A 121896-nucleotide genomic window follows, 5' to 3' on the forward strand; every position below is an offset into this window, starting at 1 on the left:
AAAGGCTCCGATGTCCCCTTGCAGGACCGCCTCAGCGGCCTTGGCAAGTCACCCTGCCAGGGATCTGGAGTGGGCTCCTGGAATGGGGGCTCAGCTGGTGGGTGGTGACTGCAGTGTCCCAGCCGGCCGGGAGACTGGGCCCTGTGGGCATCTTCCTGGCTTCTCCCCAAAGAAGAGGAGCCCGGTCAGGCCCCTCCCCCAAGCTGGACCAGCTCCAGACAAAAGGTAAACATGTGGCAGTCCCTAGCGGCGGCTTCAGCCTGCCTCACCTTGGAGAACAATGATCCCAGCAGCAGTCCCTGCTGAAGGCCCACTGTGTGCCAGGCTTGTCACTGTGTCTTCACGCGTGCCATCTTATTGCATCCCCACAGCAACTGCCTTGATTTCCAGACTACGGAAGGAAGCGTTGCGTGGCCAGCTCCAGAGCCCGGGCCGTGTGCAGGGCGCCGCCCTACCTGCCCCACTGGGCACCCAGCGCGCGGAGCAGGAGCCCCGGGTGCCCCGCGATGTACCCTGGCCTTTTTAACCCCTGCATCAGAGGCGTGGAGCCTCGTTCTCTTCCGGTACAAGCATCCTTCACCCTAGGCCCATCCACAGCCTTCCTAAGGTCCTGCAAGCTCCTGACATTGCCCGCAACATTTCGTAGATTTGTGCATTTCTCTGGAGAATGTAGACTTGGACTTTCATCAGATTCCTGGAGGAATACGCGACCTAAAAAAGGTTAGGAGTCCATATAGTTCTAGAAGGAAGAGGTCTGAAATCGATCCGACACGGACTGGCCATGCCTACCACCCTCGGTTTGCCTGTCATGGCCACACCAGGGCTCCCTGTCACCTGGCATTCTGCCCCTGCCCCGGTCCTGGCCGGCAGTGGGGTCGAGAAGGCTCGCAAAGGCTCTCTGCACCAAGTCACCACCACCCCACCCCAGCCCACCCCCAGCTCCCAGTCTTCATGATATCCATCTCCTCTTGGGGCAAAACATCACTTTTATTTTCACTTGAAGCGCCTGAGTCACATCTCAACTCCATTTCACTGCATCCTGTGACGCAGCCCTCCCAGCACCGAGCCTTGGTCATCCCCTGAAGGGCAGCTCCTAGCTAATGGGGGAATCCTGGCGTTCCAGGGGGGCACAGGACCCCCGCCGAGCAGGGGCCCATCACACTTTAGCAGACAGGGTCAGTCCTCTGGAGCAGCCTCCTGCCTGCTGCCCACCCCTGCCCCCAGCATAGAAACACACTCAGAAACGCAGGAAGTCTGCAGACAAGAGTGACCACACACCTGCACGTGGGTGTGTGTCTGTACAGGGGACCTGGTGTGTACCTGTGAGTGTCAGGATAGCCTGGTATGTGAGTGTGAATGTGTGTGTGTGTGCAGGTAGCCTACTTGTCCACGGCCACAGGCCCACCTCCCACACATATGCAAACACCAGCATGAGCTCACACATGCCTTCAACACCCACACTCCCACCCGAGCCTTTGGCCCCGGCCTCACACGCACGCACATAAACCTTCCCGTGTGCATGGCCCCCCATCCTCGTGCAAATGTGCGTGTCTGGACCTCATAGGGATACCACCGTGCCCAAGTCCCACACGTGAACCCTTACACAGCCATATATTTGCACAGACCCAGACCTCACACACATGCTCTGGCTGATGTGCACACAGCTCTGACCTGCCACACGTGTGCATGCACAGTGACGCACATTCACATCTGCACTCCCGTGCAAACCGGCCAATAGGACCCCGTGGGCCCCTTGCACGCATCCACGCTTGCAGGCCTTTCACATGAGGCACACACCAGCACCTCCTCCTGGTGCACACATGTGAACACTTGCATACTCTCTCAGAGCACACAGGCGTACCCCGGAGTCAGTCCTTACACAGCACCCGTCAAAATGCCCCTTTGGATGTGTACATCCGGACCTCACACGGGCACGTACCTGCTGCCAGGGCCCTTCCCCCCTGCACTCCTGCTGCCCTAGCAAATGGCCACCCTGGGCAGGCGAGCCGCTTTGCCCGAGGGGCGAACTCTGTCTCCAAACTGTACCCCTCCCCTGAGCCCTCCCCGGAGCTTCCCCAGACCTAGCTGGGGGTGCCCAGTGCGCTTCCTGACACTCCACGACGCTAAGGGGCTATCTTCTCCCCCATCCTCCCACCCTTCTCCCCACACCAGTCATCAGGGGCATAAAATGAGCTCTGGGGCCGGACAACTTTGCCAAGGGACCAGAGCCGGTATAGCACTGGCCCCTGAAATGGTAGTGTTCCCCCCAACTTGCCTGAGCGCCCCTCCCTGTCTCTCCACACCCAGGGAGCCCCACCAGTCCCTCAGTTATTCAGCCCTGCCTTACTGACGCCCTCCCTCCAAGAGGAGCTGGGAGGAGGGAGGGGAGGAGGGAGGGGATGCGCTTTCACGGAGAAGTTGGCCACTCTGCACAGTCGCCGGTGGTGCCTAAAGTCAGGAGGGACTACCTGGGAGATGGTGAACTCTCTCCCATCAGAGGTGTCCAAGTTGAGGCCAGATGAACACCTCAAGAGAAAGTCAGCAGGGGGGTTCTGGCTTTGGACTCGGCTGCCTGGGAAGATCCCTTTTTAACCCTGAGTTTCTAAAAATCTGTGTGTGCCCAGTCATGTGCAATCGGGCGTGTGTGCATGCGTGCGTGCATGCACACTGGCATGCACCACCAACCCTTCACCCCTACACACACTCACCCGGCTGGCTGTGGCACATCTGGGCACACATAAACATGCCTACACCCAGCTCTGGGCACTCGGCACAGGCAAGTATCCCCCCAAACATGCAGACTCCCTCCCCGTGTGTGTGCACAGGAAGCACACAGGTGCACATCCCCTGCCCGTGACGCTGACCCCCTGCACCCTCCAGAACTCTCTGAGGTACAACTCACTTTCCCAGTTCCTCGAAGAGCTGGTACTCTTCCGTGAAGCGGGTGCAGGTGATGGTGGCCATCCTGGCTCTGGGCGGGCAGGCGAGGCGTGGGGCTGGAGGACCAGACCTGGGGCTCTGCTACTCTGCTCCCGGAACTAGGGGCCACTCGCGGCCCTGTGCTGCCGAGTGCGAACCGAGAACCAGCCTGACTGACGAGCCCGGGGCTTCTGAGCAGGGCACTGTGGCTGCTCACAGCCTCGCGAGCCTTCGTCAGCATCCAGGTCCCCATGGCAACCACCTCCGAAACGCCCTGTTCCCGTTGCCCGGGTAACTGCCCCCCCAACACCTGCCTGCCTTCCACTGCGAAACCGGCTCCGGGACGCCCTGGACCTAACCACACACAATACTGCAGGCCTGTGTGGGCCCAGGGGCAGGTGGACACGGCACCCCCGAGGTGATGGACCGACAGAGGGGTCTGGGGAGGGGGAGAAGAACAAACTTAGTCCACAAGTGATCTTCTCTCTTCCCACCTCCCCCACCTCCAACTGTGGGTCCCTTGTAGCAGACAGGATGGGATTAAGTGGGGCAAAAAGGCAGTTGCCATGGTAACGGCCAGTGGGTGCCACATTCTGGGATGGTCCCCAGGAAAGACAGGATGCAGTTACCCTGGCAACTTCATCTCCTCTGGAGAGACAGGTATTGCCCCGTTGCCCTGGCAACAGCAGGGTTCTAAGGTTTACAGGAAGCGATGGCTAATTCATTGGGATCTCTCTCCCAGTGGATCACTGTAGTCTGTCACTGTCTCTCTGCTCCCCTCTGTATTTCGTTTCTGCCTCTGCCTCTGTCTTCCTCATTCTCTGCCACCTCGTCCGTCCCACTGGCGCTCTAGCTTGAGGGACAAGTGCATTGGAGACATCGGGATTCTGGAGAGAATGGCCCTGCCCGCCTGTTCACCCCCACCCCTCTCCTCCATCCCGTGCCCCCAGAGGGACCATGGAGATCTGGTCTCCTGGGGCTCACGTCCCAGTTTCGGCTTATGCTTCAAGTCAAGGTGAAAGAGGCGGAGGCGGCAGTGGGGAGGGAAGCATGGCCTGGCATGGCGGGGAGTGGCCATGGGCCTGCCCTGGAATCCTCATTCCCTCTTCCTCATTCCCGTTTTCCCTGCCAAGTTCAACTCTTCAGGGCAGCAGCCAGATCCGGGGCCCCAAGATCTCACCCAAGCCCTGGGCGGGGCCGGGGGGCGGTTCGGAAGGAAAAGGCCTGGAGTTTAAGGATCTGAGTTCAACTCCAGCTCTGATGTTCATGAGCTGTGTGACTCTGGAAAAGTCACTGCCCCTCTCTGAGCCTCCAGCGCCCTTTCTGCAAAACAGAACAAAGCTGCCACTGCAGAGGAAGGCTGTGAAGAAGGAGTGGGCTAAGGGCTGTGGAAGCCTTTGGGAAGTATGTAAACATGAGGTCTCTTTTTAGTTTCTGGAAGAGGAAAAGGAAGGTCTAAAGCGGGACCATGGCCACCCCCATCACTCTAGCTTGGACTCAGAATTTCACACCCACCTCCTCCACTCAAGCTCATTTCACAGTCCACCAGGCTGAGGTCTCATGCCAGTATTTGCCCACGAGGAGCCCAGGTGGGATAAAAGGATCCAGGATCCCAACCCTCTGAGTTGCTAACCCACCCCTCTGAACCTTTCAATTGCCTTACTGGTCACCTCACTTGCTGGACACGTTGTCTGCTTGTTGGTAATCCCCAACCCTAGCAGGTCCCTGACTCACTACCTTAGGTCCAGGGGCCCCTGGAGACATCTGGGTTCCCTCTCCCACAATTCTGCCCCTCTTCCTGGGCATCAGGGGTGCGACAGAATGATGGGGCTGGCTCTCCAATGCGGGATGCAGCCACTTCTTCCCAGGAGAGAAACGGGAGGGAGGCCAAGGGGAAGGAGGGGAGGCGAGCTAGGGAGGAGGGGTAATGGCTTGGCCACTAATTGCACCATTACCACCTTCAGAAAAAGGAAAAACCACTCAGTTTTGTTTCTGCGCACAATATGCTTCCCGCTCCTGCCGCCAACGTTGCAATTCAGAGGCAGAGAGGCCTTTGCTTGGGGGCTGCACAGCTGGTGGGAGCGGGCTGGGCACGGAAAGCGGAAAACCGCCAGAGGCGAGAGGCAGATGCGGGGAAAGTGGGGGAAGGACTGCACGGCCACCTCCCCGCCCAGACCCTCTAGCCCTTCCCAGGAGATGGCGCCCACTCGCGAAGGCACTGCAACAGCCCTTAGTGACTGCTGAGGCCACCTCATTCACTGTCCAGGGGAGAGGAGAAGGACTTCACCATCTATGGGCTGTGTGATTTTGGATGGGGAGCCTAACTTCTCTGTGCCTCGGTTTCTTCATCTGCAAAATAGAGTTACTAATATTCCCTACCTCCAGGGCTGTTTAAGGATGAAATGAGATGAGCAGGTGAGCACAGCAGCTGACACACTGCGAATGCTCAGAGATGGGAAATTATTACTAGTAAGAGACTCAGAAGCCTTCCCTCCTCACACTGCTCTGTCTGAATCCTGGAAGCACGCACCACCATCCTTGTTCCTAGCACTTTGGTGCCAGTGCTGTTCTCTGAGTCCCCACTGGAGTTGAGTTCCTGGTTTGAGCATCACCCGGCCCCATCCTGGGTGACAGCAATGCCTGTAGAACAAAGGACTGGGGGGGGGGCGCCTGGGTGGCTCAGGTCATGATCCCAGGGTCCTGGGATCGAGCCCCACATCGGGCTCCCTGCTCCCTGGGAAGCCTGCTTCTCCCTCTCCCACTCCCCCTGCTTGTGTTCCCTCTCTTGCTGTGTCTCTCTGTCAAATAAATAAATACATAAAATCTTTAAAAAAAAAAAAAAAAAAGGACTGGGGCTAGGAGGAGAGGGCTCACAAGACCCCTAGCTCACTTAAAGGGGCTTTAGAAATTAACACATAAAACAAATGACAAGTGTGCCCCGAGGCTGTATGAATGGGTGTCTGAAGTTCTGAACAAAGGAGGTGAAAGTCCTGCTCCTCGGGGAGCTGACCTGACCACTCTTGCTCTGGCTTGGCTGGCCCCATCCCCAGCCCCCACTGGTGAAGAGAAGCACGTAGAAAGCAGAGCACCTCGCGGGAGGGCGGGAGGTCGGGAGGTCGTGCCCTCAGGTCACTGGAAGAGCTAGGGGGACAGAGGCTAATGGCCAGCTCTCTCCCTGTCTCTGACAGCGACCACGGAGGTGGCCTATGTGGCTTCAGGGAGCAAGGGCAACCTGGCCCCGTACCACTCCGTTCCGCCCCCTACCCCAGTCTGTCTTCCTTCCCTACTCTATCTCCTCTTTCAGCCCCCCTTTCTCCTCTCCTTTTTCTCTTTCCCACCTTTCCCCACTTTCCTCCTTCCCTTGAGCACTTTCTTCTCAATCCTCCCTATCCTTCCGGTGCTTTTCACCTCCTTTCTTATTTCTACCTCTCTCCCTCCTGCGTCTTCTCTCCCTCCCTGGCCCAGACCCTGTGCACGGGGGTGGGACACGATGCGCAGGACCTGGAGCCAGAGAGATGGCTGGAGAGGAGGGAGAAGACCAAAAAGGTCTCCTTGGCAACTCTCTCTTACGCATACACCCGCTTGGAACCTTCCAGAGCTTAGCTCAGGGGGGTGGCACTGCCTCAGACAGCCCCCCCATCCTGAATGTGACCACAGCCCCGCATGACAGCTAGCTCACCGCCTTGCCCGTGCCTGGCGGTGGCCGGCATTAGAAAAGCACACCTGCCTCTGGGACGCGGAGAGAATGAGCCCATGATTGCATGGGGGGACTGTTCCTGACAGACAGGTGTCGGGGGGCATCAGAGCCCCGGGTAGCCCTGTGCCAGCCCACTCACACTCCACCTTGCACAGCCCACACACACACATTCACATGCCCAAGCGCCTCAGGGTCCTGCAGGGCCTGGGCAGGTGCCACAGAAAACGTGCCATCGGAAGGGTCCCCACGAGGCCTGTCCCACTAAGGGCAGTGAGCATGGGGGGCAGAATCGGTGGAAAGTGGGCCAAGAGAGAAATGATCCTGCAGAGGGTCTAGGTGGAGGGTGATGTGGTTAATTAATGGCAGTAAGTAACATCAGGCTTACACTTGGGAGAGAAGTCAGGGGTCAGGGAGCAGCACTGTCCCCTGAGGGGTCCCACATAGGAGGCACTGCTTGCAGAGCAGAAGGAAGCCGGGAGCCGGGAGACAGAGGACCGTGGCTGCTGGGCCGACGTCAGCACAGCACAGCCTGCAGTTAGTGGACCCAAGTTCAAGTCCAGCTGTTGGTTAGGAGTGTTTATGGCAGGTCTTTTCCTCACTGGGGCCTCCACTTCCTCCTAAGAAATACGGGGACAAGATGTTCCTTCACTGACTCCAAAAATATGAAAAATAGTTATTTCTGCTTTAGAGCCAGGCCCCGTGCTAAGCATCCCGCACTTACACCTCACACCACGTATCGGTGGGGCGGGCTCAGGCAGTGCCTATCTTGCAGAGATGTGACAGGACTCACCCGTGTACGGTCTGAGTGACTTCTGTACCTCTGCCTTATGTTCTCTGGCCTACATAAGGGCTGGAAGGACCCTGACAGAGCCCAGGCCCCATACAGATGGAGACCAAGGCCCAGAGAGAGGAAGCTGCCCTCCCTCAGGAGCAGAAGTCAGCGGCAGAGTCAGGACATAATCCAGAATTCCTGATTCCCCGAACAGTGCTCCTTCCCCTACCCTGCTCTGCCCACTCTCTTTCTGGCACTGCAGGGCTGCTTGCCTAAGTCCCAAGGGAGCCAATAGGTACCAAGGGAAAGGAAGAAACACTGCCAAGGCCCAGGGTGGGGCTCAGAGCCCTGCCCCTCCAGCCAGGTCCGGGGCTCCCTCCTGGTTCCTGGGGGACCAGTCATGCTTGCCCGAGACTCCACAGGCAGGGCCCAGCTTGGATAGGGCCACCCCTGGCTCTACCCTGGCTGGCTGGCAGATCTGCTGCCATCTGATTCAGCCAAGGGGTAAACCGAGGGTCTGTCTGGCATCTCTAGGCTCCACTCCCTCAGATCTGTGACCCAAGGGGCCAGAGCTGCCTCTGGTCTGCCCTTCTCCCCTCCCCCTCCCCACCGCAGGTGGTATAAACACTGCCAGCAATACCAGTCAGGGGCCTGATGCAGAGCCCAAAGCCTGGCTGGGGGGGACTCAGGGGCCACAGGAGACAGGAGGAAGGGTAGGAGCCATGCTGTCTGCTGGGCAGAATAGAAACCACAAGCAGGCTGAGCCTCTCATCACCATGCCCTAGTCCTGGTGGCTCCTGATCCCAATGCCCTCCACCCATCTCAGCCATGGGCCAGCTGCCAGCACCCGGGGTAAGCAGGTTTGCGGACGGCTGGACTATGGACCAGGTTGCAGGCTGAAGCTTCAGTGGGGCTCCTGGGCTGTCTGCCGGGTTCTGGGTTAGGTAGGACTCTGAACCAGGCAAGCTCTAGGCTGGGTTTGAGATTCCACCGAGCTTCCTCCTAGGTGCGGGCCCCAGCCCCAGCTGGATTCTCTCTGTCTGAGGCCAGGTTAGCCACCGGGGATAGGCTGTGGTGTCTAGGGAAGCGCAGAAAAGGGCCTTTTATGGTCCTGCTCTTATGGCCCCAAAGGGCAGGGGCCTGGGAAGAGAAGCAGGGTTGGAGCGCGAAGTTAGGCCACCTAAAGCAGGGCCAACTCAGCGGTCTTGGGAGAGGCCTCCATTCAACTGGTGCAAGCCTGGAGCTGCAGGGGAGTCCTGGCTCCATGCCATTGCCATTCTGGAAGGGCACAGTCCATACAGCTAGGAGAAGCACCCGGTAGAGCCTGGAGTATCCTGGGTCATGGGCAGACTATGAACAATCCATCTGTGGGATATGCTGGGCTTGGGGCACCGTCCCAGTGGACGACCTCTTCAGAGTCTCCCTCCTGAGCAGGCAGAAGTGCTAGGGGTGGCCGGAATCCAGAGGCCTCCGCCAGTCCTGGCCCCTGCCCCACACAGCGCAGGCATCAACATCCTGGAGACAGAGAAAGCTCCCCCTGGGGGGCAGAGGAAGGGGCCCAGGACATGGTCAGTCACCTCCGCCCTGCAGCCCCAGGCCAGACTCTCACTGCCGGGCCCAGCTACCTCTGCAGAGGGGATGCACTCTGGAACCCGTACCCAAACCCCCTCCACTGCACCGCACCCACCCCACCCCACCCGTCCTGCTCATCCACAAGCTGACGAGTCCTAACAGGCCTCCTTTGCCAGTGACAAAAATAACTATTTTCAAAATTCACAGCAGGGCTTTCGCCTACACATGCTGCACCGACTGGAACCTGAAGGGAGATATGCAGAACACAGTGTGTGGATGAAGGCACGCTATGCAGCAAGCAGGCTCTGAACCCCCCAGGCCCCTCCTCCCACCACTCAGCCTGTGCTCCCCAACACACACACACGCAGGGGTCCCCAGAACACCAAGTCGGAAGGGCTCTTAAATCATCTATTGTACCCAGGGGGACACTGAGGCCCAGAGAGGGTCCGGGATTTGCCAGAGGTCACCCAGTGACCTGTGGCAGGACTGTGCCAGAACCCATACATCCTGCTTCCTGGGCAGGCTGCCCACCTCCTCTCCCACTCACTCGGTCAATGGTGAGCTCCTACGCGCCCTCAGGATGCACATGCCCACACCCTTGTGCTCACAGATAGCCCTGCAGCCCTGGCGTCCATGTGACTGCATTTTAATCAAGTTCATGGGCTCCTCCACAACCATTACCTTGGCCAGTTCTCTATAGCCCTGTGAGGTAGGCAGAGCTAGGGCTGACATCCCCATTTGCAGATGGGGAAATCGAGGCCCGAAGGGGAAGGATTGGGTCCAAGGTCAAAGCAGCGCCCAGTGTCCTGATTGTTGGTTCAGAGCCTCTTTTCACAGCTTTTCCCACCACCGTTGATCCTGCAGCAGCTAAAAGCTGGGTCAATCCTCTGGGTGGTGGGGGCCGGAAGGGGAGCTTTCTCCCACAGCCCCCAGCACTAGTCTGGCCTCAGGACTGGCCCAATCCATGGGAGGACCAGGAAGGTTAGGCCCCATCCCTGCACCTCCACTCTCAGCACTCAGATGATTCCTTAAGAGAGTTGGCCGGACCGCCATGCCTCAGCGAGGGTCCAAGCCTAGAGTTACCTCCTTGTGGCCCCTCACCCAAGCAGTAGCACAGAGGTGCAGGCTTCAAGGGTGAGGCCTTCAATGAGCTGGGAGGTGGCAAGGTCAATGGGAACTCCATCATGGCCCCAGGCGCCAGGTTCACACCACGGAGCCACCAAGTCATTAGAGCTCATTACAGACCAGGAAACTGAGGCCCTGAGAGCTCACGCAGGCCACTTGAGGTCACAGAGCAAGTCAACGGAGAGGCAAGACTGGAATCCAGGTACCCCAGTCTAGTTTATTCTGCCCTAAGCCAAGCTCCCCACCCTTCAACTGAGGGTCTCTGTGCCTTCCATTTCCCGGCAACTGGGGACTTGACCTCAGGCCCCTCCGTGGGGAGGGGCAGGCTCAGGCTTGAATGGGGAAGTACATCTAGGGGGACAGAGATCCTCACCTCCCCCCCATCAGATCCGCTGGGACATCAGCCTGGTGTTGAGTTTACGAAAAAAGGATCGCAGCTTGCAAATCTTGCATTTCTTCTTGCGGCGCCCTCGGGAGAAGCTTCGAGCCCTGCTTGCCTCTTCCTCGTCTTCCTCGTCTTCCTCATCACTGGCCCAGGGCCCCCAAGCACCCCCATTAAAGTCGGGATGGGCCCGGGGATTCTCAGCTGGGTAGCGCACCGGGATGGCCGTGCGGTTATAGTCCACCAGACGGGCCAGCAGGGCACGGACCACATCGGGGCGCTGGCCAGCCAGGTCCTCCCGTTCATAGGGGTCAGCGCTGATATTGAAGAGCCACACCGCCTGGCGGGCACTGGCCATGCGCTCGAGGTTCCACCAGCTGCCGGGAAAGGCGGCCAGCGTCTGCGGTGGGATCCAATCCCCATAGCCAGGGTCCCCCGTGAGCAGCTTCCACTCGCCCACGCGGATGGCAGCCTGCACGGCGGTGTTCCAGATGCCAAAGCCAGCCTCCAGGGAGCCGTGCCGGGCATGGTTGTAGAGGGGGTCGATGTTGTGCAGGATCTCTGTGCGCGGCGAGGCCCGGCCCTCGCTGATGGCTGGCCACACGTCGTAGCCGTCTAGCCCGTCGGCCCCCGAGGCGGTGCCACCTGCCAGACCTACCAGGGTCGGGTACCAGTCAGTGATGTGCACCAGCTCCCGGCTCGTCCGGCGCTTTCGCTTGAGCAGGGGGCTGTGCACGAAGCCGAGGCCACGCACGCCCCCTTCCCAGTAAGTGCCCTTGCGTCCTCGCAGTGGCCAGTTGCTGCCCCCCGAGAAGGTCTGGCCCCCGTTGTCACTGGAGAAAACGATGACACTGTTGTTGTAGAAACCATAGCGCTTGAGCGCCCAGGTGATGTTGTGCACGGCCTCGTCCATGCAGGTTACCATGGCGGCGTACTTGCGCCGGGCCACGTTGCCCATGGAGCGGTAGCGGTACAGGTACTCTCGCGGGGACTGCAGGGGCGTGTGCACCGCCTGGAAGGCCACATAGAGGAAGAGGGGCCGCCGGGGGCTGTGGCTAGCGAGGATGTGGCTGACCCGCTGGGCATAGAGCATGGTGGAGTACTGGCCGCTGAGGCCCCAGGCCACGCTCTCGCCCTCGTGCAGGTCAAAGCCGCACACGCCGGGACCGTCGCAGTTGTCATAAGTGTAGTAGTCCACGTTGCCGGTGAGCGAGCCCAGGAAGGTGTCGAAGCCCCGGCGGGTGGGCAGGCACTCCTTGCGGTAGAAGCCCAGGTGCCACTTGCCCACCATGTGGGTGGAGTAACCGGCCTCCTGCAGCTTCTGGGGCAGTGTCACCTGGTCCAGGGGCAGGCAGTTGGGCTGCCGAGGGCGGATGATGGAGTGCTGAAGTCCTGTGTGGATCTGGTACCTGGTGGGAAGAGGGGAGGGTGTGGAAGGCACAGGGGAGCTAAAACCACTGTTCGGGCCGACCACGCCCCCATTCCCTCCCTGAGGGGGGCTCTGGTCCCAGCACTCCCAGAAAACGCACAGTAGGCAGCATGTGAGAAGCACTCCAAATGCATTATCTCAGGGAGTCCTCAAAATCAATGGAAGCAGGTATTTACTGTCATTTTACAGAGGAGGAGACTGAAGCTCGAGATGGTTAAACCACTCACCCAGGATCACGCAGCTAGGAAGATGGGGGAGTTAAGAGTCAAACCCAGTTTATTCATGACGACAAAATAATAATAGCTAACACCACGTACTCTCTTGTGTGCTCAGCATTGTGCTAAGCCCTTTATATGAATTGTCTCACCAACTCCCCACTAACCTAGGGAGTGCATGCATGTCGTTATCATTCCCATTTTCCAAATAAGGAAACCGAGGCTCAATAAGTTATATCACTTGCCCAGTGATTCAAACAATTAGTAACTGGAGCTGGGATCTATATCCCAGGGGGTCTCCAAAGACCTCAGAATCCCTAAGTTTTAAGCTACTAACTTGCTATTGTGCCTAGAGCAAGTCCTGCTCTCCCAGGCAAACTCATACTCACTCTTCAAAGCCCAGCCGCAATGTTACCCCCTCTGTAAAGTCTCTCCTAACTCTCTCAAAGAATGAGTCACTTTTGCTTCTGGGTTAACATTTAGTATACATGATCATTGTCCCACTTGGCCATGGGATTCTACTCAGTGGTACGTGCTCTTGGGGCCAGTGATATGTAATGGGGCTGTCCTTTACTCAACTTTATATTCCTGGCATTCAGGTGATGTTTAAAGGATACTCAATTACTTATGGAAGGAAGGAAGGAATGCACTCAGGATTTTACAGGCAGAAGGGACCCAAGTCAATTTCTAGTGTATTTACCTTGTCTTAAAAATACAGGTCCAGGGGCGCCTGGGTGTCTCAGTCGGTTAAGTGTCTGACTTTCGCTCAGGTCATGATCTCAGAATCCTGGGATCGAACCCCTAGTGGAGCCCTGCATCAGGCTCTGCACTCAGCGGGGAGTCTGCTTGTTCCTCTCCTTCTCCCTCTGCCCCTCCCCCTGCTTGTGCTCTCTCTCTCAAATAAATAAATAAAATCTTAAAAAAAAAAAAGAAAAGAAAAATGCGTGTCCACAGGAGGGGAAGGGCCTTGCTCAAGGTCACTCAGTGGTCAGGGGCAAAACCAGGACTTGAACAGAAGTCCAAGCAGAGTCCAAGCACAGACTCCTTTTCAGCAAACTAGGCTGCCGTGTCTCTTCCCTCATGGCTTCACTGTGCTCACATAGAGGGGGGAGTTCAGTAGAACGGGAGATCTCTGAAAACCTTCCAGTTCCCAAATTTTATGAGACCAGTTCTCATGTGCCCGCCTATAAATTCATGCGGCCCCTGGATCTGGGTCACTCACCCAGGCTAATGCTCTGAGGCAGGAGCAAATGGTTAGCAGAATCCTGCATTCCTCATCTATTCATTCAAATCCCTTCTGCGGTCAAGGCCCCCATGTGATCTGCGTGTGGTGTCCAGCCTTTACTCAAGTCTTAAAAGCCCAGAGTAAATAAGAAGCCTGGAACTTCACAAGGGTCTTAGAATCCTACACCTTTTTCTCACCCCAGGGGAACTGGAGTTAAGCCAAGACCTGAATACCTGACGCCTTTAACCCAGGCACTAGGATGGGCTCTCCTGTTTTTGGTTTCCTTAACTTAGAGCTGTTATCGTTGTTAGCCATCATTAGCCACTATGGCCATTTTTACACTTGTCTATATGCCACATATATTATTTCATTCAATCCTCATTAAAAACCTACAGGGAAGACTAGTACTATCCCTATTCTACAGCTGATGAAACTGAGGCTCTCGAAAGTACAGCAACGGGCCCCACTGCAGACAGCTAGCAAGCAGCAGCTCTGAGCTTCGACCCCGGGTCTACACAGCTCGTGCTCAAAACCTCTCGGTGATCCTGGCTCCGCAGACTTCAGTCCAGCTGATGAATGATGCCATTTACTACAAGATGCACCCCAGGCCAAGCAGCGGCAGAGCCTCTTCACAGGGCTGGGCACCACGGAGCACTGGTTTGTAAAGTGGGTGGGCCAGCTAAGAGTCACCGGAGCCCGTCTGCAAGTGGGTAACGTGAGCACCTCTGGCGCTCTCCAGCTTCACCGGACACGACTGGATGCGCTAACGAACGCTAATGAGAGTCGTCAGCACCAGTCCGATGGAGCCAGCGGCAGGGGGCTGAGGGCAGCCGCTGCCCAGCCACGCTCAGCTAACTTCACAGATCAGGGGGCTGGAACGCTGCCCTGCTGGCTGCTCGGGCCCCTGCTTAAACCAAAAGTCACCTCTCGAGAGAGAAATGCTAACTTGTGCACAATTCCTGGGAATGCAGATTCTTTTCCCTCTTCTGGAGGTTAGTCAACATTTGGTCTTCACCACCACTACCAACGCCCCCACCCGCAACACATACACCAGCCCCTCTTCCACACTTCTCCAGTTCTCTCTCTCTTTCTCTCTCTCTCCGTTCCTGGAGCTGAATGCTGCGTGTCCGTGTGAAGGAAGAAAAGGCACCTATTCAACTCCCAGCTCTGGGACCCCTGCCAACCACCTGGCCTCTCAGCCCCCTCTCCCACAGACCCTGAAATTGGGCAGAGGCATGAGTTGGGCCCTCCCTGACTCCATGCCTCAGTTTCTCCCACCTGGGAAACAGGGAGAGCAAGGCTCTGGTTCCTGAGATCATACTAATGGCTTCTGGGGGGAACTTGGGAGAAGGCATGCCTTGGACCCCATCCAAGGAGGATTAGCTTCAGCCTTGCCAAAGGATTTTCTCCTAAGTGGCCAGAGTTTGCCTTCCACACCCCCATCTCCTGTTCCCTGCTCTTTTAATCCTGTAATCCTGCAGACAACTCCTTACGGAGAAAGCAGCACGTCTCCTTGGGGCTCCCAGCCAACTTAGGAGGATTTTGCAGATGAAAAAACAGAGATTTGGAGAAACGAAGTAACTAGCCTAAGGCTCCATAGGTCACGGCATCCTGTGTGTGTCTTTTTGCCCCGCCTCTACGTTCCTTCGTTTCCTTTCCATGCAGCCCTCAGTTCGGGGACCCTAATCCCTCTGGTGACATAGGGACTGCCATTTATTACAGCCGCGCAACTCAACCCATCCTCACCACTCTTTTTCAGGATAAACACTGCTCTCCACTCTATGGACAGACAAGAAAGTGGAGGCTTAGAGAAGTTAAATGACTTGCTCATGGCCTCAGGGTGTGTAATTAGAAACAGCGTTAAAACCTAAGTGTCAGAGACTGCCATGTTCCTCTCACAGAGGGATGCCCAGATGTCTCCTTCACATGGTGCATAGCGCGTGTCCTAGAACATCAGAGGGAGGAGACCTCAAAGATGATCTAAGCCATTCAGTGTACAGTTGGAGAAACTGAGGCCCAGAGAGGGCAAAGGACTTAACTAATGATCACACAAGCGACTGGAGACAGAATTGGCCGAGTCCTGGTTTCCCAGGTCCGAGTGGGGGGAGGGTGGTCTGTGAACGCAGAGGAAATCTACAGACCGGATTTATTTGGGGCTCTTACGGCCCGCCCCAGCAGCCTGGGTCATGCCTACCTGCCAGTGAGAAGTTGGCTCCGCGAAGGCGTGCAGATGGGCTGGATATAGTAATTCTCCAACTTGACACCCTCGGCTGCCAGCCGGTCCAGTGTAGGGGTCTCGATATCTGAGCCATGGTAGCCCACGTCGTGGTAGCCCTGGTCGTCGGTGAGGATGAAGATGATATGGGGAGGCTGGCGTGGAGCGGCCGAAGGCGGCTCCACGCCGGCCTCCCCGGGCCCGTCGGCCACCAGGCTTGGCTTGGCCCAGTCCCAGGACAGGTAGCCGAAGCTGAGCAGGCTGACCAGCGAGAAGCCAGTGAGGGCGTGCATCGCCATGCCGGCCGTCGCGTTCCGGCGCACAGGGTTCCCGGGGCCTCACCGCCTCGCGCGCCCAGGGCGCACGGCCCGCACGCCCGCCGCCTGGCCGGCCTGGACGCTGCGAGATCGTTCAGCGGCCCCGGGGGGCGGCCCAGGGGTTGGTCCAGGACTGGCGGCCGGAACTGCGCGGCCGCAGCGGGGCGCTCTGGGGAGGTCAGGCCCGCGCCGAGCTGCCGCCCGCCGCCTGCGCGCCCGCCCTGCGCCGCGCTCGCTCCCTCTCCCCCAGCTCAGCCGGGCCAGCCTGAGACGCGGCGTGGCTGCTTCCAAAAAGTGCTCTCCACCATCCTCTGACTCTCCCCTTCCTACCAGCCTTCGATTTCTCCCGCCTCCTAATTTCTCTCGCCTCTGCCTTCCCTTCCTCCTCCTCCCGACCCTCCAGCCCCCCGCCCGGCCTCTCGCCCCGCCCGCAGTCCTGAGAACAGTCGGGCTCCCCGCAGGGAGGCGGGCAGGACCCCACCGGGGAACGGGAGGGAGGCACGGGTTGGGCGGGCCTGGGGGGACACCGCGGGAGAGAATGCGAGAAAGTTGTAACATCTGCCGGGGCAGAACCCCAGGTGGAGGGGCGGGACGTGGAGCAGCGGCTCCGCCCCCGGGCGGGAAGCCCAGGCCCGGTCGGCCCTCTGGCTCCGGCCCCCTCCCGGCCCGGGCCGGGGAAAAGGAGGGAGAGGGGCTGCTTGGAATTCAGTGGAACAGCTCCCGAATGGTCCGGTCAGACATTCCAAGATCTTGGAGTCTTAGCATCTTTGCGTGCCAGCCCTGGAAGGGACGCGCCTAGTTTTCTACTCCAACCCAATCGTTCTACAGTTGGAGAAACTGAGGCCCTGAGATAGGTGGGAACTCGTGTAAGTCACAGGGCATGTCAGTAGCTTCTTCCCTGGGGCTCAGCGGCTGCTAGAGCGGCAGTAGAGACAGCGGTGAAGGATAGGGATACCGCTAGCAAGCACCTGGGGCTGGAAATCAGGAAACTAGGTTCTGGCCTTTGCCAGCTTCCCTCTCGCCAACCCCTCCCCTCCCCCTCTTCATTCTGCCCTCCCGTGCTAGAATCCAGAGGGCCCGGGCTGTTGAATACATATCCACAGGGTCCAGAAGCTCAATCAGCACATGTTGCATGAATGAATGGATGAATGGGCCTCCAGCAGGCATGCAGGCCAACTCCCACCCAAGGAAATCTCCAGGGCAGAGAAGGCAAGCCAGAAGGACTCCTGGGCCAGACAGGTATCAGAAAGGAGTAAAGCAGGGGGATGGCTGTATTGCCAGAGGAGGGCGGGGGCTGCCGTGAGCCAAAGACCACAGCCTTGTGTCCGGCTGACCATTGTCATGCAAAAACGTGGACCAGTGTTTCCAGATCTTATGATTTTCCAAGAACATCCAAATCCAGATTATTATGAGAAATATTCCAACTGTTAAGTGCTAGCAACTAATTTAAAGCAAATTTAGGGGCGCCTTGGTGGCTCAGTTGGTTAAGCGACTGCCTTCGGCTAAGGTCATGATCCTGGAGTCCCAGGACCAAGTCCCACATCAAGCTCCCTGCTCAGCAGGGAGTCTGCTTCTCCCTCTGACCCTCCTCCCTCTCATGCTCTCTCTCTATCATTCTGTCTCCCTCTCAATAAATAAATAAATAACTTTAAAAAATAAAATAAAATAAATAAAGCAAATTTAAGCACTGCACAGACCAACTCAAACCTGAGGAATATGTTAGGCCATGCAACTTCCGCTCTGCTTCATTGTTTTCCAACGTTTTCCTAGGCCGCATTTTTAAATGGGAAAGCTGAATTAAACAAAACCGGTTAGGCTCCCTTCCTACCAGCACTTCAAATGTTGGATATGCTGATCTCCAGGAGGGGAGCTGGTAAAGCTGAATTTTCCAGTTTTATGTGGCCACGGACCCTCCTTTCCACAGGGCTTCTCGAAGGGCCAGTGTTTGGGGGAACTTAGTTGAACGAAGAGTGCCCAGGTGTGTCTTCTCTGCTAGCATCTTTCCCCTGCCAGTATTCTGTCATGATCCCTTCCCTCTTCCTTAAAACCACTGTGTGTGGGGAAAGAAACCAGACTTCCAAAATAGCAGCCCAAGTGAATCCACGTTTTGAAATGAGGGCTGCGTGGGGCCGGCCGCTCCTGTTTGCTCAAAGCCCCATATTTAGGGTGACCAGATTTATCAGAAGGGAAAACTGAGCCTGTTGTTCTGGCAAAAGAAATGTTGAGGACAGACAGGAAAAATACAGCCTCCTGAGGGGAATGCTGCTAAAATGGTGCTTCCGAAGGCTTCAGCCTGAAGGCTATCCTGGGGGTCAAAGTGGGACAAGTCACAGGAGGTCAGATGGACTTGGGTTTTGCTGTCTTTGCATTGTCCCAGACCTCGGTCAGGAGGACGAGGAGAAGCGGCACAGGGAGAAATGGCAAGGGAGGTAGGGTGGGGATGTAGCCTGGAAGAAGAAAGGTCTGGGGAGGGAAGCTCACAGGCTGCAGATCTGGGCGGGGGGCATCAAAGGGACAAGACAAGTAGAATTTCTAAGAGTTCAAGACTGTAGGCTCTGACATCAAACTGCTTGTGTTCAAATCCTGCTGCTTATTTGGGGTCAGGCCCTGGGCAGATTATTTGGCCTCCCTCAGCCTCAATTTATTCTTCTGTAAAATGGGTTAATAATATAAATGAGACACAACACAGTGTTCAGTAAAGCGCCCAGCACAGCGTAAGTACTCAATGAATGTGAACGATTATGATGATTGTTCTCTGTGGTTCAGGGAGAAAAGACCAAGTCCTGTGGGTTGAACATTACTGGGAGGCAGATTTCAGGCCAATTTAAGGGATTACTTTTGTAGGAAATCTGGCAGCTTTCTTAATAAAAGGATGGCAGTGATGGGTGAATCACCACGTGGAGAGGAGTAGGTGGAACTCTGGGGCCCAGCTCGTGTTCCCCAGTATTCATGTTTAAGGGCCCCTCAGTACTCCCCCACACCCATGGTGGCCTCAGGGGGCATCTTTCCTCTCTAGCATTCTAGGGAAATAAACACTGACCTGCAACTCTTAATGCCATTACACAGAAGGACCAGGCTAGAACATTTAGGCCGGACATTTCCAAAGGCTCAGGGATGCTGAGGGGGAAATAAATAAGGAGTAACTTGAATTCAGGTCATATCGCTGTTAAGACGTGACTCACTCATCTTCCTTTTATGTTCCCTACAGGATGCCTACCTGCCTTCTTCCTGGGACAATGTCCATCAGCCCTACTGCCACCCAGATGGACTCAAGAACTCTAAAATATCTCAAGTTCAGGCTCAAAAAGTAAGTCTCAGAGAAATAGAAGTTCCCTCTTGAGCTAAGCCAGCCTTTGCAGTTTCTGTCTCAGGACCCTCCTGTTTCCAAGGTGAATGACAACAGGAATATCCATCCCCTACGGGCGGGGGAGATCTGTCCCCGCATTCACGTAGGTGCATGCTTTCCCCATCATCCCCGAAGAGCAGCCGCATTAAAGCAGGACCAGAAACCTAACATCGGCACATGAAATGTATATCGCAGATATCGCAGGGGTATAGTGGTGTTACTTTCTGTCGGACTTCAAAAAGCACTGAGCTCTGTGTTACTAGCACAATGCAAAAGGGGCAGAAAGTGCCCATCTGTCCAGGAGGGAGAGAGATTCCAAACTAAAATGGGCAGCAAAACTTTGAAAGTTCTTTCCAAGGACTTTGAAAGTTCTTTCCAACTTGAAAATGTTATGATTCGGGTTATTTATCCATAGAAAACTTGTTAGGATGCGGAGATATAAAAGTGAAAAAGTGGGTGAGTCTATTTTGTGGCTTTGTCTTTCATTTGCTGTGTGTGGTGTAGGTGTGGGTGTGGGTGTATGTGTATGTTTGACCATCTTTGAGCTAAAATTAACTCAGTACAGATATTATTTTCTTGTGACTTAATTAACCTTGGCAAAGATCTTATGCACGGATTATGCATGCTCTCGTCCTCTGGAGGTCAATTTGTGTAGGCTGGGCCAAGTCAAAGACCAGAGAGATAACATAGAAGGCCTCTGAACAGTCAATAATGTCATAGAGTTCAATCCCTTCACTCGGAGGAGAGCTAGCTCCTCAGGCCTTCCTCACTCCAAGCCTACTGACTCTTGCTTCATACGCAATTCTTACAAGGCTAACGATTTTGTTTCCCAGGCCTGTAATATTGGAAGTAGTTCAGAGGGAATAGATAAGAAGGTGGCTTGAAGCATTTGCCTGTTTTATAGTAATACAGTTTCGCAGTGAAAACATCAGGGAGAAACAAAAGAATAAACATAAAAATCAGACCAGTGAATTCCAAAAGCCAGGGAGTTCGGGCCATTTGGTGCAAAAGCAAAGAGCTACGTCCACCTGAACAGACCCGAGGGCATCACCAAATCACAGCCAAGCCACAGAAGGGAATGAGGGGGTCACCCTTCAGCGTTTAAATTCTGTTCAAGTTCTTTTTAAGAAAGCTGGAGAAGGCATCAGAGACGTTTTAAGGTTTCCATCCAAAATGGTTACTTTGGTTCACGGCGTAAGCTCAGCTTCAGCTGTAGAGCGCTTCCCCAAAGATGCAGCCTCAGGCAGCAGCTCCGTGGCGAGAAGGGTGCCGCCCTGCCGCGGTGCTGGGGGTCGGGCTCCCAGCGGCAGGCCCGGCTCAGCCACCTCCTGTCTCTCCTCGGAGGCCACAGGTGCCAGAATTAGGTTCCCCGAACTTGAAACCCCATGAGCCCCTGGGGCTTGAAAGGTCATATATATGGCCTGTGGCGCCCGGGAAGGAAGCACACTGAGTGGGATCACAGAATTCTGCTCCTGGCACCCTTTCCAACAGTTAGGCCCTACCCTCCTAATGAGCACTTTCTCTATTTGAAAAAAGGCCTCCCTGAGAGAAATTCCACAGGTTTCCTTGGTCCTCTGGTCTAGTGGCCACTGGTTCTCACTTGAAGTCCCGCACTCGACTAGTGCATCATTAATTACAATGAATGAACGATCAAAGGTAAGGTCAGAGGTGTTCAAGGAAGCTGTGCTGGCCACCTCACGAGACTATACTGCTTGCCCAAACGAGCTCTTCTCCCCAGTGGGCAGGCTGAGGGGTATCTGAGGCCCAGTCCTTGCTGGATATTATTTGGGCAAACTGGTGCTGGGAGGAAGAGCATTTTCCTCCTTGATGTTGGTGTACCTCCTTCTGCATTTCCGAGGGGGAGACACACTCCTGCCCCTTGCTTCCGGCCCTCTCGGTGGTCTCACCGAGTCCCCTTTGTTTTAGCCTCAGGATCCCCATATCAGACATCTGAACCAAGAGTGGCAAGAGCCAGGGCACCCTAGTCCCTTGCCTTTAACCCTTCACAGGGCCCCAGTCCTGGGCATTTCAATGGCTCCTTTCTCTGGCGCTCAATGAAACATTCTTCCAAGTAGATTATTGAAAGCAGAGCTCTGGGTCCACAATGGGCGCTCTGTGCTCACAGCCGCTGCCCAATCTGTTTGCCCAGCTCGACTGCGGCCTTGCCTCTCCGCACACTCCCCACCCTCCACCCACCCGACCCCGGCCCCACCTCGAGGCCAGCTCAAAGGGAGGCCGTATGAAAGGACTTGTTCTCCACCTTCTCAGAAGTTCCCGCCATGACCTCTGCCAGCCTTGGGAGGAATTAGCCCAACGGGACCCAGGCCTGCCTCCAGCCCATCCATCCGGGGCTCTGCCCACTTTGATGTCCGGAGGTTTCCATCCTCACTGGTCAGCTGGTTTCTCTCTCTCACACACACACCAGGTGGAACTTTCAGAGAAAGAGGTAAAGTCCCAGAGAGTCAGATTGGGAGTGGGGGGCCCTGAGATCCAGATAAGTGAAGGGGCTCCTAAAATGAGGCTGCCAGGCTGCCCGCTAGCATCCCCTCCCAGGTTCAGAGAAGGCAGGAGTGCCCGGGTGAGACCCCAGGAGCCAGTGGCTGTGTTCCTTCCCCACTCTGCCGTTGGCTAGCTGTGTGACTTAGCTACCTGAGTTGACCTCTCGGTGCCCCAGTTTTCTTGTTTGTAAAACAGGAATAATTATAGTAGCTACCTCATAAAGTTGTTGTAAGGATTACAACAGACAAGGCATGTGACGCTTAGCACAGAGCCGGGTGCATAATAAGCTCTCACGAAATGATAGCTGTTGTTATTATTGTTACTATATTTAGATGTTATTGTCATTGTACTATTCCTACAAGTGCATAGCCTCAGGGAAAAAATCTGCACTCCCTTGATCAAATCCTTTTTCTCTTCCAAAATTTTCAGTGGCTAGCTACCCACTGTCTGTAGTAAAGGGCTCAAGCTCCTTGGCTTGGCTCTCGGGAGACAGAAACTTGACTCCCGCCTTCATGATAATAGTCACCAGAAATGTGGCAGGTAAATGGGTCCTCTCACTACCTTTACTGTTGTCACTGTCCTCATCTACTATATTTGGAGAACCTGGCTTTTAGCACCAATATAAGGTAACCCTGCCTGGGGGGAGAAAGACGCTAAATCAATACCAAATCGAAATGTGGAGGTCATAATAGTGCTATAATAGCTTGCATTTAGTGGACACCAACTGTGTGCCACGTGCCATGCGTGACTACATTATCTCACTGAATTCCTGCGCAGGCCTAGGACGCAGGTAAAATTATTACCATCATCTGCATCTTCCAGATAGAGAAACTGAGAAGCAGAGAAAGGGTAAGCAATTTGCCCAACCTCACACAGCTAGAAAAGTGTCAGAGCCAGGATTTGAACGCAGGTCTGGGATCTAAGTTCTGTTGTATCGAATGCGCCACCATTCACTCTCCTATTAGAGACCCCCAGCCTGTCACTGGGGTCTTCACTTACGGTTCCCCCTGTGCTCTTGGCGGTTAGATGCCAACTCTCTTGGTGCATTGGAATCCCCTGGCGCTCCCCAGGGGTCCTGGGAGGCAGCCTCACATCCTGGCATCCTGGGTAGAGCTCCACCCCTTGGCCACCACTGGCTCTCCAGTCTGCTCCCTGCCCTTTGCATCCCCTCCCTGAGGTCCCAGTGCCTGCTCCAGTAGCTTGGGGATGTCCCGAAGCCCTTTGAGGCAGAGGCTTCCCCTGGCTGCCTGACTTCTCAAAAACAGATGTCACCTGTCAGCTCTGCCTCCCTGTGAAACAAGAGCCCGTCTCCCAGGGCAGCAGTCTTGCCGGGCTTCTAAGGGACAGGGCAGGGCAGCCCAGCCCCCACTGCCTCTGGCCCCGGCTAGACAGCTCCAAGCCAGGGATGCTCACTAATGACGGGGAAGAGGCGTGCCTCTGTTCCTATGGCAACGGCTGCGCTCCACTTAGTCAATCACTTTTTGAAGCTCCTGCTGGTGTGAGAGTTATTTTGCATAGACATGCTTAACTCTTACCCAGGAACACTGATCTGGGTCTTTAGATCCTTCCAGATCGCTTCTGAAGTTGATTTTCTCTTTCCTCCCTTTGTCGAAGTCCCTTTATCTTGAAAGCTCAGCTCAAAATTCCACCTCTTGTAAGAGACCTTTCCGGTTCCCCTCCCCTCACCCCTCCCCAGGTGGAGTCAATCTCTTGCTCCCCACACTCCCCTGAGGCATGTTTATGGCTCTCTTAGATCACAGTCTGCCTGTTTCACAGTTATTTATGTGTCTCCCTCTGAGCCCCTGGTGAGTGATCAGCCCGTAGTAGGTGCTAAACAAACATTTGTTTGAATTTATTTGAGTTTCCCTTTCAGGGTTTTAAAAAAATTACTATTATTAACAGTACAGACCATTACTAATAATCCCTCTGCTTGTAAAATTATTTACAGTTTATATATAGCTTCATGCTTGAGGGCACTGCTTTAAGCCCAGCTCCACCCTTGCTAGCTCTGTGACAACGTATAAGCCCTGTAACTGCTCTCAGCTTGCTTCCCGTCGGAAAAAGGGATTGTTGTAAATATTAAAATAAACGTGTAAAGAGTTTACTTAGCACAGGGCCAGATGCTCGCGATGCCTCAGTCATTATTATAACTCAGTCTCCTTTGGACCCCACCAAAGCTCTAGGATGAGAAGTAGGGCGGGGCTTTTGCCAGTGTCATTCTTGTCACCAAGGACACATGAGGAGGCTGACGCTCGGAGAGGGGAGGTTTGGCCTAAATGTCCAGACCTCAGTCAAGCACTGTGGTGGGCACCTGTTGTCAGCCGTGGAGCCATCTCCCCTTCCATGGTGCTGGAAGCTGCATTTTCCTGTGCAGAACTATTCCTTCCTCTTGGTGGGTCCACTCCAAGGCAGACTTGGCTAATCAGAGCACCAGATGTCCCTGGCCACGGTGATTAGTGCGGGGACGGGCAAGGGGACCCAAGTCTGTCCAGTGAGACTCACTTCTGAGGTTTTTGTTTGCATTTCTGAGAGCAAGATTGTCTCTTTGCTGCTGGACTGTAAGCCTAACTCTAGGCTGACTCTAGGGGCTAACTCTAACAGGAGGAAAGCCAAGGGCAGAGGGGAAGACAGATTCATCATATTGTCAGTTGAGCAGAGGAATCCCAAACATACAAGTCCCCGTGAACTTTGGTAGTGGGAACGGATACAGTCTTTCCATCATGCCAGGTTGTGTTGATGTGTTCCACCTGCAACTGAACAAGTACCAGCTATTGCAAATATTCTATCTCCTCCACACCAAGGTCAAGGATCTCTCTATTCCATTCATTCACGCAACGAACACTTACTGAGCGCTCACTATGTGCCATGTACTTCCCTGGGTTGAGACCGTAGGGAAGGACGAGACAAACCACACAGCCCTCTTGGAGTTGATGGTCCATTGACATGGAAAGAGACCGAGACTCAGAGAGGGGGACACCCCCAAAGTATGTGTCCTTCGAATGATTCAGGGTGCCATGGTACAGAATGAGGCTGGGCAGGAGCTGGGGCAGGCAGCTGGGACTGGTCAGTCAGTGGCAGGAAGGACTGGTTTAGGCATTCATGAGTTTCTTCTGCTCATTCCAGGTCAAAGCAGGAAGGTTCTAGACCAAAGCAAGAGGTTGGACACAGAGGCTGAGGCTCTAGTCCCTCAGATCTAGGACTCCTGATGGGACATTTTCCCGGGAACAGTGTGGCTCTGAGGTCTGATTTGGGGGATTTGACTCCCATGCTCCTGGCTGAATGGATAGCCTCTCCTCTTGGGCCAGAACTCCAATTATTAAAGGCTCTCCAGCATCAGGATTATCCTAGGAGGAGGCTTCTTCTCCTGGGATCTTTAACTACACTTCTCAGAGGGAAAGGCCCACTTTCCAGCCTAAACTGAGATGAGTTTTTCTCCTCCATCTGATGACTCACCCCCTGGGAGAGCCCAGTCTCTCCAGGGCTGGGCCCCTTGGGGAGGTTGTGATGTCTAGAAGTTGGATTTGCTCTCAGCTTGCTTTGTTTGTCTCTGCCTCATCTGGATCCAGCACAGAGTCTGACATAATAGATGAGTAAGTTTTTCTCGAATGAATGTTTGTGAGTTTTTGTTTGGTTGGTTTTTTACTTGTGGGGGGTTTTCAGAGGGAGAGAGTGTGCCCATCCCGAGGCAAACTGACCATAAAACTAGTACAGTTTAAGTATCAGGACCTTCCCTGGCACAGGCCCCTCTCTAAGCCCCAGGAGGGGCCCTAGCAATGTGTTCACATGGTCATGTGCTTCTGTAAAAATTGCACAAGACATTTTAACTGTAATCAGTTGAGATCACTCACTTTTTCCATTCTGTCCTCCTTACTGTCAGATCTTCCTTTTGTCAGATGGCTTTAGAATGGCCGTGGCATTTTGTGGATCTGGCTAAGGAGAAGTGGAATTGGTGATATCTTTAGTTTGCGTTTGGTGGCTGTATATATTTAAGTCAGCTGTTTTGGGATAGAAATGTCTTGGAGGACCCCCTTGCTGTCTACTGAGCCCACTCACCTGGCATAAAGACACAGAGATGTAGGCTCCGAGCTGCATGGCACCATGAATGTGTCCTCCAGGGTCTGGCAACAGAACTGTGTGTGTTGAAGAGGAGGGATCATTTGAAATCTAGGAAGCTGGAAGCTAGGCTGTAGACAGTTCTTCCAATGATCAGGCCTCTACGATTATAAGCAGATAACCTTTCCTTTCTTTTTGTGTTGTTTATGGTTGAACTGTGTCTCTCTGAAAAAGGTCTGTTGTTGTCCTAACTCCCAGTACCTCAGAATATGACCTTGGTTGGAAATAGGGTCTTTATGAAAGTAATCAACTTAAAACGAGACCCTTAGAACGGGCCCTAATCCACTATAACTAATGCCCTTATAAAAGGGGGAAGTTTGGACACAGAGACAGACACACCGTGAAATCCCAGATAGAGATGAAGGCAGAAATCGGGGTGATGCTTCTACAAGGCAAAGAACACCAAAGACTACCAGCAAACCCCCAGAAGCTATGAGAGGGGCCTGGACCAGATTCTTTCTCACAGCCCCCAGAACGAACCAATACTGCCAACACTTTGATTGCAGACTTCTAGCCTCTAGACCTGGAGACAATACATTGCTGTAGTTTAAGCCACCCAGCATGGCACTTGGTTATGGCGGTCCCAATAAACAAATACACATGGGAAACAGAAGTTGTCAGAAGACCTGTGTCTGTAGGCCACGAACCTGGGGCAATACCACACATAGTGAGTACATCCATGTGTGAAGCCCCATGTCTCATGCATTCCAACTAGCACAAATCAAAAAGAAAAATCCAGTTAACCATGCAAGAAGGAAGAGCCGATTATCTTTCCATTTTCTTCCCAAGAGTATACCTGTGGCCTCCCCCCCGCCCCATTCTCCAAGACCTACACGGCTCCCACCATCTGGAACTTTCTCTTATTGTCCACAGCTGGGGCTTCCCTACCTCCACCCCCAGGGCCTCATCCAGTTACCTGTGTGTGCTCCCCACATCATATTTAAAAAACAACCAGCTGGGCTCTGCTCCTGTGGGCCCAGATCCCAGATTTGAGATTCTAGAGATTTAAAGGGTAGAGTGGCCTGAACCCTATCCCCCAAACCACCCTTCCTCATCACTTTCCATTCCTTCCCCCAGCCCAGAAAACCAAATCAGAGTTCTTTCCTCTCAGACCCTGAAGGAACATTGCCTTCATGTTTGGCCCCAGGCGAGCATTCTGAATTACCCTGGAAAGGCCATCTAAACATTGGCGATTCTGCTGGGTTTTTTCTTTCCACCTTTTCCTCCTCCTTCCCCTGGCCTGGCCTCCAGCCTCTCTTCCATATTCCCTGCCCCACAGTGTCCTCAGGGGAACCCGGCCCTCTCTTCCCCTGCAACCCACCTCCCACCCACCCTTACCACCAGCCTCCTCTCTCTTATCAGATGACCAGCCATGGTTGTTTTTCTTAGGCATCTGTCTGAGGCTCTTGGCTAAGGATGTGGGCAACAGCAGAGGGAACTACAGTGTGGTTCGGCTGCAGGGGCCGGGCGGGGATTCAGTGGCTCACAATGCGGAGGGTTCCATCTAGAGCACCCTCAAGCACAACTTGACTCATCAAGATTCTGGACTTGGCACTGAGAAGAGGGGATTGATCAGGATCCTTGGAGTTACAGAAACCCATTTTGCCAGCTTAAGGCAAGAAGGGGGAGTTTTTCGACTGGTGGAGCCACGAGGAAGGAGATGGGAAAGAGTGGGGCTGCTAGGATGACTTGCACTCTTCCATTTTTCAGCTTTTCCCCTCTGTGGGTGTCACTGGTATTCTTCCAGGCTCACCAGGAAGACGCTCAGAGACACTTTCTTGGCCCAAGTTAAAAGCTCCCAGAGAGCTGGCACATTACTGATGGGAAGGTTCAAAATGGTGCAGCCACCATGAAAAACAAAAGTCAACAGAGAATTACCTTAAGACCCAGCAATTCCACTCCTAACTGTATGCCCCAAAGAATTGAAAACGAGGATTCAAACGTACACTTGTACACAAATATTCGTACAGTGCTATTCACAATAGCCAAAAGGTGGAAACAGCCCAAAGGTCTTTCAGGGGATGAATGGGTAAACAACTTGTGGTAAACACATACAGTGGAATATTACTCAGCCATAAAAAGGAATGGGGTTCTGATACATGCTACAGTGTGGATGAGCTCAAAACCAATATGCCAAGTGAAAGATGCCAGACATCTAAGGTCACATATTGTAGGATTCCATCTATGGGAAAGAGCTAGAAGAGGAAAATCCATAGAATGCAGATTGGTGGTTGTCAGAGGAATTGGAAAGAGGAAATGTGGAGCAACTGCTTAATTGGTGTGGGGTTTCCTTTGGAGGTGATAAAAAAGGTTTTTGAATGAGAGGTGGCAGTTGTCCAACATTGAATTGAGTTGTTCACTCACCTTTAGAAAGTTAATTTTAGGTTGTATTCATTTCACTACAATAAAATGTACCCCATAGAAGAGCTCTAGTTGGCCTAGCTTGGGTCACATGCCCACCCTGGCCAATCAACAAGGATTAGGGGTGGGATCTACAAAGACATGGCAGCTCTCCTTGGAGTCACGTGGTTGCAGTTGGGGGAAGTTACATTTCCTGAAGAGGTGGGAGACAGGGCACTCTTCTGAGACAATGAAACTTTAGTTTAATGAATAAAAGAATGGCCAAATGACAGGGCTAAAAGAGAATCTGGAACCACACCATCTGTTTGGTGGCTACTAGTTAAATATGGCCATTTATTTTTTTAATATTTTACTTATTCATTTGAGACACAGAGAGAGAGAGAGAGAGAGAGCATGAGCAGGGGCAGAGGCAGAGGGAGAGGGAGAAGCAAGCTCCCTGCTGAGCCAGGAGCCCATCACGGGGCTCCATCCCAGGACCCTGGGATCATGACCTGAGCCAAAGGCAGATGCTTAACTGACTGAGCCACCCAGGCACCCCAAATATGGCCATGAAGATTGAAATTAATTCAGTTTCTAAATGGCATGAGCACCTTTTAAGAGCTAGCGACTACCATATTGGACAACAGAGATACAGAACTTTTCCATCACTGCAGAAAGTTCTATTGGACAGCACTAATTTAGGGATCATGAGTCCAAGCCCTTCCTTTTGCAGGTGAGGGAAATGAGACCTAGAGGAGGAGGGGACTTACATAAATACAGCAGTTGAGGGCCATAGCCAGAACCAACACTCAGGCTTCTTGACTCCTATTCCGACAATGTCCTCTCCCTACAGTGGCCCACACTGTAGGGTGCTATCTCTCCTCAGGGGGCTCTCAGTTTCATGGGAGAGGAGACATGCCCACAAGAAATGACAGGGCAACCCCTTCGATTCCATTCACTGATAGTCTTAGGCTGCGGGGGGCCAGGCTCCCAGTCACGCCAGGAAAAGCAGTGTATGCCACAGGGAGGATGATTGGCAAAAGGCCACACAAGCGTAGGGCAAGTAGACATGAAGTTCTTAATTGGAAAGAAGCTCTAATGTCTTTCTGTTTATAAAAGCAACATGTTTGTTTCATGCAACTTAGAAAACCTCAAAAAATATTAAGGAAAAATAAATATCACCATAATCTTCATGACTCAAGAGATTGTCATAGTTAACATTTTTATATATATCCTTCTGGGCCTTTTTTTTCTCTGCATTTCCAATTATAGACACATATATATGGATCAAAATGCATTTTATACACTTTATTCTGTCTTCTGCTTTTTTCACTTAATATATTTTGTACATTTTTTTATGTAATCAAATGTAGATTCATGTCATCATTTTAACATCTGTGAGAGATGAATTTTGAATAGAAAGCTCTGCAAGGCTCCTTGATGAAGTGGCATTTGACCAGGCCCTTGAAGGATCAGGAGGCAGACAGTGGCCAGGGCATCCTCAGCAGAGGGGGCAGTGTGGACGAAAGTCAAGTCAGTGACAGTCCACTCTGCCCACTAAGCTGGCCGTCAATAGATGAGGGGATTGAGGCCCAGAGGCAGGAGTTGATGTTAAAAGGGTGAGACTTGAGCCCCGGACTGCAACCCTTCATCCAGGGCATCTGCCCTCACAAAGTCCAGCCCAGAGTCCCCCCACCCCCCCACCATGGGCACTTGAGGTCCTGCACCACCTGGTTCTTGTTCCCTTTCATTGGCTTTGTGGCAGATGACTGCCCATCCTGGATCACGCTGTGCTTCTGCTTCCTGCACCGACAGGGAAATCAAGGCCCACAGAGGGAAGGGTTATCTGGGTCACCGAGCTAGAGGATAATGATGGCCGTCACAGAGAGAGCCCTCACGCATGTCAGGCCACGAGCTGGGGCCTGGCCTCCGTTCCACCCGGGGACCCTCTCCTCCCCTCCTGAGGGCCGTGCCCGCACCACCGTGAGTCACAGCCGGCATGCCTGCTTGCTGTGAGTCAGCAGCGTTCTTGGGGCCTAACAGTACCACACTGCAGCCGCAGGCCCTGCCTTGTGCCTCCGTGAGCCTGGCACCTTCTCCGGAGAGGCGAGACGTGAGCGCGTCAGCCAGACGAACGGCCTCAGGTCACGGTCCGACAGCCTGGGAGCTGACCCGCAGGGGCCTCGGGGATTCGGATGACTCAGAGAAAGCCCAGCTGCCTCTGTGCTGGCCCGGAGCTGGATGCTGATGCCACATGCTCTCTCTGAAGGAAACTGGGGGGGCGGCGGGGGGGGAGGCATCAGCCACTGTCCAGGCTGGGAGAGGTTGTGGGGGAGCAGTGAGAAGATTCTCTGATACCCTCTCTGCCCCGATTTGGGCAAGTCATTCCCCACCTCTGTGCAGGGGGGGATGTTAAGAGTAGAGGCTTTGCCATGAGACAAGCGTGGGTTGGGATTGAGCCCCAACTCGGCCTCCTACGACCCATGATCATGGCCAGTTCCTTAACCCCACAGGGCCACAGCAGGAGGAAATGAGACGAGGTATGTAATGCACTTAGCACAGGGCAGGACACAGGGAGGGCGCTCAAGAATTGGAGCTCTCATTAAGGTAGGAAATACTATCCACAGTCTTTTCTGGCAACCCCCTGTATGCATGCACCCATTCACTCATTCATTCATTTAACCAGTATTTACTGAGCGCCTCCAGCTGGGGACAGAGCTGGGAACAGGGCTTTCCGGGGAGCGGAGGTCACCTGCTCAGTTGATGTTCATGGCCAAGGCCTCTGCTGAGCCGAGAAAGCGCAGATGTTGACCATCACGGTCTCTGCATCATGGAACTTACATTGTAGTGGGGAGAAGAGAGACCGTGCAAAGTTAAATGGATAATAAGAAAGAAAATTGCAGGGCACCTGGGTGGCTCAGTCTTTAAGTGTCTGCCTTCGGCTCAGGTCATGATCCCAGGATCCTGGGATCCAGTCCCACATCGGGCTCCCTGCTCCACGGGAAGCCTGCTTCTCCCTCTCCCACTCCCCCTGCTTGTGTTCCTGCTCTCGCTATCTCTGTCTCTGTCAAATAAATAAATAAAATCTTTTTTTAAAAAAATTGCAGATAGACGGTTGAGGGTGGCGGGGGGAGCCCGTGTAGATGGAGTGGCCAGGCGGCCTCCCTGGGGAGCGTGATGTTTGTTCTGAGACGTGAGGGCGGAACCGTGAGAAGAAACCAGCCTTGTGAGGAGGCAGGAGGAGGGCCCCCGGGCCAGGGCGAGAGCAAGGGAGACGGTCTGCTGGGGAAGGCAGGGCAAGGAGGTGTGTGGCACTGCCCTGAGAAGGGGAGTGGCTCGAGATGAGGACAGAGAGTGTCAAGGCCTTTCAGGCCATGTGAAACGTGTTTATTTTCTCCAAGATGTGACTCCATGCCTCTGTAGGTCAGGGTTCCCTGCAGGGCAAGACCCCCCAATGCCTGAATCGGGACTAAAGCTAGCAAGAGCTTGGCCATTTTCCCAAGGGGGCAGCCTGTGTTCTGTGTTCTGTTCCCGCTGCTGTGCCTCTCAGCCTTCCCAGCACCAGCAGGGCCCTTGGAGGTGAGCCCCTCCTTGCTCAAGCACAGAGACCACACAGAGCCACCTGGAGGCTATTTCTGGCAGGGGGCCGAGCCCCCCAGCTGCATTCCAGGAGCAAATCTGCCTCGATAGTTGGTTCTGAGGAATGCAGAGTCCACCTCTACCCTAGACACAAGGAGCCTTTTTTCACCCAGGCCCCTGGGGTGAGGGTTTCTGGGGCTGGAGGTCACCCGACTTCTGCTGTTCACGGTGAAGACCTGTGCTGAGCAGAGAAAACACAGCTGTCAGCCAGAGGCCCAGCACAACACCTGCAGGGAAGGACCTGGACAGGGGAGGGGTGGGGGCTGCCAGGCTCACTGGGTCCCTCCCTGCCTCCCGAAGTTCAGTCACACTGGCATTCAAGGACCTGCATCTCCCTTGCCTATTCTAAGCAGGGATGACAGCCTGCCATACCATAGATCATCTCCTGAACCCACTTCAGAGACAGGGAAACTGAGGCCAGGGAGGGGAAGGGGCCACCCAGCTAGATAATACCCGACCATTGAGAACTTGTCATGGGTCAAGAGTGTGGTAAGAGCTTGACCAACACTTCACAACAATCCTGTGATGTGGCCACTCATGTTACCACCATTTTCCAGATGGGGAAACTGAGGCTTAGAGAGGTTCACTTACAGGCCCAAGGTCAAGGAACTACTAAGAGGAAGAATCTAGATTTGAACCCAGGCCTTCTGGGTGACTAAAGCTCACTCTAATGTTTTTGTTGTTGTTGTTGTGTTTTATTTACTTAATTTTGTGACTCCAAAACTCACTCTAATGTTTTTTGTTGTGTTTTATTTACTTCAATTAATTTTGTTCTCAAAGGAAACTTGTTATTACTACTACTAGTGAAAAACCCATGTTGGGCAAAGGTAAAAATAAATGCAACAAAACCCAAATAATGTTAGTAAATTCTAACTAATTCTAACCAAAGTCTAAAAATATTGTTGCTTTTCAAAGTACCGCAAACTGGGTGGGTTAAAACAACAGAAATTTATTCTCTCACAATTCTGGAGATTATATGTCTCAAATCGGGTGTCGGCAGGGCCATGCTCCATCTGAGATGCTGGGTAGAATCTTTCCTTGCCTCTTCCTAGCTTCTGGTAGTGGCCATCCATCTTCCGTGTTCCTGGGCATGCAGACGCAGGTGTCCGATCTCTGCCTCTCTCGTGTTGTGTGGTCTTTTCCTTGTGTGTCCGTCATATTGGATTAGCAGCCCACTCCCAATCCAGGATGACTTCATCTGCAAGCCTCTATTTCCAAATAAGGTCACGTTCACAGGTACTGGTGTTAGCACTGCAACATAGATTTTGGGGGGGAACACAACTCAACCCATAACACCAGGAGTCGGAAGGCATGGCCCTTTGACCTCTGGTTTTCCCTGGCGGGTGGAAGGGGGCATAGAAACGGAGGGAGAAGGTGAGCGGGAGCTCTGATCCGGGTACCCGGACATCTGGACTCTGCCAGCAGCTTCCAGGGTGACCTCAGACACTCCCCTTTTCTAGGCCTTATTATTCTTCATGGTAAGATGAGGAAAAGCACGCCCCGCCCCCAACCAGGTTCTCATGAGACTCAAATAGGCCAGGGGCTAGGAAGGGGCTTTGCAGCCTGGAAACCCATACACGGTTTCCCTCGGCCTTTGACTTCCCTCTCATCCTCTCCCCTGAGCTGGGCAGCATTACTGAAATGGTAGTTTTTCCACCAGCCCTGCTAATTAGACATGCACGAGGCTGGGCCCTCAGCCCCCACCCTCTCCATTTCCAGGGTTTCTCATGAACTCATCCTTTCTCCTGTTCCTCAGTTCGGTTACTTGGCTCTGAAAGTCTGTTTCCTTCCCTCTACAGTGGGGAGAAGGTTGCCACCACATATGGTTGTTGCAAGGATTAAATTTAGAGGCAATGCAGTTAAGTCAGCACCGTGCCTGACGCATGGTAAACTTGAATAAACACTCATTAATATTGATTTGATCATCACCGTAAGGAAATAGCCCCCACAACATATAGACACACAGCGGCCACTGTGTCCCCCCTTAGCTCGTGCGCCTTTGTTCCTGCCTTCATTCCACAGCCTTAGATTTGGCCCCTCCTTAGCGCCTTGCCAGGTTTCAGAAAGGATGGGCCTGGTTTGTCGGGAGACCCCACCAGTTCTGCTCACGGTGTGGGTTGGGAATGGCCCCTGTCTCTCCGGTCCTTAGTCTCCTCCTCCGTACAATGAGGGTATTAGCCTGGGGGCAATCTCTGGCAGGCCCCAGCAGCTTTCTTGCTGTATGATTCTAGCCTACAGGGGCCTTTTAGGGCAATTCAGGCCCCAGACCTTGAGGGGCTGAGCAAAGGCATGGTGGCCAGAGTTCAGACAAAGGCCAGGACTCCTGGTTCTGCTTCCTGCTCCGCTACTGACATACTTGGGCAATTCCTTTCCCTCTTCGCGGCTCTTCTCTCCATCACAAAAGAGGCTGGCCAGGATGAAAGCCCTTCCGGTCTGCTTGTCTATAGTTCAACAACCAACCCTCCTCTGGAACAAGGTTGTCCTCACCACCTGGCCTTAATATCTACTGTACATTCCTCCAGAAGGCATGTCCCCCCCTGGCCCCCACTGACCGCATGGTGCTCTTCTTCACCTCACTCGGCTCGTTAGCATTCAGCAAAGCCTCCCCTTTCCAGCCTATCTGAAACCACACATATACACACAGCCCTGAGACTGCTTCTCCCTAAAACAGCTATTACCTGGTATCATACTACACACTTATTTGTAGCTTACTTTTTCCCAGGCTCCCCCACTAAAATATAAGTCCTCTAATCACAGGGACCTTCTCTTTCTTGTTCAACACAGCACTCCAGTGCCCAAGATAAGACTGGGCACATAGTAGGTGCTTGATATACTGTGGAAGGAAGAGAGGGAGGAGAGAAGGAAGGAAGGAAGGAAGGAAGGAAGGAAGGAAGGAAGGAAGGAAGGAAGGAAGGTAACGTTATCTACATGCGTGAATTTAGCCAAGATCACCTAAAATGCCTTTTCTTTCTCACCATTGCTGTTGCTAAGCGATGTCTTTTTGTATTTATCTGTTCAACCAGTATTTATTGCCAGCTGGCTCTGCCCCAGGCGTGGAGCTGAGGCCAGGGGATAGGGAGGCCATCTCCTCTGGGTCTTATATCTTCCGAGGAAGAGACAATTTAACATTTTACCCAAACAGTAAACCAGGCTTGTGGTCAGTACCGTGAAGGAGAACAGGACACCATGTGACCCTGGAACGGGTCACGGGCTGGGGGCGGGGAGGAGTTAGGGAAGACTTCTCCGAGGAAGTGACACAGGACCTGAGTGGTCAGTCTGGGGACGGGGAGGGGCGACTGGCTCCCTGGTGTGGACCCTGGCAGCCCCCGGAAAGCAGGTTCTCTGGCCTGCTTTCCTGAGAACCCTTGCTCGCCCAGCTGGACACCCTCCTCCAACCAAGCCGGGACCTCTCTCCTCTCTGCACCCTGAGGCAGCAGATCCTCGCTTCTGAGCTGTCTCTGCCTTGCATGGCCTCGGCTGCCAACCTCTCCATGGGGCACTCCCTCGCTGTCTCCCTTTGACACACGCCAGGGGGCAGGCCCTGGACGCACTCCCTGACCTCGGCCCTGTCGCAGCTTGCAGCGGCCGCCCTCCCCTCTCTCACCTCACCTCTGAGGCGGTGGCTCTCTGACTCCCCTTCCCTGTGGCCAGGGTGCAAACCTACATCTCTCCACTGAGTCAGAACCTGGCCGACCCCAGGTGGTGTTAGAGGACATCCCAGGAGGCCACTGTCAGGCAGGCTCTATTTAGCAGCAACAATAACCACAATAATAATAGTAACAACAACAACAATAATAGTAACAACAACCACAACAATAATAGTAGCAAGGACAACAATCATAAAGGGCCTTCCTCTGACACTTGTCTTAGTAGGTGGTTGAGCAGGGGCTCTGTGACAGGGCTGTGACACCGAACCCCTCCGTGTCTTACCGAAGAGCAGGGCCTATCCGTTCCACACCCCGTGGCTGGGCTTACTGGGGCCGGCAAGTGAGCCAAGGGCCTGCTCCTTTTCCAAGAAGCCAGCTGTGCTCCCTCATGAGGGAGTGGGATAGGGTTGGGAGGCAGTCAGAATCATGGATCTTTTCAATGTTGGGCAGAGCCTTGGAGAAGGGAATTAGATGGCCATCCTGCCCTCTGGACATTTCCATAAATGATAGTAATTACAACAGCTACTATTTATCTAGTACTTACCATCCAGGGCCGGGCGCTGTTGTAAACAATTACACATGCATTCGTGGCCTGATCCTCACAGAAACTGTTATCCCCACTTTACAGATGAGCAAACTGAGGCCGGGAAAGTTACATCCCCATAGCTACTGAGCGACTGTGCTGTGGTGGAAGCCAGTAGGCTCTGGAGTCAAGCTCTTAAGCTCAACTGTTCAAGCATCTCAGAGTCACTGACGTGGCCCTTGCACACAGCCTCCCCCGGGCTCACCCCCACCCCCACGTGGAACACACAAGGGCAAAGGGACCAGTCATCCCGGCCCACATACTCCCCCAGCCCTTGTCCTCCAGACCAGAGGCCATGTTCACAGTGATGGGTCTGGACGTCTTTTAGAAGAAAAATACAATTTTCTTTTCCACTCAACAAGCCCATGTTTCTCTCCCCTACCTCCAGCCCCAGTGTTTATTTCAGCAAGGAAATGGCCTTTGAAGTCCTCACTTCTTGAAAGCTGAGAGGGAAGGGAGGCACTACAAACATTTCAAAGCATGTCCACATTTTGGTCAGAACGTGGAATTTTTTTAAGGATTAATAACACTTTTTGGAATCCACCGACCCTGCTGCTTTTTCAAGGTGAAAAAAATAACCCCTTGAAAATCACAGCTGTCAGGGCCTGGGGGGAGAAGCCCACGAGGGCAGGGAGCAGTGCCGAGGGCCTTCGTAAGCAGAACCAGGCAGAGACTGATGAGGAGCCGCCCGAAGTGGGCTCCGAGGGGGGGATTTCATAGATTGTGGCAAGGTGAGAGGAAGAACGACCGAGTCGTTCCTAAAGCTCCATTCACTCAGCTTAAAGGATTGTCTTTCGCTCAGGGGTTATGCCCTTCCTGCTTTGCTTGATGTCAAAAAGTACTCTCTTTAAGGAAACCGTGGCTATGTTCAACGATAGCCTTTTAAAAGTGTCTTTAGCAAAAGAAAATAGTTGCCAATCCAGTTTTGGTCTCTCCCAGTTTTTAATTTTTAATTTTTTTGGAATGCGTCTGGTCTATGAAATTTCAGGTCTGGGAGTATAGTTGGTGATGACGAACTAGCTGGACCCAAGTTATCATAATCCAAAGTAGAAACAGGGGCCTCCTAAGACTCTGCCAAAGTGTTGAAGAGGTTCAGGGAAGGTCTCTCCCGACGCAGATCCTAAGAAAGTCTTCTCAGAGGAGGGGGCGCTAGATTAGGCCAGGAAGGTCAGGGACCACTCCACCCCACCCCCACCCCGGCCAGGGCCAAGGCAGAGCTCCAGGGAGAGGGAAGGAAATGAGCAAAGCCACAGAGGAAGAAACCAAATGACCCTAGGGGGACACCTGCCTGCCCACACGCTCCCTCAAGCTGATCTCATGTACTTCTCACAACACCCCTGCAAGGGACGTACCCCAGTTATCCCCGTCTGACACGCTAGGAGAAAGAGTCATGGGCAAAATCACACAGCAAGTAGAGGTGGAGCTGGGGAGTGTGACCAGCTGCATAATTTGCAAGCCCAGTGCACCGTGAAAAAACATGAAGCCGAGGGTTCAAACATTATTAAGAATTTCAAAATGGTGACTGCAGGACATTCATCCAAGCACAGGGCCCTCCTAAGTGCAGGGCCCTGTGCGACTGCCTAGGTCATACACCCAGGACATGAACATACACCCAGGACATGAACTTGGCCACCTGGCCCAGAAGTCTAGTTCTTTATATGCTGCTGCTTTCCATTCGATGGAAGAGTTAAGTTAAACAGAACCCACATCGACAATATACCACGTTGTTCCTCCATGGCTATGTTTGGGGGGTTAAGACAATAGGTGGATGTTTTTCTACTTTTCTATATAACTGATTTTTAATACAAGTATGATTTTCGTTAGACTAGAAATGAAGAGGTGCCTGGCCTTGGCATTTTAGTGGTTTTACCTATAGAACAGGAAAAATTATGGAGTTTCCTGGCCATTCTCTGAGCTTCCTTTTCAGGGTCACTTGGTTCTTCCTTGTCTGTCATTCTCTCTGACTCTAGACCCCTACCCACCCCCTGTCAGGGCCCCAGCCTGGCCCTGGCCTATGGCAAACTGTCAGGACCAGAGTATGCTGTGATAAACCAGAGCATGTGGAACAATGGAAAGACCATGGCCTGGGAGAGAAACTAGGTCTACTTCCTGCTCTGCCATGAATGTACTGTGTGGCCTTAGGTAAGCCCCTTACCCTCTCTGGGCCTGATGTTATAGTAGGGCCCTTTCATACAGAGTGGCCTACAGTTCAATTACTGCAATGATCAAGGGGGCAAGCCCACCCACCACGATCCTTTCTAAGTATCCTCCTTTTCCACAGAGAGAATAGAGGGAGTGAAACAGGATAGCCTGAGGAGAGGTGGTATAGTAGAGTGGGCAGACCGCTGAGCCTGCCATCAGGAATTCTAAGTTGGAGATTCTCTAGGTGGGTGCTATCTGCCCTTCTTAGGACCTCTGTCCTCTCTGTTCCAAACTCTCCGTGGCTTCCAACTGCCCCCAGAATAAACCCCGAACTCCTTAGCATGGCCCTCCATGACCTGTCTTGCCAGCCTCATCTGCTGCCATCTGTGCCTCTTGCTCACGCTCCACCTGCCATGCTAGCCTCCTGCCTTCCAAGCTCATTCACCCTCAGTACCTTTGCACTGGCTGTTCCCTCTGCTGAGAGCTCTCTTCCCCAGACCTTCACGTGGCTGCCTCCTTCTTGCACTTGGAGCCCCAGCAACATTGTCACTCCTCAGAGAGGTTCCCCCAGTCCCCAGAGTCATCCTGTGAGCTCATGTCTGCATCTCTACAGTCTTCTCAATCACCCAAACACTTCCTGTTTGTGTTTTTTATTGCCTGTGTGCGTCTCCCCTTTCCCTCCCTGTGACAATCAGCAATCATACCAGGAGGGACCTTCTGCCTCCTTCCCTACTGTGGCCTCAGTGCTTAGACATTCCATAAATATTTGATGAATGAGTGGATGAATGACCAGCATGGACATCAATTTGCCTATCAATGCAATGGGAGTGTAGGTATTACCCGGCTCTGGTCATAGGTGCCTTTTCAAATATAGCACAGTTTAGGGATCCCCTCCCTGAGAAAGCACAGACACACAACATTTTTTAAAAAGATTGATTGATTGATTGATTGATGGGGGGGCACAGATAGAATCCCCAAGCAGATTCCCCACTGAGCGTGGAGCCTGATGCAGGGCTCTATCCCATGATCTAAGATCATGACCTGAGCGGAAATCAAAATCCTCAACCAGTTGAGCCACCCAGACGCCCCAGACACCCAACATTTTACGTCAAGTTTGGAGAGGGTGTCCCCAGCCCCTTTGAAGCCTACCCCAGACTCCCTGATCTTGCTCTGAGGTTTTTCAGATTTGGAAAGAGAAAACAGTGAGATCGAGGGGCTGTTCCTTTGGTTGCAAAAGGTGCTCAGGATTTGACTCCCCTTTCATGGACTTTGCATTTCCTCATTTGGAGGCGAAGGTGCCCCTGGGTGCCCCCTCTCACTCCTGTCCCTAACTCCGCAGACCTCTTACAGTCTGGGCCCATTATTCTTGCTCCTTGGTTTGCCACCCCCGTTCCTCCTGGCCCTGTCCCCTCCTCTTCCTGCCACTGGGATCTTAAGATAGCAAACTCAGGCCCCCTGGAGAAATGGTCTCCCTTAACACCAACATAGTCCCCATCTATAAAACCTTTCAACTTCATAAGCTCGTAACTGCAGAAATCTGTCCAAACATTCCGGGGCGGTTGTAACTATTGGTGTTGGCTTGCAGACCTGAGCCAAGCTGCCAGGGCTTTAATGAGGAAATACTTAACAGTCCCAGCCCAGGGTAACGGCCAGGGAGGGTGGGGAGCCCGCAGATGGGCGCCAAGCAGCCATGAGCTGGCCTCCAGGGCACAGTGGATAAGACAGGCTCTGCAGCGTTTTCTCAGAAAAGTGAAATTGACTTAATCCTGTTACCCTTTGCGGGTGTGGGCGGAAGAGGCCAAGATGGGTCAGGACAGCTGTCAAGAGCAAGAGCTTAGCCAGGGCTGAACTTTTGAGTTGAGAGCCGTGTAGCCAGACGGATGAGAAAGGCGCTTTCTCCCTCCCAGCCTCGGCGCTGGCTTTTCCATGATTAATGTGGAGAGAATGGCTTACACGCTTTGGAGGGCCGGCTGCGAGGAGAAGTGGTCCTTTTCTTCCCTCCTCCTCAGGCGCCTGTCTGGGGGGTGGTGGGCGGGGAAGGGTCAGCCGTGTTGGTGGGGTCTGCGGCCGGGATGCCTAGAACTCCTGCAGGAATCCACATCACTGAACACCACCCCCCCCACCCCCCGCCCCGCGCGCTCCTTAGGAAGGCGGGCTGCTCTGGCCCCAGAGAAGCCCGTGGTATTTTCCCTCCCACAAGCCACATGAAACAATTCCCGGGGGAGAGGGAGAGAACACACTTGAGAAGTGGGTGTGAAAATTTGAGCCTGGTAGATGAGGTGCCATCCACGACAAGGGGGCAACTCGGTGGCCTTGGAGACTAGTCTGAAGGAGTCCCCTTCGGTCTGGTCACTGGGAAAAGCGGCACCCCGGCTGTGTGGCAGGAGGAAAGTGCTGTCCCACTGCACCCCTGCCAGAGGTCCCCTCTCCCTACACAGTGCTGACAGGGCCACACTTTGCACCTGTGGCTGGCGGGGGGCAATTCTAAAAGTCGATACCCAGAGGTACTAAGCAGAGCCGCATACCTGACTACCCCATTGGCCCAGCCTGTCACCACCTTGGAGCTTCAGTTTTTCAGGGTAGTTGGCCCTGGGCCACGGAGATTCTATATATTCCACGTATGTGGAGAAATGAAGGTCACTGTCGTAGGAGCTGAGGGTCTTTCCCAAGAGAGTGATGGGTTTCTTTTCCCTTCATCACATCAGTAGCTCTTAAGACCTTGCCTTGCCTAAGGTCCTGTGCTCTACTGAGATTCTCCAAGACCCCCATGGGATGGAGCCCTACTCTCTTCCCAGATAAGACCCTGGGAATTATGCTTGAAGCCCTGGGGGTCAGGAAAAGCATTGCTTAGGTTTCTGACTAGGGAAGGAAGAAGAACCTGAGGCCCCAGAAAAAAGCTGAATTGGAATCATAAAATGGATTTTCCCTTGGAGGTCATCTGGCACCAGGCTGATTTTGCAGGTGGGACCTCTCCAGCTCAGAGAAGGAAGAGGACTAAATGTGCCTCCGACTCCCCCCCCACCCCCACTCCCCACCCACCACACCACAGAGCTGCGTGATTCCCTCTGCCCAAGGACCCCTGAACGTGGCCTCCCCTTCCCTTCCTCTGCTCCCATCTCTGGAGAGGGCCCGGCAGGCCATGCCCGTGCAGATGCTCCCCCAGCTCCCAGCAGAGGCTGGGCTTGGGCCAGAGGAGTCTCAAGGACCTCATCAGAGCTGGGGGGTGGGGTGGCTCACAGGCAGGAAAGCAACAGACGCAGGGACAGGAGTCAAGAAAGCTGATTTCAGTCCCAGTTCTCTGCTAGAAAGCTGTGTGACTTTGAGGGGGCGCTTTTTCAAATATCCCTGTTATTTGAAGAACCCATCACATTTGACAAGGCTCTTTCACATATGTTACTTCATTCTACCCTGAATCCCTTGGGGCCTCAGTTTCCTCCCATCAAAATGAGGGGATTGGACCTTCAAGGCATTCTCCACACACACCCCCCATGCTAATATTTTGTGAGAAACTATGTTTTCTGGTATTTGATATATTTTATTGTTCGTTTTAGGATTAATGATGCTAAGAGTCTGCATTCTGGGATTCTAGAATCTTCGGCTTCTAAAATGCAATGGCCTTTGGTTCTGAGAATATATGACTTTTTTTGTTCCGTGATTGCATATGTCAGTGCTGCCTAAGTTTGTCTCGTACCCACACCACCTTCACCACCTAGGCTATGTCTGCACACCACCTGTATTTGTATGCATTTAGTATTTTTCTTTAAATAGACTCTTTTTAACTTAAATAAATGTCTTTAAAATGGAAACTTTATATCACTACAGCAAATGGAAAACCGGTCTCACCTGCCATAAATAGGACCTAAAAGTAAAAATAAATACAATAAAAACAATGTTATTAAATTCTAACTAGATACTGTTGCATGCCAAAGGCTCGGAGCCCAAGGCCTGCTCTTAAAAAAAAAATCTTTTTTTTAAGCACACATGTACACACACACGCAAGGCTTGGAGAGGCATTAAAGACATGTTAACATCAAATTAAAACAGTATAGTGAGAAGGACTGAGAATATCACTGAACCTTTCATCTGCTTCTCCTTAAGTGTTGGTGTATTTGGTGCTGTCCCTGGGCACCACCTACGTTCATTGCCAAGTGCGTCCCTTCACCATGCCAATCACCTTGCTCTCCTACACGTAGGTAAAGGAACCTAGAATTCTTGCCTTTGGGGCCACACACACATTGCCCAGGAACAATTGTCCACACTTTGTCCAGTTGGTTTCTTCTCCTCTGAGCTTTGGGCCAGGTCCTCTTTGCATGATTGCAAAACCAGGCTCTGGAATTCAGGCCTGGGCCTTCGCCCTGCTCATCTCCGTCTGGCTACAGAGAAGCTAGAGTAACCCTGGAAGCTCCCACCTGGAGACCGTTGGAGACAGTGACTCCAGAGCCACCAGCAGGACTCAGTGCCCATCTGGTGACAGTTGGGCCTGCGGTGATGCTCTTGCCTGCAGGACAGAAAGAGCGGGCACAGCCCAGGCCATGCCGCACCCCCAGGGCTAGGGAGGGTGGAGGCGGTGGGGAGAATCTGGTGTGGCCCAGCACACCCCTGCAGGTTCAAGGCTGGCTACAGAGCTAGGGTGGCATCAGGATGGGCACTGACCCATGGGCAGGAAGCCCCGAGTCCTAATCCCCTCTGCCACTGCTGGCCCAGTGTGGGACCCTGAGTAAATCCCTTTTTGTCTGGGCAGCCGCTTCCTCACTGTAAGATTGGGATGGATACACTGGCTCTGACTAGCCATCCGATTACTTATTGGGTCACACTCTATCTTAAGCCTGTGTTCACACTCAAGTAAATGGCTGAAGCTGTTACCGTTGAAACAGTAATAATTATGATTTGAGGCTCATGATTCTTCAGTGAAGGGTAGGGTGGGCAGTAATTTTCTCATTGACAGGGTCAATACATCTAAATGTTTTGGTACACAGAAGCACTTCATAAATTTGATAACAACTCTATTTCTCTCCTGCCAAGCCCCCTGGTGCCTAAGAGCAGCATCAGTCCCTAGACTGAAGTCAGTTTCTGAAGCTGGTCGCATGACAACTTCTCTGATAGTGACCTTGACCCCCACATCCAAGGCAGCCTCTGTCTGTCTGACTCCAGAGCAATTTATGAAAAGCCAGAGCCATCTCACTCCCTGTTCCCTTCACCTCTTGGCCACTGTCCTTGCTCTTGCCCTTCACTGGGGTGCCCTCTTCTCTCTGCCTTGTTTGACCCAGCCCTCAGGACCAGCCTCTGAGACCCAGCTGATGGTCCTGGCTGGACCCCTGGTTCTCTTCTTACTTTGGGTAAGTCCCATGACTGCTCCAGGCCTTAGTTTCCCCATAGGAAATAAATCATTGAACCTCATGTCCTCCAAGTTCCTTCCAGTCCTAGCATTGGGAATGGTAGATGCTTTGGTGCCCACCGCAAAAAGGATGTGAGCCCAGCTACTCGGACTCTCTTGGCTCATTGAAGACCTGTCAGACTTGCAGTCAGGAGGGTGGGGACAGCTGGCTCTATGGTCTGTGAAGGTTCGGAGCCATCACGGCAGAGACTGCAGGCAACCAGAGGACAGGGCTGGGCCTGCATTTCCTGACCCTCACATCTTCAGCCCAGCCCAGTGCTCAACACCAAAGCTGCTCAATAAATAATTAGCAAATGGATGCATGTATGTTTGAAAAGCACTATGGTAAGTATTATTAGTAAAAACTGAGGTTAGAGTCAGATGCAATCAAGCTAGGGCTCCTTAACCTTAAGCTTCAAAGAGAGAAGCCCCCTGACCCCCCACTTTGTGTTTTCCTCCAGGCTCAAACACCTGCATCAACCCAGTCTAGGGGTATTGGGGGGGGGGAGGACAGGGGGAGAGAACAAAGATCCCATTAACTTATTTTAACTAACTAGAGAAAACTTCACAACTACAGGTATCCTTACCCCACCCAATATTCTTTCACTTATTTCAGAAACATTTCTTGAGAACATCTGTGCTGCTACAGAGAGGGTTGGGGGGATAGGTATGGGATCTGGTTCCCAGCCCCAGCTCACTTAGACAAGTCACTTTCTTCTTAGTAGCCTAGTCTCCTCATCTGTAAAGTGGGGAAGTTGGATTTGATAATATCTAAAGATTCTTTCGTTTCTTATTATCTGTGATTGAGCTGCAGATCGCTCTGCAGGGGAGGAGCAGAGATTTCCTCTAAGATCTGGGAAGTTGTCTGTACCTTAAGCATTGTCTGTAAACTAAATCTATGAAATTATCACTCATCTCCTTTTATGTGTGATGGAGTGAGATGGCTAATGCATTTCACAAAAGGGGCTCAAACTTTGAAAGGTAGAAACTCTACTGGGAATAGCACTAGCTCCAGTCCTGACTCGCATGGAGCTTACAGTTTTGCAAATAAGATAGACTCCAAGTAACTTGATCACAGGGCGAGAAACAGACGTGGGACCTGAAAGTTCAGAGGCAGATGAGACTAGTGATCTCTGAGGGGTCAGACCCCTCTGAGAATCTGAGAAAAGTACTAACTGTCCCCGGTCAGGATGCCCTCATGCACCAGATTTCATGTACAGTTAATTACCTGGTGATCACAGGTCTCCTGGTTCATCTCACAGATGTCAGATTAAGAACTCTTGATTTAGATAAACCCATAAACAGAAGTCAGGCAAGTCTGGAACAAATGCCTAACTTGAGTTCTTGAACAAAAGCACCACAGAAGTTATTAGGAGAGGCTAGGGACACACAAGGTCTGTGGCCCCAGGACCTGGGGGCAGGGGTGCTGATCAGGGAGAAAAGGGGGGAGGGAGAAGCTTAGGTAAAATAAACCATGAGGCAGTCTCTTTGTTCCTTCTGCTAGACAAAGCAATTCTTTAAGCTGTTTTAAAAGACCGAACTCCTAAGCTTCAAAACATAAACAAGCAGAGCCTCTTAAATCATTGGGGAATTGTTTATGAATATAATTATTGGATTACATTGTCTGTTTATAATAAGCAGAGACTGGGCTGAGAATCCACAATCTCTGTGATTGGGTGGAGAAGGGCAGAAGATCGGGAAGGGTCCTTGTTGGGATGAGACCCCATCCAAAATGATCCTGCTCACAAACAAGACCACCAGCTAGAGAACTCTGCCTCCATTCTCGTGAACATGTTCCTTGGGGTGCTAGAAACCTGATGGAGAAGTAAGCTTTTAAAAGTGAAATATGCTTTTGATTCTTAAGTGGCAATTTGGAAAGTCACAGCCCCAGCCGTTGGATTTGACTAACAATTACACCCAGCAGTCTCGTGGCAAAGGACAAAGGACCCAATAGCCAAATGCAGTTTGATTGAGGCTGCCTGGCAGCCAAGGGCTCAGACCCCCTGAGTGAGGGTGGGGGTGGACTGGCTGGGGAGGAGGGAGGAAGTTCCGGCCACTGAAAATAGGCTTCTGGCACTTTGATGTATATCTGAATCGCCTAAGCCTCTTGTTACAACGCAGGTTCTGAGTCAATAGGTCTGGGTGCACCTGGCAATGTGCATTTCCAGCAAGCTCCCAGGTAATGCTGATGATACTGGTTCTCAGGCCATACTTCTATAGCGAGCTTCAAGGACATGGCCCTGACAGCTGAGCGTGGCTAAGCCCATGAATTTCGGAGTCAGATAGACCTGGGTTCAGATCCTGACTTCCGCATTCCACTAGCTAACTAACTTCAGTTACTTAGCCTCCTTGAGACTCAGCTCCTTACCTGTAAAATATGAATTAGAGGCAGGATTATTTGTTCATTCAACAAACGTGTATATAGCGTCAACTCTGTGTCGGGCTTGTGGTAGGCCCTGGGGAAGCAGTGGTGAGCCAACACAGGACTGGTTCCTGACAATCTTACAGATAATGGATGCGGAGTCATCAGCACAGTGCCTGGTACATGGTAAGAACTTAACAAATGATATCTATTTTTATTAGGAGGGGGAGGAGTATCATCCATTTTAAGCACCCAGGGGAAAGAACTCTTCTGTTAAATGCTGACTGCCTAGAAGGATTTGGAATTCATTCTGCAAACCAGGGGACCCAGATGTGAAGAGTACACAGTCCCTCTCCTTGAGGAGTTCCTGGTGTTAGTGGAAAGATGGGTACGTAGCCTGAGTGGCCCCAGTAAGCCACCCGGCTCTCCCCAACGGCACACAGCGACATGAGTTCGCTCTGTTCACACACTTGGTTCTGGCCACCAGCCTCGGCTCACGTCTCCAAGCTGGCCCTGCTTCTGGCCTGACTGTCCCACCCCAACTTTACTTTTCTTACTCTGCTTCCCATTTATCTACCCTTCCCTTACCCCTTTGACTTGAAAAATGCCGTTCCCCCCACCCCCCTTGCTCAGGAAAGATCCTGCTCTAGCTCCCATTACGCTGCCAGCCAGACAGCCTAGAGACCTCCCACTTTGAGCTGGGTGCCACCCCGAGGGCCTCCCTACCCTCCTGACCGTGGGGCCCTACCAGTCCATCAATCCAGACACTGAGCAAACAATGATGTTGTGGTGCGTTCTGAGGGAAAAAGTCACAAAGACTAGGCCTGCTCTGCAAATCTGCATAATATCCTCAGGCAAAGGCCTAGTTGGGCTGGGCTGGGCATAATCCAGAGGTTGGAGTTCTCAGAAGAAAGAATGACAGCCTGCTTCCAGGTGGGCTTGGCCAGAACAGCTGGGTCTGGGCCTCCCTGTTCCTTCTTCCTGGTACAGGCTTTGCAACAGTGGGGTTCTGAGTCAAGGCCAGAGAGAAGGAGCAGGGGGAAATTTCAAGGAACAGCCAATGACCGGAGACCCAGAGGCAGCCCCAACCTTCAAGTAAATGGCAAGTGACGGGGGCTTCTTATAAAACCATCATGGGCAGTGCTAGGCCTTGGGGACACAGTGAGGATCAGGGCTGAGCCCCTGCCCTCAGGGAGCTTACAGTCTAGCAAAGAAAGCCGATGTGCTGGCACTCCAGCTCAAGGCAGTGAGGAAGTCTAGGCAGGGAAGATGAAGAGCTAGAGTGTTCCAAGATGGATAAACAGCTCAGGTGAAGGCTGGATCCAGAGGGCTGGTCTGTACGGTCAGAGCGGCAAGTGTGAAAAATGGACATGGTGAGGAACAAGGCCGAGGGCAGGCCAGGGAAGGTTGACATCTCTAAGGGACTTGGGGGCTCTTTTGAGGGCAGTGGAGGGATCTACGGTGCAATTCAGCAGTACAATGAATGATTAGTCCCCTTTCCCGGATGGGGAAACCGAGGCACCGAGGAGCAGTAGGTAACCGGCCTGAGGTCACACCACCAGAAAGTGGCAGGGCCAGGATTCCATCGCAGCAGTCTGAGGCCGGAGCCTACACTCTCCAGCACATTGTTAAGTACATACACCGAGACCAATACACGTATCTTAAAATTAAAAAAAAAAAAAAAAAAAACCAAGCTGCACCCCGGGCACCAGGCTCAGCCAGAGGCCATACAGGCAAACTCTATTTAAACCCAGTTAACAAGGAGCCTCTTAATGATCTCATTAGCCCGGACAGGGCCCTTAGGAAACTTGAGGCAAGGCCCTGCTTTAAATGGGGCTCCTTTGAAGTGGCCACCACCTGAAGCAGCCACCTGAGAGGGCGGGAACAAAGCCAGCCTGTGAGCCCCGCACCCGCTTGGGCAGGCGCCACGGGGCTGCTAGCGAGGTAAGACTTGGCCCCGGTGTGGCCCAGGGCGCCCGTCGGGTTTCCATTAGCGCCCTCCCAGCCAGCCTCTCCACAGGCTTGCATGCATGGGTGATTCGGCTGGCCACAAATGAGCTCATGCGCCATGATGGCGGCAGCCAGGAGCCTGTGGCCTTCCTTAGGCCTCAGCCCCTCAGGATTGGACTTCGGTCTCCCTCAAGCCCTGGTCTGGCTCATGACCCTGCTTAGGTTCTTCCTGACCCCAACCTCAGCCTCCACCCTCTGCATCCCCCATTTCTCTTCATCAGTCCTCTCGTTTTTGGACTGACCAACTCTGATCTCTCCATGACCCCCTTAAGGGGCAGTGCCTCACCTTCCATGAGAGTTGCTGTGAAGACCCCAACCAGACACTCCCCCATCCACATGGATGTCTGCCTCTCTGGCCAGCTCTGGGTCCAGCATGAAGGGGGAGGGTCAGCATCCCGGCAGGGCCATGCCCCCTTCCGAGCTGCCCCAGGAAGGCTCAGGGTGAGTGACCTTCTGAGAAATAAGCACCTGGTCAATTGTGCCACCACAGGGTGCAAAATCCAGACAGGCAGAAGGAACTGATCCACCTTTCCAGAATTGCATGCTGAGGCCCTCCCAGCAGGCTGTGGCTGAGGCCCCTGCCTATTAATAGTCAAGCAGCTGTTTGCCTCCCTGAATGAGACTCTTTATTTGCAAGCTGCATTGACAAAACAGATCCCGCTCCTTCCTGCCAGGAATATTTGGGGATGGAGGGGCCGCAGGGAGATGTTCCTTCCTTCCAGGGAAGTTGAGAAGGTCAGCGCAGGAAGAGACCTTACTGGTGACCCCCCTCAACATTGGAGAGGCCAAAGCTAAGCTCATTATCACCATCTTCTCTGCTCCCTCCCTCACTCCTCCTCCCATGTTCCCAGCACCAGCCAACGGCCCCATTCCTTCCCGAGTACTGCCTCCTCAACAGCCTCCCCTTCCTTTGTCCCAGCCTCAATCTAGAAGCCTCGAGGTCAAGTCCTTGGGTGACTGACATCCAGGCCTCATCTCCTGTGCCCCCAACCTTTTGATCCACTGTTGTCTGTGACTGTGCCCTCCCTGAGATCCTGGCCTTTGCACATGCTATTCCCTCTGCCTGGGGCTTCTTTCCACTACTCTCCCACCCCACCCCCGCCCTCTTCCCATGTTTAATGCTCCCTTACATCTTAGCCTAAAAAAGACCAGGAAGCCTTGCCTCCCCATACCCACCTCAAAGGGCTTTCACACTCTGCTGAATTTACCCCCTCACCTGAAGTTCTAGGAGGGTAAAGTGATGCCTTTTTTTTCCGTTGCATTTCTCCACCGGCCACAAGGACACTATATGACATGGAACTAAATCAGAGAAAGGGCATATGAATTTTTTCCTCTTCCCAGACCTCCATGATCTGATCGATCACCAAGTCCTGTTAATTCAACCTGGTTAAGAACAGGAGATCTGCAAATGTCAGTTTGAACCATGGTTCTGCCACTTACCAGTTGAGAGACCTTGGGTAAGTCACTTAACCTTGCAAAACCTTGGTTTCCTCACCTGCGAAACAGAGCCAACCATAGTGTCTGCCTCATAACATGGTCGTAAGAAGTCAATGAGATAATGCTTATAAAATGCCTAGCCCAGTGCCTGACATATTCAGCAAATGTGAGCTGCAAAAATGACTTTTAACATTTTGATTTGAACCAGAATCTCTCACCCGTCCCTGCCCCCCCCCCCCCCCACCCCCCCCCCTGTTAGTTTTTCCCCCACCCCACATGCTTTGAGAAATGCCTGTCTAGGCTCCCCACCACCACCCCCGCTGCTGAACAGGCAAGGCATGGAAGGCCAGAAGGAACAGAGAAAAAAGCCATGAACCTAAGGGTTAGGCGCTGTCATGTGGCTGCATCTCTGCTTATTGGTACCTGATGGCCCTCGAGCCTGCAATGGCTAGCCTCCCGGGGAAAGACCGGGACCAAGGGGCTGGCTGTCTTCCCAATGGAGCAGCCCAGGTACCCATTTTGGGTCCCCAAGCCCTTCAGGGTGCCTAAGGCATGTTTTTGTCAGGAGTTAAGGGACTTTGTTCCTGCTCTGCCTGATGAAGGTTGCAGAGGGAGGGGGTTGGGGAGGAAGGAGACATTCATTCAAGCCTTGGAGCTGGTGCTCTCTGCTTCCAGGAGTTTGGTTGGCTTTTCCTGCTCCTCTGAGCTTCAACGCCTTCTTAAATTGTCTTCAAAGAGTGAGTACTAATCTCTGCCTCGCACAGGCCTTTTCAGTTCCCAAAGCACATTTACTTCCATGAGCTCACTTGGTCTCTTAGCTGCCCTCCCTGTGAGCAGAGTAAGGCTCTCCCCGACTTGGCTGATGGTGAATTTGAGGCTCAGAAAAGGCAAATGCCTTGCCCAAGGCTGCAGAGTGAGGATATAACCATGCTGAGGCTGGACTCCGGGTCTCCTGGCTCCCACCCAGCACTCTTACCTGGCTGGCGTTCAAGGTGAGTAGCTAGCGGAATGTTCTCTGTGCTGTGAGAGGGCTGGCCCCTTGAAACAAATAACTCTAGGCCCAGAAACCTATGAAAAGATGTTCAACCTCATGGGGATTCAGAGAAATACAAATTAAGACCACTGTGAGATACCATTTTACACCCACGAGATTGGCAAAAAGATAAGGAGCCTGACAATACCAAGTGTTGGCAAGGATATGGATACTGCTAACAGGAGTGTCTGTGGGGATAAGTGATTCAGAAAACCATCTGGTATTATCTTATAAAGTTGATCATTCACTTTCCCTACAACATGGTGGTTCTACCCCTGGGCATGTATATTCCCAGGTATGTATACATGAGTGCTTACCGTTTGAACCACACTGGTTATTAAAATTTTGAGTTAATTTCAGGTCGGTTGGTAAATAGCTGCTCCTCCACATCTCTCTCCACCCAGCCCCTTCACCGTGTGACTCCCCCGTGCTCTGGCTGCCCCAGCTCCTCTCCTGGGGACCCTCCCAACGTTCCCATGATCCAGCAACTAAAGGTTAACACCTGGCCTCTCACAATACCTCCGGGACCAGGTTCCAGCTCCATAGCATTCATTCTGATGCCTCAGTGCCCTTACCTTTCCGGTTATTTGTTACTATTATACACACCCTAGAGAAACTCTTGTTCACATGCACCAAGAGAAATGCACAAGTTTATTCAGAGCATCAGGGTTCTTAGTAGATACAACAGCAACTGCAACAACCCCAACAACAAATCAACTATAAATAACTTAATGTGCGTGGATGGAAGAGGCCCATCCAGGCTGCCTCCTTCTGTTGGGTCAGAGAAGCTACTCAGAGCCTCTGGGCAGATGAAGGAGACAGGCCAGTCTTCCAGCGGGACCCAAGCCCCATCAGATGTCATGTTGGATGGCAGGTACTAAGCCCTCATTTCTGTGCCACGTGCTACATTCGTTAGGGTTGGATCTTATTTCCCAGCCGATGAGGGAGTTACGATGCTTCATCCCATTCACAGGGAAGGAAGCCGAAACGTAGAGAATTAAAGTGGTTTGTCCAAAGTCACACATTGCAGAGCTGGAGTTTGAGGTCACATCTATCTGATTCCCAAGCCCAAATTCTTCTTCATCACTGTGGGCTCATTGCCACAGAGTAGGGGTTTCTGGGGTGCAGGACCTTCTCTGCTCAGGATCCCCAGCCTCTACCCCTGGCATATGGAAGATGCTCAGCAAACAGAGACTTGATACCACAAAGTAGTCAATCCGCCTGTTGAGTCTGACCTCAGCCTCTGGCCTGGCCTTACTCCTGCCTGGTCCCTGAAATCCAGGCCAGAAGGCCGTTTCTCCCCCTAATTCCCTTGCCTTGTGATGGCCTGATTTTGGCCTGGACTTGTTAGACATGTCTCTCAGAGGCCCCTCCAAATCTTGAAACACAAATAACATGACTCTACTCACACATTCCTTTATTCTTTAAACATTGATTGAGCCCCTCCCACATGAGGTGCGGAGCTCCGCTTGGGAGAAACAGCACTGACCAGAAATCGTCCTTGCTTTCTGAAGCTCTCTGCCTACCCCGGGGGGCCCCAACCCCGAAAACCACGTCTTCCAGAAGAGTGGGTGCTGAAATGAAGCCCACGTGCTTCGCTCAGTGGCCCTTCAACCGGTCAAAGTGGTAAATCAAGTTGTCTGGTATGGAAGCCCTTGGTTGGATGTTCAGTCCCCGTGTGCCTCCTGTCTGACCTTCTGCCTGAGCAAGAATTTGTTTTCACTCCAGGAAGAGAGGTATAGCTGTGGAAAGTTCAACGTGCTCACTTGTTTGTTTGGTTTCCTTAATTTCATCTCTTTAATAAATAAAAATAAAGATGATGTGTTTGCCCAAATAGTGACAGTCTCCACCTGAGATGTTATTATGACACTTTAGGAATGAAAATCACACCACTGCGACTAATGGTCTCGGTGCCCAGGGCAGTGGGGAAGTGCCAGATGGGGTTAGGATCCCGAGCCCCCAGCACAGCTCTGCCAGGAACTGATGTTGGAAAAGTCATTTGGCCTCTTCAGGCCTGTTTCCCTCTTTTATGAAATGAGAGAGTTGAACGTGTTCATAAAGACAGAACTTTCACGTTCGCTACCTCGTTTTGCCATCATGATATCCTACAAGGGAGCCTCTTTGATCCCTAATTTAGTGGTGGAGAAATGAAAGCAGAAGAAGAGTCAGAAGAATCCGGGTGACTCAGCCACTCAGCACCAGACATGGGACCTCAGTCCAGGCTCCCAGCCCCTGTCTGGAATCCTCTTGTCTTCTGCAAGGTTTCTCAAGCTTGGGAAACAGACACATGCCTTAAAAAATTCTCACTGACCTGGGATCTTAGGGGTCTGCAGACACAAAATATAAGAACCTGCTCCGTTTGATCTTTGTGAAAATCTTGGTTTGTTCAGGAGGCTGGAGAGTCATTGATGATCCCAGGGCCAATGCGATCCTAAATACAAACACCAGCACAAGCGTAGTCACGTGGTCATGCGACATTATCAGGCAGACATCCCGACGACCCAAAAACATTATCTTTAATTGTTTTAGAGTATCACTGGAATGAACACCAAAAAACTAAAGTCTAAAAGAACTTGTGGGGAACCCCACCCCCCAATCTGATATTCTGTCAGGCTGCCTCCACATTGCCTGAAAACCCCTCCCAGTGTAACATTCTTTGAGTTTCCCTGGTAACCATCTGCTGGTGGAAATGACAATTAAGCTGTTCAGCTGCCTGGTTCACATAGTTCCCCCATTATGGCTCTGTGCCAGGGTCAAGAAGGCCTGAATTTACCCACCTCCAGTGACAGGCCAAAGTAAGAGGGAACCTCCAAGGTCAGGGATGAGTCTCGAAATACAGAGTCCAAAAAGCTTAAACCTGGATGAACATCATTCATTTATCCACCACCCCATCCACTAACCCATCCGTTCTTCAAATATTCACTCCTGCCCATTATATCCTAGGTCCTAAATTTGGGACAGAGAAGATAGGGTATAAAAAAAATAAGCAAAGTTTACCAAAATGTGTATAATGTGCTACTCTCAATGTTATATAAATGCGTATATGTATATACCCTCCAATAACATTGTTTCCTCCTGGGAAGCTGGGAAGAAGGGTGGGAAGCTGGGAGAATTTTCTCCACATCCTTTCTGTACCTTTTTAGTTTTTACATCACATGTGTGTATTGCCTACTCCAGAAATAAGTTTCAGTTGTAAACAACGCTCCTGACTGCCATCCCAGTGCTCCGGTCACTTGAGCAGGCAACCTCTCTGTGATGGTGGGAGGGGTGGTGGAGTGATTTAGGGTCAGCCGGGTGAATAGTAAGCATCTTTTGGCCTTCCTGTCCATGGGCTCTGTGGTCTTGTCCAAATGGCTGTTCGTCCCAGAAGCTCTGCCCACCTCCCCCCAGGCTTGATCCTGCCCCAACAGGGTGCCGTGTCCAGGATGAATTGCAATTGCTGGGAGGCAAGGGGGGTACCCCCCTGCTGTGGCCTCAAGAGACCTGTTTGTGCGGGCTGGCACGTGGTCACATAGGAAAGTGACTGGGCATGTGTGCCCTTTTCTTTCCCCAAATATTTTTTTTTTTAAGATTTTATTTATTTATTTGAGACAGAGAGAATGAGATAGAGAGCATGAGAGGGAGGAGGGTCAGAGGGAGAAGCAGACTCCCCGCCGAGCAGGGAGCCCGATGCGGGACTCGATCCCGGGACTCCAGGATCATGACCTGAGCCGAAGGCAGTCGCTTAACCAACTGAGCCACCCAGGCGCCCTCTTTCCCCAAATATTTTCCTTGGAACCATCAGATGCTCCCTCAAGCCTGCTACCATGGATAACTGGCTTGCAGCTGCCGTGGTGTGCGTCCTCCCACCTCTCCTGCACGATCAGGAATGCGACTCCATACCTGTCCCTAACATGGAGTCACCTAACAGGGGCTCAGGACCCAGGGCCTGAGTGGGAGGGGAGGGGTGGTAAGGCTGGGTTGCACACATCCAGTTCCTCCAGAGACCTAGCCGTGTTCTGAGATGTAGTTAGATTTGAAGAGAATGTATCCATCCCTTTGGACCAGACAACATTGAGACATCCATGCTAGATGGGCCTCAGATGACAGCCTCTCTGGAGACTCTTGTCAGTGAGTCCTCCCTCACCTTCGGCCACTTGCCTCCTCTTTCCAGCCTTGCAGCATCCCTGAAGCTCAAGACCATCCTTATCCCTGTTTTCAAGAGAAGAAGCTGGAACCCAGAGGTAAAATAACTTACTCCCGAGTTCACCTCACCTGTAAATCTCTCAGGAAGGATTCTGTCCAAGCTGGCCCAGCTCCGGAGCCCATTCTCTTCCCACTGCAGGCCTCCTACGGGGGGCGCTATGCCGGCAAAATGGCGTCTGCTTACCACAGACCGCAGAAGCCCAGGCCGCAGAGGGAGAGACTGACGCTGTAATTATACTAAAATGTAAAATCCTTGTGCATCAAAAGACTCCATAAATAAAGTGCGAAGACAGGCCACCGACTGGCAGGAGGTAGTAGCAACAGGCCCAGGATTCGAGCTCCCAGAAATCCGGAAGAACGACACAGACAGCCCACTAGAAACATGGGCCAGAGATACAAAGGCAATTCACAGAAGAGGAAATGCAAGCGACCAGACAAGTGATGAAAACGTTTCAGCCCCACTGATCAGAGACATACAAATTAAAAACACCAATGAGAGGCATTTGGCCCTCATCAGAGCGGCATAAATTCCAAAGTCTGACAACTGCCAGTGTGAGTCTGGATGGGAAGCAACAGAAACCGGCCAGCCCTTCAGATGCAGTCAGGCGATGGCAGGAGGGCTGGGAGAAGCTCACGTGCCTGGCGACCCCTCCCCGGGCACACGCGGGAGACTTGTCCAAGGACTTTCGTGGCGGTGAGGCTCGGATCGTGAAAAACTGCAACTAGCTCGAATGCCCATCGATGGGAGAACAGATGAATAGGTCACAGCACACAACTACAATGAAATGGATTGGAAGAGTGGTAACATCTGCACTGAGCTCTGCACATAATACAGATAAATTTCAAACAAAATGTTGAAAGAAAACAAGCAAGTTGCGGAAGGCTATGTGCAATATTATAGCACTGACAAAAACTTTAAAAATCTGCAGCGCAATACTTTACATGTTTTATGGATGTATACATATATAGCATAAACATAAAAATATGTACAAGAAAGATTCATGCCAACCTCAGGGAACACGGTGGTGACTGTCTCTGGGCAGGAGGGAGGTGACGCTGCTACTTATTTGCGATGTCTTATCTCACAACCTGGGTCCCGGGAACATGGAAGCTGTATGTATGTGTCCCTATATTTTTCATACGTTGAATGTTTAATTTTTTTTAAAAAGCAGGGAGCCAGACAACGGCTCCAAGGTCAATTGTCTCCCAGGTCACTGATCACTGTTAGAAAATTCCATCTGGAATTTACCCCCTAGTCATGGCTCCTAATTCTGTTCCTTGAGGATCCCGTGTGATTGTGCAGGCTGGCAAGTGCAGAGAGGAGGCTGCATCTCCCAGCCACACCCCCTCCATCACCACCCCCTCCACCCCTCGCCACCCCTTCCAGGCTTTAAAGCAGATGGCTGTTCACACAGCATGTTCTTTTCTGTGGAAAGTCCTTGAGAAGCCCAGACGCAAGGGAGGCTCAAAGAAATCCCACCACATTTGTCAGTGGAGTTCTCTCTGCTAACCATGGACTAGGCTCAACAAGGGATGCTCAGTGAGAGGCATTGAGCTGGGTGTCAGGACATCTGCTGTTGATATGCTGGGTGACTCTGGGTAAGCGACAAACCTCTCTGAACCCCGGTCTCTCCACAGGTACACTGATTAAAATGTGTGGTCCAACGTGGTGGGCCCAGCCCTAGAAGCATCAGAATCGACTGGTGAGGTTTTTAAAGTGTTGATGCCCGGGCTCCATAATCAGAATTGCCTGAGGTGGGGCCCTGGAATTGCATTTCTCTTGAATTGCCAGGTGATTCCAGTGCACGGGCAAGTTTGGGGATCAGACGGTCATTCCAGGTTGGACATTCACATATGTCGGAAAACTGTCCACGTCGCCTTATTTTCTCTCCCCACCCCCAGTGCCTTCCTGCATCTTGGTTAATCATCACCCTGAATAGTTGATGCCAAGCAGGGTGCTGGGTGAGAATGAGGGAGCAGATGAGCTTCCAGAATGCGGCCCCTCTCAGCCTCCCACTCCTTAGTAACCGCAGGGAAGCTGAGAAAGAAGGCGGGGAGGAGGGGCAAGCACTTGCACCCCTCCACAGGTGGAGGAGGGTCTGGTGGTAGGGACATGGCCCATCTGCTGAGTCCCTAGCCCCCTGCTCCAAGTCCCAGTGCCCCAGCTCCTGGAGGCAGCGCCTTCCTCCCTGCCCCCATCCTTGGCAAGGGCAGGAATCCCCACAAATCACAGAATTCTAGAACATCAAAGGCAGACCAATGTTTTCTCGATGAAAGCCATTCACTGCCGTCTTACCACCTGTACTATTATTTAATTGCTACTTTCTTTTACATTGACTCACTGGTTTTTTTTACTTGAATGCCTACTTTAGCCCCATTCTAAGCAATAATATCTGTGAAATAACAGGTTTGATGTGCTAGTTATTTTTTGTCTAATACACATTAAAATAAATACATAATGATTTCCATTTTAAAATGTCCATCTATTTATCTCCTGAAGTCACTTTGTGCGTCACTGCGCTTTCAGAAACGCGGAGCTGGTCCAACCCTCTCGATTTACAGAGACGCAAACTGAGGCACAGGGAGAGGGGGGGCCACGCCACTGGGGTGGCCGTATTTCCACAAGCATCCACCTGGAGATGAGGGGGTGCACACCAAAGGGCTTGTGGCCGGCCTCGGGTCCCGTGGTGACCTTGACCTTTAGGGAGACCTTTCTTTGGTGGTGCGCTGCCCCCTCCTGGTGGGCCCTTCTGCAATGTAGCTCCTCCTGGAAGGAAGAGAGGGCCTCCTTGCAGAGCAGAGACGACTGGGCTCGGGTGAGAAGCTGAGGCAGTCAGGGAAGGCACCACGGAAGAGGTGGTATTTGCACTTGGGTCTGAAGCGTGACCAGACAGGGCTGAGCTTGAATACCTGTTAGGAAGCTGTGATTCATTCTCATGGTCAGTGGTTGACCTCCCGGGGGAGGTTTGATAAGCCGGGGAGAGAAGTCACGCCAAATGCAGTGTGGAGAACGGACAGGGGAGGAGAGAGGGGGGCAGGTGAAGCGGGACAGCACCTACCTCGGCCTCGAACCCGGCTGGGACCTCACCAAGCCGATTCCTGCCTCTGCTCTGGGCCTGTTTCCTTATCAGTGAGAAGAGAGAGCCAGGCTCCATGCTCTCCAAGGACACTTCCAGCTCTGAGAAATAAAACCACGTAAATAGGAAATTATGCTGATGAAGTTGTGAACTGCTACACCCTCTTGGCAGTTAATCCGGCTTTAGCTATTAAAATAAACCAGAGCATCCCCTCTGGCCCACTTTCATTCCATTCTACAAAAATTAAAGCTCCAGTCCATAAGGATGTATTTGCCAGGGCGTTGAGAGCAGTGCTGTTGTATTAGCCAGAAAAGTAGAAATAAATAACCTGACCCAGGCTATCTCCCACCTCTGTCAGCAGGAGTCCCCCCCTCCCCCCGCCCAACCCCCCTGCAGCTGGCCTTCATCCAAACTCTGCCCCTCACCCGCTAGCTCAAAGCTCATGGCCTGAGGCCTTACCTCGCTGAGCCTCAACTTCTTCCTCTGTGAACGGGGTAGAGAACCAGTGACAAGCTCCACAGGGTGCTCTGAGGGCGAAACCCGTTAAGTGCTGGTTCACCTCGCATGGTAGGTGAGCTGCCACTCTTACTCAGAAGGCTGCAGCAGATCCCAATGTCTGGAGAAATGGCTCAGATCTGTCACTTGGTGAAAAAAGCGAGTTGCAGAGTTGTGTGTTTAGGATGATCCCCTTTTGTAAAAAAGAAAGAACAGAGAGAAGAAAACGGGAAATGGGAGGAGAGGATTAAAACCTTATAAAACCTTATGCAGGGTGTCTTTGTCTGAGCCCGGAGGGAGGGTGTGAAGGGACCTGACATCAGGCCCCTAGGGGTTGCTGGGGGTGGGGGTGGGGGCAGGTGGTGCTGGAGGGTGGGGAAGTGAGCTGGGAGTGGGTGACCTGGAGGGAAGGACTAGCTTTATCTTTGGACATCCCTGATTTGTTTGACTCCTGACTTAAGTAATCACTTTTATTTTTTTTATTTTTATTTTTTTTAAGATTTTATTTATTTATTCATGACAAAGAGAGAGAGAGAGAGACAGAGGGAGAAGCAGGCTCCCAAGGAGCAGGGAGCCCGATGAGGGACTTGATCCCAGAACCCTGGGATCATGACCTGAGCCGAAGGCAGACGCTTAACCATCTGAGCCACCCAGGCGCCCCTCCTGACTTCAGTAATCACTTTTAAACCTTTTGTAAATCTATAAAATCTCCAATGAAATTGAAGAAAAAAGAAAGCAAGAAATTGTCATCCCAGGAGAGGGAAGGGGACTGTGGGAAACCTACTGGCCCAAGTGACTTGGCCCAGGGAGAACCCATTGTTACAGTAGATGAAGGGGCCATCTTTGGGTTCTGGGGACAAAAGCAGCCTTCCCAGATGGGCCCCTCTCTTGAGAGTTCCAATGCCAGAAGGGGTTTTGTCCAACTTCTCCAACCAGTAGAAATGTTGAGGATCAGAGAGGTCAAGAGACTGGCCCAAGGTCACACAGCAGAGCCTGGCCAAAAAGGCAGTTTCCTGACTCCTGGCTCAGTAACCTCTCCCCTATATCATGCTACCTTCCAACTCAGAGCAGGAGCCATTCTGCTGGGAAAAGAAGGGTATAGTGTCCCACCTGCTTAGCTTCTTTCCCCTCTGCTGACAGTCCCTCCTTCACTCATTTCCTGAGTGCCCTCACTGTGCCCTGCTTGAGAATTCAAGATGACTAAGGCGTGCTGCTTACCCGAGAGGCACTCGCAATCGGGTGGTCTGGAAGCTTCTGGCTTCTACCACTAACAAAGACATCTTTTTCTAACTGGTAAAAAAAAAATGCTCTGAGGCTAATTTTTTTTTTTAATGCACTGTTTTGTTTGCTGCTGTCTTAATTGCTGCCATGTTATATTTTATCAGTTTAATGTTTTAATTTTGTGCTTGGGGCCTGAGGCAATTCAGTGAAGGGTATGACTTAGAAAATCAAGGAAATAAAAAAAATTGTCCACATAAGAGGCAGCCTCCCAGGAGCCAAGGACAAAGTATAAGTGCTTAAAATGAATTCTATTAGGAACAAAACAAAAACAAACAACCTGTTGCCAGACAGAAGGTATTAGACCATCCTGGTTTTGTTTTTGTTTTTTAATTTAATATCAGTTCTTCCTTTTTCCCAAGGTCAGCCAAAGACTCATGACCCAGTACCCTTTCCATTGACTTCTAGAAGCTTCCACATTTCTGCTTCCAGGCTTGTACTCACAACGTGTGCCCTGCCTGCTCTGCCCTCCTTTCTTCCTCAGGAGACAGGCTATAATCACCCTTGCATTTGCCAATATTTGTTGACTGGTGTTGGAGATAACACAGCCAACAAGACAACCCCAAATCTGCCCTCGGGAAATTTATATCCTATGAAAATTCATTCTCAGTGAGGGTGATAATACCCCATGGGGGTGAAAATAAGTTCTTGGAGGGGTGAAAACAAGCTTTGATTTACCCAAAGATTTGTATGCTCATCAGCCTATTGACTTATCTCAGTCAGTGGCCCATCCAGCCCCCCAGTCAGGAACTTGGGCATTGCCATCAACTGGACTTGCCAACTGTCTTTCAGCTCCAGCTGCTGGTTATCAACCTCATGGTGGCCCATTCCCCAGAGGCTTCCACTCTCTCCCTGAAAATTGACTCCATCTGTCTCCACTTCCCTCCCTGCCCATTCTAGATCCCAGAGCCCAGAGACTGAGCACCTCTCTTGCCAACACTTTAGACCCCTGTGCCTCTTTTCCTCACCCATCTGGCAAAACCCAAGGCCTCTAGATAAACCCCACTAAGTACTTGCCCCCGGCCTGCACCTGGGTAGGTGAGCTACGAAGGGGGAAACCTCTTAGTGGGACGGGACAGGACGCGCGTAAATTAACCATCACCATCCTCAACTGGGTTGGTGACACTATCAGGCAATTGGGGATTTTGTGGGTAAGTTTGCTTCCCAAGTCTGAATGCTCATTCTCCTCCTTCCTCCAGACTCTTCACCACCTCTTCCTCGCTCTCAGCAGAGGACCTTGCCTCCCACTTTGCAGAAAAAATAGAAGCTCAAGATGAAATCTCCCTTAACATCCCACTACAAACCTACATCTACATCTGCACCCATCCTCTCTTTGTTCCTTCTTTTGGTTCTAGAGAAGTCATCCCTCCTCCTCTCTGAGACCAACCCCTCCACCCACATGCCTGATCCCATTCCCTCTTGCATATGCTCCTTATCCACATCACTTGCTGATTATCTCCCCTGTTCCCTATACCCCTAATTAAGCTCTCTCCCTTGATCTGCCTTTAAACAAACCCAGCTCTCTTGCACCTTATAACACACTTCCCCCAGCACACACACCGACCCTGTCACACTGTCTCTCTCCTCGCCTTTGCACAGAAACTTCTCCAAAGACCCACTGCCTCCTTCATCGCCCCCTTCACTCATCAGACCACTGCCACCTGACCTTCTCCATCACTCCACAGAAGAAGCGCTCCCTAAAACCGTCAATAGTCACCACAGCCATCATTAAACCAAAGCTCATGGTCCCATCCTCATCCCATCTGACTTCTTAGAGCCTTCCCCATGGGCTCGCCCCACTTCCCTGAAACTCATCCTTGCCTTCCTTCCCTACACCCACCCTCCTGGGTTTTCTCTTACCTCTCTGTTCGCTCCTTCTCAGCCTTGCCAGGCACATCCTCCTCTGCGCAGTCCTACCCTGTGGGTATGCCTCAGGGCTCCCTCCTGGGCCACCTTCTCTCCTCTGCGTTCTGCTTCCCGGTCAACCCGGCCCTCAGCCACAGCCTCAATCATCATCTCTCTTCTGACAACTTCCCATCTTCGGGTGGGTCCAAGCCCAGGCCCCCAAGTGCCTACCCGACACCTGCACTCCATGTCTCAAAGGCATTTCAAGCTCCACCTGCCTAAAGTGGAACTTAGCTTTTCATGGCCCCCTCGTCACCCTCCCCTCCCCACTCTGCCCCCATCCCTGTCCTCTGCAGGCTTCCCTTTCTCAGGGAGAGTCGCTGCTTGCCAGGCTGCACAAAACCTCACAGTCCATCCTGACGCTCCCTCTGCCTTGCCCTCCATTCCAACACATCTCTATGACAATTTTACTTCCTTACAACTCTGGAATCTTCCACCACTCTCCACCTCCGCTGCTACCAACATTGCCCCATTATATTCTCCCTGGATGCCTGCCTGCCCTCCTAACCCTAACTTGTCTTCTGGCATGGACGCACACACACCCTACTCCACTCTCCACAGGCATTCACACAGGTCCCATTAAAATGAAAAATCATCCTGTCCTTCTTGGGCCTACACTGTCAGTGGCTTCCTATCATGCTTAAGATGAAAAGAAAGATTCCTTAATGTGGAATCTGCCTGTGCCCACCTTCCACATTCCCCCAATCCCCCTGCTCTCCCCCTAAGCCTTCCTACCAAGGCCTTTTCTCGCCTCTTGTCTCAGCTGCACCTTCTGCCTCAGGCCCTTTGCACAGGTTCTTCCCTCTGCCCAGGAATCCCCCCCCATCATCACCTACACATCATTCAGATTTCCTCACAAATATCACTTTCTCAACAAATCCTTCCCTAACCCCCAAGAAAGGATAGATCCCTCCTTCCTGTTAAATGCTTTCACAACAATGGCTAACATACATCTAGGCACAACTCTGTTGTTAGAAGCTCTTCTTAGCATTTCTGCTTAGAACTCAGTTACTCCTCATGACAACCCTATAAGGTAGATTTTACAATTATCTCTATTTTACAGATGAAGAAGCTAAGGCACAGAGAAGTTATGTAACTGACGCAAGGTTCCCTAGTTAACAAGAAGCAAAGCCAGAATTTGAGCCCCAGCTGTGTGACTCCCGCACAGTGTTTACTGTTCCATAAGAAAACTCTATTCTTTTCCTCTCTGCATGGACTCACTGTTTGTAACAAAGTGTTCATATGACTGTTTAGCCTGTGTCTCCCCCTTTAGACTTCAAGCTCTGTTGGGGTGGAGACTACTTCATCCCAATAGTAGGTACTCAATAAATATTTTACTAAATGGCTGAATGCAGAGTCCTCTCCTCCTTCCTCACTCACTGTATTCAGTCACCTGGTCCTATCCCTATTGCTTCCTGGAGCAGTAGTTCCTAACTCTAGGAGGTTCAGTTATGTGCTTATCCACATCCTAAAATTGGTTTGAAAACGTTATGTGTCTGTACACATTCAAAATTTTCTACAGCAAAGTCTAGGTGGTTCATCCTATCTTCAGTTTCTCAATGGGTCCATGAAGTTAAAAAGAGCTGATTCAAATATTCCCCAGCCTACCTCATCCCCTCCCTGCCAACCTCCCCTCAACAAGTACAACAGCTTCACATCTAGTTTTGTTCTCCACAAATCCATCCTCCACATTTTGGTGATAGAAATCTCTTAAAAACACAAACCCGGGTCACCCTCCTACATAAAACCAGTCAGAGATTATCTATCACCTTTGGAACAAAGTGCAAGCTCTGCTCAGCAGGAGAGGGTGCTGTAAGGCCTGTTTACTTCTCCATCCTCCTGTGTCCTTGCTCATTCCCTCTTCCCCACAACTACAGCCCACCAGCACAGACCGGGTTCTATGTTTTGGCTTCCCAGCCTATACCAGGATGGTTTCTCCTGTCTGTATACAGGCAGTGCCCTCTGCCTGGAATGCCAGTCCTCTCTTCTGCACCTAGAAATTCCTGCTCCAACTTTAAGCCTCAAATTAGAAGTCTCTTTGGGGTTAGGTGCCCCTCCTCCTGGCTCCCATAGGCTGTGCCTGTCCCTGACAATGCACTCAAGGCATTGAACCATAGTTGCTTGGTTACCGAATCTCCCTTGAGCTTTGAGGGCAGCCACCATTTCTTATCCATCTTTTTATCCCTCCATTCTAGGTGAGCACTAGCCTAAAGTATGGTGCTCAAAAACGATTTAGGCAATGAATGAATAATGACGAATAGTCATGGGTCCTAAAAACTCTGTGAAGTGAATAAATGAGTGGGTAACTGGAAGTTCGGGACCAGAGAGAGATGCAGATTAAGATGTTCAGAGATGAGTAAAACCCTATCGCAGACGTCACAGCGAACACGGAACACAAATGCCTGCAGTGAGCAAGTCTAGAGGATTTAAGAGGGAGTCGTTCAGCTCAAGGCCAGGAGGCGTGTCTAGGCCTGACCACGCCCTCCCCCGCCAATGGGAGGCCTCGTTATCCTCCAAGCCTCCGCCCCTTTCACCCGCCGGGGCGGGGCCGGCCACTCCAGGAAATAAGACTACATTTCCCGGCGCACCGCGCGGCGCGGGGCGAAAGAGGAGCCGGAAGTGGGGCGCGCTAGGTCTAAGGGCACGAGGGAAGTGGCGGGCGGGGACTGAGGGGGGCGTGCAGGTGAGCGGACGGGCCGGGTTTCGCCGGCATGGCCGAGGCCAGGAAGCGCCGGGAGTTGCTTCCCTTGATCTACCAGCATCTGTTAAAGGCGGGCTATGTGCGCGCGGCGCGGGAAGTGAAGGAGCAGAGTGGCCAGGTAAGCGTGCGCGAGCCGTGTACTAGGGCCGCGTGCAAGATTTGGAGAGCGACTACCTGCGCCCCCTCCCTTAGCGGCCTGGCGGGCGCCCGGAGCCGGACCCTGCGGTGCCCCGGGAGGCGGCCAGGGGTAGTGAAGGAGCCGCAGCCTCTGCCCCCTGCGGCTCCCTGTCCTTCTGGGCCTCAGTTTCCCCAGCTGTGCAGTGGGCGGGCCGGGATGTGAGATCCGACGCGCAGGGCTTTGTAATTTCCGCGCTCCTTACCTCCACCCCCTTCCTGGTAGTGGCGGTTTAAACTTTCCGAAGTCTCGGGCCACGTGGCTCAGCGCGGCCGCGGAGGGCGAGAGGGTTGCTGAGAGTCTGAGGGGTGAATTGCGACCAGACCCCGGGAAGCGTGAGGAGGCGAAAGAGCGCCGAGGGAAGGGGCTTGTGGCCCCTTACTTGAGGTGAAGCTCCGGCCCTCATCCCTCCCCTAGTGGGTCAGACAGCTTTGGATTGCGAGCTTGTGGTGGAGTCATTGCTTACTTCATTTTTTTCAGCACTCAACTCTGGCGCTCAGGGTGCTGGTGATAGAATGTTGAGCACGGTCCCCCAGCCCTCCTAGGGTTTACATTCTAAATCTAGTAGGGGAAGTGGACATAAAGCAAAGAATCACAAAAGTAACTGTACACCTAACACATTAGGTGCCAAGAATGAGAGACATAGGGTGATAAGACAGAATGGCAAATTGCCCATGTCAGGGATATCCAGGACTGCTTTCCCCGCGAAGTGGATGTTGATTTGAGACCTGAGAGAAGGAAAGTGGATATTCCAGGCAGAGGTGCAAATGCTCTGTGGTGGGAGGGAACTTGTTGCATTTGTACTGGCCTCTGGGAAGTCCACTGTGGCTGAAGCGTGGAGTACAGGGTGACAGTAGGTAGGGAGCTAGCTAGAGCCCTACTGTAGTTAGTTTGGGCTTTATTTGAAGAGCAGTGGTAAGCCACTGGAGGGTTTAAAGCTGGCAAAGTGGATATTGACCTGATTAGTCACCCCTTTGGCTGTGGTGTAGGCTCTGGTCCTGATGCTTGCTCCCAGGATCTCCCTGAAGGGTGATGGGCCCTAAGACATTATCCTAGTTTTTCTCAACCCTCTCTGGACCTTGATTGCCTTCTTACTCCATTTAGGTCACTTAACGGGTAAGTGGGGTAAGAGACAGTACCCATCTTCACTGGGGCATTTGTCTAGGCCAAAGTATTTTGGCCTCATGGAGCATACAGTGTAGCAGGAGCAGACAGATGACAAATATTTAAAAAAAAAAAAAGAAAAGGTTAATGATGTAGTGTGTTAGGTGATCATAGGTGTTAGCTATAAAAGTAAGGCAGGCAAGGAGGATAAAGAATATCAGGGTTCAGTTATAAATAGGGTGATCAGGAAGCCCCACTGAGAAGGTGACATTTCACCTGACATTTCACCTCTGAGAAGGCAGAGACCTTAAGGAAGTAAGGGAATGAGCTATGTAGTTAGCAGGAGAGAGCATTCCAGGCAGAAAGAAAAGCAGCACTTTTGAGGGCCAGTGAGGAAGCAAGTGTGCCTGGGGCAGAGCAGAGTGAAACCGACAATTGGAGTCTGTGTTATCAGCTCATGTGCTGGGCACTGACTAGAGTATCTTGTTCAGGCCTGATAGCATCCTGCTAGGTGGGTGCTGCTCTTATCCCTGTGTTATAAAGAAGAGCCTGAAGTTTGAAGAGGTGAAGAGATTAGCTCAGCCAGTTAACAGAGGAGCTGTGCCTGACTCCACATGCAGCCTCTTGGCCATTCTGCCCGGATCCCTGATTCTGCCCTCACCTCACATTGCTAACTTGATCTCCCTGGGGCACTTGACACCCTGGGTTCTTGACATTTACAGAGTGGGCCATCTGGCCTTGGCTCCAAAGGGCTGGATTCCACCCAGTTCCCTCTGCTTCTATCAAGGGACCGGCCCATTTGGTTCTAGTCTCTTCCCAGCGAATGAGTGGACCGCGGTCATGCCACCTGGACGCCTTGGGTGTCTGGGCTGTGGTTCGTACTGCCCTGAGAAGATTGACCCACCTGGCCTTTCAAAGACTTTGGAAGGTCAGGGGTGGAAAAAACTCTGTCTTGTGGCCTCTAAGCATGGAGAGTGCAAGGGAGGTTGGGGGCTGCTGGATAAATGCTAGCCTGGAACATTCTAACTCCAGTATCTCAAAGGTACCTCTCACTAACATGTTGTCTTAAAAGTTTTTAGCTGCGGGGCGCCTGGGTGGCTCAGTTGGTTAAGTGACTGCCTTCGGCTCAGGTCATGATCCTGGAGTCCCGGGATCGAGTCCCACATCGGGCTCCCTGCTCAGCGGGGAGTCTGCTTCTCCCTCTGACCCTCCTCCCTCTCATGCTCTCTGTCTCTCATTCTCTCTCGCAAATAAATAAAATCTTTAAAAAAAAAAAAATTAAAAAGAAAGTTTTTAGCTGCAAGTACTTGCTCTGCTTGTCTCTGGAAGGTTTGAGTGGTACAGACAGGGCCAAGCAGACATATTTTCCAGAGCAAAAAGTCTCCTGTGAGGTCTTGGAGAGTTGGGCCCAAGGAGGATCCATATTGTGCTGGGGGGTTAATTGCTGCTTTCTCTTTACTTCTCTGCAGAAAAGTTTCCTGACTCAGCCTGTAACCCTTATGGACATCTATACTCACTGGCAACAGTAAGTCTGATGGGGCTGAAAGAGTGGAGTAGGGACACCCCAACCCATCAGCTTGAAATAAGCTAGGATTCTAATCTGATCTGCGATCTGTCTGCATAGCCCACTGTGGACACTGGCATTGCCCCCGAGAAGCCAGGTCACAGGTATGGGTGTCTGATAGTGAGACAGAACGCTGAAAGCTGAGATCAGTGCTTTCAAGGACCACTTGAAAGCTTCTCAGCAGCTTGTTACTCATTCAGTCAACAAACATTTATTGAGTACCTACCCGCTAAATGCCAGGTCCTATTCTAAGCATGGAGATAACTGTCATGAGTGAGACAGACATGGTTCCTTCTTTCCCGGAGCTGACATTGGAGTCAGGGAGGTAAGCATGCCTCAAAGAATGAAACAAATAAGTGTAAAATTAAAATGGTAGTAACAATTATGAAAAAGGACCTGGTGCCAAAACCCCATAAACGGGTTAGCTGGGCCTCATTTGGGGGTTTAGGAGGGGTTTCCCTGTGGTGACCTTTGGTATAAGGGCTGCAGGGAGTGGGGGAGAGAACTAGGCAATAGGTCTGGAGAGGCAGGTAGAGTGGGCCTGGCAGAAGGAACTGTGGTGCTGAGGCCGTAGCTGCAGCCACAGGCCAGAGGAGGCTGGACGGCTCGCAGGGTCCACCCCATGCAAGGCCTCATCGTCCATGGTGAGAAGTTGTGTCTTTGTCCCAAGGGCAGTGGGAGCCATGAAAGGGTGCAGTAGAGAGTGGTGAGATCACTCTGCAGGATGGCATGGCTGGTTGGGGCTGTGGACACCATCATCCAGGCAAGAGCCGATGGGGCTTGAGACAGGAATAACAGAGGGGGTAGAGCATCAGATAGTCAATTCCAGGAATATTAGGGGATGAGACTGGGAGCTGTGGATGGTCTGGAGGGGTGGGCTCCTTGACTCCCAGGTGCCTGGCTTGTGCCCTTGCATGGAAGGTGGGCCTGAGCAAGAAGCAAGAAGCAAGTCCAGTTTGGGGGGAGAGATGGAGGGAAGGGGAGGACATGTTGAGTGTGAAATGTCTGTGAAACATGCAGAAACAGGAAAGGGGGGATAATCCAAGGGCATATCAACAGAGGAATGGTGTGAGAGGGAGGGAGGGGATAATCATTCTCTCCGTGAACTGGCCTGACCACAGTCATCCACGGGAGTGAAGGACCTGCAGTCATGTCCCATGAAGAGTGATTAGAAACTACTGAACTGTCCAGGTTGGACAAGAGATGGCAAAGGGGCAGGTGATATGTCTGCACATCTCTGAGGACAAAGGGAGTGGGCCGTTCTCTGGGGCTCTGAGAGACTAAAGTGGGACCCAGATGTACTGCAATAGGGAGACAGTCTTCAGCTTCTGAATATAAGCGCTTGGTCATCAGAGCTACCCAAAATGAGGTAGGCTACTGTTTCCTGTCATCGGAGGTGTGTAAGCAAAGGCAAGAATGGTGTGGAAGAGATCCCAGCTTCCAGTGGAGAGCTAAGGTCTGTGAAGGCCCTGTCAGCTCTCAGTTCTCAGCTTTCCTCTGCTGTAAGGTAGGGTTAGAGTGCAGTGCACACCCTGCACCCTGCACTTCCTCTCCCTCACCCGCTTCAGCATGCCCAGGGGTCTGGCACTTCCTTCCCTAGAGAGCTGCTTCAGTGAGCCCCTTCCTTGTCACTGGTCCCTTCTGTGGGTGAGGGGTACTGAATGCAACGAGGACCTCACACCCACCAGAGGCAGCCTAGTCTAATGGTTCTCAGCAAAGTTCAAACCCCACAACGAGCTGTATGACCTTGGGCAAACTTGGCTTCCTTGAGTCTGTGTCTTCATCTGTAAAGTATAGTAATAATAAATAAGGGGCTAAACCTGGCCATCGGAGGCACCCCCCCCCGCATATTTATAGAGCAGCAGCTACTATGAGCCAGAACTGTTCTTGATATATCTGGAACCGACCAGAGAAAAATCCCCGCCCTTGTGAAACTTAGATTCTGTTGGGGTGAAAGGGGCAGAATGAATTGAGAAGTGTAATAAATGAAACCTCAGGGGAGTCCCAACAAGTGGCCTTCCTGGGAACAAGGGACCACAAACTGGCAGAGCACGTCTAGCCCAGCTGGAGAACACGGGGCATAGACAGTGACTCTGTCGGGGTGGGAGGGTGAGGTCAGGGGAGATGGTCCTTGCACATTCCAGGGACTCAGCCATATGGGTTCTTGTCCTGCCCGTGCCGCAGACTTCCAAACCTCCTGCTCTCTGACCCTAAGCAAGTCACTTAGTTGTTCATTTTTTGAGATGTAAGCTACATGCTGAAGATACTTAGTGAGCCAGCAGAGGTTCCTGCCAGCCCCCCCCCACCCCCTGGGGTTTGACTACGTAGTTGGGGAGTCAGGCAGGAAGTAAGTAGAATAGCAGAAGAGAGAAAAGTGCTCTGAAGAAAATGAAACAGGATGGCAGGGCAGAGACTGGCGGGGGTGGAGCACGATCAGGCAGGGCCTTTGAGGAGTCTGTATTGGCGCTGAGTCCTGAAGCACAGGAAGGACCTGAGCAGGGTCTTCCAGAAAGAGGGTAGTGCAGGTGCTGCAAGTTCTGGAGGAGGGGGAGCCTGGATGGTTCTATGAACGGCCTACAGGTGCTGGCTCATCCCACTCAGTGATTGTTGGCCATTGTTATATAATGTTATTGACCCTTCCTGACTATTTTGAAGACTAATAGTTTACGAAATGTGTGAAGATGCAGAATACAAGTGTATTACACCATGTTCTCAAACTCTCTATGCACATTTCCTTAGGGGGTGCGTGGGGGGCATGTCTTTCTTTTCAAATCTCCTGGAGGTGTCCTTGTCACCTGGTTGGTATAGCCAGTCACCCTTGTCCTGCAGAACCTCAGAGGTTGGTCAGAAGCGGAAGGCAGAGGAGGATGCGGCGCTGCAGGCTAAGAAGACCCGAGTGTCAGACCCCATCAGCAGCTCTGAGAGCTCAGAAGAGGAAGAGGACGAGGCAGAAGCTGAAGCCACCAAAGCCAGTAAGAGTCCTGCACGCTGGGGGAGCTTCCATCGGTGTGTTTGTAGGGGCTCAGCCCAGGGCCCTGCAGCTTTGGGGAGCAGGCTTTTGGATATTGGGTTGTTCTGGGGGAGAGCCCCCCTCCAGCTTCTCCTCCAGTGAGTCCTGGGAAGACCAGGACCTTTTAGAGAGAAAATTGGAAGCATCTCACGTACCTCTTGCAATATTTAGTTGTGGCCTTTCTCGTGCCAAACATTGTGTGCCGGGGACTGGGAATCCAGTGGTGAGCAAAAACTGAGCTGGGCCCTTACAGCCTGATTTGGGGTACAGTGGCTACGTTGGTACAAGCCCCCAGGGATTCTGATAAAGATGGAAAGAAGCCCACACTTGTAGAAGAACTGCTGGAAAGATCTCAGAGGGCAGCTGGTGGGCACCCCTTCTGTGTGGCCTGTGGGCTGTGGGAGAGGGGCTGTGCTTTCTGTTGTTCTGGAAGAGTACGAGGTGGCTTGGGGAGGCTGTCCTGGGCGCTCTGCTTTCAGAGCTCTTGCAGGGGTGACCCCGTGAGGCCTGCCCAGCCCCTTCTCCCCAAGTCCTCAGGACAGTTCATGCTTTAACCAATACAGCTATAACTCCACAGAGGAATCGTCGTTTTTCGCTGCAAGGTAATTGGGTTTTGCTTACGTAGAAGCTAATTCCTTAATTTTAGGTATATTTTCCAATTGTCAAAGAAATCTGGGATTCACTGTGGACTGTTCATTATAGGATATATGAAAATGACTGGTTAAAAAGGCAGGAAAAAAATTACCCATACTCTTGCCACCTACCATTTGGCAAATTATTCTTCCATTTATTTTTCCTGAGCCTGTTTTCAAAAATATTCAAGATCATATTGAATATATATCTTATATCTTTCTTAATCTTTTAAAATTACAGTTGCAAAACAAGTTCACTTTGAACCATACAGAAGCATGTGGAAGAAAAATGAGAGGTTTTCTGTTCTCCTATCCTGGTTCCGTTTTCCCCCCTAAATGTATCCTGGTGGGTAGCTTTACAGCTCTCCCCTTTGCATCTAGTCCTACAGACAGCCGTCCATACGTGCACACATCCATATCTACATACTTTGTAACACAAAAATTGGTCAGTTTCATAGTGACTGATATTTGATATTAATGGATTTTTTTTTTTATATTAATGGATTTTTATTTAGTGATACTTTATGAATTTTTCCGGTGATAACAGAATCATAATTGAGTCCCCGTTGAGAGAAGCATATGGAAATATTTGTGGGCAGTGTGGTACAATGTCTGGCATTCTCTTCAGAATCATACTTGATACCAGAAAGGCTGGGTGACATCACATTGGCCACAAGTTGCTAATGGTTGGGGCTGTGTGGTTCGCTGTACTTCCTCTCCACTTACAAACGTATCTAAAATTAAAAAGAGAGGGAGATGGAGTTAAATGCCAGGAAGGGAATTAGACCAATGCTTTCATCTCCAGAGTGTCCTCTCTAATTCACAGCACACCCTAGAAATCTTGTCCTGTCTGAGATCTGGGGAGACAGTCTCCTGGTGTAAGAGCACCAGGAATCTGTGAGTCTCAACATCTGACCAGTTCCCGGGCCCATGGTTCAGCTGCCTTTCTGCTAGAAACCGTTGAAATCCCAAGCAGCTTTCTCTGTGGCCCTGGGGGCAGGCTGGCTGACCATTGCCCCCGTCCTGCTGCGTGACTCTCGGGCTGTAGTGTGGTCACCTGTCAGGCTGGCCCACCCTGAAGTTGGGCCGGGCCACCAAGGTATGCAGCATGCCTGTGAGCCAGCCCTTTTCTCTGGGACCACCAGTTTCTCATGCCAGCAGGGAGTCGGGACTCCCTGGGGGACTCGGACCGGTGGCTTTCACGTCTCCCTGCCCTCTTGCTCCTTCTGGCTGGGGCTCCTGCACCGCGGAGCTCTTTTCCACAAGTCTGGGCTCAGCCTCAGGTCCTCGCGCCAGCACCAGACAGCCATACCAGTTGAACTGTCAGGTGAGCCAAGACCTGTTGGCTGTTCTTAATGAGAAAAAGCTCATCTGGCTCATCCCGCGGGTGTTTCTGTCTTGCAGCCCCAAGACTAGCGTCTACCAACTCCTCAGTGGCGGGGCCAGTTTTGCCATCAAGCGCAAAAGAAAAAGCCAAGGTGAGTAGGTCCACCTTCCAAGCTGTGGCCTATGGGAGTGAAGTGCCCTACAGGGGACAGTCCCCTGCGTCAGAGGAGGATAGGGTTGTGGGTAACAGACTGACTTGGATTCAAATGTCAGCCTTTGTCACCAGCTGTGTGATCCTAGCACGTCCCTTCACCTCTCTGGGCCTCAGTTTCCTTTTCTGTAAGGTGGGAACAGTGCCCACTGCTCTGGGCCCCTGGGCACAGTATGCACCTGTAACAGCTTCTTTCCGCCCATCATCCCCGCATTCTCCTGTTCAGCTAACAACTTGTGACCCATCCAGTTACTTTCCAGCCACCGTGGGAGGCAGTGGGGCCACCACAGTGAATAAGACACCTATGGTTCTGAAAGCGCGAAGCTCATTTTCTAGACTGAAACCACTTAGAGAGGAATACCATGTGCTGGTAGTCCATAATGCAGCATCGGACACACAAGGACGCTGAGCTGCATCCCCGAGCTGCCTGGCCCGCTGGCAGCAATGCGAAGAAGTGCTAGGAACCACAGCTGACCGCTCGTTACCACTTAGCAAGTAACTCCTGTGTCCCAGGAACTGTAATTGGGCTTTCTCCATGCCTCTGTGAGGGCAGGTACCACTGTCGGCCCCACCTTAAAGATGAAGAAACAGACCGAGGGAGGGAATTTGCCCAAACTCTCACGGCTAGGAAGGGGTCTGTGCTTGACATTCACCAGGCCACACCCGGCATGTCTGTCACCACTGTCCTTTGTAGGCAAAGACCAAGAAAGCCAGCCAGATGGTGAACTCCACACCACATCCGGCCTCTGGAAAGGCAGTGGCCCACCTTCTGTCTGGGAGGTCCCCCAGGAAGTCAGCAGGGCCCTCAGCAAATACCATCCTGGTCTCAGAAACTGAGGAGGAGGGCAGTGTCCCGGCCCTCGGAACCACGGCCAAGCCTGGTGAGCAGTGCTGACCTCTAGACGCGAAGCCCCCTGAGTTTGGGCTGGGGAGGCAGGCCCCGGGCACTGCTCTATCCAGCTCTGGGACATTCTGGAATTTAGAGGTTTATCTCCATGGCAGTAAGGGCTCTGCACCTCGATGAGGGAGGGTCTGCTGCAGGGACACGTCAGGCTTTGCCAAGGGAGCTGGAGCAGCCTGGGTGGTGGGGGAAAATTTTCTGGTTTATTGCTCTCAGGTGGGTCTGGGGCCCACTGGAAAGGCTGAGGCTAAAGTGAGAGGCCTGGGTTTGCCTCAGTTTCTCATGTCAAATAGGCGTTTGCCTGCCTGCCTCAGTGTGATGATGATGGAAGGAGATCTCTGAGCCATCAGACGCTGGCTTGTGTGTGTTAGGACCTAGTCTAACGCTTCCCAGGGCCAAAGGAGTGTGGCAGCGCAGGGATACGAGTGGCATGCACCTCAGCTGTGGGGTTTCGGGATAGGTGGTGCAGAAGCTCCGCACACGAGAAGTGAGCCCAGGGCACCTGCCTCTCATTGGCTGGCGTGGCAGAGTGCTGGCGAGGGGAGGGGAGTCTGGAAGGGCAGGCCCTCAGTCCTCTCCCTCTTCCTCCCTCAGGAATGGCATCAGCCAACCAGGCCGACAGCTCCAGCGAGGAGACCTCCAGCTCGAGCGATGAGACCTACGTGGAGGTAATGGCCACCATCCTCAGGAGGTGCCCTCTGCAAACCTCTAGCCCTCCCAGAGCCTGGCCGGGGCTTCGCACACCAGTGGGGCCAAGTCAGTTCAGCCAGTGTTTCAGGGGGACTGGGAGCTGGAAAGGCCGAGGCCTGGGGAGGGGAGCCAGGTGCTGCTCATCGCACCTTGGGCATGAGAGAGGTTTCGGGTTGGCGGGGAGAGACGCCAACCTGTCTGTAGGACAAGGGGAGCCTTCCTGGGAGAGGTGGCACTGGAGCAGGGCCTCGACACACAGGGGACTCCCCAGGAAGGGATGTGGGGGAAAGTGTTTAAGCAGGAAGAGCTGCACGAGCCAAGGCCCAGGGGCAGGAGGGTGGCCGTCCCGTGGTGTGGTCAGGTGAGATGGGTGAGGGGCTCTGGGCACGTGATCAGAGATGGTCAGATGGTCAGGTGTTAGTCTGTGGCCTTAGCTCTTCTCTGAGCTGTGACCAGGGAGTCTTTCTTTATGGGGCACCTGGGCCTTGGGAATATAGTGGTAGGCAGGAGTGCATGATTCCTGCTGCCGTGGGGACGTGGAGGGGTCCTCAGAAGTTTGACTGCAGTGCTGAAGGTTGCTAGGGGAAATGTAGAGAGCCCCGAGGGGCAGCAACAAGGATGTGGCGCCGTAGACGAGGTGCAAGTTACAGAAAAAGGGTCAGAGGTAGGCAGGGGCCCCATTCTGCTGCCAGACCATGAGGGCCAGCAGGAGTTTGGGTTGTACTCTAGGCTCTGTGAGAAGCCATCTCAAAGTTTTCGGCATGGAGGTAAGGTGGCCTGATTTATGATGGAGAAAGGTTGCTGGTCGTAGCCTGGGTTGGAGGACAGGGCAGAGGGAAAGTAGCAAGACCGTTGAAGCTGGCGGAGTGAGGCTGGTGGCAGGCGCCAGGGCGCCTACTAGAAAGGGCCTGTGGAGGGAGAACCAGCAGGAGTCGGGGCGGGAGGGTTGATCTGGTGCCCAGAGTACTTCTCCCTTGCTTCCTGCCTCACCCAGTAACCTCCTGTCTACCCCAGGCCTGGCCGAGGGCCACTCCCCACATCCCATCCTCACCTGGCTACAGCCATCAGGGCGCCCCGGAAAGCCAGCAGTCAGACACACAGCTTCAGTGGGCCAGAGGCCAGCACAGGGCCCTAACAGTAGTGAGGAGTTTGTGATTGAGGAGATGGCTGTCCCGGGAACCCAGGGTCAGGTGAAATCTGATGACGGAGGTGGAGGTAGGGCACTGCCTGCCTTGGAAATGTCAGAGTTTTAGAAGTCTAAGAAAGAGCCCATAGAGGAGAGGAATGTGCCCGAACAAGCCAGTGGTGAGACTGGAGTTCTAATCCTGGCCTCCTGGCCCTTGGGATGGCCACCACGATCAGATACTGTAGTCGAAGGGGCGGACAGGGTGAGCCTCCAGGTGGCAGAGGAGTATAGTGTTTGAGGGTTCTGCCCCCAAGGCCACACAGACATGGGTTCTAGTCATGACTTTGCCCTTCATATGGTCTTGAATGACTTAACCTCCCTGAACTTCTTGTCCTTTTCTGGAAAATGAGTGTAAAGATAGCATCTGTCTCGGGGATTTGAGAATCAGATGATACAAGGAAAGGACTTTATAAACCATAAAGCCTCTCCTACCCCTCAGAGGCAAAGATGATTAGTTTTTCCCTAATCGCATTTTCTTGTTCCAGATGAAACCTTCAGTAAAACCGCCCCAGGTCAAAGCCTCACCAGCCCCTGCCAAGGACTCTCTCGGGAGAGGGGCAGCCCCAACCTCTGGGAAGGCAGGGGATGTGACACCCCAAGTCAGAGGCGGTGCTCTGACCCCAGCCAGCAAGGCCAAGGAGCCGGAAGAGGACTCAGAAAGCAGTGAAGAGGAGTCTGAGAGTGAGGAGGGGGCCCCTGCGGAACCACCCCACCAGGTGAGTCCTGGGGGCGGACTACCCCTCAGCGTCCCGCATCCCCCAGCAGCCAGGGAGTCTTCCATGGCCAGCAGAGGCTGGCCGAATGGCTACATGATGAGCACCTCCTCTGCCAGATAAGACTCACCTTAGGGTTTGGGGAGCAGGAGGTGGAGGTGTGAAAATTGAAGGGCAAGGACAGTTGGGCTTGCGTCAGCCACCTGTGGAAATTGCCCTTTCTGCCCAACCAGCAGCCTAGAAGGGCTGCTTCCTACAGGATGGTCCTGCACCCCACTCTGTCAGTAACACCCCTTTACCTCAGCTTCCTTGTCTAGTGAATGGGATGTGGCCAGCTGGCCCTATTGTGAAGGGACTTAAGTTTTAATTGCCTGGTTGTCTGGCTTCTCGGGCCAAATCATGGTTTGTTAGCTAACAGGAATCCTGTTAACTTCCATCTGCTGGGATCCCCTCCCCTGGGCAAGTGGCCAGGGCTCTGGGCACATCTGAAGGGAAAGCAGTGGGGCTGGGAGGCTGTTGGGGCCGGAGAGCCGGGAGGAGGAAAGCATCAGATAGTGGTGGGAAAAGGCCCCGCAGCCCTGAGCTGGCCAGGTTAGGCCCAGGTCTGGATGATCAGGGGAGAGGCAGTAAGTAAGGTTCACTTTGCTGGGTGTTAAAGAGGAAGGTCAGGTGGGCTGGGCTGTAGGAATCGCAATTGACATAGAGTCCTCAGGGAAGGCCTTACAGAGACATCGAGGACCTGCCACACAGAGGGCGCGGAAGTGGGCCAAGCCAGACTTGGTGCCTGTGCTCACAGAGCTCTCCCAGCAGGGGAGCCTGGCCGAGGGAGGCCCTGACCCCTGTGTACGGGCAACTTTGGGAGCAGTGCAGGGGCCTCAGGGAGGACTGCCAAAGGAACTGGCGTCTGTCTCAGACCCAGAGGAGGAGGCAGTGGTGACCTAGGGAGACGGGCAGGGCTGTGAAGGCCCCAGGAGTGAGAGAGAGAAGCTGACAGGCCAGGCCTGAGCACCAGTCAAGGTAGAGCGTGAGGAGAGAAGCGGGGGCGTCTTGTGAGCCCCAACTAAGGCCTCCGCTTTGTCCTGAAGGTACTACCAGAGGGTGAGGAGAGGAACAAACCACCCTTTCTCTTTTACTAGGTGAAGGCCTCAGAGAAAATTGTCCAGGTCAGAGCTGCCTCGGGTCCTGTCAAGGGGACCCCTGGGACAGGGCCCACCCCAGCACCTCCTGGGAAGGCAGGGCCTGCAGCTGCCCAGGCCAAGGCAGGGAAGCCAGAGGAGGACTCGGAGAGCAGCAGTGAGGAGGAGTCCGACAGCGAGGAGGAGGCGCCAGCTGCCAAGATGCCACTTCAGGTGAGGCCTGGGGAGGGAGAGTCCGTGCAGCCCTCGCCCCTCCCCTGAAGGCCTTCTGCGGACTTGTTCTGCCCTCTGCAAGAGCCCTAGACATGCTCAGAGCCCCGCCCCTTCTCCCCTGGGGTATGTGTGATGTCTTTTGCCCTGTCCGGTCTCTTGTGTCTCCTCCTCATGTCCACTCTCTGGGCTCCCTTCCCTGATTCCATTTGTCTCCCTTCAGGTGAAGCCTTCAGGGAAGACCCCCCAGGTCAAAGCTGCCTCAGCTTCTGCCAAGGAGTCCCCTAGGAAAGGGGCTCCTCCAGTGCCGCCTGGCAAGGCAGGGCCTGCAGCCTCCCAGGTGGGGAAGGGGAAGGGGGAAGAAGACCCAGAGAGGAGCACTGAGGAGTCTGACAGCCAGGAGGAGGCCCCAGCAGCTGTGCCCCCAGCCAAGAGCCCTGCTCAGGTGAGGCTGCAGGTGCCCCTGCTTGGAGAGCCCATCTGTCGGCTTCTCTTCCCCCTCCATACCTGGGGCCCTGCACCCTGCATTTGCATTCCTCCCCGCCTGTCTCCCCTCACACGCAGTCCCCTGTGGGCCCCTGCCCTGATCCTGTCTTTTGTTACTCCCAGGCAAAGCCTGTGGGGCAAAACTCCCAGATCAGAGCTGCCTCGGGTCCTGTCAAGGGGCCCCCTCAGAAGGTGGGGCCAGCAGCCACCCCAGTAGGGAAGCAGGAGGAGGGCTCTGAGAGCAGCAGCGAGGAGGAATCAGACAACGAGGGGGAGGCGCCGGCCCAGGTGAGGCCCCTGCCTGTAAGACTCTTCTCTCCCCATCAGTGTCGGGAGCACCCCCCCTCCCCACACACACACACTGACTGCTTGCCCTCTCGGTTTGTCTCTCTGCACACAGCCATGCTCTCCACTCCCTCCCCTGATCCTGTGTGTCTCACTGCAGGCAAAGTCCTCCGGGAAAATCCTCCAGGTCAGAGCTGCCTCAGGTCCTGCTAAGGGGCCCCCTCGGAAGGCAGGGCCTGTGGCCACCCAGGGCAAGGCCGAGGGGTCCAAGGATGACTCAGAGAGCAGTGAGGAGGAGTCAGACAGTGAAGAGGAGGCGCCTGCAGCTGTGGCTCCAGCCCAGGTAGGGCCCAGGAGGGGCTGCTCTGCAGCCTGACCTCACCACCCTCACCAGTCAGCTCCCCAGGGAGCAGAGGGGAAGGATGGCAGCAGGGCTCCACCCCAGAGCAGATGGGGGCTCTGAATTCAGGCTCCTTCTCTAGCTTCTAACTTCTGCTTCCTCTCAGGCAAAACCGGCTGTGAGAACACCCCTCACCAAGGCCTCCCCAAGGAAGGGCACTCCCATTACCCCAGCACCTGCCAAGGTCCCCCCGGTTCGAGTGGGCACACCAGCCCCTTGGAAGGCGGGAGCAGCAACTTCTCCAGCCTGCACCTCATCCCCAGCTATGGCCAGGGGCACCCAGAGGCCAGAGGACTCTTCAAGCAGCGAGGAGTCCGAGAGTGAGGAGGACCCCGCTCCTACCCCAGTCGTGGGACAGGTGAGGCCAAGTTTATTCAGCTGACTCAGGGCCAGTGCTCACGTGGCCCCTGGGGCACCTGCGACCTGCTTCTCTTCCCTGTCATTCCAGGCAAAGCCTGTAGGGAAAGGTGTCACCCTGAAAGCTGCTTCCACACCCACCAAGGGGCCCTCAGGCCAAGGGACTGCCCCAGCACCCCCTGGGAAGGCAGGGCCTGCAGTGGCCCTGGTCAAAGCTGAGGCTCAGGAAGACTCCTCCGAGAGCAGTGAGGACTCTGACAGTGAGGAGACGGCTGAAGCTCTAGCCCAGGTGAGGCCGAGGAAGGCCCAGCCCATCCCAGCCACACCAGAGCCTGGGGCAGGGCTGAGGAGAGGCTTTTCTGGGCTGCTCTTGCCCTCCCCTCCCCCCTCCCCCGCCCCCGGGTGTGCAGAAACCTCAAGGGCAGCCTCAACTCAGCCTCCTTCCCCACTTTTCACTCCGTCTCCTCCACCTGTCAGAGACGGCAAGATCTCCCCCGCGGCCTTTTGAGCTCCCATTGGGATTCCTTATGCCTTCCACAAGCTCTGTTGAGCACCCCATCTGCCAGGCGCTGTCCGGTCTCCCTCAGGGAGTTCCTAGTCTAGATGCGGGCATGGATGTGTGCCCAGGTTGTTCCAGCATGGTGTGTGCTAAGGCTGAGAAGAGCGCGTAGCTGGGCTAACAGCATGGCTGGTGAGAGCGTGTAGGGGTTTCCTGGAGGGAGTGGCATCAGGAACTGGGCTGAGAGAGCCGGCCAGGGGAAGTGGAGTGTTGCAGGCAAAGAAGCTGGCCTGTGTGAAGGCCCAGAGGGTGGGAGAGCGCCTGGCCTGAGTGAGCTGCCCCAAGCAGAGCATTTTGGTGGGATCACTGAGGGAGGTGGTGTGGCAGGGGCAGACGGCAGGGGTTTGGAGCCAAACCGCCTGGATTCAAGTCCCAGCTCCGTGTCCTAGCAAGTGACGGACTCCATCCAGGGCCTTTGTTTTACTCTTCTATAAATTGGAAATCAACCTTCACAGGATTGAGAATGTAACGAGCTCTCACCTACCACGCCCAGCAAGGGGCCTGTGCGCTGCAGGCTTGCTCATCTGCCGCCCTGAGGGTGGGCCAGGCCAATGGGGAACAGAATCAGGAGTCCCCTCCCCGTTTGGAAGAGTTAAGTTGCAAAAAGTGAAGATTGCTCATGCCCTGTGCTCACTCACAATTTTATTATTTGTAATCGTCACTCTCCCCCGACCCACCCAATAACCACTCAGAAATTAGTCATTTCTTTTTTTTCCCTATACCAAAGCACACATTTTCTATGGATTTTTTTTTTCCCCTCTCCCTGTTGCGTTGTGGGACCCAGGTTCCTGTGATTCCCCTAGTGAGGTTTTGACCTGCGTGTGGGCCCTGCTGGAGTCCCAGCCCAGCAGCTCCTATCCCGTTTGTAAGCTATAGACACACCCCAGACTTTGGCCTGAAAAGTTTCATTGTGCTTTATGGCTTAAGTATTTGTCTTCCCATCTGAGCCTCCCACCAGTACCATTAGACGGGTGTTCATTTGCTTTGCTTTCTGGAGGAGGAAATTAGAGCTTAGAAGAGTTGTTTGCTGACCTGCTTCAGCCCAGCCAGCCAATGAGGGTCCGAGCTGGGCCCGGGGCCCCAGTGTGTCTGCCTCAAAAGCCTTGACTTTCACACATCCTTCTGCTATATCTTGGCCCAAACTTTTCCAACCACAGACATGATTATGCTCTGGGGTCTTACATTCTTCCAAGGTGCAAAGTAAAGCAGCTAATCCCTCTCTAGGGGAGCAGCTTTATAGCCTGATGCCCTGTCAGAAGATGGGGCCTTGCCCAGCTTCAAGAGGTCTGAATTGCCTCCACCGAGACAGGCGGCTCTGATAGGAGTCTTGTCTGAAGGATAAGGATAATTAAGCCTCTGTTGCGAGGTTCTGGTGAGGAAGAAATAAGAGAATCCTTGTATGGCTTCACTCTCAAAATGCTGTCTGCACACACTCAGTGGGTCCCACACTGCTCATTATTGCTGGGGTCAAGTGAGTCAGATAGTCTCTGGTCTGCTCAGAGACCCCAGCCAGCTCAAAGGAAACCATCCATGTGAGAGCTGAGGTTCAAAACAAAGGAACAAAGACAGGACTGGTTCTGGAAAACCAGATGTGCCGGAGCCTGAGAAGGAGGTGATTCTCCATTGCAATGCCATAGGAAGAGAGCCCTTGTGTGAGAGGGATGGGAGAGATGGTCAGTCAGCGTGTCACGATTGGCTGAATAAGTGGTACGGTGCCTTTCGGGCCTGACCTTGTGTTGTATGTTGACCGTACTTTTTTTTTTTTTTTTTTAAGATTTTATTTATTTGTCAGAGACCACAAGCAGTGGGGAGGCAGGCAGAGGGAGAAGCAGGCTCCCCACTGAGCAGGGAGTCCAATGCGGGACTCAATCCCAGGACCCTGGGATCATGACCTGAGCTGAAGGCAGGCACTTAACCAGCTGAGCCACCCAGGCGTCCCTGTTGACCTTACATCTTACGACATTACATTTGCTTACCTGTTTTCCTGGCTTTTGTAGATTCCTTGGGATTTTCTATATACAAACCATGTTGTCTGTGAATAAGGACAGTTTTACTTTTTCCTCTTCAATCTAGATGGCGTTTATTTCTTTTTCTTGCTTTACAGCCCTGGCTAGGTCCTCCAGTACAATGTTGAGTAGCAGTGGTGAGAACAGACACCCTTGCCTTGTTTTCTCATTTAGGGTATAGTGTTCAGTCTTTCACTGTTTAGTATGATTTTAGCTCTAAGTTTTTAAAAGATGCCCTTTATCAGTATGAGGAAGTTTTTGTTTTTGTTAAGATTTTATTTTTAAGTAAGCTCTACACCCAATGTGGGTCTTGAACTCACAACCATAGGTTCAGGAGTCACATGCTCCACTGACTGAGCCAGCCGGGTACCCCAAGGAAGTTCTTTTCTGTTCTTAGGTTGTTGAGTTTTTATTATGAGTTGGAGTTGAATTTTTGTCAAATGCGTTTTTCGGTTGAAGTGATCTTACTGTTTTTTTCCTGTTCTGTTAATGCACTATATTGCACTTAGTTGATTTTCAGGTATTAAATCAACCTTTCATTCTTGCAATAAATCCCACTTGGTCATGCTCCCTTTTCTTTGTTGCTGGATTTGGTTTGCTAAGGTCTTTGTGTCTATATCCACCAGGAGTATTAGTCTGTAGTTTTTGTGTAACGTCTTGGCCTGGGTTTGGTATCCGGGTGATACTGGCCTCCTGAAATGGGTTTGGTAGTATTCTCTCCTTTGTTTTCTGAGAGTTTATGTTGGATTGGTATTATTTCTTCCTTAATAGAATTCACCAAAAAAAGACACCTGGGCCTGGATTTTTTGTGTGTGGAAGAAGATTTTTAATTACTAAATCAATTTTGAAAATTATTATTGGTCTGTTCAGGTTTTTTTGTTTCTTGAGTCAGTTACATTTTATACTGTATTGAGACTTGTGAGGTCAACTTAGTGCTGGTGTCTTCTGTTTTCTTAAGTGAATGTAAAAGACATTGCTCCCCTCTGGATGACTTTTCTATGCTGATGAGCACCTTGACCTTAGCCAGACACAGTCTGTGCTTTAGAGGGCTTTCTTTCTTGACATGCTGATTCTTAGTTTCACTTGGTCTCGTGTGGATGGGGGAAGTCACTGATCAGATGGCATCTCTGAATGAGGCAGGGGCCTAGAGACACTGCCAGATTCCTCATTCTACTTCACATTAGCCCGGTTTGCTTTCACACTCCTGTCAGCAATCTCACTGTCAAAGATTTTACTCTTTGTTGCCCTCATCTATCTAGGTCTGTGTTTGCTTGGATACCCCGAGAGGGCTTGGGGGATCCCTTGGATATCAGTTAAGATTAGATTAAACTGAAGAAAACCTCAAACAGCCATGGTTTTCTGTCTTATTCTGCCATCCTGAGTACCTGGCTCCTGCCTCATACGCTAAGATGGCTGCTAGAGCTCCAGCTGTTACCTCAGCATTTCTTCCAGCTGGGAGGAAGAAGACCCATGTTTTCTACCCGTGTAAGAAAGTTGAATTGTATACTTGACTTCCATTCTGTTAGCCAGAAGTTAAACTCATGGCTGCCTAGCTGAAAAGGGAGCCTGGAAAATACCTCTGCCTTGGGTAGGCTCCTGCTTAGCTAACACTAAGAAAAGTGCTCACAATAAATGAGTTTATGTGCCAGGCACCATGCTAAACACTGTGACTTTCCCATTTAATCCTCGTGATAACCCTGTGGGTGAGCCTTGTTGTTAGCCCCATTTTACAGAGAAGGAAACTGAGGCCACAGAGGTCAGTGAATTGCCCAGGTTCACACAGCTATTAAATGGACGAGCAAGAATCCACACTCAGGCAGCTGACTCCAGAACCGGCGTTCTTGGCTAACCACTCTGCTGCATCTCACCTTCTCCCTTCCATAATTCCTGTTTCTCCTTCCAGGTGAAGGCCTCAGTGAAAATTCCTCAGAGCAAAGCCAGCCCAGCTCCCACCAGAGCAGCTTCAGCCAAAGGGGCAGCATCAGCTCCGGGAAAAGTGGTCACTGCCGTTGCTCCAGCCAAGCAGGAGTCCCCGGCCAAGGCAAGTGGGACCAGAAGCCCAGGAGCCGGAGGGGGGTGGAGCTCGGGAGGAGCACGCAGCTGGTTCAGCCTAGCCAGGGCCCGGCACAGGCAGGAGAGACTTCCGCACAGTCACACCGTGGGTGGGCTTAACCTAAATGGAACCGTGCTGTCTGCTTCCTTCCCTAATGCTGCTACCTTCTCACATTCAGGTAAAGCCGCCAGCGAGAGCCCCCCAGAGCAGTGCCGTCTCGGTGAGGGGCCGGGGGGCCGTGCCAGCTGTGGGGAAGGCCGTGGCCACTGCAGCGCAGGCCCAGCCGGGGCCAGTCAAGAGCCCACCGGAGGACTCGGAGAGCAGCGAGGAGGAGTCGGACAGTGACGGGGAGGCCCCCACTCAGGTGAGGCCCCGGGGAGAGTGGAGAGCAGCTCTTGTGGTCCCTGTGGCTCTCTCCCCTAATTCTGTTGCTCTCACTCCCGGTGAAGCCCTCAGGGAAGACCCCCCAGGTCAGAACTGCCTCAGCCCCCGGCAAGGGGTTCTCCAGGAAAGGGGCTGCAGCAGCCCCTCCCGAGAAGACAGAAGCCACAGCCCCCCGGGCTGGGAAGCCGGAGGAGGCCTCGGAGAGCAGCAGTGAGGAGGCGGCGGACAGCGAGGAGGAGGCGCCGGCCCAGGTGAGGCCTAATGAGGAAGCCGCTACGACACCAGGCCTCTGAGCCGTCGCCGCCCACTCCTCGCGCAGGACTTGGGTTCAGGGCCAGGTGAGGAAGGAAGACCAGATGAAAGCCATGACTCCTGGACCCTTACCCCAGCCGCTGTCCTCTGTGTCTCTTTAGGTGAAACCTGCTGTAAAGCTCCCCCCAGCCAAGGCCTCCCTGATGAAAGGTGTCCCGGGCACTCCTGTTTCTGCCGAGGCCTCCACAGCACGAGTGGACACACCAGCCCCACAGAAGGCTAGACCAGCAACTCCTGCCAAGGTAAGTGAGGCCAAGGATCTCAGGATGTCACAGGGAGTCTTGAGGAGGCTTGGGCTGCGATACAGGTACCAGGAGGTGCTGGGGAGCTAGAGGAAGTCCCCTCCCTCATCTGGGCCTGGGACCCCAGGGAGAGCTCAGCTGGGTGAAGCCTAGGGAGTGGGGAGAGGGAGGGAATGAGGGACCGACTTCTACGTGGACGATTTCCCTTCTGTCTGTGTGTGGAAGGCAGCAGGAGTGGCTTCGGCCTGCAGAAGTTCAGGGAGCCAGACTCCAGGACATAGAGGGCTCCCGTGTGTGATGGCCTCGTAGCCACCGTTGAGCCTTGGTGTCAGGAGAGGCAGTAGAAGGTGGTGGCAGCTAGGGCAAACTGGAGAGTTCTGGTCCCAGCTAGAAAGATGGTCCCTGTCAGCCCCAGCAGCTGATTATGACCGCATGTGGCCACATGTTTGTTTCTTAAGGGAAGCTGGAAGTCCCTGTGCCAGGCCGAGCTTCATCCCCTCTTAGGTTTCTGTTTTCTTCAGGAGTAAAACAAGCACCAAGAAGTTTGTTAAGTGCTCCTAGCACTGACCTCTGCCTTCAGTGCACAGACCAACTACGAGCGCTCCATCTCGCGGATGGAGATAAAGGGATGAAAGATGTTGGCCCTGCTCTCATCTCATGGGGCCTGTAGTCAGTAGGGCAAGGTGAAGTAGTGGATTATTGGAGAATATTCTGGTAGTGCTCTGTCTGATGGAGCTGGGAGAACACGTCTCTAGAGGCCAGAAGAGATGATTGAGCAGAGCTTAAAGGAAGACCAGGGGTTCACCAGACAAGCGGAGCTAGGCCCTCCGGGGCGGGCGGGGGGTTGCGAAGGGGAGGGAATGTGAAGTCACGTGGGTTCCACAAAGGCCAGCCACCCTGTAGGCAATAGTCACTTCTAGTTGCTTGTCACCAGTCACATGTATGGGGGCCTAATGCCAGACTAAGACACAAGGGTCCCAGCCATGTTTAGACATAGCAGTATTTTGGTTTGTTTTTGTTTTTTAAGTTTTAAGTGGGTTCCTGGATCAGGACATCCCAATCTGCGGGAGAAAACCTAATTCCAAGAGCTTAAAGGAGATTGGTCCCATCATGGTGCACAAAGCTTTGGGGTAAAGCTGCTCCAGGTGGTTCCTTCAGCTCTGCGTCATGGGTGACCCAGATTTCTTCCATCTTCTGCTCCCTGCCATGGCAGGGCTGCAGCGTCTCCGGAAGAGCTAGGAAGTCCCCCAGCAGACCTCCCTTCCCCTCACCTCCTTGTCCACATCTAAGGCATGTGCTTCCCCCGCCAAAAAAAAGGCCGCTCCCTGATAAGGGGCCTGTGGTTCTGTGATTGGCTAGGAGAGGGGGCCGCCGTCCCCAGAGCCTGGTGAGCGGGTGGGGGGGCGGCGCTAGCAGAGCAGAGTCGGGGGCACAGCTGTTGTGGTGTAGGAAATGACACAAATCAGGATCTCCTAGCAGCTCTTGAGAAATTGGACTCGGGCAGCATAGGCGGCTCTGCCACTTTGCTTGGCCGGACTGAGTAGTGAAGGAGGGGGGGACTCTGCCCCTGCCCTGGGCTCCCCTGAGCTGGTCACCACCAGTGCCTGCTACTCCGTGCTCTCCTCCTCTGGCTCCCCGACCGCAGCTCCTGCCCAGCCAGCCCCCCTCATTTATGCCTGGTCCGGCAGGAGGGGTGGCAGCCTTGGGACACTTCTGGCTGGCTCCTGCTCTTACCTGGGGGTGTTGCAGCCAGATGTGAACACGCTGGGACCACTACCACTGGCTCACCCCTGCAGCCTTGTCCCAAGCTGCTGTCTCCTCTCATCTGGACGCCGGGCCACCAGCACTGCAGCCCTCAGGTTTTAGTGGGGTCTGACTCCTACTTCCCTTTCAAGTTCAGAGTGGGCTCTGGAGGGAGCATTAGCAGAGGGGAAGGCTGTGTTTCCGGTGGCCGGGGGCATGCTGAGCCAGCAGCTGTCCTCCCATGCGGGTAGTAAGGGGCCGTGCTGCCTCCCGTGGACAGCCAGCATCAAGGGCATGCTTGCTCGCTGGCCGTGGTTTCCCTGCCCCAGTCTCTCAGTCGTGTTCCCCTTCAGCTAACACCCCCTGCCTCCTACCCATGTGCTTGTCCCCTCAGAAGGAGGGTAACTCCAAAGCTGCCAGAAGCAAGCCCCTGGCCCCAGCACCCCCAGAGAAGAACACAGAGGGCTCCTCGGAGAGCAGCGACGAGGAGCTGCCGGCCAGCCAGGTAGGCCTTTCCTTCTCTTTGGGACACTGCAGACTCAGGGCAGCGGGCCCCTGAGGGGTTGCGAGGGCAGACCTTTGCCATTTAAACAGCACTTCACGGTCTCCTGGTTGAGCCATTCATCTTCACGGTAACCCTGGGAGGTAGGCAGCGGGGCATCACTGAGCATCCAGTCTTCAGAGCCAAACGGTGGAGGGTCAGTGCTGGTTCTCCCAGCTGCCAGTTCTGTGACCCCGGGCACACCCTGACCACCCTGAGGCCCAGGTATCTGCCCTGGAAGCAAGCAGGGTAGCAGTCCTCCTTCCTGCATCCCTGCACAACGCGCTGCCTGATGGGAGTGCCTGTTCCTGCGGGAGGGCACGTGCTGTGGCCCATTGGATGCATCAGGAATCAAAGCCCAGTGAGTTGAAGTCCATTCCCCAAATTCTCATGACCCATAAGAAGACAAGGCAGGGCCGGATGCTGGTCCCCTGGCTCCCGATACATCCCCGCTTGCTGTCTGGGACCGGGAGCCTTCTCTGTGGGGCTTGTCAGAATCCAGCAGGCATGTCCGGGACCTCACTCTGGCGCCCATGGCACGCGTTCACATGCTCTGCTGCACCCGCGGCCGCCCCAGACTCCCCCTAAGGTTGGGACCAGGCCCACCTTATCTCCCCAGCTTGCTGAGTCCAGGCCTCTGCCTTTCCAGCAGAGAGCAGTGCCCTTTGTCCTGTAGCCCCAGGTGCGTGGACGCCTCTGCCAGGTCCCCTCAGGGTCCCTGGAGTCCTATAATTACCAGACCCTCTGCTTAACCACCTCCCTCGTATACCTACCGTACCACATGCTGATTGGCCCACCAGTGAGGTCAGACGCTGCGTGCCACCCTCGGTGACGGGGTGGGGTGCTCACTGCCGTTCTCTGCTCCGTAAAGTCCTGATGAACAGCTACACCTAACGTTATCGGTCACTTTCCGTGTGCCAAACCCCGTACCTCGTTAGCCTGCTCAGTCCCCACAACAGCCCTCTGAGGGTAGGTCCTTCTTTTATTCCCATTTGAAGGAGGAATCAGTGAGGCTCAGAGAAGTTGAGTGACCTGCCCCGGCGTCCCATGGCCAGAAACAAGGGGACAGACCTGGCATTTGAACCCAGGCTGTGCATACGGTGCCCACGGGCTGGCACTGCCTGCACTGTTCTCTCTCCAGGGAAAGTGGAGGGCGGCCCGGGCCTTGCCCTCTGGCGGTCCAGGCGCCCTTAGGAGGCCGCCGCCTTGTCTGAGCAGGATCAGGACAGCTGGGAGGGAGGGGGCCGCCTCGCCCTGCGTTGTGGGGGCGGACTAACAATTAAAATGAACATCATGCTTAAGTTGAACCATTTAATTGGTACATTAGTCCTGAAGATTCTGGAGTCCCTATTAAAAAAGAAGCAGGAAAAAAGTTGGCATTTTGTGCATTTCCCTAAGAGGATTCAGGGAAGACGGCGCAGCCTGAGGAAGCTGCAGCCTCTCCTCCCTGCTGGGGGATTTTGAGCTCCTTCATCCCCAGCTCACTAATTATGATCATTATCACTATTATGCATTTGTCAAGTACTTCTTTACTGACAAGTTTCACTCTGTTTTTATTATTAGCCTATCAATGGAGAAAAGGGATCAATGCCAGAATGGTGGGCAGAGCCTCAGGCTGGGGGGCAGGGGCGATCGTGGCTCCATTCCCAGGCTCCCTCGCTGTGCCTCAGTCTCCCCACCTACAAGGATGGACCCCAGCCTCTTTCTCTGAGATGGACTTCGGGGGGCGGGGGGGTCTGTGGCTCCGCCCTGTTGCTGGCATTATTAACCCTAGGCCAGGGTCTGTGCTGGGGTTGGTGCCGTATTAAAAAGACCTAAGCCCTGCCCTCAACGTTTCAGGTAGAGTCAGAGAAGAAGATCCGTAAGGAGCTAAATTAGGGTATTAAGTCGAAACCCTAGCATGGTTGATCCTGGAAGGAGCTCCTGTCTGGTCCCTGGAGAGCAGACTTCCAGTCCAGCTCTGGTACAGTTTGCTAGTCACCCTGGGTGAGGCCACTTGCCTTCTCAACCCGTGGGGTGACATTCCTTGGGGGCTGGTGAACCACGAGGCTGCAGGCCCAGCCTGGAGGGGGATTTCCCAGCCCTTTTGGGTGGGACTGGCCCAGGACCTGTTAACTAGGCCCTGGGCAGTTCTGCAAGGGGCTTTTGGGTGCCTTCTCAGCTCTATCCCTTACCGCAGAGTTAACAGCCTGGGCTGGCCAGCCCCCCACCCCCACTCAGCCCCAGACTGGAATGAGGGCAGAGTTGGTGAGCCCAGCTGTGACAGCGGGCCCCCAGGTTTGGTTCTGCAGTAGGAAGGGCGTCCCCGCTTCCCTCTGGGCCCTCGTGGCCTGGTGCCGACAGGGAGGCCCAGCCAAGTGTCCAGGCTGCATCAGCTTCCCGTGAGTCTTTGTCACCTCTGTGTGTGCTGTGCTTTGCGGTTTTCAAGGCGCATCAGAGCCCCTCTGGTGAGCGAGCCCAGGCTGGGATTACTAATAGCCTTTTCAACAGGTAGGAAACAGGCCCTCGAAGCTCAGGGGCCTCACCACATGGTGAGGTCTGTCAGAAATGGGGTCAGAGGCGGCTTTCCCCATATCCCTGGGTCGCACGGCCCACCTTTTGAACGATCCGATGCTGCTGCTGCACTGTTGTCGTGTCCAGGGCCCAGCCCTGGGCCCCTCGTGTCCCTGCCCTCCAGTGCCAGGCCCCCTGCACTGCCCCCGGGGCCGAGGCCGAGGCCGTGTGGGCAGGTGGAACAGGGAGGAGGAGGCTTTTGCTGCTGAGCTGCTTTTAACATCCCAGACGCTATTGTTTGCCTCGGTGGGTTCGGTGCCTCTCTTCGTCCCCGACAATCTGTTCTTCTGTCTTCTCACATATATATAGATCCCCCCCCCCCCCCCTCAACTGTAAGCCTTCTCCCACTTCCCATCCTTCTCTCTTTCATCATGTGGGAAGGCAGGCTCTGGAAGTGGCAGATCAGAGCAGCCGCGGGGGAGGCTGTTTGGCAAGGGTGGGAAGGGCCCCAGCCCAGCAGAACTCCCACCCTCGGGCGGGCACCTCTCTGCTTGACTTTTCAGGATGCCTCTCCCACCGCGCCCTGGGCTGCCCTGGGCCCCCCTGGGCCCCGGAGGTGGGCGGGGTGGGGTGATGGGCGAGACGGGGTCCCAGACCTTGGCCTCGGGCAGCTTCCTCCTGCTGTCTTGTGTTTTCCCCCGGGCAAGGGAGGGTGTGGAACTTAGACCGAGTCTGACCTCGGGGGATGGAAGGTGCAGGCTCCATGTGTGTGAGGGTGCCCTTGTGTACGGTGGACATGTCCACCAGAGCTGCCACCCCGGCCTGGTCCGCAGGATCCCAGGGAGCGGCCACTTTCTCTCTCTTTTACTGCCTCACTGGAAGCTGCAAAGCCTGTCCAAAGATAGAACAGCATGCAGAACCCCCGCGTGCCTTCCCCAGCCTCAGCGGGTCTGCACTTGTGACCAGGCTCGCTTCATGCAAGCCCTCCACTCCTTCCCCAGCACCCCTGGCTTCCTCTCTCTGATGAGAGGATGGCCACCATACAGTATCACTCCTAAGAAACTGGCCTGCGCACTCGGCATCCCCACTTCCCAGATTGTCTCATGAACGATAGTCTACATCTGGTGTGTTCGGATAAGAGTTCACACAGGGCACACACTGCATTGGGTCCCTTGAGTCTTCACCTTGGCTTTTCCCCCGTGCGGTTTGTTTGTTGAAGACATGGGGTCAGCGTGAAGTCAGGTCGTTGTGCCCTGGGCCACAGCTCAGGAGGCTGCACCAGCGTGGCTGGGGTGGGGGCAGCTCGGTTATGCACAGCTCCCCAGGAGAATCGTGGGGGACAGCCGGGCAGCTGAGGGGCCTGCTGCTTGGAGCACCCGGCTCGGCCGGCGTCTGTCCGGCCCTGAAGTCAGCCAGAGGAAAGCAGGCTGAATTGGCTCTTCTGGCCCTGGCTGTACAGTCAGTAAGCTTTGCAGCCTTGGGCAACTCTTCTCCCCTCTCTGCACTTCTAGTTTTCCCAGCTGTACAGTGGAGCCAGGACCGCTGACCTCAGGGGCTCCTGGGGGCTGTGAGGTGCTGTGTGGGTCTTAGCAGGTGCATGGGCGGGTGGCGCACTGAGAGTGCTGTGGGTGGCCGGAATGGCCTCTGCCTGCCCGGCTGCCCTGCGCTCTCTGGACCCCCACCCAACCTCCCCTTTGCCTGGCCAAACCTTTAATCACTGGGGGGGTATGTTTTGTTTTTGTTTTTCAAGGTGATTAAACCCCCTCTGATTTTTGTCGACCCTAATCGTAGTCCAGCTGGCCCGGCTGCTACCGCCACACAAACCCCGGCGGCAAACACCCCGAGGAAGGCCCGGGCCTCGGCGAGCACAGCCAGGAGCTCCTCCTCTGAGAGTGAGGATGAGGATGTGATCCCCGCCACGCAGTGCTCCACTCCTGGTGAGCACGGGCCCGCTACGCAGGGCTGAGTCCCGTGCCGCAACCGCCAGGCTCGCCTGGCAGGGGCCGCCGGGCTCGCACGCAGTGCACGCAGCACACACAGCTCACTGCGGCCCAAGGGGAGAGGCTGCTGGCTGAGTCACCCAGCACACGGTTGTTGGTCCGGAGGGGCTTGGAGCCAGGTCTCTGCCCCTGGCATTGGTTCGTCCCGATAAGCAACTACCTCTGGTCTCCATCTCCGGAGCCAGCATTTGCCGGCACTTCTCTGTGCCAGCTCCAGGGGGTGGAACCCACGCCAGCGGCTAGAAGCTGCAGACAGCAGGTTCCTACGTAATCTAAGGGAGAGCTTTGTAACAACTGCCTGCCTGAACGGGGAGAGGGCTGTGAGGTGGTAGTGAGCCTCGTGGTCCTGGTGGCATGTACAGAGGGTTAGGTAATCCCTAACCAGACATCGTAGGCAAGGATTCCTTCTATCCGTGGGAGACAGGACCCTATCTGGGGTTTCTTTTGACTTCTGAGAATCTGGTACTCCCGTTGCCATCAGGAAAATGGCTAATGTTGTTGTGACATTCTGTGAGGGTAATAATAAGACCTGATTTTGGTGGGCTCATTAAATACAGAATAGCACAGAAGAAGAAATGTCACCGTAATCACGCTGTCTGGAATAATTACTGACGTTTTAGAACTGTTAATTTTACCGAAACTACAGGAACTGCAGCTGTATCTGTGTTTTTAGTGAGGTCATAGTGTGCACACGTGCTCTGTAATTTTTACTTGACGAACTGTGACATTACGTATTTACCGTGTGAGTCCTGCTGGTCACAGAGCTGTCCTTTGGGAGGGCTTAGCATAGTTTATGTGGGCGGTGCCAGGCTGGAGGAAGCGACGGGCTTTGTGTGGGGGCTTTGGGGTTATCACGAACAGTGCTACAGTGAGTGCACGGGACTGAGCCTTTGCAAATGACCATGACATTCTTACGAAGACTCTTCTAGGGACCCCTGGGTGGCTCAATCGATTAAAGCGTCTGCCTTCGGCTCAGGTCATGATCCCGGGGTTCTGGGATCGAGCCCCACATTGGGCTCCCTGCTCAGCAGGGAGTCTGCTTCTCCCTCTGCCTGCCGGCCGCTCCCCTACTTGTGCTCTCTCTCTCTGTTCTGCCACGTAAATAAATAAAATCTTTAAAAAAAAAAAAAAAAAGACTCTTCTAAATGCACAGAGTCCCATTTGGTAGCCGTGCTCCCCACCAGTGCTCAAAGTGGTGGCCTGGCCAGCTGAGGGACGGCAGCATCGAGGACTGAAGTGTGGGGAGGGGCCAGGGAGAAAGCCTGGGGTCACAGCAGTCCTGTGGTTCCCCTGAGCTCGTGACACAGAGCTAATGACGGCTCCTGCCTGTGAGGCTCAGGGATGGCGTTTGGTTTTTTAATTTTATTTATTTTTGTGAGAGAGAGAGCATGAGCCAGGGATTCGGGGACAGAGGGAGAAGCAGACTCCCCACGGAGCAGGGAGCCCGATGCGGGGCTCAATCCCAGGACCCTGGGATCACGACCTGAGCCGAACGCAGACGCTTAACGACTGAGCCACCCAGGCGCCCTCGGGGAGGACATTAAACAGGCTTCTGCTGCAAATGCCGTGAGCACTGGGCCCTGTCCCCAGGAAGGGCTGATAATTGGGGATTGCTGCATGTGTGCCCTGACTTGCACCCCATCCTGCTCCATTTCAGCCAGTAGAACCAAAGCAGCCGTGCTCACGGTGCACCCAAGGCCAGCTGTCAGGGCCAGCACTGTTGGGGCCGGCAGCAGGGAGGCGTCCGGTCGGGTGTCAGAAGGCAAGAAACAGGAGGCGCCCGTCGCTCAGGTACAGCAGGCAAGGGAGGGCCGTGCAGGCCGGCAGGGGCGAGGGGACCCCCCCCGCCCTCCCCACCCCCACACATGCTGCTGGGTGGGGCTGCCGTCGCTCTCCTCCACACACCGCCCTCCCCCCCCAAGGAGCCGCCCCCTCGCAGCCAAGCGCCTTCCCTGGCTTGGCTGCAGCCCCGACCAGGCTCCCAGATACCTCTGAGCTGTGAGGAAGAGTAGTCTGGGAGCATGGCCCCCAGGCAGAGCCACGCTGTGGCTCCGCGAGCCCCTCGGCAGCCGTTCCAACGTGGTTGCGCTTTTGGTTTGTTTGCCTTTTCCGTCCCGGTTTGGAAATGCTGTGAACAAACCTTGTCTCTCTTAGTGTGGATAATGGTGACTTCCTGGCCTTCACCATTTTCAGTGCATTTCTGTTGGGTCTTTGCCTAAATCTACAGCCTGAGCAGGGTAGAGTTAGCAGCTCCTTGTGCGAACGACAGAGCTGAGCGCTGTCCCTCAAGACCGTTGAGGCCTGTCCAGGATTAGGCAGGGCCAGAACCCAGGTCTCCTCACTCCCCACCCCGCTCCTGGGCCACGTGGGCTAGTTTTCCCATCCCATTGCACCCCACCTCTCTCTTCTAAGAGGGCAGGAGGGAGCTGGGCGCCCCTAGCCCAGAGGGGCTCCCCACGAGCTACAGCCCAAGAGAAGCTTCCTGGGAACACGCGTGCCGGCCAGCTGTGCTATGGTCACTGCGCCCGGCAGCCCGCCTCCGTTCGGCCAGCAGATGGTGCCGAGCATCTGTCCGCACCAGGCAGACGGCAGGGAGGGGCTCGTGGGCCATGAAACAAGGAAGCCAACAAGTACTCACCAGTTGGTGGGTACTTTGAAAGGAACTGAGTCTAAACTAGAGAATAATGAGGTGAGCTGCTTTAGGAAGGATGGGCAGGAAAGGGCAGCCTCCCCATCGAGGCTAGAGAAGCAGGCAAGCCAGGGCGAGCCAGGGAGGACTCCAGCCAGGGGAACCCGGGCTGGGACCATCTGGGGAAGCACTTGGGTGGGAGAGCTGGGGGAAGCAGCAAGGCAAGAGGAGCCAGGCCCGACAGGCCGTGGTGAGGGCCGCCCAGGTTTGCAGGGGGAGCCCCGCCCGGCTCCTTTCCAGTTCTGTCTCCCTGACTAGTGGCAGGTGTGGGAAGCAGGAGTGGCACCAGGGAGACCTTTGAGGAGGTTTTTGCAGACACCAGACTAGAGGCTTTTCCCAAGTGCAAGCTCAGATTGAGTTGGGGGGGGCCTCAGGTGGGAGCCGAGCTGCTTCCCTCCCCTGGGCTAAAAGCTGTCTTTGGCTCCACTGAGAACAGTAGGATCAGCTGACAACCTACAGCCTGGCCCTGTTTTCTGCCCCTGAGGGTGGTATTACCCCCTTGACTGTCCCTCAGTCCCCTCCTCCAGCCCCGTGGCTCCTTGTGCAGATACAGGTCCCCTCCGACCCCAGCCGGGATCTGAGCAGGGCCTGGCACAGATGGCATCCCGAGGACCTGCGAGTCTTAGGGCTGCCTGTGGCTGTCCACAGGTGACAAAGAGGAGCCCTGCTCGCCTCCCTCTGACCCAGGCCGCCCTGAAGGTCCTTGCCCAGAAAGCCAGTGAGGCCCAGCCTCCTGCTGCCAGGACCCCGTCTTCCAGTGGGGTGAGCAGGGGAGCCTGGGGGGGGCGGCCCCACCCTGGAGGGGACAGTGTGAGCAAAAATGACAGACCATAGAAGGGAGGGGCCAGGGAGGGGCCCAGGTCCCAGCGCCAGCATTTACCGCCCTGTGACTGTTGCATGCACACGTCTGTAACCCACACCACCCGCCCCCAGCCTCCGCTGCCCGGCTCAGTGTTTGTGGGAGGGCTGAGTGAGGCCTGGTGCAGAGCAGCTAACAGGCGCCTAGCCCTGAGGTAACTGGGGTGTTCGGTAGGCACCAAGTTTATTTCCCTTCATTTTTTTTTCTGTTCTCTCGCTCTCTCTTTTTTTTTTTAAACCAAATTAGGTTGACAGTGCTCTGGGAACACTCCCTGTGCAGGCCAAGGGGACCAACAAGCTCAGAAAGCCTGAGGTTCCTGCGGTCCAGCGGGCCACAGCCCCTCCTGCCGGACGCGCCAAAGCCAAGGCCTCTGACACCTCCAGTGACGGGGACGACAGCAGCGGCAGCTCTTCAGGGAGCGAGGAGGGTGCTGCCGGGACCCCGATGGCTCCCTCGGCCCCCAGGCTAGGTGAGGGTCCCAGGAGAAGGCTAGGTGGGCCCCGAGTGGGGGAGTGGCGGCCTCGGCTCTGTATCTCCACCTGTTCTGCAGCCTGGGCCCAGTCACCCCATGCTGGGCCTCAGTTTCCCATCTGTACAACCCCACAAGGAGGTTGGTCCAAATGATACCAAAGATCTTCTAGCTCTGCTGTTTGACCACTGCCAGCTTTTTACTCTCAGGCTCCCATAACTGACCCCCCAAAGTCCCGGGGTCATGCTTCCCGCACAGAATGGGGCACCTGGGTGGCTCAGGCAGTTAAGCATCTATCTGCCTTCGGCTCAGGTCGTGATTCCAGGACCTCATCGGGCTCCTTGCTCAGCAGGGAGCCTGCTTCTCCCTCTTCCTGCCACTCCCTCTGCTTGTGCGGGTGCGCGCTCTCTGATAAATAAATAAAAACTTTTAAAGAAAGAAAAGCAGGGAAGCAGAAGTCGGGCCTCAGGAATTAGAATGGAAGGTTTTGGCATTGAGATGTCTTGCTTAGAAGGCTGCGAATAGCCATTGAGCTGGGAGGGAGTTGTAGGAGCAGGTAAAGCCTTGGGCAGGAGGGCGAGGGACCAGCGGAAGGTTCAGGCCATCCCAGGGCCTCCCGACAGCTGGCCTCTGCCCCCCCCACCCCCGGTAGGTCCGGCCCCCTCCACGACGGAGACCTTGGTGGAGGAGACCACAGCGGAGTCCAGTGAGGACGAGGTGGTGGCACCCTCTCAGGTAATGGTGAGGGAGGGGACTGGCCCCTTGGGGGCCTTCGGGCGGGCGCTAGAGGCCACGTGCTGCAGTGTTAGGCTGAGGCCATCCACCATGGCGGGGCCCCGTCTCTCCCCCTGAGGCTCTGTTTCAGCATAGAGCCATGAGTAGTGGACTCCTAGAGCCTATAGGAAAGGCTTGCCTTGATTTTAGATGAGTCCCAGAAAAAAAAGACATTTTGGAACAGATGGGATTTTTCTAAGGTTATCTTCTGTACACGGCAAGTGCTAGTGATTTTCCATTCGCATTAGTAGTGAGAGATTGTCTTTTTAAATGTGGCTGAGGGAAATCTGTATTAATTAAAACAGTGCAGGAGGTCCGTATGAAGGGCTCATGTGCCCCACGCCAGGTCCGAGAGGGCTGGCCCGACCTTAGGGGCTCCTGGGACGGCTTCCTCAGAGTAGGCCCTGCGCTCACGGGTGGAGCAGGGTTCCAGCCACGTTCACACTGGGTTTCTGCAGTCTCTCCTCTCAGGTTATGTGACCCCTGGGCCGACTCTGGCCAATTCCCAGGCTTCAAAGGCCACTGCTGGGCCAGACCTCAACCCCTCGGCGTCCTCTACTTCTGCCACCAAAGATGCCCCAGACGGCAAGCAGGAAGTGGAGCCCCAACATGTAGCAGGCACCGTATCCCCTAAAACAAGTGAGTCAAGGGCCACAGGAGAGACACGGGGACACGGAGGGACAAGGCAGTGGGCCCTTTCTTTGCCTCCCTCACGAACAGTCCTACCAGTATGGTCCTGTCTGTCACAAGGGCCTCTCCAAGCAAGGCCTGGTGCCCCACATCTGGGTGTCTGGCTCTTACGACCTGGGACAGCCTGGAAGTTGGGTTTTCCAGCTCTGTGGGATGCTGGTGCATCTGGTCGGGTGATCCGTGCCTTCAAGCGGCCTTGGCTTTCTCTAACTGTCCCCGTTGCCTCTGCTTCCTAACAAATGGACACATGGTGTGGGGTGTGGGAACTGAGGCAGCTCAGATGGAAGGCAGGAGCCATTTTTGGAGAAGTCTCTAGCACGTGGCAGAGACCCCAGGTGATGGGCTGACTTGTAAAGCCTCAGACAGGACCCTAGCCACACTGGGCCTCTGGGTCTTAACCACAGAGGGCAGAGTAGATCCATCCAGTGAGTGTCAGGGCGTGGCACACACAGACAGTTGTCACGCGGTGTTTGGAGGGCAGACCGGAGTTGCCGAGGTCACCCAGCCTGGGGCATTGCCTGTGCTGAGGGACAGATAGCTCTGATGGGCACGCCTGGGACAGCTCTAGGCATTCCCCAGCTGTGGTGTTCTAGGGTGTTTGTAGACAGGAAGCAGAGACGTGGGCTGCAGGGAAGGAGGTTGCCAGCGCAAACCTCCTCAGCTTCCCCCTCCAGCCAACCCCTGCCGTTGCCAAGAAGCACCAAACAACTGAATTGGGCCTCCGTCTGTCCTGGGACGCCGCCCCCCACGACCCCTGCTCAGCCTGCCGTCTGCGCCTCCCCTGAGCTCCCACCCTGGGCCCACCGCATGCTGCGGGCAACAGGCCCCAGCCCCATGACGGGGAGCTGGGTCGGGCCACAGGGCGCCTCTCAGAGCCAGCGTGTAGGCACGGTTGTGTGTGTGAGGCCCAGAATGAGTGCAAACCTGCCGAGTCACCCGGGAAGTCAGGGGCAGCAGCGGGATACTGCTAATGTTGCCCCCCCCGCCCCCGCCCCCCGATACCCCAGCCTTGGCTTTAGCTGCAGCTCACCGCTGCTGGGTCAGCAGAAGGGTCGTTGCTCACTGTCTGCCCCAGTGTTCTTTGTGAGGGGCGGGGGCGACGGGGAGACATTTTAGAGGGGGCTGTGGATGGGTTTTTTCACACGTGTAGTCAGCACACAATTATCAAAGGAGAGCAGAGGCGTGGAAAATTCTAAACAAAGGCTGCACCAGAAGTCACTCTGGCAGGCAGCAAACCTGCTTCGTCAGCCACCATGTGCGTATACACCAGGCCCGTCACCCGCTAGGCTGCCTTGTCCCCTGACCAGCTCTTATCATGAGTCCGTGACTTAGAATAGAGGCCTCACCGTTCATCTGAGCCCTTATTTTACCAATGGGGAGACTGAGGCCAAGGGAGGAGCACAGTCCCACAGCATGCTGGTGGTAGTCAAACCTGGAATCCAAGTCCCTTGCCTCCCAGCTGTGGACCTCTGACTGGACAATACCGTCTCCCTCCTGTCTGACCTTTCATTTTGTTGGTAGAGTTCACTCCCCATCCTTAAGATTCTGGAGTCCTTTTCCATCTCCAACCTGACTGGAGTGCAAGGAGACGAAAGAGCTAAGTTAGAAACTGCTGGAAAGGTGTGAGCCAGGCAGTGGGGCAGAGTGACCGCTGGGCCGCCCTTTCCCTGTCTGTACCTTGTCCGAGGAGGTCAGCTGTGTCCCTAGACGCCCCCTTGGCTTATACGTGAGTGGGCCGCACCCTGCACGTGCAGGGTGAGCCTGTTTCCTAACTCTCCCGATCCGTGACCCCGTGTTCTCTCTCCACAGGCAGAAGGGAGGCTAATCCCACGCCTCAGAAGCCCCGGAAGCCCAGGAAGGAGGCCGAGAGTCCCCAGGCCTCCATACTGGCATTGCAGAGCGACCTCAGCCGGCGCCTCCTGAGCGAGCCCTGGCCCCTGAACGAGGCCGGAGTCCAGGCCTCGGTGGTGAAGGTCCTGACGGAGCTGCTGGAGCAGGAGCGGAAGAAGGCCGCGGATGCTGCCAAGGAGAGCAGCAGGAAGGGCCGGGTGGGCCGCAAGCGGAAGCTGTCGGGGGACCAGACGGCCGCCAGAGCCCCCAAGAGCAAGAAGAAGCAGCAGCTGGTGGCTGGGGGAGGTGGGGAGGGTGCCGGCTCGCCAGAAAAGGCCCTCAGGACTCCCAAGGGGAAAGCCAAGAGAGACGGAGTGAGTGGTGACCTCAAGGAGAAGAAGGAGAAAGCGTCTCCTGGCTCCCAGGGGGCCAAGGAGAAGCCAGAAGGGGAGCCAGGGACACTGAAGGTTGAGGGTGGAGACCAAGGCAACCCAAAGAGCAAGAAGGAGAAGAAGAAATCCGACAAGAGTAAGTGGCTGGCCGGCTGCAGCCTGGAACAGGCTTTGGGGCCCATGCGGAGAGCCTCCAGTCAGCATGCCGTGGGGGCGGGCCGCCGGCGGGCACAGAAGGGACAGGCTGCGAACTGGTTGGTCTGGGGCCGGGGTGGGGGTGGCAGAGCCGGAGCTGGGTCCCGGAGCTCTGGGCTGACCTGCCAGGGAGCCGGGGAGATGCAGCTGCAGGGTGCAGGGTGCGGCCTACTCACGGGCCAGCGGTGCTCGCTCCCGGCGGGCGGCCAGTTGTCACGCGCGCTTCAGCGTCCTGCTTCTGCAGCCCAGGCACCTAGATAGAAGCTTCCCCTCAGAGCTCATGGCGGCTGGCCCTTCCCAAGCTCTGCGATAGACTCTGCGTGCCGCAGAACCTCCTTTCGTCCAGCCCTGTCTGTCCCTTAGGTGATGTTTCCGTTTACAGGTAGAATGTCACTTTTTAAAATGTGTGGAAGTTTTAAAAAGTGAGTTAGAAATAGTAGTCCAGATGGTCCGTGGATGGGCTCTTGGGCCAGGGCAGGTGGTCACAGAGGCCTGGGCCTGTGTTTTGATGGGTCCCCGGAGTGTGGGGAGAACTGGGGACCTGGCATTGGGAGGAGTGGTTCTAGGATCCCTTGAGACCAGCCCTATCTCTTGACATTGACCCCCCCCGCCCCCACCATGCTTCTGTTATTTAGAGGCTTTACTTTCTTTCCTTAGAAAAAAAAGACAAGGAAAAAAAGGAAAAGAAGAAGAAAGTAAAAAAGGCCTCAACCAAAGACCCTGATTCACCATTCCAGAAAAAAAAGAAGAAAAAGGTAGCGTGAGTTCCTGAGGGGTCTCCAGCCAGAAAAAGGACCCAAACCCAGTCCCCAGGGTGAATGTGATCAGCCCCATCCTGTGTGTGTCAGAGTGCGGGTGGGGCAGGCCAGACCTGCTCCCTGCCCCCGATCCATTCTCAGGGTCCAGAGGTTGGGGCCTCATGAATTGTGACAAGCTGGCGAAGATGGGTGGAAGGCACGGGCCACCCTGAGGGAGGGACATGGCCTGTGTGTGTGAAGCCGTGGGAGTGGCCCCGTCTTTGTCTGTGAGGTGAAGGATGTTCTTGGGATGGGTGAAGGAAGGAGAGCCCTGAGGTGGGGGGCAGGGAGGCTAGCCAGGAAGACTGAGGTGAGAGGGTACATTCCCTGGGATGTATGTACCCCAGCTGGCAGGGTATCCCCATCACAGAAACACACCCCTCTGCTTTATGGGTTCCAGAGGCTGATCACTGGAGTAGGGGGGCCTCTGCACCTTACACGGTGCAGTTCTCACCATGGCCAGCGGGGCCTCAGCTGTGTTTAGCTGAGCATCTGCTGGCTTCAGTGTCCCGGGCTCCTTCCTGGGCAAATAGGGCCCCAGCCCTGCCCTTGGGGATCCCTGTATACCCAATATCTGTTCCGGGAGGGGGAGCTGCAAGTCCTCAGGAGAGAACCGGTTATCACGTCCGCGGGGGGGGGGGGGGGGGGGGGGGGGGCGGGGCTGCTTCAGGTACAGGAGCTTCTCCTCCTTCTCTCCTCACAGAAGAAGACAGCAGAGCAGACTGTCTGAGGGGCACACGGCGACAGGTATGCTTCCTGGCCGGGGGATCCCTGCTGACCTCCCCTCCCTGGTGAGGGTAGGAGGGTAACTCTAGCATCTGGCCTGGTCGCAGGGGCCAAGCAGGGGGAAGGAGTGGGGGCTGGAGAAAGTGGTTCTGTCCCTCAAGGTCAGTGGGGCCAGTGAGGCGATGCCAGAAATCAGAGCTGCAGAATCAGAAGGATCTAGAATAATGATGGCTGGGACCAACACAGCACTCCCTGGGTGCGGGCACTGGGATAGTGCCTCTTTGTAGAGGAGGATGAGGCTCGAGGTCAAGTACGGCTTGGTCTCTTCCCGCCACTGTCCACTTCCTCTTCCTTGTGATCTTGTCATTTGAGGGCATTCCTCATGGGGAAGATGATGTTTCCTCAGGATAAGCCACTCTGACGGAGCTGTGCTTTCCGGGTGGTGGTGAAGCGGCTGATGGGACCCCAGCAGCCACCAGCCCCCTGGAAATGGGGGGGGGGGACACAGCCTACCTGGCTGGCGTTGAGGATTAAGTGAAGTGTGGAGCACTAAAGCGCTCAGTCCCATTCTGGGACACGGTCCGCACTGAAGCACCCGCTGTGGTTAAAGCTCCTCCCCTGCATCAGAGACACCGGGTTTTGATTTTATTTTCTTCTCTTTGGAGAAAAAGGTCGGGACATCTTATATCTGGATATGTTTCCTTCACCCAGGGATTTCCTAGCCAAGTGGTGACCAGCCCCATGCCTCTGCCCTCTGGCCACCATGGGTTGGGATTCAATCTTTAACTTCCCTCCCTCCCCAGAAGAAGCCAGCCCGCCGCAGAGCCCGTGCTGGCCGAGCTAGTGAGCCCTGCACAGGCTGGTCCGAGGAGGAGGAGAAGTGACTTGCACTCACCGACTCCGCGTCTGACTTCTGTCCTGACACAGAATGCTTCAGATAGATGTGTACAGTATATATATATTTTTTTAAGTGACCTGCCCCTCCCCCTTCAAACCCAGCAGGCCCAGGGGCCTCGGGACTTTCCATCTCTTGGCCCTGCAGACCTAGCAAGGCCCAGCCTGCAGCTCCTTCCACGTCTCTGGTCTCTGGCTGATGCTGAGGCTTTGTTCTCTGTCAGTTTTTCCCTGTTTTGTTTGTGGTTTTTTGTATCAACTCAGAAAATAAAAGGCTTGAAGGAAAGGTTCAAGTTCCCAGCGCATCGGGGACAAATGTTTTGCAATTGACTTATTCTTGGAAGGGACAGCCTGGCTGATGCTTGGAGGTGACCAAATCCTGCTCAGGATTTGTTCTTGGCTACATATCAAGCTCTGGGACGCTGTGGTGAGTGGAACGGACAGGTTGCCAGAGAACAAGACTCTGCGAAATGCCCCAGGTGCTGAGTCAGCGTGGGGAAGGCTTCCCGGAGGAAGTGGCATCTCCGCTAAGGGGGACCTCGTGCATCGTCACAGCTGGTTGGTTAGGGCCAGGCAAACATCCAGAGGCAGAAAGTGGAAGAGGGCAGGTGGGGGATGACTTTCCAAGCCAGCTTTTGAAGGTGGGGTGTGAGCTGGAGTCAGGCCCTCTTGATGTGCCTGGTAGAGAATAGGTAACCGCGGGCAGAGTAGGAGCAGGGAAACCAGTTAGGATTGAGTTGCCTTCGTGTCCAGATAACGAAGGTTCTAGGATGATGAAGACAAGAAATATATGAACTCCAGAGATCTGTCTGGGTGCCGTATCTACAGCAAGCGGCGAGGGCAGCCATGCCATTGCCCGGAGCTGCGTGGAGCCCCAGAGGACGCCGAGCTTTCTCTCCAGGGCCCTGAGCCTCCTGCCAGCGAGAGTAAGAGGCCATGTGGAAAAGGAGAGCGCTGGGCTGGAGGTCTCGGAGACCCGGGTTGGCATCCGCTGCACCCTTCACTCGGGGCCCTGCCCCGTATTAGCTTCTCTCTCCTGCTAAGCGTGTTGGTCTCGAACGGGTCTACATAGGGCGTGAGCCCCTGGCTCCCCACAGCTGCCCCCTTCCTGGCAGTCCCGACACCGGGGCCTACACCACTGCTGTCCGTCCTCACACTCACGCTGTTCTTAGTAGAGAAATGAGGACGGGACGAACTTGTACTTAAACGATTCTGGGCAAGAGCCTATTTCTTTCTGGAAGTAGAGTACGCCTGTGTGTCCCCACGGCAAGCTGGCATGCCTGCGTCCCACGAGTGCACTCCCGCAGCCCGGCCGGGCCCCACGGGCATCTGGGGCTGGGCTCGCTGGGCTGTGCCCTCCCACCCACGCCACTGGATTCAAGGTCTCAGGTACCTCCTTGGGGTCCCCGAGCCAGATCCCAACAACAGTCAGGAGCCAGAAGCGTTCTACTTACTACCTTTTATTTTCACAGAGCTGTGGCCCTGAGGGCCAGTGACAAGCTTGGCCGCATGGAGGGAAGGGGGAGGGGGTTGTGGAGAGGCTGGTTCTTCTGGGGGAGTGCTGCTGGGGAGGGGAAGCGTGGCTCCTCCCCGCAGCTAGGTAGGCTAGAAAGGCAAGGCCAAAAGGGCAGGAACAGCTAACATGTTGGGTGTGGGGGAGCACTGTCCCCTCTCCCTGCACCTTCCATCTTGTCTGTGGGCCTGGATCTTGGGGCTCCATGTTGGAGGCTGAAATGGGGGTCAGCCTAGCTCCTGGTCTACCTCCTTGGGCCATGCGTTCCTGCTGATGGATGAGGGGTCAGGCAGCAGGACCCTCCTGCATCGTTACATCTGTGTTCTCTGACGTGACTTGTGTCTAAGGCTGATGGAGAGCCAGGTGCCAGGGTGTTGTGGAAGGAGGCGCAGAGTGGGAGACAGTGGGAGACTGTGTGTAAGGGAAGGAGGGGGGCTAGGGCTGAGGGTGGAGGGGAGCAAGGAGGCAGAGGCCATGCGGGGCAGGCTGCGTGCCGGCATCTGCGTCTGCTTGTCTCATACGCCCGCTACGGAGAAGAGAAGCAGCCGGTTAGGGTGGGGGTCACCTGTTGGCCCTGCCCCTTCCCAGCACCCTGGGATCTCAGGGCAGTTGAGGACTCTCCACCCCCACAGCCCCTAGTAGCGGTCCTCGGTTGTGAAATGAGTGTCTCGGGGAGGTTGGAGAATGGCCCGGGGTCATGCTGTACCGGAGGGCCCGAGAGGGATTTGGCCCCTCAGGGGATAAGCTGCTGGGGCCCAGATGACCCCTACAGGGGCCCTTACCGTGGCCCAGGTCCTGCTTGGTCACGCCCAGCCCGGATGACAGGTCTTCCATGTCCAGTGGCTCTGCAAGGGAATAGCAAGGCCATGTGTCACTGGGCAGTCCAGCCTCCCACACCCATTGGCGAGAGGCTGGGGTCGTTCGTCCCAGCCTGGCCCCGGCCTCGTGCCTGGTGGAGGCAGGACTGGCTGGATGGCAGCACTAAGGTGTGCTCGGGGCAGGCCAAGGGAGGGAGCCATGACACGAGATGGGTGGGCCTGTAGGGCTCCTGGATGCACCGTGGGCGGTGCCTAGCGGCGTGAGCGCCGCAGATGGAGGAGGGAAGGACAGATGAGTGAGCAGATGAGTGGACGTAAGGAGAGAGAGGACCGGCGGACAGACGACTGCATGCGTAGGTGGACGAAGGGGCTGCTGAGGGGCTGCCCCCCGTGTGCCAGGGCCTTCTGGGTCCTGCTGCCGCTTTGACGCTCCCTGGCCCAGTAGGCACTGCTTACCACTGCAGTGATGGTGCCCGCGGCTCCTGGTGTGGGGGACCTCGGTGCCGTTGGGGAAGACGCACCAGCAATAGCCGGTGCTCCCATAGCACTGGAGCGGCTTATAGTGGCCGTTCTCATCACACTGGGGCCTGAACGTGCCAGGGTGGACGGCGGGGATGCGGCTGACCTCCTCCTGGCACTTGGTCGGTACTGAAGCGACAGGCACGGTGGAGACAGTGAGCGAGCAAGCCCTGGGCCGGCACCGCAGCAGAACCAGACGTCCGCATGCCGCCGCCGTGGGCCTAATGCCTTCTGCCCACCGGGCTGTGCTCGCTCTACCCCGGCACAGGTGGGGAAACTAAGGCCTGGACCAACAAGGTGTGAGATCGAAGTGGAAGTGAATAGCCACGAGGCTGACTTATCCCAGAACTCGGTTTCTTCGGACACTCAATGCCTATTAAAGTTTGGAATTGCACCTGTGATTCTTATTTCTAGGGAAAAGCAATGGGCATCCTGGTAAGTCTGAGCCTCTGTTACTGGAGTTATCCAGGTACAAATGGGACTTTGAGGATGTGGTAGAGGGATTCAAACATCAGCTGACAGTTGGTCACCATGGCATCGAAGGTGCCTTCTATGAATCCATGTTGGGAAAATTGGAGGCCTCTGGTGGGACGGGCTGGGCCCCTGATCTTCCACTCCCCAAACTGAAGCCTAGAGGGAAGACACTTGCCAAAGTTGTGTGGCAAATTAGTGCCAGGAGGAAGACATGGCCCTCTTTGAGGCTTTAGGGCTGAAAATCCTATCATACGTTGTTCCCAAGACGGAAAAACCCCAAGGTCCTCTCATCTGGCGTGTACTGGCTGTGTGAGCTCGGGGAGGCCCCTCGGCAGGTGGGGTCATGAGCCCTGCCCAGCCCCCTCACTAGAACCTGCGTGGGGTTGAGTGGTCACTGATGACACCTGGGATGTGTCGGGTCCTTATCTCCAGGTCCCACGTGTGCAGTGCCAGCCTCCACGAGGGAGGTCAGCCTCTAAAGGGAGTGCTGAGGGGGAGCAGCCAAGCCCAGAAGGAACAGGTGGGAGCGACAGGAGTGAGAGAAAGACTGGGGGAGTCCCACTGCGGCTCCCAGAGAGCCCTGAGGGAGCTTCCAGAAGCCCTGGCATCCCAAGGCTCCTGCTCCCCATACCTCTTAGTGGAACCTCGGGCTTATTCTCCAGGGAGTTCTTGCTCATTTCAAACAGGAGCCACTGATAGATCCAGCTCTCGAAGACCTAATGGGATAGAGGCAAGGGGTCAGGCCCCACAGCCCCCTCCAGCCCTGCCTGACTTTGCCCCTGGGAACAGACATGGAGGGTCCAAGAGGGACCCAACACCCCAGAGTCCAGCTGCAGCCAAGTTCCCTCTTAGAGACCCATAGGGTTTGGTCGAGGTGGTTCCTCAGCTCGGAGCCTTCATGTCTGTGGCTCTGTAGGCGCTGGTGCACCACCCCCCAGCTCCCTGGGGATAGCTTCCCCGAGCCAGCCGGTCCCAGGCGTTGGGGATGAGAGGGGGCAGCACAGGGCAAGCCACTGACCTTCCAGTCCAGCGGCCCCATGGTGGTCTTAAGGTGTTTCAGGTTCTCTGGGAAGTTCCCCTTGAGCTTCGGGTACACCTTCAGGGGGTCAGTCTCCTGTGGGGTAGCAAGGCAGGAAGGAAGGTGTAAAAAGAGCTCTCTGGCAGGCAAGGTGAAATGTGCAAGCTGCGTTCCCCTGCACCTCTGCCATAATGGGGCCAAGGAGTGGGGAGGCAGCAAGGGCCTTGCAGTTGCACGGCTATGTGATCCTAGGGCTGAGAGTTCAGAGACCCAGGTTCCAGGCCTGGTTCTACCCATAACCCCCAGTCTTCTATTCCTTGCAGACTCCTACTCATCCTCCAGATCGCCCCTCATCAACACCCCTGCACCACCCCCCACCCCCCCGCTGGGTCCTCTGCTGCTTTCCTCTGCGTGTCCCTTATCACCTGGTCACTTGTCTAACTCCCACATCAGCCTGGGACCCCTGTGGGGTTGGAAGCAGAGTCTGACTGCTTCCCATTGTGAGCCCAGAGCCTTGCACAGAAACTCGGGAAGGGAAAATGGGCATCTTGAGCAAGCCACTTCCGGGCTTTGGGCCTCAGGTTCTCCATCTCAAACACTCAAGCGGACGGCAGGGCTAGACGACATATGACAGCTAAGGGCCACATTGGCATTCTTTCGCTAATCTGGTGAGGCCAGAATCGTGCAGGCCTTGGAGTGCGGTGTCGCGGGAACCATGGGTGGGCAGGCAGGGCCACCCATGGGGTCCCAACTCACCAGAAGCATGTGCATCACGTAGTCCTGTGTCATGTTGCCGTACTTGGTGGCGTTCTGCATGGGCTGTGGAAGGAAAGAAATGGGGGTTACCGGTACCAACCCACAGAGGAGGGGCCCTGCAACAGAGCCAGCAGCTCCGGGTCTGGGTAGGAGTCCGGAGTTCAGCTGCTCAACAGGAACAGGCCCATCTCCGCCACCTCGGAGTAGGAGCCCAAGTAGGAGAGCTCAAGCCAGTCACTTGCCCTTACTGCGTCAACGTCCTTAGTGGTCAAATCTGCATAAGCTTTCCTGCCCAGGGCTTTGTGGACAGCAGATTGTTTCAGGACAGAAACATTACCCATATAGGACATCAAGGGCTTTGAGAAGGGAGGGGGCCGTGAGATGCTCTGGGAAACGAGAAGCATTTTGTAAACATCCCAGGGATGGCCCCAAGAGGCTCTTTCCTCCCCCACCCCTGGGAGCCCTCTTCTTCCTAAGGCAGGCCCTGTCCTCCCCCAACAGCTCCCCCCCAGCCCCCGGCTGGGCTTTTCCTGGCTCAGCCATCCTCCCCTGGCCTTCAGCACCTGCCCTCCATCCAGGCTAGATGACACCTCCCTGTTCCACCACCCTCAGGTTGTCCTTACCCCCTGGAGCAGGCCTGGCATGGGCAGCGCCTGCATCATCATGGGGGTGGCAACCCTCATCTTGTTCAAAGGCTTGGGAGCTGTGGGAACAGGAGGTACAGTATGAGTGTGGCCCCAGTGCCCAGGGAAGAGAGCATCTGGACTGGGGACCAAGATCAACCCAGTGAGGAGGGGCTGGAATCCCAGACCCGAGGGAGAAGAGAATGGGCCCAGCTGGGTGCAGGGATGGGGTCTCGAGGGAAGGATGGTGGGGTGGGGGAGGTCGGGATGGAGGTGGGGCACGCACACTTGGGGAGCTTCATGCGCAGGTTCTCCAGCTGCAGGTTCTGGGAGGTGACCGTCAGCTTGTCCAGCCGGCCCTGCTGCTGGTACAGGAAGTAGGCGGTGGTGGCCTGGCCAGCCAGGAGCAGAGCCACCAGGACAGAAAAGCCTGTGTACATAGCTCCTCGGCTGCACTTGCTGTTGGGGGGCAGGAGGTAGGTCAGAGGAGGGTCCACAGACGTGGCTGCCCCAAGGGCTGAGAGCAGGGGGATGCCCCCCGTTTCCGTCAGCTCCTCCACCCCCTCAGCTACCCCGAACACACACACATACAAGTGCCTATGGACACACAGCTCAAAGACGTTCCCCCAGCCCCACAACTCTAACCACTGCTTCTCCTACAGTCCTCCTGAGCAGAAATCCTAGCGCTGCCCCTGGACCTAGGGTGAGTGGGGAAGAGCCAGAGACGAGTGCCTTGTCCTTCCTGGGCCTCGTCCCACCTCTGCTCCAAGGGCTTGACATGGAGGGTCTCCCCGGGTTCTTTCTGCCAGCGGGGTCTCCTGAGCATCAGGACTGCCCTCAAGGGGAACAGGTTTCACCTCCCTACCTCCCCAACCCTTGCAGTGAAATCAGAGAAACGGGAAGGAAGTGGGCCCTGCACAGCAGAGCATGTGGCCCACCGGAAAACGAGAAGTGAGGCCTTGACATTTTAGGAGCAGGCTGGGGGCAGTGGATGATGTCAGACTGGAGCAGAGTCGGGCACCACTCCCTCTGGGGACACATCCTCACCCCACACTCTCCGTGTCTTTGAGCAAGTCTCTGCCATTCTCCGGGCCTGTCATGTGGGTGCCTCTCACCTCAGCAACTCTAGGATTTGGTGGTTTTCTTCTTTGAAGCAAGATCTGACTGTGACCACGCAAGTATTTCAGATGGCACTACCCACCCGGGGGGGATTTCAGTAGGAGTATGGTGCCTGAGCCTGTGTGACTGGGAGAATGTCTCACATTCTCTAAACGAGTTGGCTGCACAGGGAGGGGTGGCCAGACCTCAGGTAGTTCTTGGAATGGGTGGCCTTGGATATGGTTTTGGGGGCACATGAATATGTCACAGCTTAGGGAAGGTAAGGATCCTGCCCCAGGACCCTGAGAGTTCCTGGCCTGTTTTCTCCCACCTCACCCCAGCGGTAGGGCTACCAGAACCCCACTAGAAACTGTCAGCATGAGACTACACTCTGCTTACTCCAGGAACCAAACAAGGACAGTTTAGGAAACTCTAGGAGACCCTTCTGCCTAGTAACTCATGACATCACACATATAGCTCATTCTCATTGGCTCTCTGCTTGCCAGTCCTCTGCATGTTCTGGGCCAAGGTCCGGGTCAAAAGGTTGTTGTTCTGTTAGGAGAAAGCAAAAACCCCACATGGGGAAAAGGAGGAGACCAGACAGGAGGAGAGAACAAGTACCACTTCTTGGCCTTCTCCAGGAACAGGGGTGGCCTGGCTTCTGTGAACATCCACCCAAGCCTGGGTCTTGCCTGGGTTCAAGCTCTCCAGCTCATTATCTACATGCTCACCCCTCTGCAACCCCAATCAGGTCCCAGTTCTACCTTCCACTATACCTTCTCTGAACCTCAGTTTCTCATAAGGCCTAAGAATCTACAGTCGTATTGGAGATGAGACCTGGAGTGGAATCCTGGCTCTGCCACCCCCTTAGGTCAGGGAGCTGGGGTAAGTCAACCCCTCCGAGTAACTTGAAGTAGGAACAGCTACTCAAAGGGTTGTTTTATAAAATAAGATCATGAGGGTAAAGCTCTTGGCTCCACACCTAGGTACACAGTTAGCACTGAGTACTATTCTCAAGGGAGTTAATAGTTAACTTTAGCATCTGGTTTCCTTCCTCCTCCTGCCCCTTGAATGCGGGTCCCCTGGTTCTGGATGACTGCCAACTCTTGCCACCTCTCTCTCTTCATTTCCTCCTTTCCATGGCCTCCTTCTTGAATGAAAAATAATAATAATAATTGGCTGAAGTCAAGAGCCAACCAGAACTAGCAGGAACCATGATACAAATGTTGTGAAGCAGAAGTGTTCACAAAGGGGTCTGAGAAACAGGCTCAAGGCTGGAATGGACTGAGCACACAGGACCAGGCCCAGTTTTAGAAGCAGTCCCTGAACTAAAAGGAGAGTCAGGCAAGGATTTGAGGAGGGGGCACCCTCTCTGTACACTGAGCTCGCGCTAGGTCTGCGACTCACTGCGTGGCCCTCCCTGCCCTCTCTGCAAATCCTGCCTCTAGAAGGAGGCCAGATGGTAGAGTGGGCTCATATTTCGAAGTCAGGCTAGTCCTGGATTCAAATTCTCACTAGCTCACTCCAATACTCACTAGCTGTGATAACTTCAGTAAGCTGCTAACTAACAAAGCCTCAATTTTCTCTTATGTAAAAACGGGGATGATAAAAATACCGGACTTATAGGGCTACTGTGAGAGTTAGGGTTGGGTTTAGCACATAACTAATCATAGGAATTACTAACCCTGGCTGAGGACTGGTGACAGGTAGTCAGTGAATGGGAACTATTATCACGACTAGTGTCTTCATTGTTTTTATTATTACTGAGACCCAGAGAGAAGTAGCAATTTGTCCAAGTCACATGTGACAGCAGCAGAACCTGGACCAGAATCTAGCCCTCACAGGAGAGTCAGCCCTCCTAGCCCTGGGATTCCTTAGGGTTTTCACAGGAATGCTCTGATGGTCTGTATCTGGTTCTGCAGAATGCAGTTCCTCATGACATCTCTGAGTGTCTCTCCCAAACCTCTTTCTGCCTGGCAACAGCTGACATCACTGCTCTGAGTCCCTATAATTTGCAAATTACTTTTTTTTTTAAGTCATCTCTACAACCAACATGGGGCTCAAACCCACAACCCTGAGATCAAGAGTCTCATGCTCTACTGACTGAGCCAGCCAATCGCCCCAATTTGCAAATTACTTTTTGAAGATTGGGAAGAGTGGGGCCATGGGGTAGCCGCATTCTAACCCTGTTTCTTTTCTTGTCTTTTTTTTCCAGGGAAACACCTGGATGAGACAATCCTGGGCCTGGGAAAGGGGTCCTGGGGTCCTCCTGGATGGCTGTGCTGGCCCCTTGCTGCAAGGGAGAGGGACACAGGCAGGGCATGCCACATCAACCTTCAATCCCTTCTAAAAATTTAGCCAGAGCCCCCACGCTTGCCTTTTCCTGACTCCTCCCGGCATCTCTCAATCCCTCCTGTAATGGCGGATGCGTCCATCTACTCACACTTCCCTAATACAAACACATACACCTATCCGTGGTAATTAGAGAGAAAGTCCACAGTGATGAGCAGTTTCTACCATCCTCTCTGAGAAACTCTGTTTCTCCATCTAGGATCCATAACATTTTCCAAATCTAGTCCAAGGTTTCTAACCTAGGATTCACAGTCTAGCTTCAGGGGGTCTGGGAATCCCCTGGTATTATGTGAAAGTCTAGGGGGAGAATCCAGGGCTCTCTTATGATTTTGAGGACGGAAGTGTATCATGCAAAGAAATTTAAGACCCCTGCCCTGGAGAAGCTCCCTCATTTTAAAGGTTTTTTGTTTTTGTTTTTGTTTTTTTAAGATTTTATTTATTTACTTGAGAGAGAGAGAGCACATGAGAGGGGGGAGGGTCAGAGGGAGAAGCAGACTCCCTGCTGAGCAGGGAGCCCGATGTGGGACTCGATCCCGGGACTCCAGGATCATGACCTGAGCTGAAGGCAGTCGCTCAACCAACTGAGCCACCCAGGCGCCCCCGGAGCTCCCTCATTTTAAAGGAGGGAAGACAGAAGCCCAGAGCAGGCCGGAGACTTGCTCAAAATCACCCAGAGGCAGGGCCTGAAGCCATCCCTCCCGTGGCTCCCTGTCTAGTGCTCTTCCCAGGGCACCCAGGCACGTCTGTGTGGTCCAGGACTTGTGTGCTCTCTCCTGCAGCTCACACATACCTCTCTGGGGCGCTGGGGCGCTGGCCGAGCATGGGCAGCTGCTCATGGTTGGAGATGAGGTCGCGCTGGTCTTCCATGGTTCTGGCCTCTGGTCTTCCCCACACTTGCTGCTTCTGCTGCTGCTGCCGCCGCCTGGGTGTCTAGAACCCTGAGCCCCTGGCTTACCTCTTGAAGCTGGAGCTGAGGAGGAATCTGATTTGTCCACCGGAGGCCACTCCGCCCACCTGGTAAAAGTGGAAGTGAAAACCACAAAGCTGGAAATAACCCCACTTGGGCAAAGCTGCCTTTAACAGGACAGGATGGGGAGGCGGGGGCTCCCCAGGCAGGTAGAAAGGCCAGCATACTTCCAATTGGCTACTCAGGGCCGTCATCACTTGTTTCTGGGCAGACCTTTGGAATCATAAGGCACTTTGGATATTGCAAGAAACAGGCAAACATTCACTCCCTAGATGGAAAATCACTTTGAAACAGCAAATACCTTTGTCTCCCCTGCTTCCCCACTGAAAAGTGGGTGTAGAAGGTGGGGGCTGGGGTGGGGAATGATCCGCTCAGGGTTCCCCATGCTCCCTTCTAACTTGAACATTTTATGAGCCTGAGTCCACAGTTCTAAGGCTCTGGTACTAACATTTGCTGCCACTTACTAAGCCTTCCTTTGTGCCAGGCACCGTGCTAATTGTTTTACATGCTTTGTTTCATTGAATCTCTAGAGTGACCCTTTGAGGCCTGTTTTATTTTATTATTTCCTTTTATAGGTAGGGACACTGAGGCTTTGAGAGGCCATGTGCTCGCGCAGGATCATGCATCCAAGAAGTGGGGAATCCATGGTTTTAATCACTCTGCTCTTGTGTTATGCTGATGTCCAAACCATGTGGTTCAAATTCAGGACAGTGGGGGTCTCTGCAGAGGGCCTGGAAAGGGTACCCAAGGGAGATTTAACTATGTTGGCAAGGTTTTATTTCTTACTATTTTGTAGCTTACCTACCATATTTGTTTTATTAATCTTTATGTCTTCTGCGTATTTCAAAATTTACATTAATTTTTTTTTGGTAATTTTAGTAGTTTTAAATTTAAAAACTTTGTGGTCTCGGCACCTGGGTGGCTCAGTCAGTTGGGCATCTGCCTTTGGTTTGGGTGGTGATCCCAGGGTCCTGGGATTGAGTCCCGCATCGGGCTCCCTGCTCCAAGGGGAGTCTGCTTCTCCCTCTGCCTCTGCCTCTCTCTCTCTCTGTCTCTCATGAATGAGTAAATAAAATCTTTAAAAATAAATAAATAAATAAAAATAAAAACTTTGTGGTTTGAAGATTCAATGAGTCTTAGATTTCAAGAATCAAGGGAGATAGTATATGTATTTTGAGGGGAGGGGAAAAAGCAGACATGGCCTTCGATGCACCAGACCCGAGTTCAAATCCCAAGTCAGAAAGACCCTAGCCCCATGACCTGAGCCAGCCCCCTGACCTTTCTGAATTGGTTTTCTTCTTTGGAAAGGAAGGACAATAACACTAAACTTGCAGCGATGTAAGATTAAGTAAGCATTTAGCACAGAGCCTGGTACCATAGGAGATGCTCAAGAAATGAAACTGTTACTCAAATATTTACCAGATATTTTCTGGATAATCAAGACAAATGAAATTATGTATCCATACAAACTTGAGCACAAATGTTCCTAATAGCCCCAAACTGGAAACAACCCAAATGTCCATCAACAGGTGACTAGATAAACAAACTGTGGTTCATTCATACAATGGAATACTACTCAGCAATATAAAGGAATGAACTGTTGATACTCACACCAACCTGGATGAATCTCAAAATAATTACGCTATATGAAAGAAGCCAGAACAAAAGAGTATATACTGGGATGCCTGGGTGGCTCAGTCGGTTAAACGTCTGCCTCAGTCGGTTAAGGGTCCTGGGATTGAGTCCCGCATGGGGCTCCCTGCTCCGCGGGGAGCCTGCTTCTCCCTCTGCCTCTGCCTCTCTCTCTCTCTATCTCTCATGAATAAATAAATAAATAATCTTTAAAAAAAAAAGAGTATATACTGTATGATTCCATTTAGATAAAATTCTAGGAAATGCAAACTAATTTACAGTGATAGAGAAGAGATGAGTAGTTACCTGAGGATGGGGGTGGGGGGCAGTACAAGAAGGGACAAAAAGGAGGGATGACAAAGGGATACAAAGAAACTGTGGGGGGCATTATCTTGATTGTAGAGCTATTTTCATGATGTATGCATTTGTCAAAGCTTGCCAAATTGTGCCCTTTAGGGAAAAGTTTTCAATTAGCAATAATCACGCCTCGGATAAACCTCATTGGCTACGATACTGCCACTGCGCAAAGCTTAAATTGTGCCCTTTAAATTCGTAAAGTTTATTATGTGTCGATTATATCTCAATAAAGCTATTTTTAAAATAAGACTTTTGAAAAACATTTCTTAAAAGACAAGTGACAAAGAAAAATAGTGTGTGTATTTCAAAGGTCACTATTAAGAAAGTGAAAAGTCAGCCCATAAAATAGGAGAAAATATTTACATATTATATATCTGATGAGGATCTAATGTCCAGAATATATGAAGAGATATTAGAACTCAATAGTCACAAGACAACCTGATTCCAACTGGGCAAAGGATTTCAGTAGATTTTTCTCCAAAGATGTGCAAATGGTCAATAAGCACATGAAAAGATGCTCCCCATCACTAGTCATTGGGGAAATGCAAAATCAAAGCCACCGTAAGGTGCCACTTCACACCCACTGTGACGGCTACCAACAAAAAGACAGACGATAACAAGTGTTGTCAAGATGTGGAAAAAGTGGAACTGTCATTATTGCTGGTGGGAACGTAAAATGGTGCAGCTGGAGCGCCTGGCTGGCTCAGTCCATAGAGCATGTGACTCTTGATCTCAGGGTTGTGAGTTCGAGCACCACGTTGGGGACAGAGTTTACTTTAAAAAAATAAAATGGAGGGCGCCTGGGTGGCTCAGTTGGTTAAGCGACTGCCTTCGGCTCAGGTCATGATCCCAGGGTCCTGGGATCAAGTCCCACATCGGGCTCCCGGCTCAGCAGGAAGCCTGCTTCTCCCTCTCCCACTCCCCCTGCTTGTGTTCCTGCTCTCGCTGTCTCTGTCTCTGTCAAATAAATAAATAAAATCTTTAAAAAAATAAAATAAAATAAAATGGTACAGCTACTTTGAAAAACAATTTGATAATTCCTCAAAAAATTAAACAGAGTTATCATGTGACCCAGTAATTCTGCTCCTAGATCTCTACACAAGAGAAATGAAAACATACCCCCCCCACAAAAAATTGTACACCAATATTCATAGCGCCATTATTCCTAGTAGTCCAAAAGTGAAAACAACCCAAATAGCCATCAACTGATGAGTGAGTGAATAAAACATGGCATATCCACACAATAGAATATTATTTAGCCATAAAGAGGAGTTAAAATCTCAACAGAATTGTTGTTTTTAAAAAACAATGAAGTACTGATTCATGCCACAAAATGTTTGAATTTGGAAAACATTATGCGAAAGGAAATAAACCAGACATAAAAGGCTACATATTGTATGATTCTATTTCTGCGAAATGTCTAGAATAGGCAAATCCATAGAGACAGAAGGTAGATTAGTGGCTGCCAGGGGCTGGGTGGGGAGGGGGCAGGAGGGGGGTATAGAAGATGATTGTTAACGGGTACAGGGTTTCCTTTTGGGGTGATGAAAATATTCTGGAATTAGATAGTGTTGATGGTTACACAACTTTATGGATATATGGAAAACCACTGAGTTGTACAATTTTAAAAGCTTGAATATTGTGGTATGTGAATTATACCTCAACTTAAAAAAAGATTTCTTGGTAAGGATGGCTAGAACACATATATAGCTTTGCTTCCTCTCACAAATGACTTTTTTTTTTTTTTTAATGTAAACTCTAAGGACAAAGAGGACAGAAGAGAAAACAGCAGCAGAATTTTGGAAGCTGGAGAGCATATAGACTAGTGGTAAATCTCGTAGCAGACTCCAGAAAGCTAAATCTTAAACCTGCAGCTAGAAAAGCTGAGAAGCTACCTATTTACATGGCAGAACAGGCTCAGGAATTGGGACGTTAGGCAACTGGGTGGGAGTAAAGGTGGGGCTAAGAGGAAGAGGACTGGTTGGAAGTCTGTTTATGAAACAGTTGGATACCCACTTCCTCTCCCTCCCCCTCTCTGAGAGAAGACTGGAAGTTTATCCCCAGGCGTAGTAAAGAGCATGGGCCAGTACTAAAGCTGAGAGTCCCAACCGTCTCCCCCTCCCAGTTCCCAGAATGCTAGAAGGCAGGCCTCTCCCTTCAGTAATACTTGGAAAGATCCTTCTTTGGGGAACATGACCATACCAGGAGGAATGATCTAAATATTCTAACATTGGGGGTTCCCCAATGAACAGGTAATGCTATAGGGAAGCCCTCAGCAGATAAGCCCTACTCATGGATCACGGCTTCCATTTGGTTTTTTAGACAATCAAGGATCATGGAACATCTGAAGAAAGCCTCCAACATAAAAGAGAATGAACTAAACAAATAACCAAACCCCAAAAAAGCACCATGGAGGAAAACAAATGGCCATGAATAGCCTTAGGGACATAAAAGATGATACTGTACCCATGAAACAAGAATAGGATGCTATAAAGATATAGGTGCTATTAGAAGAAAAATACAGCTATTGAAGATTAAAAGTACAAGGGCAGATATTAAATAATTGGTAGATGGAAGATGAAGATTTTTTAATGTTTCAGAAAGATAAATTTCCCACAAGGATAAAAAGAAAAATCAGAAAGAAAAGAGAATTAAAGCCAATCTGAGAAACCCAACAGCCAAATATTCTCAGAGCTTAAGAAATAGAGAACAGAGAAAATCAGGGGGAAGAAACCATCAGTGAAATAACTCAGTACCATTTCCAGAAGTCAAGGACATACATTTCCAAACTGAAAGGGCCCAGTGAGTACCAAGGAAAAGGCATAAAATAGTTTCAAACGAAGGGACATCATGGTGGAGGTTTCAGAAAAATAAAGACAAAGAAGAGTCCACAAATTCCAAATTTCCAAAAAGGAAAAAAAAAAAAACCCACATATAAAAACCCAGGAATCACAATGACTTTGGACTTCTTAACAGCGACCCTGGACACCAGAAGATATTGGAGCAATGCCCTCAAAAGTCTATGGGAAAATGATTTCCACCCTACTAAGCCAAATTATCAAATATGTGAGGGTGTCATTAAGATATTCTCAGACACTCAATATCTCAAAAATTTTCCTTTCTCAGAAAGCTTCAGGAAGTTATGCTCTACCAAAATGAAGTTCACTAAAAATAAGAGAAGACCTGGGACACAGGAAACTGAAATTCAATTAGTGAGAGGGAATGGGAATGTCCAGGAGAGTGGCACACAGAAATTCTAGGAGTAAAACAAAATATCTACATTGGATCAGGCCCAAGAGCTCTCTGAAAGACATCTCCTCAACGTGACAAACTTGATAGATATCTGATATGCCTGGATGTACTGAGATGCAATTTTGGGAGTATATGAGATTAAATTATAATTTCATAGAAAATTAAGTAAATAGAGGAACACTCATGCACCGTTGGTGGGAACGTGAACTGGTACAGCCATCCTGGAAAACTGTATGGAGGTTCCTCAAAAAGCTAAAAATAGAACTACCCTACAATCCAGCAATCTCATTACTAGGTATTTACCCAAAAAATGCAAAAACACGAATTCAAAGGGATACATGCATCCCTATGTTTATTGCACCATTATTTACAACAGCCAAACTACTGAAGCAGCCCAAGTGTCCATCAAAAGATGATGGATAAGAAGATGGAATGAAACACAACTGAATATTATTCAGCCATAAAAAATTGAAGTCTTGCCATTTGCAACAACATGAAGGGAGCTAGAGAGTATACTAAGCAACTAAGTCAGAGAAAGAGAAATATATGATTTCACTCTTATGTAGAATTTAAGAAACAAAAGAAAATGAGCAAAGGAAAAGAAAAAAGAGAGACAAACCAAGAAACAGACTTTTTTTCTTTAAGATTTTATTTATTTATTTGACAGAGACACAGTGAGAGAGGGAACACAAGCAGGGAGAGCAGGAGAGGGAGAAGCAGGCTTCCCGTGGGGCAGGGAGCCGGATGTGCGGCACGATCCCAGGACCCTGGGATCATGACCTGGGCCGAAGGCAGACGCTTAACAACTGAGCCACCCAGGCGCCCCAAGAAACAGACTCTTACCTATAGACAACAAACTGATGGTTACGAGAGAGGAGGTGGGTAGGGGATGGGTGAAAGAGGTAATGGAGACTGAAGAGTACACTTATCATGATGAGCCCTGAGTAATGTACAGAATTGTTGAATCACTCTATTGTACTGCTGGAACTAATACAACACTGTATGTTAACTCTACTGGAATTAAAATAAAAAATTTAATTAAAAAAAAGAAAGAATATTAAATAAATGAAAAACCAAGACAACTATTAAGTCTTGGGAAAACAAAAGTTATTTAGGAAATGTTAGTAATCCTAGTATACTGTGTAGCTCAAATTGAATGATGTACACACTGTCATAATATGGTGAACATTAAATGCTGATCATACATAACCAAACATACAATAGAGGCATAAGGGAGGATGAAAGGACAGAAGGAGTGACAGAGAGGGACAGAGGAGGAAAGAGGGCTAAATCTTCATCTTCCACTGTGAAAAACCAACCAGATAATGTTTAAAATTGAAAAATCAGGAAGTAATACCAGAAGCTATTCAGAGGTACAGAGTTAAATACCAAAAGAATCGGCTAAAAAAGTTTAAAGTAGTATGAAGAGGAAGGTGAGGAAATGCTATTTTTCACAGCAAGCCTTATAGAGTATTTGATTCTTTAAATATGTAAATTTGTAACTTGGATACAAAGTAAAACCAAATTTAAAAATAAAGAAAAAATGCAACAGTTGATTCTAGGCTGATTGTGAAAATAAAAATGGCAGCGCAAACCCTTTCCCTTGTTTTTTTTTTAAAGGTTTTATTTATTTATTTGACACAGAGAGAGAGAGCACAAGCAGGGGGAGCGGCAGGCAGAGGGAGAAGCAGACTCCCCACTGAGCAGGGAGCCCATCACCGGGCTTGATCCCAGGACCCTGGGATCACGACCTGAGCCGAAGGCAGACGCTTAACCGACTGAGCCACCCAGGTGCCCCCAAACCCTTTCCCTTGTGAAGCAACTTTAGGTCAAGGCTGAGGATGTCCCCAAAGATCAACCTGGCCTTGCCCAGAGGAGGCTGTAGACTAATTCCAGCCAGGAGGGTATACCCCAAGACTGACTTTCCCCAGGATTGGCGGGAGAGGGCTCCCTCCATCTTTTCTAATTGTAGGGTAGTATGTCAGTTGTCATATAGGCCCCACTGCCCAGTGTAGGAGTCCTGTGCCACCCCTCTCCTTGCATGGGGAAGGAGACAAAGTGATGGAAAGTAGGAAGGCTTGGTATGTGACCCATCCTTAGGGGGATACAGGGTTAAGGCAGGATTCAGCTCCCCATTTTTCAGATGGAGAAAGTCTGGCTCAGAAGGGGAAAGGAACTGACCCAAGGTCACACAGCAAGGTCACACAGAGCTGAGACTAGCCCCTGCAGTTAAACAAAAGAACTCTGGGGCAGACTTCCTGTATTCACACCCAAGTTCCAATAGCTGGATCACAGGGTAGAGGAAAAGAAAGTACAGGTAGGTGTGTTGGAGACATCTTTTTTTCCAGAAAACAAAGAAATGCTCAGACTACTGGGATTTGTCAGAAGGATCCAGGATCTGGGGCAACTGGGTGGCTCAGTCAGTTGACAGTCTGACTCTTGATTTCAGCTCAGGTCATGATCTCAGGGTCGTAAGATAGAGAGAGCCCTGAGTCGGGCTCCACACTCAATGCAGAATCTGCTTGAGATTCTCTCTCTCCCTCCCTCTCTGCCCCTCCCTGATGCTCATGCTCTCTCTCTAAATAAATAAAATCTTTAAAATGGAACTCCTTTAAAAAAGAAGAAGGATCCAGGATCCAACTCGAATGGGCACCTGCCAGCCAAATATGCGACAATTCCAGAATCAATTAGAATAATTCACCTTGCCTCTTTGGAAGAAACTATAATTCAATCCCAGTTGATAAAGAAAAATTCTTCTTTACATAAGAATGCAAGAAAACTAACATAAAAGAAAATATAGAATTAGAAAATCACCTTTTTATAACAGTGTAATAGCTGGTTCAGGCAAGGGCCACCAATGGATGCCAAAACCATGAGATGAAATGTTGCAGGGCGACAGGATATCCACACACAGCAGTATCATCCCAGGGGTCCCTGCTGGTGGCAAAGAGGGAACGGCACTTTACTGCTGTCACTACCAAGTGACCAAACTTTTAGTATCACCAACAGTGGGACAACCTGACATTATGTTTCCTAATGGGGTGTAATACTCGGCATCATCCAGGAAATATCTTTTCTAAAAAATCATTAATCTGAATCTACCTTTAGACCTAAGTTCCAGTTTACAGTAATTAGAGGGGTAGAAGAACAAGTTAAATGACACCATGAGGAAATAAAAAATTCCAGGGACAGTCTGCAAGACAGTGACTGTTACCATCAAAGGGTCAATGCCATGAAAAAGATATGTGTGTGAGAGGGTTTTATATTTTAAAAGATTAAAGAAATGTAGGGGTGGGGTGCCTAGGTGGCTCAGTTGGTTAAGCGTCTGCCTTCGCTTAGGTCATGATCTCAGCGTCCTGGAATTGTGCTCCCTCTCTCTCTCTCCCCATACTCATGTTCTTGCTCGCTCTGCTCTCTCTCTCAAATAAATAAATAAATAAATAATCTTTTTTTTTTTTTTTAAGATTTTATTTATTTGACAGAGAGAGACACAGTGAGAGAGGGAACATAAGCACGGCAAGTGGGAGAGGAAGAAGCAGGCTTCCCGATGAGCAGGGAGCCTGATGCGGGGCTCGATCCCAGGACCCTGGGACCATGACCCGAGCCGAAGGCAGATGTTTAACAACTGAGCCATCCAGGCGCCCTAACTAATCTTAAAAGAAAGAAAGACATGCAGGGGAACCAGCTGGCTCAGTCAGTGGAACGTAGGACTCTTGATCTCAGGGTTGTGAGTTCGAGCCCCAAGTTGGGTGTAGAATTACAAAAAAAAAAAAAATCTTTAAAAAAAGATTAAGGAAATGTAATAACCGGATATAATTTGTGAATCTTTTTTTTTAAATATTTATTTATTTGAGAGAGAGAGAATGAGAGAGAGAGAAAGCACATGAGAGGGGGAAGGGTCAGAGGGAGAAGCAGACTGCCTGCCGAGCAGGGAGCCCGATGCGGGACTCGATCCAGGGACTCGATCCAGGGACTCCAGGATCATGACCTGAGGCGAAGGCAGTTGCTTAACCAACTGAGCCACCCAGGTGCCCCAATTTGTGAATCTTTTTTAAAAAGATTTTATTTATCAGAGAGAGAGAATGAGAGAGAGGGGGCACAAGCAGAGGGAGCGGGAGGCAGAGGAAGAAGCAGACTCCCCACTGAGCAAGGAGTCCAGTGAGGGATTCGATCCCAGAACTCTGGGATCATGACCTGAGCCAAAGGCAGACACTTCACTGACCGAGCCACACAGGCGTCCCTGCAATTTGTGAATCTTGACAAGATTCTGGTTTGGGAAAAAAAAGCTACAAACGGTATTTTTGAGAAACTGAGGAAATGTGAATCTGGATAGATTATTAGAGGATATTTGGGAATTATTGTTTTTTTAGGTGTGATAATGGAATTTTCGGCCATTAAGTGAATATTTCTTTTTTTTTTTTTTTTAAGATTTTATTTCTTTATTCATGAGAGACAGAGAGAGAGAGAGAAGCAGGCTCCCAAGGAGCAGGGAGCCCGATGTGGGACTCGATCCCAGGACCCTGGGATCATGACCTGAGCCAAAGGCAGACGCTTAACCATCTGAGCCACCCAGGCGCCCGTGAATATTTCTTTTTAGGGGCTGAAGGCTGAATGAAATACTTGGAGGTGACATGACATGATGTTTGCAACTTATTTTCAAATGTTCAGAAGAAAGATACAGATAGATAATAGATAAAATGAACAACAGTTGATTATAGATGTGGGTATAGGAATGATCACTTTTCTACATGTTTGCAATTTGTCATAATAAATGGTTGGGGAAAAAAGGCAATTGTATACAAATCCTACACACAAACTGCGCTGGCTGCTAAGAAGACATTCCATTCCCATCACTGTTATATTGACACTTGTGGGACAGTGGGCCCTTTCACACCATAGGCACATAATGTGTGTTGTATCTTTGCCGGACTTTCTCAGTAACTACCAGAAGTTGGTGTTTGGTTTGTTTTTTCTGTTTTTTTTTTTATAGGAAAAAATTCTGGCTCTACCACTTACTAGATGTGTGATTTTAAACAGATTACTTAACTCCCTTTTGCCTCCATTTCCTCATCTGTAAAACAGGCATACAATAGAACCTACCTTACTGGGTTGCTGGGAGAACTGAATGAGTTAATACACACATGCCTGACATAGAGACTGTGCGATAAAATTTTGGTAGCTCAGTATGATTTTTCCTGCAAACTTGCTAAATCTGAATCAGGGACCCTGCCTGTGTAGAGATTTTGGAGCTGCTCAACAAAAGGGAGCAGCAAGCCTGTTTGTTCGAGCATGTGTATCCTCCCACCCAGGACCTTCCTGGGAGTCTCATACTGTAGCCTTCGAGCTGGTCAGTTGAAAGGCCTGCTCTCCCCTGGTCTGGATACTCCAGGCTCCAGAGGCATGAGTTCCTGCCAGTTCACTTGGGTGAGCCAGGAGGTGGAGTCTCCCA

The 121896-nt window shown here is 53.0% G+C and overlaps 4 protein-coding genes and 1 pseudogene across 22 annotated transcripts in view; 1 reads left to right on the forward strand and 4 right to left on the reverse strand.

Annotated features, from left to right (window-relative positions):
* The window catches only part of LOC118006728 (calcium/calmodulin-dependent protein kinase type II subunit alpha), a 60131-nt gene extending 57132 nt beyond the window's left edge, over positions 1–2999 (reverse strand). The window contains exon 1 of the mRNA XM_034999481.1: positions 2903–2999. Within this exon, the coding sequence (XP_034855372.1) occupies positions 2903–2964 (62 nt within the window). The 5' untranslated portion in view covers positions 2965–2999. The remainder of the gene's footprint in view (positions 1–2902) is intronic.
* A 3501-nt stretch (positions 3000–6500) lies between these two features.
* LOC118006762 (arylsulfatase I-like) lies at positions 6501–16225 on the reverse strand. Of its 2 annotated transcripts, XM_034999534.1 has the most exons (3): positions 15531–16225; positions 10459–11876; positions 6501–7233 (listed from the first exon to the last, which is right to left on the reverse strand). In XM_034999534.1, the coding sequence occupies exons 1-2, from the start codon at positions 15848–15850 to the stop codon at positions 10469–10471; spliced, it is 1728 nt and encodes a 575-aa protein (XP_034855425.1). In that variant the 5' UTR covers positions 15851–16225; the 3' UTR covers positions 6501–7233; positions 10459–10468. The 2 variants fall into 2 exon arrangements, with proteins under 2 accessions (XP_034855425.1, XP_034855424.1); XM_034999533.1 differs by lacking the exon at positions 6501–7233 and having other exon boundaries at positions 10278–11876.
* A 47743-nt stretch (positions 16226–63968) lies between these two features.
* On the forward strand, positions 63969–110264 carry LOC118006819 (treacle protein-like). 16 transcript variants are annotated; one of them, XM_034999629.1, is made up of 28 exons: positions 63970–64152; positions 66783–66838; positions 69707–69849; positions 71924–71997; positions 72751–72937; positions 73552–73625; positions 75319–75549; positions 76683–76895; positions 77116–77337; positions 77502–77666; positions 77824–78006; positions 78170–78421; positions 78512–78709; positions 82889–83026; positions 83217–83402; positions 83488–83673; positions 83836–83976; positions 86114–86224; positions 90504–90690; positions 92411–92544; positions 94091–94204; positions 94548–94770; positions 95423–95505; positions 96003–96183; positions 98044–98592; positions 99309–99406; positions 100152–100195; positions 110103–110264. In XM_034999629.1, the coding sequence occupies exons 1-27, from the start codon at positions 64045–64047 to the stop codon at positions 100176–100178; spliced, it is 4464 nt and encodes a 1487-aa protein (XP_034855520.1). In that variant the 5' UTR covers positions 63970–64044; the 3' UTR covers positions 100179–100195; positions 110103–110264. The 16 variants fall into 16 exon arrangements, 14 of the variants coding, with proteins under 14 accessions (XP_034855522.1, XP_034855526.1, XP_034855512.1 ...); XM_034999627.1 differs by lacking the exon at positions 110103–110264 and adding an exon at positions 100886–101378; XM_034999626.1 differs by lacking the exon at positions 110103–110264 and adding an exon at positions 100978–101378.
* LOC118006821 (HLA class II histocompatibility antigen gamma chain-like) lies at positions 102859–111333 on the reverse strand. 3 transcript variants are annotated; one of them, XM_034999638.1, is made up of 9 exons: positions 111030–111293; positions 107076–107248; positions 106790–106869; positions 106167–106229; positions 105411–105506; positions 105024–105108; positions 103856–104047; positions 103364–103426; positions 102859–103107 (listed from the first exon to the last, which is right to left on the reverse strand). In XM_034999638.1, exons 1-9 carry the CDS (start codon positions 111104–111106, stop codon positions 103097–103099), a joined length of 840 nt encoding a protein of 279 aa, XP_034855529.1. In that variant the 5' UTR covers positions 111107–111293; the 3' UTR covers positions 102859–103096. The 3 variants fall into 3 exon arrangements, with proteins under 3 accessions (XP_034855529.1, XP_034855528.1, XP_034855527.1); XM_034999637.1 differs by lacking the exon at positions 103856–104047 and having other exon boundaries at positions 111030–111332; XM_034999636.1 differs by lacking the exons at positions 102859–103107; positions 103364–103426 and having other exon boundaries at positions 103548–104047; positions 111030–111333.
* A 1920-nt stretch (positions 111334–113253) lies between these two features.
* LOC118006845 lies at positions 113254–113369 on the reverse strand (annotated as a pseudogene).
* Positions 113370–121896: the final 8527 nt, after the last annotated feature.

This window comes from Mirounga leonina, unplaced genomic scaffold, assembly GCF_011800145.1.
Source record: "Mirounga leonina isolate KUSES-001 unplaced genomic scaffold, KU_Mleo_1.0 Mir_99, whole genome shotgun sequence".
Classification (NCBI taxonomy): domain Eukaryota; kingdom Metazoa; phylum Chordata; class Mammalia; order Carnivora; family Phocidae; genus Mirounga; species Mirounga leonina.

Excerpts from the sequence above, each read along its gene's own strand:
- LOC118006762 (XM_034999534.1), bottom strand. The coding sequence starts at position 15,850 with ATGGCGATGCACGCCCTCACTGGCTTCTCGCTGGTCAGCCTGCTCAGC. Across the intron at positions 11,877-15,530 it reads AGCCAACTTCTCACTGGCAG|GTACCAGATCCACACAGGAC; the intron begins GTAGGCATGACC and ends TCTTCCCACCAG.
- LOC118006819 (XM_034999621.1), top strand. The coding sequence starts at position 64,045 with ATGGCCGAGGCCAGGAAGCGCCGGGAGTTGCTTCCCTTGATCTACCAG. Across the intron at positions 69,850-71,923 it reads AGCTGAAGCCACCAAAGCCA|CCCCAAGACTAGCGTCTACC; the intron begins GTAAGAGTCCTG and ends TCTGTCTTGCAG. Across the intron at positions 83,027-83,216 it reads AGCAGGAGTCCCCGGCCAAG|GTAAAGCCGCCAGCGAGAGC; the intron begins GCAAGTGGGACC and ends TCTCACATTCAG.
- LOC118006821 (XM_034999636.1), bottom strand. The coding sequence starts at position 111,106 with ATGGAAGACCAGCGCGACCTCATCTCCAACCATGAGCAGCTGCCCATG. Across the intron at positions 105,507-106,166 it reads ACGTGATGCACATGCTTCTG|GAGACTGACCCCCTGAAGGT; the intron begins GTGAGTTGGGAC and ends GCTACCCCACAG. Across the intron at positions 104,048-105,023 it reads GCCCGAGGTTCCACTAAGAG|TACCGACCAAGTGCCAGGAG; the intron begins GTATGGGGAGCA and ends CTGTCGCTTCAG.